Here is a 144,179-nt window from a genome sequence, read left to right on the forward strand (position 1 = left end):
CTTTTCCTAATGAATTTATTTTCTTTTTATCATTTTTTTACTTAGATCAAATCAATTATATGGATGATTCTTCATATCTTTCCTTTCATTTAAATTGGTATTTGAATAATTTAAAAACTTTGCATTTTGAAACATGAAATGTAAAATGTTTATAATTGTTAGTTGATTAGTTATTATCTTATTACTGCTTAAAATCTAGAATTTATTGCTTATAAACTTCTATCCCATAGATATTTGTATCTTCTATGATTCTAACTTGGTATATTATGTGTTATACTTATCACTTATAAGCTTTGATTAATTCTTTTACAAACTTGGCCATTATGCCTGAACTACACCTTTTATCCTTTTAAAACCTTGATTGTGGCCAGATAGGATTCCTTGCTTATGAAAAATAGAGGGTGTTCAAATCAGCTAAGGGGGTGTTCTACAACATGAATGATTTTGTTTTCATTTGTTTTTGGAATTGCCACATCAGCAAAAAACAAAAACATGTCTTCAACTCTGCTTTTGTCATCAAAGGGAAAAACAAGTTAGTTTTGTTGCAAAATCCAATACATATTTTTGAAACCAACAAAATATTGGTTTTTGAAACAAAAACAAATTTTCTAGTATAGAAATTATATGATGGCATTGAATAATCAAATGAAAACATGCTTTTTTGGTTGCAGTTTTGAAAACAAAAAATACATACACAATCAATAATATGTTTCTTGTGCATTTATTTTAAGAAGCAATCTGTTTTCCAAAAAGATGGTTTTGATTTATTTTTGAAATCAGCAACAATTAGAACGCCCCTAAGGCACAAGCATCATAATTTTAACAAATACCTCATTCTACCATGATTACTGTTTAGATGGCTTATCGTTATTCCTCTATTGGGCATTCAATAAGTTAAGTCCTATTGGTTTGACTATCCAAAAGAATAAATAAATAAAAAGTGAAGTTGGACCACGCCTAAGTAGACCTGCTCATGGGCCAGGCTTTCACTCTCAATTAACAGATTTTTTTAAGGCTCGAACCCGAGCCCAAAATCTAAAGTTCATGCCGCCATTATCATTGAAGCGTTTGAATAGAGAGAGAGAAATTATAAAGAAAAAAATAAAAATTGTATATATTGAATTATTAATATATACTATAATAATAAACATTATATATTTTATATTACATAAATTAGTCGGGTCGGACTCAGGCTCGGGCCGGGCTTTTTTGACAAATCTCGAGACCGGCCCAAAATATAATCGGGCTTGGTGTTTTGGGCCTGAGGTCAGGCCCACGGGCCTAACTACATGACCAAGCCCAACCGGGGTGTGGGCCGGGCCGGGCTGGGCCGTCGGGCTACCTGGCCCATGAACAAGTCTACGCCTAAGGCTCTCCTAATTAAATTCTTTAGTCCTATTGGATTACAGCATTAACTTTCTTGGTGGATAAGTAATTAAGAAAAACTTTAGGTTGTGTTTGGTTTGAAGGAAAAAGTAGGGAAAGGAAGGGAAGTCCCTCATTGAGCAATTTATGAGACTGATTTGGGTACATCCTATTTTTTATTAATCAAGTACATCTTTGGTGAAACAAAAAACAAGTAATGATGTAAGTGATGAACGAATAGCTAGATGGTCATTGGGTGCCCCCCTAAATATGGAGGCCTGGAGGCATATCAAGGGGATATTTGAGTTCAGTCCACCTCAGAATTCATAATGCGATCCTATAGTTATAGTTCGAGTCAGTATCAAGGGGGGAAGATTCACAGTTCACAAGGGGGATGCTGTTTATAGGGATGGGGATAAATACATTTGGGGAATTAATTTATGAATTCTGAGATGGACTGTAAAAAGGCCTAACATCAAACTTGCATAACTGGAGTTTCCCTGTGATAAAGGTTAATGAACCTCATGTGCATCCTGCTCTGTCCCCCACTCCTTGAACCCCTTTAATGTCTAATATGTAATATCAAAAATAAAAGTAAAAAAAAAAAAATAATGGTATAAGTTAAAAGATGGAGATTCTTTTTCTTTAAATTGTGTACTTCTTTCACTAAGATTAAGGGACAAGGGTGTAGCCTTTATATGAAAAATGGGATGCGCCCAAATCACATATTGGTCTTGACCAATCCAATACAACTTAACTTCATTTTTACACTTATAAATACTAGTAAGTGGGCACGTGCTTTGCACATGGCAATTCTAGATGATGATAACGATAGTAATAAAGTATCTAAAATTTTCTATAAAATTCATGTATTTTTTTATATTTTTTATATTTATATTTTTCATTATTGGGATGCAAAGTTTTGGGTATCATTCAGAGGCCTACTTGTTTGGCTAGACTCTTCTTTTCGTAATGTTTTATCTTCTTAGTGTATCTTTTTTTGTTCATTTATCAAAAAAATGTAAGATTTAAAGATAGAGAATTTAATGAGGTAAAAGGTAGTAGTTTAAATTACATTTTGAACCTCACAATTAAATAAGGATTAAATTAAAAAAATGGGTGTTTTAGTCAAAAGAAATCTTCACAATCCTATTCATATTTTTAATTGTAGTGTAAATATAGAATTATATATGTTTTCAAATTTTTCTATATTTTTTTTTATTTCTAAGTGTGTAAAAATAAATTTGCTATGTAAACTTATTTTTTGTTTGATATGATAAATATATGATATCATACATGTGCCCAAATGTTTTTTCGTAAAATTTATGCATTTTAATTTTTGTATTTTTATATTTTATTAATTGTTATTATTTAATTATGACATTAAATGTTGACACATTTGACCAAAAAGTTGAACTATCGGTCTTCATTAAATAGGAAAATAATTTCATTTTTGGTTAGTTTTAGATTATGTATTTCATTTTCATCATTAATAAAAAAAATTCTTGTTTATTACACCTATTTTTTAATTTGATTAATAAAAATATCATAAATATGTCTAATTTTTTCCACATTTTTGTAAATTTTTATATTATTTCTATTTAAAATTTTTATTATCTAACTATGACTTCATGGGTTGACTAATTTGATTTAGATGGTTGAATTGCTTAGTCATCACTTGATAAAGAATATGATTTTGTTTATTAGTAAGTTTTAAAATATATGGGTTTATATTGTTAAAAGTATTGGACATAAATCTAATTAGTAGCATTTATTAGTGAAAAAATAACTTAAGTATAGGATTTAATAAGAGAGAATGGGAGTAAATACCTTAAATATAAGACTTAATAAGAGGAGATTGAATGAAGTAAAAAGCATTAATTGAAATTACATTTTCAACACCCATATTAGAGATGGACTAAATACACAAATATGGGCATTTCAGTCAAGAAAAATCTCACACTCTCATTAAATATAATAGTCAATGAGAAGAGATTAAATGAGGTAAAGAAACATTAATTGAAATTACATTTTCAACCCTCATAATTAGAAACGGACCAAATACACAAATATGGGCATTTTAGTCAAAAAAAGCTCCACACACTAGAACAAAAAATACCTATAGTGGCATTTTTTTTATGCCGCTATATATCAGTTTATACGCCACTATATCTTTATGGTGGCATATTTGTGGTGTATCGTCTTGCGCCACTAAAAATTACATCGGTATAGGGTGGGTATAACGACATTTAGATAAATGCCGCTACAAATAATCCTATAGTAGCGTTTGATTGGTTAATAGCGGCATATAGATATGCCAATATAAGCTAAAAAAATTAATTTATATATGTCTTTTGCGGCATATATAAATGCCGCTATAAATATAACATCTATAGTGGCATTTTATGAATGCCACAGTAGATCTGTTTTAGTGAACTTGTAGTGGCATTTGTAACTATCGTTATAGATCTATTTGATTGAACCTGTATAACCGCCACAATAGATTTGTTTGATTGAACTTGTAGTGGCGTTTATAACCACTACAACAGATAGTTGAAACCTGTTCGATCAGCTATCATATTCAATATTAGAATCATTAAAAACTTATGATTTTAAAATAAAATTCAACAAAATAAATACTCATTTCAAATAGAATTCATACATTTATATTTTAAAAGAATATTTACACAAAAAAGGTATATTTTGATATTAGAATCATATCAAAATATTAATCAAAGGTCTTCATCCATCGGTTGATCACTATTGCTCCTTGGATAGTACGTAATATCAACCTACAAAACAAATGCAAAGAAAAAATTAGAATAAGTACTTAGTTCAAAGGCTATAAAAAATTTCTATTTTAGGACCTATTGAATTATTCAATACGAAAACATAGGAATTATCTAAAGAGTAAAGACGGTAGATCCTTTTTTTGTGTTTATGATGAGGTTTCATTTGTATAATACACAAACAACTTAAAAAGGTTCCTCCACAAGGTCTCCCATGTTCCTTAGGGAAAAGCAAGTTAAAGAAATAAGTGGAGACTTTAATTGAATGAGAATGGTTTGATAGGGAACTAGTCGAACCTTGTATATTTATAGATACAAGAGTTAGAGTTTATGTACAATATTCAATTAGGAGATCAGATTACACTGAGCTCTATCAGATAGAGTTTATTCAGACTGAACTCTATCTGATAGAGTTTATCAAGTTAGTGAAGATCTATCACAAAACAGATAGAGATATGCTTCACCGCATATCTGTTGGCACTTCATCTTCTGGTGATGTGGCAATATTGTTCTCAATATGCCCCCTCAAGCGAATGGGCATTGGAAGCACATGCAGCTTGTGTGCTATGGATGTGAAGCACAGGGAAGATAATGGTTTGGTAAAAATGTTAGCTAGCTGACCTATAGACTGAATGTGATGAAGCTGGAGAGATTGCTTGAGGAGATGATCCCACAAAAAATGGAAATCAACCTCTATATGGTGAGTTTGTGCATGAAAGATTGGATGAGCAGCAAGATAACACACTCCCACATTATCATAGTAAAGTGAAGGAGCTGATGAGAGACAAATTCTGAGATCCATTAAGAGGGACTGTAACCAAATTAATTCAATAGTAGTATTTGCAAGAGATCTGAATTCAACTTCTATACTAGACCTGGCAACTGTCTGCTGCTTCTTGGCACTCTAGCTCACTAGGTGAGATCCAAGATAAATACAATAGCCACCAATAGACCAGCGGTCATCAGGGCATCCAGCCCAGTCAACATCGGAGAAGGCAATGAGACGAGTAGAGGCCTGAGAAGAGAAGAATAAAGCATGATCTAGGGTATGTTTAAGATACCAAAGAATACGCTTGACTACAATCCAATGTTCGTCCGTGGGAATATGCAAAAACTGGCAAGCCTTGTTAACTACAAAACTGATGTCAGGACGAGTGAGAGTGAGACACTGTAGTCCTCCAACAATACTCCTAGACTAAGATGGGTCAGAGAGAGGTGAGCCATGAAGCCTGAAGAGCTTAGTAGTCGCTGCCATGGGAGTGGAGAGAGGCTTTAAACCATCAAGGCCAGCATGATGAAGTAGATCAATGATATAGCGACGTTGACAAAGAAAAAGTCCAGTGCGATCTCTGTGAGATTTAATACCCAAAAAATAATGCCGGTCACCAAGATCCTTAAGCTGGAACATTCGGCCCAGACTGGTTACCACGGATTTAATGAGTGTCGGGGAAGTCCCAATGAGTATAACATCATCCACATATAATAACAAACATATTCGATGATCACCATGAGAGTAAATAAAAAGAGAGGGATCACAATGAGAAGTACGGAATCCCAGTTCAACAAGCTTAGTGCTAAGGTGTGAGAACCAAGCCCGGGGAGCCTGTTGATATCCATAGAGTGCCTTGGACAGTTTTCACACATGAGTAGGGCGATCAGCATCTTTGAAACCCTTAGGTTTCCGCATATAGATATTCTTAGTGATAAGCCCATTGAGAAAGGCATTGTCAAAGTCCAGTTGTCAAATGACCCACTGATGGGAGACCACAAGAAAGAGAATAGTATGAATGGTGGTAGGTTTAATGACGGGACTAAAGGTGTAAAAAAATCAACACTTGGTATTTGAGTGAATCCCTAAGAAACTAGCCGGGCTTTACAGCGATCCACAGATCCATTAGGTTTTCTTTTGATCTTATATACCCACTTAGAGATGACCACAGTCATCGAAGATTAATATGGTATGAGGTCCCAAGTCTTATTTTGAACAAGAGCCTGAAACTCTTTGGACATCACATCACACCAATGACGGTGTTTAGAGGCTGTGGAGTAATTTGTGGGTTCAGATTCATTAGCCACAATAGATGCATTATAATAAAGAGGAAGAGGATACAAAGTGGTCAAAGAGGCCTTAGAGTGCATGGACCGAGTAATCATAGGGTGAGTGCGCCGAACAGGAGCAAGGACCGGTTGTGTGGAGTCTAAGAGATCCTGAACCAGCTGAGTCCAAGGTCGAGTGTGCGGCAGGTCATCTGATGTAGGAACAGGTCCGGCACTCTTAGCGTCAGTGTTGCAGCTGTCTGATCTGGGTGCAGACGGCATATTATCAGTCCCAAGAGATGCCACCAAAGGAGATGCAAGAGCATACCCCCTTTGCTGATTTATACAAACTGGAAGGAAAGTGACACCATCAGTATTGGATTACGGAGATGGTGTCGGTTGTGGCAAACCAGGAAACAACTCTTCATCTAAGATAACATGGCAGAAAATATAAAGGCAACTTGCCTTGACATCATAGCAGCAGTAACCCTTGTGAGAGGAACTATAGCTCGGAAAAATGCAAAGAGAAGACCTGAAATCCATCTTGTGCTGATTGTATAGTCACGGAAATGGGTAATATGCATAGCCGAAGGTGCGAAGAAGAGTGTAATCTGGTGTGTGATTAAATAAAACTTCATACGGAGACTTGCCTTTGAGAGTCTGAGAAGGAATGCAGTTAATCAGGAAAACTGCAATTTCAGCCGCATCAGAGGACTCTATCACATGGTGATGCTTCCATTCAATGGTTCTGTTATGCTCATGAGTGTGAGGGCAGGCGAGCCGGTGTTCGATGCATTGTGAATCAAGATACTGTGAGAGCCACTGGTATTCCCCTCCACAATCAGATTAAACAAATTTAATTTTTACATCAAATAAATTCTCAACATGTTGTTTAAACATGAGAAAGATATCAAATACATCAGACTTTTGGCGCATAGGAAAAATCCAAGAAAATTTAGAAAAAGCATCTACAAATAACACATAATATCTAAAACCATTATTGAACTCAATTGGGTCTGGCCCCCATACATCTAAATAAAGCAATTCCAATGGACGATTATAAGAAGTAGACAAAGCAGAGAGGCGAAGACGATGACTCTTTCCTAATTGACAGGCATGGCAAACCGGTAAACTAAATGAACCATTATAGGGAAGACCGAACTGAGATAGCGCACGCCGAACCACTTTGATGGTAGCATGTCTAAGCCAATGATGCCAGATCCGAACTTATGCTTCCTCACTAATAAATGCAATACTACCGGATGGCGGAGCAAAAGTGATAGATGCTGATGCAGGAAATTGATAGAGTCCACCCTTACTGGGTCCATAGAGTAGAACTCTCCCCATATGGTCCTTCAAAAGAAAATGAGAAGGATGAAATTCAAAGACAACATTGTTATCTTTGGTAAATTTGCTAACAAAAAACAGATTCTTTGTAATGGAGGGAACATGATAAATATCTTCGAGGTAAAACTTATGGTCATTATGAGAAATAATGGAAGAACCAATATTTTTTATCTCCAAACCTGTGCCATTACCAATTTTCACCTGATCAAACCCACAATAGTCTGATTGAATCTGAAGATTGTCCAGATTGGACGTAATGTGGTGTGTTGCTCTAGAATCTAGATACCAAGTTCGGTTAAACTGAGGCGAGGAACCAGTGTGAAAAGCAATTGGATCAGGAGTAGGATTTTGAGCAGGCTGTCGATCACCACCAAGATAGGAAATATCAAAACGACGCTGACACTTCCAAACACCATGGCCAGGAATGTTACACAGTTGGCAAAAAATGGTGTTGCCACGTCCTCTACCACGTCCTGAACCATCACTTTGATTGCCACGTCTGCCTCGGACTCTTCCACGTTGTGAGTTATTGCGCAACTGCTGGGATTGCTGGAAAAGATTTTTGTTGGTTGAAGCAAGATTGGCAGAAGCACCATCATCTATCTTAAGATAGCGATTTTCTCGAAGCCAAGACTCGTGATTAAGTAATTAGCCAACAACATTAGAAATTCTTAGTTTATCAAAATCAGGTCGATTAGCAATAGCAGTAATAATGGATTCATATTCAGATCTGAGTCCACTCAAAATACACATAACAAGATCCTGTTGGGAGACAGGTCCAGAAACAGCAGAAAGGTTTATCAGCAATACCTTTGGCTTTCTGTATATATTCGGAAATGGAAAGGGTACCTTTCTTGAAACTTTGGAGTTGTCTCTTTAACTACAAAATTCTGGATCGGGAGTGTGAAGCAAATGACTCTTCCAACAACTTGAGCAAGTATATACCTTCCAGTGCGGGATGAAATGATCCAGCTAAGTACCAGCTGATCCAATTGGTAGCAATGATCAAATGTAGGATTGATACTTTTCTTTGATGGATCCTTTGGATTATCAATTTCTTCAGGAGGTGCAGGAGTTTTTCCTTCCACTATTCCCATAAGTTTGTGAGTTTTGAGAATGGGAAGAATCTACACACGGCATAGGAAATAGTTGTCGCTGTTCAACTTGATGGGTAGATAATGAGTGATGTTAGGCATCAATCCTAGCATACCTGAAGTAGTTGTTGAAGTCAACGACCCTAGGCTGTTGATCCCTCCTTCTGTCGAACTGTTGATTGAAGCCATGGTAATGTGGCTCTGATATTGATGGAGCGCAATCCGGTCGATCCTAGCTGTCAACGATCTTGCCTCTGACTGGAGCAAAAGGTGCCTGAAATGGGGAAGAAAACGAGTAGTCTCTGGGGAGGAACCCGGTGAGAGTGCTCCGAAGCTCAAGTTAGAATTTTCTCAAAGGCAAAATAAAAAACCAGATGGCACAAAGTTATCACGTACCTCCATTCTTGGGGGGAAGAGGGCCTTTTATAAGCACTTCGTGCACTCACTCCCAAGCTCCTGCCAGGTCGGGTATCATTACCTCTGCACTTCTGCCAGTTCGGGTGTCATCACCTCTGCTGGGGCAGACAACCGCCGCTGCTCTCTTTTTCGGAGCCGTCTCTGTAACTAGAGGTGGCGGTGGAAGGTGGCCGTTGAAGTGCGACTGTCAAGCGTCAAATCCTAAGTCAGTCAGGCGCGCCGCCTTAGGATACATACTCCTTTGGTGTCAGGTACGGTTGTTCAGTTCAGCGAACTGGAGATGAAGTGTCGGAGTGGTGTGCGAGGTGAAGTCTTGAGTTCGGATAGAAGTGTGGCCCGAATTGCCCTGGGGTGGGCCAGTTCGGGTTGTTGTCCTTTGTGCTCCTTGTAAGGCTCGGGGTCAAATGGAGAGTTCGAGCTCCTTTTGGGGAGCTCAGACCGCTGGTTCCTCCTCTCGGAGCTCGCGCCTTGAGCGCATTACCGTGCAGAGTTGTCGCCCCTGCTAGGTCACCCTCGGTTGCTTCCACGTGTTGGGTGGCCAAGAGGTCGGGCCAAATCTTCCTCCATCAATTGCCCCCCACTCCTCGTGCTAAGGGTCTTGCCCTAGCGCGGGTAGTTCGCGAGGTATCGGGTGGATTTGACCCGTACTTCAAACCAGTTGACTGATGGCGTGAAGTGTGCGTACGTCAGGAGATTTCTGGATTCCTCGAGCACCAAAAAAGTCAGAAAATGTGTCAATCCATCTTTAAATGCTGGGAGACGTGATGGCGGGCGTTATTTCAAATTCAAAAAATGCGCCACTGCTGTCTTCAATGCTGGGAGATGTGTGTCGGCGCTGCTTCAGTTTCCAAAGGCATGCAACCAGTCATGTCTCGGTCTTAGGAGGCGTGCGGTCAGCTTGATCGTGAGCCGTTAGATTTGCCTCGATCAGAGCTGTTGATTTTCAGTCACTGTGGGTATAAATAGTGGGGGACCCCATTCGCTTTCCATTGCCATTATCCTGTGTTCGCTTCTTGAGCTCGCGTCAACATTCCGTAGTCCGTTAGCTTTTTCCGGGTGAGTCAGTACTTTCTTCTTGGTTTTCCTTTCCTCCCGATGTCTAGCTCGGACAACTTAGACAGATTCTTGAGGGGGTCAGATGCAGGTTCCACGAACCGAGCTGCAGCCCCCGATAGCTTTAGTGAGCCCGAGGCGGAGCCCGAGGTAGAGCTCGAGGGAGAGCTCGGGGAAGAGTTCGAACCCGTAGGCCGAGCCACCTCGGGTAGTTTGGCGTCTTCCTCCCGTCGAGGTCGGACATTAGACAAGTTCGGGTCCTCAACCATGACCCCTGAGGAGCTTTACTCCCTTATCACCCAGTTTAACCTGTTCGAGGAGTATACTTACTTTATACCCCTGGGCGACTTCTCTTGGGAACACGGTCCGGACGAGATCGTGATATTCCGGGAGCAGCTCGTCCCTGGGCTGCGCCTACCTTTCCACACTCTTATCGTCGAGGTTATGAACCACTTCGGTGTCACTGTCGGTCAGCTCCACCTGAACTCTATCCGTAACCTAGTTGGGACAATCTCCCTTTGTTGCAAACACATTATGCCTTTGGACCTAGAGATCTTCTCTTCTATCCTCATGCTTAAGAAGCAAGCGGGTTCCCTTCCCGGGCGTAGGCAGGCATACTACCTGTCTCCTCGCCCGGGGTTCAAGCTTTTACACGATCTTCCCAACAAGGTCCCGGCGTGGAAACGGGACTACTTCGTGGTACGAAGTGCAACGGGGTGGCCGTTCCAAACCGGGTGGGCTTGGCTGCCCCCGACCCCGGTGTTATGCTAGATAGGGAGACGACGAAGGGTCTTCAGGGCTGGGCCCGACTTGGGCTAAAATGACACAATTATCTGACAGAGGCCAAGCTCATCCAGGCCGGCTTGAGTTCGAGTAGGTTCCTTGTTCAGAGGCTTGCCTTTGTTTTGCTTTTCATTCTTTCGTTTTCCTGATGCTGAGCTCTTTTTTGCAGGTGTGATGGACACAGAAAAGACTCGCGGTGGAAACCTGTTTCATGTCATGAAGAGGAGGAAGCGAGTTGCTAAACGGGCTCGTGCCAAACCGCTCCGAGATGCGGAGCCCAAGGTACCGAGCTCTCCGCCAATGGATCCGCCCAGGGAGCCCGAGATGGCCCCTCTAGTACAAGAAGTGGCAGGGGCCCCTTACGTTGAGGCTGCTTATACGGGGGCTCCTCACGTTGAGGCTGTTTATACCCGGGCTGGGCCTTCAGGCTCGGGAGGCCAAGGCGAGTTCAGGAGTGTGCTATCGCCAAACCACGCCCTTCAAAAAAGTAAGGAGGCCGTTTACCCTGAGGAGGTCACGGCGTGGGCCAAGCTTCCTTTAAACCACGTGGCCGGGTGTGCTGCCTCTTATGCCATGGTGGTAAGTCAGCGACTTCTTGTCGGGCTCCTTGTCATTACCTTTCTCGCTATTAATCTTTTAACAATGTCGTTATTTTTCCTTTTGGTAGGTGAACTCCTCCATCCATGCTTTAGCGGCCCAAGCGGAAAGGAGCTCGAGGCGGGTACGAGCTGCCGAAGAGGCTTCCCGTGCTGTCGAAGCGGCTTCTCGCGCTGCACAGGCCAGGCTGGCGAGGTCTCAGAGAGACACCGAGGCCCTGGGAGTGGTGGTAAAGCACATGGCGGACCTGAGGCCCTCGTCGTGCTTTGACGACCTGATGGTGAACTCGTACAGGAGGGGTTTTAAACTGAGTCAGTGGATGATCAGGAACACGTACCCCGAGCTCGACATCAGCGCCATAACCACTTCGCGCATTACTCAGGAGATGGCCAACGCAGCTAACGGTGAACCGGATTCTGAGGACGAGGCAGGACCCTCGGGTATCATTGAAGTGCCTCCCGTGGGTGAGGAAGATGTAACTCCAGGCCTGTGAGCTCGCTTCTGTTGTTGTTTTTTTTTTTTTGAATGTAAACAGAGTATTTTGTAATGAAATGTTCTTTTGGTTAAGTGTTCTGTCATCTTCTCCTTCTTTTCCGAACTGATTATATTGTCGGACTGCTAGAATTAGGGCCTAGGGCGGATTAACATAATAAGGCTATATGCCCGAATTGACTATATTGTTCTGTCGAGAACCATACTCGTGCGGCCGCTTTCGACGTCAACACTTGGCCCCCGATGATGAGATATCGAGGTCCTTATCAGCTCATTGTTAGCGCTTTGCCTCGTCAGCTTGGTGCTAGCATTTTGCCTTTGCTTGCCCGCGCCGAGGTCCTTGGTAGCGACTTAGTCCACCTCGCTCGGTGATATAGGTAGTATCGTCTCAAGTTAACGACGTTCCACGCTCGGGGTACTTGTTTGCCCTCTAAGGTTTCGATCTCGTATGCTCCCCCGAGCACTCTCTTTACTCGGTAGGATCCTTCCCAATTCGGTCCAAGTTTGCCCATGCCGGGCTCGAGTGCCATGATCTTACGGAGAACCAGGTCACCGATGCGGAGGTTCCTCTTTTTTACTCTGGCATTGTAGCACCGAGTTGCTCTTTGCTGGTAAGCTACGGTCCGGATGTACGCGAGGTCTCTTACCTCGTCGAGTAGATCGAGGTTGGTATGTAGCTCGTCTCCGTTTGTCTGATCGTCGTATGCTTCTAGTCGCAGTGTAGGTACTTCGATCTCCGCTGGGATTACCACTTCAGTGCCGTAGGTGAGGTTAAAGGGGGTCTCTCCCGTGGCAGTTTTTTCCGTAGTTCGGTGAGCCCATAGAACACTTGGTAGTTCATCCGCCCACAACCCTTTACCTCAGTCTAGTCGCGCTTTCAGCCCGCGGAGGATAGCTCTGCTCATAACTTTTGCTTGACCGTTTGCCTACGGGTGCGCGACCGATGTGAAGTTCTGCCAAATCCCCATATCTTGGCACCATTCCTGAAATTTGATGTCCTCGAACTGCTTGCCATTGTCGGAGATCAGTACTCGAGGTAACCCGAAGAGACATACTATGTTCTTCCAAAATAAGTTATGTATGTTTCGAGCTGTGACTGTTGCGAGAGGTTCAACTTCTACCCACTTTGTGAAGTAATCTACCGCCACCACTAGGAACTTCCTCCCACCTATTGCTGGCGGGAATGGCCCCAGGAGGTCGATGCCCCATTGCGCAAAGGGCCATGGACTAGTGAGATACTTGAGATCAGCGGTAGGCTGATGGTGGATATTGGCATGCTTCTGACACTTGTCGCATTTTCTAACAAGCCCGATGGCCTCTGCCTTCATCGTTGCCCAGTAGTACCCTGGTTGAAGTGCCTTCTGGGCGAGGGCCCTACCCCCAGGTATCCGCCACACAGACCTTCATGAGTGTCGCGGAATACGAGCTTAGCTTCGGCAGGTCGCAAGCAACGTAGGTAGGGGAGCGTGTAGGATCGTCAGTACAGTTGTTCATCTATTATGACATATTTGGCTGCCTGGCACTGCACCCTTCTGGCTGCATTGCGATCTGCAGGGAGGGTCCCGTCTAGCAAGAAGCTCACAAGTGGGTCGATCTAGCTCGGCTCTGCTTCAAGGACGGGAGCGACCTCCTCTGCCCCCCCGAGAATGCTAGGCCGAGGTAAGTCCTCTATGTACACGGTTCTCATGGCGTTGTGACTGGTGCTGACTAACCGGGACAGGGCGTCGGCCTCAGTGTTCTCTGACCTTGGGATTTGCTTGATGAAGTGTGACTAGAAGTTGAGCAGAGCCTCCTTTACCTTTGCCAAGTAGGCGATCATAGTTAGCTCGCGTGCTTCGTATTCGCCTGTAACCTGGTTGACCACAAGCTGGGAATCGCTGCAAATAACTATGTGCTTCGCTCTTACTTCTTGCGCTAGAGCTAGCCCGGCTATCAATGCTTCGTATTCCGCCTCATTGTTGGATGCCGCGAACTCAAAGCGTAGTGCATACTCCAGTTTTATGCCACTCGGGCCGCGAAGAACTACACCGGCTCCACTACCCTACTGATTTGAGGAGCCATCTACGTAAAGGATCCAGGGCTCTTCATCCTAGTTCGCGCTCGACCTAACCAGGAGAGATACCGAACTGGGTGCGACCTCACGGTGCTCGGACTCAACCTACCTGGGAGCACCGAGCTCACCCGAACTGGGAGCCTCGTGCTCGACCGGGCTAGGAACCTCAGAGCTGAATGTGCATTCTACAACAAAGTCTGCCAAGGCTTGCGCTTTGATGGCAGTTCGGGGCTTGTATTGGAGGTCGTATTCACTGAGTTCGGTGGCCCATTTCCTCAACCGACCGGAGACCTCGGGCTTAAGTAAGACTTGCCTCAGAGGTTTGTCGGTCAAGACGATGACAGTGTGAGATTGGAAATATGGTCGGAGTTTCTGAGTTGCAATTATCAGTGCGTATGCCAACTTTTCTATCTGCGGGTATCTCGTCTCTGCTCCCTGCAAAATTTTACTAACATAATAAATGGGTCATTGGACCCGATCTACTTCTTTTATTAGTACTGAACTAACCACCTCGTCGCATGCCGAGAGGTACAGTTCTAAGACATCGCCCTCCTCGGGCTTGGTTAAGACCAGCACACTAGTGAGGTATTTCTTTAGCTCGTCGAACGCGAGCTGGCAATCTCGGGTCCATTCGAACCCTTTGCCTTTAATTGCCTTAAAGAAAGGCAGGTAGCGGTCTGCCGACTTGGACATAAAGTGGTCCAGGGTGGCTATGCGGCCATTTAACCTTTGGACCTCCTTCAATTTACGGGATGGTCTCATGTCTATAATTGCCTTAATCTTGTCCGGGTTGGCCTCAATGCCGCGTCGGTTAACGATGTGCCCTAGGAACTTGCCCGAGGTGACACCGAAGATACATTTGTTAGGATTTAGTCTCATGGTTAATTGTCTCAGGATTTGAAATACAGAACACAAATCGTGTATTAATTCGTGCGAGAACTGTGTCTTGACGACCATGTCATCTACATAGCACTCTATCTTTGTGTCAATTAAGGGTTGAAACAGCTTATTCACAAGCCTTTGAAAGGTTGCCCCGGCATTTTTTAATCCGAAGGGCATAACCTTGTAATAATATAGGTCGAACTCTGTGATGAACGTGGTCTTTTCCTCGTCGGCCGAATCCATTCTGATTTGGTTGTAGCTCGAATAGGCATCTAAGAAGCTCAGCAACTCATGCCCCGAGGTCGCGTCTACCAAGCGGTCGATTATGGGCAGTGGGAAGCAGTCTTTTGGGCAGGCCCGGTTCAGGTCGGTGTAGTCGATGCACATGCGCCACTTGTCGTTGGCCTTCTTTACTAGAACGGGGTTGGCTACCCAACTCGGGTAATGGACTTCTCTTACGAAGTCGGCTGTGAGAAGCTTCGCGACCTCCTCGTCGACTGCTTTCCATCGCTCCGGGGCTAGGTTGCATTTCTTCTGTCTAACGGGCCTAATTTCAGGATCGGTATTAAGTTTGTGAGTTATAAGGCTGGGGTCAATACCAGGCATATCGGCCGCGGATCACGCAAAAATATCTAAATTTTGAAGTAAGAAACTTACTAGTTCGGATCGTAGAGGTTCCTGGACGGAAGCACCGATCTGTAGCGCCCGAGTTGGGTCCACAACTGAAGTTGGGATCGCGACTGTTTCTTCTGTGGGCGCAGCTTGTTCTTCACCTTGCTCCGTAGGCCGCTCCAGTTCGAAGTTGTCGGCTACCTTGGTTTTTCCCTTAAGGGCGGCAACATAGCACTTGCGGGACTCGAGTTGGTCGCCCCGCACTACTCCCACACCGAAGTCTGTAGGAAACTTCATTGCCAAGTAGTAGGTGGAGACCACCGCCCGTAGGACATGAGTGATTGGCAGCCCTATTATGGCATTGTATGGGGAGGGGGTCGCGACCACCAGGAAATCGTGGTTGAGTCTGACCACACAAGGCCATGTGTCGACTTCCACAGGTACTGTCACTTTCCCGAGGGGCTTAACTTCCTCTCCGCTGAAGCCCACTAGAGGAGTGTTTGTGGGCTTCAACTCGCTTCTCCGCAACTGAAGCTGGTCAAACGCCGACTTGAAGAGAATGTCCATCGAGCTGCCCGAATCAACAAGCACGCGCCTGACTTCGAAGTTGTTGATCCTTAGTTTTATGACAAGCACATCATCGTGGGGGTAGTGGACCCCTCGCACATTGTCTTCTGTGAAAAAAATTGGTTCCTCCATCTTCGGCTTCTTTGGAGGGTTCTGCTCTTCTTGGGCAGCTTCGCGAACTGGCGCCTGGGCCGCTGTCAAAGTACAACCCGCTACTACCGAATCTCCCACTATCACGTGGATGGTTCCCTGAACTGGCCTCTCTTCTGGAGGCTGTCTTTGCGACTGTTCGACCGGCCTGCTACTAGACTCAGGAGCATCCTTACCGTGCTCCCCTTGCCAACCTATCTTATTATTATTATTATTATTATTATTATTATTATTATTATTATTATTATTATTATTATTATTATTATTATTATTATTATTATTATTATTATTATTATTATTATTATTATTATTATTATTATTATTATTATTATTATTATTATTATTATTATTATTATTATTATTATTATTATTATTATTATTATTATTATTATTATGTACAAAATTTCTTAAGTACCCGTGACGGATGAGTCCCTCTATCTCGTCGTGGAGATTATTACAATGTTCGGTACTATGACTGTGGTCTCTATGGAAACAGCAGTACAAGTTTTTGTTCCTCTCGCTTGGGGGGCGTCTTTGATCGTCATCAAGATCTCAGCCCGCTTCGTGGTCAAGGGCGTGTAGTCTGTCCAACCTGCCATGGGAGGTCGGAACGGCTGGCTTGGTTTCGGCGCTCAAGCTGGATCCTTTCGGCTGTCTCCTTGATTGGGGAGTTCTTCTCTCTTCCTTTTTTCAAACCCACCCCCAGTCCTTTCGTTGATCTCCTCCGTTCGCATGAACTTGTTCGCGAGCTTAAGGAACTCAACAATGGTCGCGGGCTGGTTGGCCACTATGTGCCACTTGAACTCCTTGTGTGTCACCCCATCTTGGCCGCCGCGAGCTGAACTATGGGGTCCAGGCATGGGATCTGTAGGCATGCATCGTTAAACCGCTTGATGTAGCTGGGGATGGGCTCCCCTTCCTTCTGGACCATGCCGAGGAGGCTCTCCTCGGTTCGGGGGCACCGCTTGCTGGTGACGAAGTGCGCGGTGAAGACCTGCACGAACTGGACCTAGCTCCTTATTGACCCAAGGGCCAAGTTCTTGTACCAAGTGCGAGCCACTCCTCTGAAGGTGGTAGTGAAGGCTACGCACATATAGGACTCGCTGGCCCTAGCCAAGTGCATCTGGGACTGGAAGGCATCGACATGGTCGCTGGGGTCAAAGGACCCATCATACTTGTCAAGTGGGGGGAGTTTGAAGTCTCTGGGCATAGGAACTGCAAGGAGTTCTGATGACAGGGGGGAAGGAACTGAGAGGATAAGGGCAGCCTTTACCTCGTCCGAGCTCGCTTCTTCACCTTGGAGCTCGGGCAGGATGTGGGTTGCAGTTCGGTGGCTTCGTCGGCGGTGCCTCTGCTGCTTGGAAGGCCCGACGTTGGCACTGCTTGCCTCGGTGTTCCCGAGCTCGATGAGCCTGGACTGCTGGAGGTAGTCCGCGGCTAAGGCGCTGAACCGATTTTCGGTGTGCAGGGGCCCGTTCTGAGAGCGCCGAGGTGATGCTGACTTGATGGATCGGGTTCCTGGTCCGCCGGTGCGTGGCAAGGCAGGGGCAGCTGCTCTCTCTCTCCTACCGGGGGATGAAGCCTGGCTTCTAGAGGGGCTCTGAGCTTGGGAGGCCCGAGCTTGGGAAGCCTCCTGGTGGGGGCACCCGCCTTGAGGGGAGGGCTTGGCTCGCCTAACGGCAGGGCACCGAGGTGGGAGTTGCGGCTGACTTTGAGGCAGTTGGGGGAACTGCTGCTGGTAGTGGTATTGGGATACATGGTGCAGCATCTACTGCTGGTAGATTTGATGTTGTTGAATCTGCTGCATTTGGGCTTGGATGGCCCGCATGCCATGCACCAGGTCATCAAGCTGGTTTTGGCTAGTTGTCGGGGGAACAATGGTTGGTTTAGCAAAGGTGGTTCCAATAGAGGGAGGAAGGGGGACGTTCATGGCGGGAAGATTCACGGGCACCACTGTTCGTGGCGCATTCAGGCTGGGGATCCCATCCACCGGAAGGGGGATGGTGAACTGTCCGATGCACACCACGGGGACTTGAAGTTGTTTCCCAGTGGCGTTCATCTCCGTGCTACATCCAGCATTGCTGGAAGAAGCCATGGGTGTTGGGGTTTCTTGGAAAAAAGGTGCTATGAAAGCTTTAGAGGGAGGCTTTTAGAAGCGTTCCCACAGATGGCACCAATTGATGGAGTACAATCCGGTCGGTCCTAGCTGTCAACGATCTTGCCTCTGACTAGAGCAAAAGGTGCCTGAAACGAGGAAGAAAGCGAGTAGTCTCCGGGGAGGAACCTGGTGAGAGTGCTCCGAAGCTTAAGTTAGTATTTTCTCAAAGGCAAGATAAAAAACCAGATGACGTAAAGTTATCACGTACCTCCATTCTTTGGGGGAAGAGGGCCTTTTATAACCACTTCGCGCACTCAGTCCCAAGCTCCTGTCAGGTCGGGTATCATTACCTCTGCACTTCTGCCAGTTCGGGTGTCATCACCTTTGCTGGGGCAGACAACCGCCACTGCTCTCTTTGTCAGAGCCGTCTCTGTAACTGGAGGTGGTGGTGGCAAGTGGCCGTTGAAGTGCGGCTATCAAGCGTCAAATCCTAAGTCAGTCAGGCGCGCCGCCTTAGGATACGGACTCCTTTGGTGTCAGGTACGGTTGTTCAATTCGACAGACTGGAGACGAAGTACTGGAGTGGTGAGCGAGGTGAAGTCTTGAGTTCGGATAGAAGTGTAGCCCGAACTGCCCTAGGGTGGGCCAGTTTGGGTTGTTGCCCTTTGCGCTCCTCGTAAGGCTCGGGGTCAAAGGGAGAGTTCGGGCTCCTTTTGGGGAGCTCAGACCGCTGGTTCCTCCTCTCGGAGCTCGCACCTTAAGCGCACTGTCGTGCCAAGCTGTCACCCCTACCAGGTCACCCTCGGTTGCTTCCACGTGTTGGGTGGCCAAGAGGTCGGGCCAACTCTTCCTCCATCAGATACCAAGTTAAAGAAATAAGTGGAGACTTGAATTGAATGAGAATGGTTCGATAGGAAACCAATCGAACCTTGTATATTTATAGATACAAAAGTTAGAGTTTTTGTACAATACTCAATTAGGATATCAGATTACACTGAGCTCTATCAGATAGAGTTTATCCAGACTGAACTCTATCTGATAGAATTTATCAAGTTAGTGGAGATCTATCACAAAACAGATAGAGATATGCGATAAACTTATCACAAGTTCATCGCATATCCGTTGGCACATCATCTTCTAATGATGCGGCTACATCTGATGACATGGCAATGTTGTTATCCTCAATAAAGCAAACCATAACCTACCATACATGACAAGAACCAAGGTTTGAAAACTCCCAATGTAGGACCAAGAATCATTTTCCCAAAGAAAAGATTGGTCTCCTGCCAATTAATTATTGGATAAAAATCTTAAACATACCCTGAGATCAGATTTCAGAAATTGACTTAAAAATACCAGTGGAGTTAAGTATACCTTGTGGGATGACCCCACTGAACTTAAACATACCTTAAATTTTTTAAGTGGACTTAAGTGATCTCTTTATTGTTTCAAAAACCTTATTATGCCCTTTGATCAGTGCTTCTAAGTTCAACTTGGGAATTTCGTTGTTTGCATGGTTCAATTGGGCTTCTTCATACAAGATAACCTAGCAACACTTGATGCCAATAATATCAAGGTGGGGAAACTAGAATTATCAATTATGACATTGGAAGATGAAAACATCAGTAAGCAACGCCAATATGAATACCTAAAAGAACTAAGAAAATACTGATCATATAGAGGGAGATTGGGAGATAGTTCTAGAAGCTGAAACTAGGATTTTAAACAAAAATTTTCGGTTAGATTGAGGTGTTAGCAAGGATTTTCAGGAAGGAGAAAACAATGAAGATGGGGAGGTGGGTTAGGGGTCCTCTTAATTAATTCTTCCTACATTGCATAAGTTAAACATGATAAGCAAATTTTGTTTTATCTTTTTGGTTTTTGTTTTATGGTTCTGTTTTGAAAATTTGAAAAATAATAAAGGGTAAAAGAGTCTTTAATGGCCATAGGGTATATTTATGTCCACCTTAAAACCTCAAGGTATGTTTAAATCAATTTATGAAACCTCAAGGTATGTTTAGGTATGAACCCAAGCTCATTAAATTGAAGAAAAGAATTAGTAGCACTACAATCAAATTCATTTTAGATTTTTGGTCTGTTTATCAAGTAAAATGGGCAGTCAAATAGACACTTCGAATGGCTACCAATCAAAATAGGTGAAATCTACTATATAGGTTCAGGTCTGTATACATTCTACAAGAGCTAGGTTCAGGTCTGTATACATTCTACAAGAGCTTCAAGTAATTAAATCGATAGATAACAAAGAACTGTAATAAACCTAGAACCAGTAAACAAAATTCCTTGTTAATAAACCTACCTCCTTTTTTTTTTGTGCCTTTGTAGTAGCTTCACATATCACTTAACTACTTAGCTCTAATTAATTAAATCCACAATTAAAGATCACTGTCCCAAGTTTGTATGAACTTGGGTTTTCAGACATTCTTTACCGTCATAGTGGGTTAATAGAAATTACTGATTAATGTAATGTTTAAATCCACAAATAAAGATCACTGCCCCATGATCGGTTCCACTACAAATGTTTAATAGGATAAACACATAGAAACACAATGAAGTAGACTAAACTAGAAGAATGCTCATTTTTTATAAAGTTGATTTCTAGAAGGGTGCCCGTAAAGGGGTGAAATTTGGATTAGGATGGATTGAGAATTTTTTAAGTTTTACATGGGCTCCCAACACTAACCCAAGCACAAATTTCCAAACACTTATCTCGTTACAGTTTCATGTGCAACATTTGGGTCAAAAGTATTCAAGACCTTTGCTATCAATAGTTACTGCCCATCCTCAATGGAAGCTTTCATGAAAGGTTACCAGGTCCAAAGCTTGAGTATCCGGGCTGTTTTCATTTGTATTGGTGCAAAAGAATGGAATAATCATTTGATTGATGTATTTGTATGTATGTGTGTATTCATTATTCATGCACGTCCAAAGCTTGTGTGTATTTGTATGTATGTGTGTATATTTTCATTTGTATTGGTGCAAAAATATTTATTTATTTTTCACTATAAAGCCGTGATTTATGCGGAAACTATGTTGGATATAAATTCCTTAAAATGGGTAGATGTTATGAAAGTCAAGATTGACTCAATGAAAACCAATGGAGTCTGAAATCTCGTAGACCTACCCCCTGGGGTCAAAGAAATTGATTGCAAATAGATATATAAGAGGAATAAGGGCCCTGATGGGAAGGTTGAGACCTACAAAGCTCGTCTTGTAACGAAAGGGCACAGTCAGAAAGAGGGAATCGATTATGAAGAAACATTTTTGCCAATGGCCATGCTTAAATCTATACGGATCTTGCTAGTTGTAGCAATACACTATAATTATGAGATTTGGCATATGGATGTCAAAACCACGTTCCTAAATGGAGACAACTGCAAGGTTTTATTGCTCTTAGTCGGGAACACATGGTGTGTAAACTTAACCGATTCATTTATGGACTTAAGCAAGATTCAAGAAGTTGGAACATCCAATTTGGCTCTACCATCTAACAATTTTACTTTGAATAGAATCTGGATGAGCCCTGTGTTTACAAGAAGTTAATGGGAGATAAGGTTACGTTCCTAGTTCTGTATGTAGACGACATTCTACTCATTAGAAATGATGTAGGAATATTGACTACGGGAAAGTATGGCTTTTGCAGCAATTTTCCATAAGACAACTATTTTTCTAAGACATGATAACCATGTTTCTTTTACACATAATAATACTATTATTGAATTAACATGAACCTTAAAATCAAGAAAATAAATACATTTGGCAAAAGCAAGTAAAGAGGTCAGGCAAACCCAAGACTAACCCAAACCTGAACCTGAACCCAACCCAAAGTTTTAGGGTTAGGGTTAGGGTTGGGTTTCAATAACTTGGGTTTGGTTAGGGGTTCACCTCAATCTGAACGACCTTAGCCCGCACGCCTACTATACTTGAAGACCAAAATGTAAAGAATGATGGTTTCGATGAGTCAAAACTCTTGAGAAGTATTAATACTTTTAACCATGATCATAACATTTCAAAGTGTAGATAATTTAAATCATCTAAAGTTCTACTTGTAACACTAGCCCAGCCATCATTTTCATAGGAGTGCAATTTGGGTCGGATTGACTTTGAAATTTGTTAAATTTTTAATTAGTGGACCCAAACCTGATGTATTTGAAATTTTTTGAGTTGGGCAAGACAGAGAAAAAGTAAGGGTGAGTATGGGTTGGTTTGGTTCAGTTTCAGGTAAAACCTGGAAACGCCCTTGTAGAGTAGGTTTCAAGTTTTTGAAACCAGAACCTATCCTACCTATCAAGATTGCTTCTAAGGTCGGTTTTAGCCTTGATGATTTCTGTTTGGGTGATGGTTGAGTTGGCCAAGGATGCCATGTGGCTATCTACACGAACACTATGCCAGAGAAGAGAAAACCTCCCGAAGACCTTGGTGGACGCCCTCATCTTAACAACCCCAAGATCCCTATCCATCTGGGACACAAGCACTCAACTATAAATAGGTATTCCACACTCGAGGTAAGGAACCTTTCTAAACTACACTCTTTGAATACCTCTTTGCACTATCTCTTCGGCCAGGACCAGTGCTATTTCAACCTACTTGGCCTGACCACATCCTTTTCAATCCTATTAACTAAAGCATCAGAGTACCAATTGGGGAACAACTCCTCGAGCCCCTGACCTTTCTCTTAGTTGCAGATCTCGGTCTATGGCTTCATCCTTCCACCTCGACCTTGTCTGATTGGCAAAACTATCTGTCATGTCCTCGGTTTGGAACACCTCGAATCGGACAACATCAATTTCAAGGTCAGTTCCAAGCCTACCCATGGAACCAGTTCTGTAAAAGAAAATAATAATAATAATAATAATAATAATAATAATAATAATAATAATAATAATAATAATAATAATAATAATAATAATAATATATGCATGATGTTCTTTGTCCTTTCCAAACCTTTGACCATGTATAATAATCTGACATAAATAGGGGTGAGCAAAAAAACCGAAAAGCCGAATCGACCGAAAAAACTGATTGAAACAGAACAAAAAAACTGGCGGTTAACTGAACCGACCGGAATATGTATAATAATAGATAATATATTATATTATATACATATATAACATTGAATACCCTTTTCTAATCTTCCTCTCTTCGAATCGAATTAATCTAAACGCCTTTCCCTTTCTCTCTCATCTCTCAATTCTCTCTCTCTCAGTCTCTCTCTCTCTCTCATCTCTCTTCTTCTTCCCCAACGGGAAAAAATCCCAGACCGACCGACGATCTCCAACCGACTAAAAGTCTCTTAGTTCTCTCTCTCTCTCTCTCTCTCTCTCTCTCAATCACTCATTCGTTCTCTCAGGTCGTCCTAGACATAAACATTCCACATTTTAAAACCATATAGTATTCAATCTCAAAAAAATAAAACATAATCTATAAATAACATAAATAATATCACATAACCATTATTAATCCACAATCCAACTCCACATATATTAATTGCACAATTTTGTTAAATGCAACCTGAACTGTTGGGGAGGGGTTTTGGGTTTTGGGTTTTGGGTTGAACCAACCCACTTGCTCGATCGCCCTTTAGGAAAAAGGGTGGTGATACCATGCACAAGAACTATCCTCCTTAAGCTGGATGAAGAAGACTTGAATTGTGTCATGAATAGCCAAATGCTATCGTCTGTTTACAAACCCATATGATTTGCACCGGCACAAAATATGGAAATGCAAATGAATCGAGTCTAAATTCTGATTTACTTTGTTTCGTCAGTTTGCAGTGCAGATATTGGTAAAATAAAATCTGAAAACTGAACCAAAGCGAAGTACAAACTGTTTGAACTCAGACAGGACTAGATGACAGGAACTGAACCGGACTAAACCATCCAGGTTTGGATTAGTTTTGTCAGTTGTGGTTGAACTATTTGGATTTAAACCGGGCCAGATCAATCCAAATAGGGTCGAATTAGCTCACCCACCATCATTCAGGTCACTTTGGGCTGACGCAGTTCGGACATTTAGACTGGACCAGATTAGGTTGATCCAAACCAAACCATGTTATGGGTCCGGTTTATTTCATGTTGAGTGTGGTTGGGCCATTTGGTATGGGTTGATCCATGTTGATTCGGGTTGGGTATAGTTGGGACATTTGGGCCTGAATCAAAATACCAACTGGTTGTGTTCTGGTTAATTAAGACCAGTATGTGTGAACTGCACTGGCCCAAACTGGATAGTCATTGAACCATTTTGACTAGGTTTGGATTCATGCTAATATGGGTGAACTATGTTGATTCGAACTAGAAATTATTTTAGTCACTAATTATTTTCAATAATTAATTGAAAATTAATGTAGTAGTTATGAATTGTAAATGTGAGTTACTTAAATGAAGAAAATTAATGAAAAAATGACTAAAGAATTCATACCTGTATCATTAGTAATTAACCCAATGAATACCCACAACCCAATCTAATCTAGCACATTTAAATTGACCCAATGGGTGACTCAACCCATTTCCAACCCACTAAGTACATGAGTGGGTTCAAACGGGTTGGTGAAATTGTCACCCCTTAGCATAGCTATCAATTATAAGCAAATCTTATCGAATCATGATAATCCTGATTATATAGGGTATGATTTGGAACTAGGGGTGATCATGGGATGGGCTGGACCTAGTTCAAGGCCTATTACTTTTATGTATAAAATATTAAATGTTATAAAATTTTATATTATATATCATATAATATGTGTATGAAATTTATTTTTACATATATAAGTAAAATATAACATATATACATATGTGTAAATAATAGATATACAAATATGTGCAGACTGGTCGGGCCAAAAGTATTGGGCCCAGGCCCGACTTGAAAATTTGCAGGTTTAGCTCTGGGCCAGGCCTGAACACAAAGCCTAGTCCTAAACCCGGAATTTCCAGGCTAGGATGGGCTGACCTAAAAATGATCACCCTTATTAGGAACTGGTTCTGCACATTCACTAATCGGGTCAGACTGGGTCTACCCTGACCCAGACCAGTCCCGGTCCCGACCCATTGACAGCACTAAATGGGCTGTCATCCCTTGTCACACACAATAGAAAGATGAACTGGTTGATGTAATAACTAGGGAGTTAAGGGTCCACCTCATTGAATCAAAATTCTTGTCATAATTGATTGCCAACAAAGCCAGAGTGAGTGCACGGCCGAGGGGGAGCAGAGATGTGGTTAAGATGAGGATATGTAACCATCAACGAGTCCCTGTACAAGATCATTCTTTTGTTTTGTTCAATTCAAATTTAATGTCTGCGACTACTCTGGACTTGTTTCGTTGCATTCATTGCAGTTTTGGTTGGTGGTCTTTCCCTTTCTCCACCCTGTTTCTTGGCTACCAAAGACTCAAAAGAGTGGAGTACTATTTGTTTGTTAGTTAATAAGACAAGTTCTAACTGTTTCTCTTGCTTAACAAGGCAGAAACAAATAGGGGAAGACAACCCACTTGATTTTGCCACGTGGAGGAATCTTTGGCTAATCTGAACCATCCATTGGAAATGGGATTTCTCTAAATATGCTAGATGTTTGGTAAAGTTTATTAAAATCTTGAGTTTTAATTTAAAAATTAACTGGCATTAACAAAATCCTAAGTTTTCTGTTAAGGCTACGTTTGGTTTGATAGAAAATAAGAGACTCCTACTTCCTAAACAGAATTTGTGACGTTCTTTGAGAACTTTCTCTTATCAGAGGTGAAGGTTGACGAAATTTGAGAAGATAAATACAACTCATGGTTCGGTGAAAGGTTGCTCGGTTGGTGGACCACAGGGTTGAGATTCATCATTCATTGGACTCAGAGAAATAACACATTACGTTGGCAAAAAAAAAGTGCAGTACTTCAAAACTTGTTAGGTGCCAGGCTGCCAGCTAGATTCCTGGTAACTGGTTGTAGCGGAGATCTGAGATCAAATCCCGCCTTCTGGTTGAGGGGTTTTGTGGGGGTGGGGGTCTCAATTGGACTGGATTTGGTCCAATCCGATCCAATAAATGTTTTGGATCAGTCCAATTCAATGTTTGGACCGTTCAATCTGTTCAAATTCATTTTGATTTGGATTGGTTTTAATCCAAATCCGGTCCATTAATACATATATTCTTATATTTATATCAATGGATCAAATATTAGCTTAATCCAACCCAATCCAATATAAATTTGTTATGGATGGACCAATCTAATAAATATTTTGGACCAGATTGATCCAATCCAATATGTTTTATTGGTCCGTCTAAATTGATTTTGGACCAGATGTGGTCCAATCCAAAACTCATCCATTGACACCCTTTGGGGAGGGCTCAGAGATGTAGTGGCTGCCCTCTCTTGTGTAGCCCATTTTTCTATCAAAACCAATTCTATAAACTAAAAAAATGGTCTAAAACCGAAATAAATAAATAAATAATTTCCCAAAAATGTATTTATACAAAATATTGGAGGAAAGTTGGTCGAATAAAAACAAATTTTACTCGACCATTGTCCCATACTCCTTGTTCCTTGTCAAGCAGTTTGGAATGCCATCAAATGGGTTGTTTATAAGTCCATTCAAAGCTTATAGGGACTTTTTAGTTTTTGGACTGTAAATGAAGTCTATCCTTTTTTTTAACAAAAATTCCGTTTTCTTAAAATTTTCTCCCACCTCCCCTGAAAATCAAGACTCTGAGTGAAGAATTCCAATGATAATTCATTTCTATACAAGTTGGACAGTTATTGTCTGTTGACACAATATGGACAATTTGGCCTAACTGACAATGACACGTCACATGAATTTATTACGGCCATCTTAGTTATAACACCCCCCTCAAGTTGGAGCATGTGTGACGCCCAACTTGCCTAATAACAATGAAAGCTGATCAGCACCCAAATCTTTGGTGAGGAGATCAATTGGTTGACACATGGGTATCAAGATGATGAAGTTCAATTTCTTTGTTTTGTACGTGTTCACGTAGTACGAAGTGGCAATCAATATCGATCTGATGGAAGACAGGATTAGTGACAATGTAAATGTGAAGTCTAACTGTCACAAATTGCAGAGGCTGACCAAGAGGTATGACAAGATCATGAAGAACTCGTTGGAGCCACAATAGCTCATTTGTAGCTACAGCAGCCATGGCTGGGCTCGATATTCTGCATCAACGGATGAGCGATAAACAGTTGTCTGCTTCTTTGTTTTTCAAGAGATGTGTGAGCAGCCAAGCATTGTCATATAACCAGTTGTGGACCATCGGTAGTGAAGAAAATGCTTTGAATGGGATTAGATTTAATGTAGCGCAGGATTCACTTTGCTGCTTGCATGTGTTCCTCACGTAGAGGGTTCATGAATTGAGTGAGGATATGGATATGGACATGGTAGCCCAAATCAGGTCAGGCCGTGTTATGGTCAAATAAACCAATCGACCTACTAGGCGCCTGTATTTAGCCGGATCATCAAGTAATAGGCTATCCATATTAACCAAGTGTCATTGTTGTTCCATTGGGTGTGAGACTAGTTTACGGTCAAGCATCCCTATTTCAGTTAAGATATCTAAAGCATATGAAGATCCCAGAGGATAATCTGGAAATTTCAAGACCCTAAAAATATCGTAGTGGGCCCAGATCTTTCAAGCGGAAGCAATCATGCAAATAGACCTTGAAAGAATTGGTCCCTGTTGCATCATCCCCTGTGATGTACAAAAATTGTAACATAAGATCCTTCCACCTTGGATGTAAACAAGGAATAGTCAGTCACTGATTGTACAAAACCAATATGCTTGAGTGTAGCTGCAAATTAACACTAGGATGCTTGCTTGAAGCCATACAATGATTTGTGGAGTTTGCAAACCTTATTTTTCTCATGTTTAGGAAATCTAGGAGGAATTGTCATATAAACTTCTTCATTCAACTGGTGAAGTTCCCAACCCCAAACTGCAACAAGGGAAGTAAACAATGGAGCGTGACAAGCTTGGCCACGAGAGCATATGTGCCATGATAATCGTGCCCTTCTACTTGAGTATACCCCTTATTAACCACGCCTTATAGCGTTCAATAGTATCATCAATCCGGTATTTGAGTTTATAGACCCACTTAGAACCAATGGGTCGCTTTCCAGGTGAAGATGCTTGATTTCAAGTGAAACAATTTCTTCATGCATGGCATTACACCAATTTGGGTCTTTGGTTGCTTGTAAATATGTAACGGGTTCACTCAAGTGATCCGGCCGACAGATGACAGACGAAGATAGTGAGGTGGGAAATTGACAGATATAATCTTTGTAGGTGAGAAGGAAGCTTCTTGGTTCGGGTGGGCCTAGTAATCCCAGCTGGTTGGTCAGTGGTGGCAGTAGGTTGGCTACTCGTAATAGTATTTTCAGTTTGATCAGTTGTGACGATGGGCTGATGGAATGTAGTGGTAAATTTATTGATAGTGGTGTTGTCAATGGGCTGGTTGATGGGCTCCAAGAGGTGTCAATGCTTTCTTTCAACATAAGACCAGAGAGGAATTCTTTCCTATTGTCGGATTGAGTGTGAATATGTTACAAAATGCTACTACAAGAAGATGATATGTTTCAGACTTTTGCTTCATGAGGAATACCCATGTTGAACGGATGTAAGCATCGACTATGGTTGTTATTGTTGACTGTAACTAAATGCAAGTATGTTATTGTTGGCAAAGGAGGTCCTTAAAGGGTACAAACCATCACCCAATTCTGCCTTGCTAATCGGAGTCTTCGAGACTCGGTCCTGCAATGAACAACAGGTAGAAGAGAACACAGCAATGAATGGTGAGCTTGCTGATTGACGGTAAATTATATTTGAATCCAACAACATAAAGCACATCGGGAACAACAACGACAGGAGTAAGCAAGAAGGAGCCTATGTGCGTAACTTTAAGAGTTTCACCATTAGGAAGCAAAACCAGACGATGAACAGATAGAGGCTCACAATGGCTGAGGTATGATGTGTTTGAACCCACGTTGTCTGAGGCACCACTGTCTAAATCCAACAAATACAAGTATCAAGAGATAAGAAGGGCATTACCAAATGTAGTTGAGGCACAGATTGGTTGCTTTTCAGCCTTCAGCAATCAGATTAACTGGACATATTGATCAGCTGTCAAACCAGCCACTAGGGATGTTGCAGAATGATTAGTTTTGTCAGCATTGGCACAGGCTACAATTTGAGTTCCAGAACGAGGCCAATCTTTTTGCAGTAATCACATCGTGGTTTTGGGCGAGTGTTGGTAGTATTATCCTTATTCAAAAACAGGGGTCAATTGACAGATGCGAATGAGTTGGTGACAATGTTTTGGTCCCATATCCTATTGTGAAAAGGACCACTTAGAGCATTCAGGTGTACTCATGACAACCCTAACTTGGTGGCATTTTCAAAACAGTAGGCATTGGTCTATTCCATATAAGTGTACTTTGTAATTAAGTATTGATGTTATTTGGCCTAGAGCTAGGGTTATGAGACCCATAGAACAGTCGAAGGCCTAATAACTAAGTACAATTGCTCATGTTCAAGGAATAGGGATAACAATTGAATGGGTTCCACCATAGAGATTAACAACACGAAGATGGTAGCTGGCTTATTGGCAAGTCTTTTTGGTTGGTTGTAGCAGAGAACTTTGATCCAATCCTGCCTTTACCATGGTAAAGGTGAGATAAATATTATTATAATTAAGAATTTAACTACGATGATATTGGCCTTGGCCGCATATTAAATCAAGATTCCAATAAATCAGATTAAAAATATCACATGGTATACTAACTTTTCATTAATTTACATTTCACGAAGTATCAATAAAATTTTAACAATGTTAAATATGTAATTTGTAACGTGTCAATTTATCATATCATTCATTCACATTCTTTGTTGCATGTTGCACTTGATGCATCATAGGCTTTGCCTACAATTAATTCAATATGAATAATAAGTGCGTAGGCACGATTGATTGTTGAAAGTGGATCAGAAGCAAGGATGATTGATTGCATACTAGCCCATCAAGAATTGACAGAGCTTGTCTTTCTCTCATTCGGCTGCCAATTCCTTTGCAGCTCCACAAGTACAATCCGATGTGGTAGACAACATCCCAAATTCATCCCATAATTCTTTCATTTTGGTGAAATAAGAAGCAACCAAAAGCTCATTTTGATTCCGGGGAGACAGATCAATCTTGAGCTAGTATACTCAAGGTGCATTATCTTGGGAAAACCGTTCATCAGGTCCTTCCAAATTTCTCTAGCCGTATCAGCATAAGCTACGCTCTCATGGAGCTCTCGAGCTAGGGAATTGAAAATCCATGATATGACCATGGAATTACATTTTATCCTTACTCTGTCTTCAGGGAAGGGTCTGGTCGAATTAACGTGCCCATCTAGCATCTAGCAGGTAAAATTTGTTCTTTGCTCTCAACGCATTTTGCATCGTGTGTTGTCAATGTTGGGTAGTTTCTCCGGTGAGGAGGCATGATACAAGAACAGCACCAAGGTTATCTAACAGGTGCAAGAAATACGGAGAGGATGGATCTAGATCTCTGACCACGACAAGGGAGAGTTTCAAACTTCAAAAAGACAAGGTATCAAGAACGGTGATACTGTAGTTCAGCAGCGCCAGAGACAAGGAACAAAGACGTTGCAGTTCACCGGCGTCAGAGACGAAGACCACCTGATGGAGAACATTCGTGGGAGACATACGAAAACACCCTGACCTGGTCAGGCTCTAATACCATGAAAATCAAGACTCGGTGAAGAATTTGAATGATAATTCAATTTTGTACAGCTGAGATGTATATATACATGTCGATACAAGTGGACAGCTGTCTTGGACAATTTGGCCTAATTGACATGACACGTCACTTGAGCTTGTTAACCCCGCCCCCCCCCCCCCCCCCCCCTTTACCTTTTCTTTCTTTCTTGTTCTGTTTTTTGGAAGGTTAACCTAATACATGCATACCTACAAGTTGTTGACACAACTTGTTCTGTTTTCAAGTACAGGAAAATATAACACTTGGGGACCATTTGATGACAGATGAAGTTGCTGATAATCCACCTAACTTCATCAAGAAGCCCACAAACTCCTTAGATCACTAAAAGACAAAACAATAAGCTTTTCAGTTCAGCCGCTTCGGCTGTCACCAAACAGCCACTTACACCAAATTATAAAATAAAACTTGTTATAGCAATCATTTGTGGCTTAAAGTATATAATACGTAATACATTTATTTCCACCATTAGTTTTAGTTGTTAAAGACCTACACAAGTTGCTGCTGCTGCTGCTGGTCCTTGGGTCGGGGCAGAACTCAAAACTCATCTTTCACCTGCTAATCTCATGCAATGTGGAAAAAGAATATTTAATTTAAGCTTTCTTTTATAAAATTGGAATCTAAGTTGCTAGCTTAGCATAACCCAAGATGCATGGCTTTAAGCTCCATAACTCAGCTTATAGGGAAGCAGCCAAGTGGAGTATCACTTAGTTGAGCTAACTCACTAGTAACAAAAATGAGATAAACTAAAGGTTAAAACCAGTGAAATTTGCAATATCTTAAAAATAATAGAAATAAAAACACAGATTTTGAATTACTTCTGTCTATTCCATCCTTCATATATTAAAAAACCCACTCTGTCCAAATTGTCCTCTCACTGATTCAGAATCACATTAATAAACAGAATATTTCTTTGTCTAGCTTTGCTTACAAACAATCATTAGACTCAACTATCAGAACCACTTGGAGATTATATAACCCAGCAACAGTAGAAAGTACAAAGAGCTGCTTTTTTAGAGGGCAATGATGTTTTTGGCACATGACATGTACAGTCCAATATTGAATGCTAACTGTGGAGGTTGGAGGCCGTACACATAAACAAATAGTCTATTATCTAATTCAACTCCGACAGTCCCACAGGTGCAATGTGTATTATCATAATCCCCATTAGTCCTTTTAGAGAAGCAGAATACCCAAAATAAGAAGGTTAAATCTGGAGGCCCTTGGATTCAAGGATTAGTGGTGTAGAATTTGTGAATTGTCATTAAGAATTATTCCAACTGTGAACAGAGAGATGTGAACCCAAGATCTAATACATCCTTAGACCCCTAATGAAACCACATCCAAGAGTATCCAACCATGTATTTGGTATGGATTACCTCTCTGGAACTTGTCAGGATAGGACTATTATTTTCCAAATTCCTTGGGATTTTCAAACTGACTAGAAAGTTTATCCAGTCAGGTTGGTCTATCTTTGAATTTCTGAAACATGAAAAAAATGGGAAATAACATAACCCAAACTGAATGAAAAAGACTGAATTCCCAGACAGATTCAGAAAACAAATCCTTTTCAGGTACAGGTCAAGTAGAACATCTTTTGTGAAACTTCCAAATGTAATAGATAGGAGTCACTGCAAGGATTGAGGTAAGGTTCAGTATTGCCTGGTTACAGTAAATTAAGTTTCCAGAAGCACATAATAGAGACAGCAAGAGGTCCCTCAAAATAAGACAACGGCAGGTCAGCAGCAGAAAAATAAAGATAGTGGAAGCAACCTAACAAAATGTGTATTGTAAATGCAAATATTTATATACTTGGTGGGAAAATCAAATATTTAAACAATACAAACATGAAAATTTGTGGCATAAAAGAAATTGAGGTTGGTAAGACCACCATGAATTTAAGTAATAATCACGGTACAGAAATAGAGAAAAAAAAAATTGAAAATAACGTACATCTTCATCACAACCAACCTGTCAATTCAACAAGAGCCTCTTGGACCAGCTGCTCCAGCATCTCTCCCTCTATTTGCTTCCCTATTGTATCTACTTCCAACCTCATGACATCCTCCCACCCCCTTCCTGCCACCTCCTTTCTCACAACCTTCTCCACCACCAGGCTGGTGCTGTCCCCGGTTTCAGCTGAATAGCATCTTCCCTCACTGCTATTATACAACTTCTTCACACAGCTCCATACTTTGTCCACAGTCACTGGTGCATCTACTGAAGCCCTACTTTGGAAAGTGCTACACATCCTCACCCATGGGCTCACTTCTGATGAATATCCCATCATATCGACCAGGGCTGCATTGACACAGTCAAATAACAGTCTCTTGTTTGATCTTCTCTGTCTGTGCTTTGCTTCATGCAAAATTTCCTTATCATTATGGAGACTGATACATTTTTCAATCAATGATGGATCCAATGGACTTTCTGGTGAATGCCATCTGGATATTATCATATCTGCCTGTTCCTCATGGTCCAGGCCTGCAGTTGAAAGTAATGCCTGGAAAAATAAAAATTGATCTTGTTCTTCCTCTGCCTCAGAGAGAAACCTAGAAAAGTTTAATGAATTTGGCCTGGAAGCTATTAAGCAAGAATCATCCCAAGACAGGGTCCGTGCAACTGATCCTATTGGTGGGGATTTGTCAATTAAGTTTGATCTAAGAGGGTGAAAGTTCACAGATGGCCCTGTTGCAAATAAGGCAATGCACAAGGTTAGATTAGGTAATAAAGGATTAACTTGTTACCATGGGAGAATCTCAACAACTTACCCTGGTGGTCAGAGTTGACATTTCCAGAGAGCTGTGAAGTTGTGTCTGCATCGTCTTCAAATGGTGCTTCCAACACTGAAATAGGGCTTGGTTGTTCCTGGTTTGCTAGAGATGCTGCCTATAATGTTAAAAAGATCTCACTAATTAGGCAAATTCTTTTTTGAAGAGTAAATAAAAAGAATTTATTAAAATAATAACAGGTACAAGCTGTTTAGGTGTCTAGATAACAGCCTGCAAATCAAAGGAAACATACATCAAAATTCAGTTCAGCCTAACGTGAATTTTCTCTAATTTTCTTAGAGATATTGTCAACTTTAATTTTCTCTAAAATTCAGTTCAGTCTAGATAACAGCCTGCAAATCAAAGCAAATCAAAGGAAGCATAATATAAGCAGATATTGTCAACTTTAATTTTCTTAGAATGAATAACATACAAGTGGTCAGTGCAGACTAGTGGAAGAATGTTTTGTTGATACAAAGATAGCAATCAAGGTTCTCAAAACATATATTCTAGGTATCTAAATATAATGGAAAAAAGGTCATTGATTGCTGAGGAGCATGTATTGAACCTTGAATAACACAACAATAAGAGCAAGCAACAGGGAAGTTGCATACCTCGTATGTGAAACTGCCTTGTTTTGTTCCTACACAGTTGGAAGCCGATGAGGAAGTATGGTTTGACAACACTCTTAAGTTAGATGATAAGCCACCTCCAAGTCCATTATTAGTAACACATTGTGGAATATCATCACTTCTTCCTGGCGAAAGCTGCTTTGCAACCCCTGGTGTCTCTGCAAGGGTAGACTGAGAATGACCTTGAGAGCCAGCCAAGGGAGATGCACAAGATTTTTCTTTGCATGGTTTCTTATTCCTTGAAAAAACTAAGCTAAAAATTTTTCCCTTGAATGATGATATCCCTCCCTTTGACTTTGACTCTTCCTTGGGAACAATTGATTTACCAATATTGGGATCTGGAAATTCAACATTTAGCTCCATACCATAAGCTGTAGAGGAAGCAGGTACTGATCTTGACCTTGGTAGAACTTCGGGAGATACCTCCACACCTTCATTCCTATTCCTGATACCTGATAAACATGATGTTAGTGTCATCAGATCTTGTTCATCACCACAGGATCTGCTGCTAATGGCACTAAGCCCCCCATCAGGATCATCTTCACCAGATCTTATAGAACTCTTTGTTTCAGAAAGAGCAAGCATCTCACCCAATGTACTAGAACTTCTCCGTAATTGTTTTTGCTCTTGGCCACTTCCATTTGATGCCATCATGGCCCATCTTTCTGAAAGCCGCTTCTTTGCTTCCTTGCAAACTGATGACTCTGGAGAATAGGATGCTCGGCTGAAGGAAGAAGACGAGTAGGGACTATCAAACCTGTTGATGTAATCCCATGTATGCCTTGATGTTGGTGTCATGACCTCTGAATCACTGAGATTTCCTTCCTCTACATACTCGTTTGCTGACCTATTGAATGAGCTCTCATCTCCAATGTATCCATTGGAAAACACAGAGGACATCAAAGTCTCATCCCTCCGGTGACTGCTCAAATTTTCACGCATCTGTCGTGTGATCTCCTTTGCTACTTCTCTTGATCCTCTTGCCTCGTCATCTTCTGGTTCCACACAGAAGTCTTTATTTTGTGTCAACCTCGGTGAAGAGGGAGGAGAAGAAACAAGAGCTTTAATGTCATGGGTCTTCCCAGGACTAGGTTTTAAGACCACTATCCGTGTTGGTTGAGCAGAAACATCAACCTTTTGATTGGTATACATAGGATTGCAGCTAGACTTGTCTTTGTCCCACTTATTTGCTTCAAACACTTGCATTTGTTTCCTTATTTGTCTATCATCCTTCTTCTCTTGCTCAGCAAATATGCTATTTTCCAAGGTCTTAGAAGGTCTTAGGACTGTTATGCGTTTTGTCTCAGGAGGTGGTGGAATAGACTGTAGCTCACACAGACGTTGTGCAAACAGTGAATTTGGTTCTTGCAAAAACTTGAGGAATAACTCCTTGTTGGCACTCAGAACCTCCAATGCATCTTGGAATTCCTTAGACTGGCGGAGGTTTTCATCAGTGGCAAGACGTTTGGCTTCAATGAACTTCTGACGGACAAGATCCATCTTTTTCTCATTTAGATTTTCATTATATCTTCCCTTTTGTGGAGATTTATCCATAGTGTTTTTGCCTTTTGGTGATTGCTGCCAGACTTCATAAACATCTTTGTACTCTTTCTGCTCCTGAACTAGACGAGTCTCATGTTGAATTTGCCTCTCTTGGTGCTGATATTTCAGCATTGTCCCTGGTTGAGTAAAAGAATTTGGTAAATAACCTTTTGCTCGGCTTCTCTCTACTGTTGAGTCAGGATGATTTCCTGGAAGTGCATCCAGCCCCATCAACTTGGCAACCACACCAGGCGGCTTTTCCTTAGACTCTGTTTCTTTTGACATTTCTTGGGCTATAAGCATCTTCATGGGTGTTCCCCTTGATTTCTTGCTTGAAGAAGTCCTACTCAACTCGTATCCTATCTGTATGTCCCCAAACAGAACGCATTCTGAGTCAAGATACCATTGCCTTTGGCCATGTGATTTATGATATTATATTGAGTTCCCAAGATAAATAATCATTTTTTGAGAAAAGGAAAAGTTTATTTCCCAAGATAAATCAAGTCATAATTGGTTTTAATAATATACAATTATGGTTCACTGAAATGAGGTTTCAGAAAGCTTACTAGATTATCCTCCATCTGATCTCTGATGGGATCCGACTTCTCTGATCGACTTCTAGGAAGAAAATATCCTGCTCATTAATCAGATTTACATCAAGAACCAATGGAAGATGCTAGCACATAAATATAAAACCAGCAATTCAGAAAAGACATTAATGTGTAACTCCTTTTTTTCCTCAGAAAAGGTGTAGTCTTCTCTAGAAAGGGAATAGTTATTAACTTTTATATCATGAAAATAGAAACTATGTACTACAGACCTTTGAATATCAGCAAGTATATCAGAAATATTGATTAATATCTGTCCAGCCATTTGACATATTTAAGGAATATATAGAAATTGAATTTTTTAATACATACATGTGACACTTAGGAGAAAGGAATTATATAAATTCTTCACAATTTTTTAAATCGTGTCTAATATATGCACCTGACAGGCCAAATCCAACTATAACATGCAAATCAGAAATCCTATGGACAGTAAGGGGCTCCTAGAAATAAGTAATTCTTCATCTAATGGTGAAACTTTCAAGCGACACATTACAGTTCTATTGTCATCAATCCAAAAAAAAAAGGAAGGCATAGTTTCTTGTTTTAATCAATATTGAAGATAATTTTTGTTTATTTATATCTGCATGATTATGTTGTGGCTTACCTAATGCTCTCTATCTGTTAGAAAAATAAAAAGTTCATACAGAAACTATGACAAAAACAGCTACCGTCAAGCCAAATTTGAAAACTATAGACATAAATGAACACAGTGATAGGATTCAGCTTCCTTGAAGTCCACAACATCAAAGGTAAAAGGAAATAAATATATGCAGAGATTACCATCTCGATGTGCTTTCTCTGTAAGCAGCTTGTTTCCAGGTATGCCTGCACTCAAATCAAAGAAATTCACCATTCTTCCCATGCATCCGGGAAATGGCTTATCTAGATCACGAGCTCTTCTATTTTGCATCCCGTTCATATTCATTTCAGCACCTGAGACCAAGATATCACAAAAACAACCCCATTCCACAACTGGAGCAGACCTGTAGCAGAGAAGGATAAGTTAACAAAAACAAAGGCAAAAAAACAAGCTCACACATGTCATCGAACTCTACTTGTCAAGCATCGTGTCAAGAAACAGGAGAGAAACCCAAACAGACAAGGAAAGAACTCCATCAGTAGCATTTACCCACCTTAAAAACTAGGCGAAAAGAATTAAATAGAAAAAAAGAAAATGAGCAGATAGCTGAGAGCTGAGAAGAACCAAATGGTAGATTGAAATGGGGAAACTAGTAAAACTAAAACAGCAGTAATTTTACATAAAAGAGGAACTACTTTTCAAGTCTAGGAACAAGCATAGGGATTCCCAAAAAGATCGATAGAATCTAAAAAGAGGGTATACGCTTGAATGAAACATAAAGCACAGCTGATACTTAGTAGTAAAACCCTTAATTTCTAATTCCCGCAACTTTAGCCAAAATTAATCAGGCAAGTTCTCACGATCCACTTATTACCGGTCTTAATTGAAGCCTAGCCACAAGAACGCATTAGAAATAGTGAAAGAAGAGAAAATTGAAAGAAGAATAAGAATTCGCTTTCACTAAAACGAACCAAACTCAATCAGAATCTATGACCATTTTTTCCTTTAAAAAATGCTGCAAATTTACATGAGAAAACCACATCATGGCCATAAAAAGAGCTAATTGAACTAAAATGCAGAAAAGAAAACTAAATAAATCGGCAAAATCACGTACATTCATCCAAAATGAGGCTAACTGCACCAATATCAACACTCGAAGCCTCAAAGAGAAAAAAAAAATAATAATAATAAAGGATCTTTACAACAGACAAGACCCCATCGATAAAAAAAGTTCGCAATTACCGTAAAAGGGAGGGAATAAACCAAATGAGCACCTCAAAAGTAACTAGATTCAAAACCAGAAGCAGAATCTAAGCCGAAGATCACCTATTAAGTAAAAGCAGAGATAATTACCTAAAAAGACGCATAGTCAAGCAAATGAAAACAATTAATGAATTAAACACTAGATTCAGCCCGAAAAAGCAGAATTCAACTCAAAAAATCACTCCAAAAAGCTGCGGAAAGCATCTCAAAGAATAAGAATCAATTCCTGTACAACAGAAAAAACGAACTCCACTTCGAAAAACGAGATCGGATGATAGGGAGAGGGAGAGAGACAGAAGAGCGAAAAGGAGGAACAAAAGGGAAAAAACTCCTGATCATCCTAAGAGGAATCACATAGCCCAATCCATATCTGACAAAAACAAAAGGTCAAAAATCTCTCAGGGCGCGAGAGAAAGAGAGAATGCGACCTTGTACAACAGGATCTCGGTTACGACGCCTCGGAGTCGCCGGAGCCTGACACTCCGGTACATCAGTACGAGAAACTAAGCCGGAGATTCACCGGATTTACGGAGGTCGATGGTAAGAAGTTGCATGATGTGTTTCATGTGAGACAATGAAGTTATCGCTTATTCTTCTTCTCCCACCGACTTTCTCGGACTCAAAAGCTCCTCATCTGAGAGAGAGAGAGAGTAAAAGAAATACTGTAACGCGAAAAACCAGAAAAGAGAGTGAGAAGCAGAGAAAATTAAAACAGAGAAGATAATGGGAACTTTAGTATCTGAACTTTGGGGGTAGTGTCAATCAAACGTGTCACTTTAATACTCAAGCTTTTAAAAAGTATCAAGTTAATCCAAAACCATTAACGGACGTTAAATATCATGTAGAAGGATAAAAATGTTCCTCATCTGTTTGCACGTTAAAAATGTTCTTTCTCTTCTTCTTACAAAGATATTCCTGGTTCTCTGTTCGGACAGTTCGAAGGTAACCCCGAACCTCAAGTTGGTGTAGTTTCCAAGTTCTGAAGGTATAATACCATTTAATACATTTTTCCGACAAGTCAAGTACTTGTAGCCTAGTTAGCGTATGATGGGCATCGTTGTTGTTGTTCTAGAAAACGGTGCCACATCAGTGTCATATAAGAAAAATTGGTGTTCTAGAAAACGGTCAATCTGTTGAGGACTATTTTTTCATAGAAAATAATGTTCTAAAACATACCTTAGAAATCGAGAAGACATGGATTTGAGCAATGTCAAATTTGATATTTCCTGTAACTGTACTCCTTGCAACCAACATGACAGTGATGTAGATATGGATAACGAGTAAAAGTGCAACAAACGTTTCCTGGAGAATTGATACTAAACAGAAAAGGTTGCTGCACCATTTTCTCAACCCACACATCAGCTGCATCTGTAGTATATACTTAAATTGCCAACGCTCAAAGGATCACTCCTGTGATTGTTGCAACAATCATTTGAGCTTAACTTGAACAACAATCATTTGAAGACAGACTCCGGGGAGAGCTCACCCAACAACTGATTACCACTGAGATTTATGTACAGAAGCTTTGGGTGTACTCCGAAGCCTTTGATATGTTCCCAATGAGCTGGTTTCCTTCAAGCCCCTGACTCTAACTAGTTATGAGCAATTGCGCAAGCAATCAGGTAATGGCCCTGTGAAATGGTGGTTGTTGATTGTCAAATGGTAGACAGAAAAGCCATTACATAATCCCGGCGGTAACTCACCGGAAAAGCTAACATAAGCCAAATTACTACGCTGTCAAAATTCATTCGGAATGCTACCCGAAAAATTGTTGGAAAACAAGGAGAGTGTGTCAAGATATTCAAGGCGAGAGGTGGTGTCTGGCACCTCTCCCTACAATTGATTCGTGTTGAGACCAAGCGTCCGTAATGATGACATGTTACCAATCTCCAGCGGAATCGTTCCAGTCAAATTGTTGTAGAAAAGCTGTAAGAAATCAAGCTTTGATAGATTTCCAATCGTGCGAGGTATATGACCTATGATTGTGAGAGCATTCACCATGGGTCTAGTTGTTGCAAGTTTTTTAGGTTTCCAATCTCTAGGGGTATCACACTTGAGAAGTGATTATTGTAGAGGAAGAGGACAGTGAGATTTGTCAATCTACCAATATTAGGAGGAATTTTTCCCGTAAAGTTATTATTCTAGAGTTGCAAAGATGTTAATGGCGTCCACTTTGTAATGAAGGGTGGATAGAAGTAGAGGTGTAAATTGGGCCCTGCCGCTCGTGGCTTGGCACAAATTTGGACCGGTCTGGCATGATCATGCAGATCATGCTGTCTGGGGTTTTAGGTCCACGGGCCGGTATGGCACAACACAACTAAGCAGGCCATGTCGCTTGTGGTCCGCGGTATATATATATACATATTATATATTTGTATAATAAGATATAGTATATAATATATTAATAAAATAAATATTTTTTTAATTTTATTATTCTAATTTATTTAATTATTGTATATATAAGCAATTGTGTATTTCATATAAAATTAAAATTTTAAGTTTTTTTATCAATTTTTTTAAATAAATAGCTTTGGCCCGATGCACAGCCCAACCTGACCCAAGGCTTGGCCCACGAGTCAGTCTGGCCCGCACAGGCCACGACCCCCAAAAATTTCATCGGGGAGGGCAGCATGGCCCGTAATAGCCCGTAGGGCAGCACGGCACGGCCCACACTTTTCATGGGCTGCCCACGGGCCATGCTATGCCGGATCGGCATGGCCCACTTTACACCTCTAGATAAAAGGTGACCCCAAACCTCAGTTGCTTCTTCTTCTTATTATTACAAAACTGTCATGGATGCTTCAAGGTCACCTTCGATCTGTCCAAAGAAAGAATTAAAAACACCTTTGTAGGAAGAAGAAGAAAAAGAGAGTACTCTGATTCAACCGGGAGAAAAGAGAAAAGTAGAAAAGGGGAAAGAGGGTTCGAAATGTGAGGGGGCTAATTTAATTTTTGTCATTTTGTTCCCTGGTTCAACCGCATACCCAATTAACGGCCAAAACCCCGTTAAAGTTAGTCCATCTATACTTAGTAGACCTGTTCATGGGTCGGATAGCCCGATGGCCCGACCTAGCCTGGCCCGTACCCTGGTCGGGCTTGGTCATGTAATTAGGCCTGCGGGCCTGACCTTGGGCCTAATACAGTAAGCCCGATTGTATTTCGGGCCGGGCTCGGGATTTGTCAAAAAAGCCTAGCCCAAGCCTGGCCTAACCCGACTCAGCATTATATATTTTATAAAATATATAATATGTATTTTATATATTATATAAATAATATAATATTTTATTAATATATATATATATAAATATTTATAATTTAATATATATATTTTTATTCTTTTCTTTATAATTTATCTCTCTCTATTCAGCTGCTTCAACAGTAGTAATAGTAACAATATGGGCTGAATTTCGGGCTCGGGCCCAAGTTGTAGGCCTGATGGTCGGGCCGAGCTCGGGCTCAGGCCTTAAAAAAATCTATTAATATAGAGTGAAAGCTCGGCCTGAGCCTGGCCAGCTCGACCCATGAACATGTCTAATACTTAGGCAATTTGGTCTCATTGGCGGGTTCACATGTTTCGTGAATCCACGGATTCATAGGATGGGGACTCGTATTAATCATGCTTTGAAAAGTCCAGATCTCCTACCCACAAAAACTCTGCCTACATTTATTGCAGCTATATATGGAGAACAATATGGTTTAATCTTCTGCTTTGAAAGCATAATTATTTAATAAAATTAAGATTATTAATTTGATTATTTATGGTTTAATTGTTGATTAAAATATAATTAAATATTTTAAGCAAGCAGAGAGCGAGAAAGGGCGTCCCGTCCGTTCAAAATTCGCATTCTGCTTCCCATAGCACATCCCAACCGTGCATAGGGGACACTTCCCAATGAAAACTGTGGGAGATATTCCCAATGCACGCTGAGATGTGCATGTTGGGCGCGGGTGGGGCGCTCTGTATGGAGCAGATGCGAATTCGTCCGTTCACTGAAGTTACGTCCTTGTCCTTGTAAACTGTAAGCGGGAATCAAATTAATAGGTAGAATTACCGTTGGCTTAGATGACGGAATTGCCCTTGCATTTTGAATGGAATCACGAACGTGTACACATGACACCATAGTAACACCAACACATATTAGACTCATCTATATGCCAATCTGGACCGTACAATTTGGTGGGACTGGATCTTATACTTCTTATCTAATGATGCTTTCTTAGCCATTCATTATTCCCTTTGGGCCCCATGTCACATCTTTTGGACTACCTCAAATGGTACAGTCGGGTTCAGATATCCATGTAACCATAATCGGGTCGAATAATGATCTGTTTGCTAATTGGATCGATTTTGGATATAACCTGATCATAAACTAGGGTGCAAATGTGCAACCCAATTTGATTGCCATTTTTATAATTAACATTCTTTAAGATTTGATATTTTCTTTTTATGGTATATTTATATTTTTATTTCCTTTTCATAGATTCATTCTATTTTTATACCCCTAATATGAAAATGGGTCAAATTTAGATATTTTATTATCTTATTGGATCAAATTCATATATAGCTCAAACCAATTGAGGGATAGCTTAGTTGGTGCGTTGGATGAATTGTCCGAGTAGTGGTGTAGTTTTGATTACATGATTGCTTATATGAGCTTTGTTGATATGATGTTGTATTGTAGGTAGTGATCAATAATTTTTGAATTGGCTTAATTCAACTGCTTATTGATTTGCTTTTTAGCAGATATAGTAGTAAGCCAAACATGTCATTCATCAATTAAGGAGTTTACACCCCACATAATTACTTATTCACTAAAAGACAAATAGATAAGCAATTCAATTCAGCCAAATCAATCATCATCAAATGGTTCCTTAAAAGCATTAAACAGGGTCATAATTTAATTCGGAATTTCTTATTGGATTGGATTCGGATAATACCCTATTCAAATTCAATTTGAATTTTTTTTAAGCCCGACCATAAAACTACTGAATTGATCATGTGATTACAACAATTCAATCTCCATGTCTAAGGGTTGTTTGGTAATTGCTGAATTGGCTGAACTCAGTTGCTTATTGATTTGCTTTTTAGTGGATATAATAATCATGCAATAAAATATTCATGAATAGAGTAGTGACCCCAGCATGTCATTCATCAATTAAGGAACTTACGCCCCACTTAATTACTTATTCATTAAGGCTGTGTTTGGTTTGAAGGAAAAGTAGGGAAAAGGAAATGTAAGGAAACCTTTACAAAATATGTATAGGTTTCCTTATATTTCCCTTCCTTTCCTTACCTTTTCCTTTAAACCAAACATAGCCTAAAAGACAAATAGATAAACAATTCAGTTCAGCCAAACTAACCATCATCAAATGGTTCCTTAAGGCAGTGCTTGGTTTGAAGGAAAAAGTAGGGGAAAGGAAGGGAAGGGTAAGGAAACCTTTATAAACCTTGTAAAGCCTTCCTTGTCTTTCCCTTTCTTTTTTTACCTTTTCCTTCAAATCAAACATAGCCTAAAAGCATTAAACAGGGTCATAGTTTAACTCGTAACTTTAGATGCTTATTGGATTGAATTCAGAGATACCCTTATTGAAATTCAATTTGACCTTTTTTTTCGGCAGCACGACAATAAAACTATTAACTTGATCAAGTGATTACTACAATTCAGTCTTCATGTCTAAGGGCTGTTTGGTAATTGCTGAATTGGCTGAACTCAATTGCTTATTGATTTGTTTTTTAGTGGATAAATAGTCATGCAATAAAATATTGATGGATAGAGTAGTGATCCCAACATGTCATTTAACAATCAAGGAACTTACACTTATTCACTAAAAGACAATAAGATAAGCAATTCAGCCAAATCAACAATGGTTACTTAAAAGCATTAAACAGGGTCATAATTTAATTCAGTATTTTAGATTCTTATTAGATTGAATTTGGATATACTCCTATTCAAATTTAATTTGTTTTTTTTTTTAAAGCTGGACCATAAAACATTGACTTGATTAAGTGATTACCACAATTCAGTCATCATGTCTAAGGGCTGTTTGGTAATTGCTGAATTGGCTGAACTCAATTGCTTATTGATTTGTTTTTTAGTGGATAAATAGTCATGCAATAAAATATTGATGGATAGAGTAGTGATCCCAACATGTCATTTAACAATCACGGAACTTACACCACACTAAATTGCTTATTCACTAAAAGACAAATAGATAAGCAATTCAGTTCAGCCAAATCAACCAATCAAACGGTTTCCTCAAATCATTGAACAAAATTCTAATTTAACTCAGAATTTTATTTCTTTACATCCGTTTGGTGGCAAGAGAGTGAGGATTTTGAGGGATATGTAGTTTGCTATCAGGACAGAACTGAGATTAGGGTAAAGAAGTTCAACCTAGCACAATAAACCAAGCCTTTCAGGTTCATTTTTGGCTGGCGTGGGGCCAAGAAAACTGGTGCCCCACTAAACCCTTTCTTTTTTTTTTTTTTGGAACTCTGATTTTCACTTTTCCCCATTGAAAAGAAAATTGGTCAATGCATCCATGCAGAAGCGCCAAACCAACATCCAAGCATGGTGTGAGAGTGAGACGAGCTGATTCACGGGGGGCCACCAAGAATCCTCAGTGAAATCTCTACCCACCTTTTATTATAATGTAGAATTGACTATGTCTTTTATGTTGGAGACATTCCTTAAAAACAAAATACATACAGTAGACTCTCTAATAATTTTCATCTCTCTCAATCATCTTTCATAGAAGTAATTGAAAATACTGATTTGTTAATGGAATGGAAGTAGAATGCAAAGTGATCAAGTGAAGTTAGGAATTCATTATAAAGTATAAACCATCGAGGTTGTGTTTGGATCAGCATGGAATTGGAATTTTGGAAGGATAATAGAAGGGTTATATTTGGAATTTATGCTACTTAATATATGTGTAAAATTTATGTTATTCGGATCATCTGCCAACAAGATACGTTCCAATACCCTTCCAACATGAACTGCTACCACACATCTCAATCTCATACATGGTGGATCCTAGTTTTTTAATGGGTCCCAGTTTCTTAGTGAGATGGCAGTGTTAGATCATGTTGGAAGAGTTAGCGCGAGATCCCAACTATTTATATGTGGGTGTATGCTGGCCTAGGCTATGCTTGGACACAAACCTAAGCCCAAGCCTGGATGTTTTCAGGCTGAACTAGGCTAGGCTATAAATGATAATCCCTAACTTGGGTCAGACTGTTTAGGTCCAGGCCCGGCATGGGCTCTCTCTTTTATCATATCTGCTAAGCCCGGCCATGATCATCCCAGTACTCTCTAGAAATCTCCATTCTGAAAAAGAACCGGATTAAAAGTGACCCAGATTTTATGGGTGGAAAAAGTTGTGGAATGGAGGGGTGTGAAAGGAATGGAGATTCGTTAAAAGAATTTGGGTAACCCCGAAGTCCGTAGCCGAGCGCCTTAAAAGAGACTGACATGAGAGGACCAAGTGGGCTAGATGACGTGGAGGGGTGGGGACCACCGAGAATAATAAAGAAAGTGATAAGCGGGTTTCGAGGGAGGTTGAAGGCGACAAGTACGACGCGTGACAGGTGGCGTGTCTCCCCTCCAGCATGTTACTGGGCCAATGATGATATGGCACATCAGCCTGACATGTGGGACCCAGGTATACGGATTTTTCGTGATTCGTGATGTATGACAATCGGCCCACTGTATTGCGAGAAGTGTAGACGTCTTGTGTTAACTCACCGGCTCACGTTATCAATCTACGGTGAGTTTCGTTTCGGTTTCGTATCAAGAGCCTCAAAGAATTTAATAAACAAAACAAAGTTTAAAAAAATAACAAAATAAGAATATAAAGCTAATATTCTCCATCCCTGCATCTCAGTAAAATGATAAAATGCCATTCTTCCTATCCGTAAAATCTGAAGTAGACCGCTTTTTTTTTTGAAAAAGTTCTTATAGTTCATCTTTATTCTTTTATTTTTTTTAGTTGTTACCAAAAAAATTATTTTTCATATAGCAGTAGTAGTTATTAGTAATTGATAGATAAATGTTTCATATTTTATTATAAAAATAGTAATAAAATATAATATCAGGCTGGGTGTGGGGGCCTAAAAGCTGTAACACGGCCCAGCCCAGCCTAGCCTGGTCCATGATCATAGACTACAACTTGGGTTCGGCCAACACACAAAAAAAAGGTTAGGGTTGAAAAATGCAAAACCCAATTAGAAATGGGTTGGATAAGGGTTGATGCCTTGAGAAACCCAGCCAAAACAGAACCTAATGTGTTGTACTTGTACACTCTATTATTGAAAAATGTATTGATTTATGTATAGAAATATGTTTATTGTGAGAAGAATAGTGGAGAGGATGGGTGGTGTTTTTTTCCCTAAAATATTACCATAATGTGTATATATAATATGTGAACTTGCATGAATGTGGTTGTGGTAGTTTATCTGTGTATATATTTTCAAGTTAAATAGACAAGTTTCCAACCCATTCCAACCTGATTTCAAGATTCTGTTGGGTCAGGCTTAGGGTTGACCTCAACCCACAGGATAACCTAATCTGGGTTACATCTCTAATTCACGGACAATAGTAGGAATGAAAATGGCATACTTAAATAAGACATACAAGAAGTGGGCCAATCATGAGATGCTATGTCAGCCTGATGCATGGGACCCCGTGCATATAGAGCTGACGAAACACAGGGTGATTGGCCCGATAATTAAATGTTGAACTGTAGAGGACTCGTACTTGTGCAGGAGAGGCATAAAAAACATAGTGCATTGATAAGGTGGGGTGTAGCCCAACAACCTCCTAGTGCCGAGTGCTCAGCTGTTTATGCAAGGGAAGCTCTTTAAATCCTACACTCTTACTAGTACCAACTACCAGATACAAACTGCTGAATCAAGACATCATGGACACTGTATTGCATTCGTCTTCACCTATCAGAATGGAATGGGCCCTCACAATCTCACATGAAACAAAGTTATGATCAAAGCGGTTATTGACACATACTGGTGTTCTGGTACATTAGATGGTTGATGACAAGGTGTTCCATTTTGTTCACTAGTGTTAATGACAGCCAACCCTGCTTCCCAAACTGAACCATGTGAGTTAAGGTTCTACATGAGCCAGAAGAAAAGAATGAGCAATTATTACTTCATGGAGCAAGAAAACACACACTAAAGAAGCAGATGACCAATACTGAAAATGATGTATAGATGTGTATTGATTAAGGGTTGCAATTACATTTTTGTTACTTGACACGGAAAGTAGTTGTAACAACCTTCCAACTGAAAATAGTAAATCTGGTCTACATATTGATAACAGTAAATAGGGTGCTTTTTTTGTCAAGCAAAAGAGAGGGTGTTTGGTGTAGTGTACAGGAAAGGAAAAATTAAGCCAGTTTACTCAGTTGTTTGCAACAAAATCTTTTAATCAAAATGCTTAATGAAAAACATTTCAAAGCATTTGTGAGATAAGAAAGGAACCAGCTTATGTTTTTGTTTTGCCAACACTTACTGTAATATTTTCAATTCTGTTTTTCCTACACCCTTCTGGTCTAGGTCTAGCATCAAGTTTGATGTTCCCTTATCTCTAAGGAGTGCAGGAGATCCATTATTTACCTGACTTTATTTCCTTTCACCCCTTTTTGAAAGAATAGTTCAGAAGCTATTCTATAGATTGCTTGGTAACCATTATTTGACAGATGCATTAAGATCCATGACATTTTGCCGACCATTTGTTTTGGTAATTAGTACCTAAGGCTGTGTTTGGTTGCAGTGCAATTTTATTTGCACTAGTACAAATGCATGGGAGTGCAAATGTAAAAAATGCAAATTCTCGTTTAATTTTGTTTTGGATTTTAATTTATTTTGCTTCATGTCTTAATTTACTACATTTGTATTGCAACCAAACAAAATAAGCTAAAAGTTGAAAACAAAAATAGGTCAGAATTTACACTCAAATCATTTGCACTGCCATGGTTTTGCATCAGTGCAAACTTATTTGCGTTGTAACCAAACACAGCCTTGGCTCAGTTTGGAAGGAGTACAAATACAAATATGTAGAGTATAAAACCTTATATTTTGTATGTATTTGCACTGTACATATTTGTATCCGTACTCTTGCCATTGGAAGGAGTACAAATACAAATATGTAGAGTACAAAACTTTGTATTTTGTATGCATATGCACTGTACATATTTGTATTTGTACTCCTTCCAAACTGAGAGCCTAAATGGAAATATGGAATGATCAATTTAGAATTTTTATTTTCAAAATTTATAGTAACCCATCTCTCCCAATTCCTATTATTAGGCTGGTGATGACCCTTTTATTTCTCAATCTTGTGAGGAGCCTTTAGAGTATAATTTAACATTGACGGGCTAGAAAAGGCTCACATGCTCTCAGTTGTCATGCTATTTGGACTATGATTAGAACTGCAAAGCATATGAACATTCGAGTCCCTCTAAAATGTGATACAAGTGCAACACTCATCTAAAACTTAGCCAGAAGTAATGCCTATCAAAAGCAAAACAAAGAAATTATCAAGCGGGGTGTGGTGATAGAAGATACCTAATACAAATTTTAAACCAGAGCCAATCTTTAGCAAGCCTGAGAAAAATCATGGATCAAAGCTAGGAAGCATCAGATGTATGTCTTCACTATAGTCAGAAGACATTTCTCTTTCAGATTCATCCAAACTTGATCTGTCAGAAAGAAAAGGGCAGGCTTCCTCCTTATTCAGAGATATCCTGAAACTAAAGGATGACAGATCCTGGAACTTAGACATAAGTTCGGCAAAGTGTATTTGGTTCTTTGCATAGCTTGATCTGTCCAGGCAACTTTTGGTTTTATCTCCAGTAAGCATGAAAGAAGATAAACCTTCTGTTTCCTTCCCAACAAATTGGACATCAGGATTGTTTGATAACTGATTTTTTCTAAAGAAATCAGTAATTGAAAGGTTCTTCCATTTGACATCTAAATTGAGACCAGAATGTAGCAAAGTATCGGCATTTGGATAAAGCTTTTCTTTGAATACTTCACTCATCATAGGATTCAAGAGAATGCTGCCCTTGCAGTCTTGAGCAAGATAATTTTCAGAACACAAGGACATCAGAAAATGATTTGGCATTGCAACTGAATAATCTTTTTCATCTGGAAACTGTCTTTCTTTGGGATGACTTTCTGAAAGGAAGTATGGCCATAAACTGATTTTTGGGGAGCAATCAATGGCAAGGATAGATGAAGAGTCATTGTACCATTCCAGTTGCATGGTAGAGAAAGATTTCTGCTTAATCTGTAAAGAATTTGTGTCAAAGTTACTGTTCAAAGTACACTGCTGATCATCTCCAAATGAAGTTGTCCTAGTTGGACTTAGGTCTTCCATCATATCATGAGAAATAGAAGACAAAACTGCTTTGTTTTTCATATCCTTGTCATCCCAACCCAGAAATTTTGTATTTTGCTGTATTCCTACTGTAGGTTCATTTAGAGCATAGAGTTCATCAAGAACTTTGGAACTTAACTTGTGAACTGGGCCAGGTGACTGTTTCCAGAGGTGCCAATGAGAAGAAAAGCTTTCACAAGCAGAGTGCTCAAATTTGGATGGCTCCAACAACTGATCCAGTGTGACACATCCATAATTTGTGACTGATAATTCTTTACCCAGGAATTTTGTACTCTGTTTTGTTCCTACTGTAGGTTCATTTAGAGCATATAGTTCATCCAGCTCTTGGGAACTGAACTTCTGAATTGGGCCAGGTGACTGTTTCCAGAAGTGCCAATTAGAAGAAAAGTTTTCACAAGCAGAGTGCTCAAATTTGGATGGCTCCAACAACCGATCCAATGTATTACCTGGATCAATACCAAAATCTGGTTCTTTCTTGGTGTGCAAAACCGTATTTTTCCCAACATCTAAAATGAAACTAGGTTGACCATGCTTGCACTGAAGAAGAATTTCATTTGCAGACACATTTGAAAGAGAATCACAATCCACTTTGTCATACGGTGAAGGGATGACCTCTCTGGATTGCTTGGACCAACAATCCAATAAACCTTCATCCAAGTATTGCTGAGCTATAGGTTCCATTTGATTTATAGTTGGATCCTTTGACTGTTCCTTGAAGTGGATATCCAAGTCATGAGAATCAAGCAACTGATGTCTGTTGTCCAACTCCACGTGATTTAGACTTTGAACCTTGCAACTCTACAAAAAGTTGATTTTCAGTTCTAGTCCGCAAAAGAATTGATTTCCTGTTCAACATAAGCTTATGGCAAATGATGAAAGATAATAATGTGACAACTGAGAAGTTCCATATCCATCCATGGAACTGAAAGATCATACTTGGCTTGGTTTGCTTGAAGGGACCAGCCGCTGAAGTAGCACTGAAACCAGATCATACCTGAGCAAATTTGTATCAATTTCATAACAGAAGACAAAGAGATAACAGAAAACTCATTGATTGAGCTATTTCTAACCCCTTTGAACAGCACTCATCAGCCTCCAGAGCTAATGCTTCTGCAGCTAACTGACATAATTTTTGTCTCTTTCTCATAAATACTTCTTTGTACCTGTACTGAGGTCCTGAAAACTCAAAAACATGACTTGACTGCAGCATTGTGTTTATAACTGAAGTTGCATCCATTAATTGACAAACAAAAATATGCTGACGCTGTCACTCTAACTTTGAGGATTAGGGAAAAGAAAGGGAAATCTATTTCATCTATGTTCATTACCATAGAAGTAATTACAATTTACAAGTAACATAATCTCAAAAGGTAAGTACATGAAAATATTTGGTGTGTCAGAAGTGAAGGAAGAAAGCTATATTAGCACAATGCTAGAATAGAGGGAGTATAAACTAGGAAACAATGTCAATGAAAAGAGTAGGATTACTATAAATGATAGAAAAATGGTGTGCACCTGAGAATTCCCAGATAGATATCTGGTACAGGAAATGGAGAGAAAATTATCTATTTCTCCCCAAACCCAGGAGCCATAACAATAATAATAGCATCCCATTAGATAATATTGCTACCATGCAAAAAAATACAGTTTTATTTTGTTCTTAATGGTTAAATGGCTTGCTTTATGTGTTCCAACAGTCATAGGGCTTTTCATGTGTTGGTCAAATACATAAAAATCATTGTTTAGAAAACCGGACCAGACCAGACAGTCGAACCAGCTGAACCGTGACCCGAGGCCATGACCAGTTCGGCCACACTCCAATAACCGGACTTGCTCAAAAACCAGTGAAAACCAGCTGACCGGCCAATTTAACCAAAAAACCAGTGAACCGGTCCCGGTTTTATGAAACCGCCCGGGTCCATACATAAGTGAAATTTTAAAATGTTGCTAATAAGATTTGAACACAAAACCTCTTATTTATATAGATTACATAATTACCACTAATCCATCTCTTTGCTTATGCTAAATAATGACTCTTTATTGTACATATTACATTATTATGCACGTATTTTAAAGAAAATGTAAATTAAAAGGCTTGAACCCTAGTCATTTGTTTTAAAAATTAAGAAGTTTACCATCCATCCACCATATTTAAGTATATTAAATGTTTGTAAAATATATTATATATAGTATTTATATGACCCATAGTATATATATGTATTTGCCACATCATCACAGTTCGACCCCGGTCGAACCTCTGACCTGTGAACCTCTCCCTTCTCCGGTTCTATGCCCGGTCCAGTTCTCTGAACATTGATAAAAATTGGTATCAGAGACTATAGAGTTGTAGGGCAATAATATCTTTATTTATGTTGCTGTTAGCATACCATTTATATAGCTGTTAGCATGTTAGTAGTGTTAGTAGGTTATTTCTGTTATTCTTTAGTTGCTGATAGTTATGTAAGTAGGGACAATAATGTAAGTTTTCTATATTTTAAATCTTTAATATAAATAGCTGAGTGGGGCGGCAATGCGCAAGTCAATCCACACTCTTCTCTGAATTCTTTTCCTTTCGATATCTCTCTCTCTCTCTCTCTCTCTCTCTCTCTCTCTCTCTCTTCTTTCTCTTCTATTCTCTAACTTTTCTTGTTGAATTCCCATCTAGAGTAGAACTGATCAGTCTCTACTAGACAAGTTGGTATCAGAGCCAACCTAGGGTTTCTCATGTGAGTCTAATTAGGCCGACTACATGGGAACTTCCTAGGGTTGGAACTTGGAAGTTTTAGCAAGATTTATCAATCAGCTGGTTCTTGGAGATCATTGGTAGAGTGCAGCAGTTTTTCAAGAGATTATAGAGCCTTGGAAAGAGTCCGATGATCAGGAAGAACGAGGGGGAAGGAAAGAAATTCAAGATTAGGGTTCAGACTGAGGATTGGAAGTGACGGCTAGTTTTTTTTGGGTAAGTTTCAATCTTTTTTTGAAATCGACACCAATCAGAAACTGATAAGAGTGATCTGGAAGGAGCGGCTGTTTATTTCTGATTTCTACTAGTCTTTCTTTAAGGTTTTCCCAAACCCACGACCAGTTCTCTGTTTTAAATCCTATTAGTCTGACTGTGAGTAGTTTCTGGGGTAACAGTTGATCTGTTTTTAGCATTCCAGATTGGTTGGTAATGAATTTTTTGAAGATTATTAGGCCTGTTTCAGAATTTCTAGGTGTTTGCTAGACCTTTTTCAGCATTCCAAGTTGGCTGTTAGCAATTTCAGGGTGTTAATTACCTTTGTTTCAGCATAAAAAACAGTTCTTTGTGATAAATTCTTGGTAGAGATGGCAGGAACTGAGTTAAAAAGTCAAGGGGAGGGTGTTTTGGGGGCTAGAAACATGATTGAAAATACCTTTCAGATTACCACAGTGAAATTTGATGGATCAAATTACTTGGAGTGGGCCCAATCAGCTATGATGGCTATTGGAGGTAGAGGGAAATTAGGCTATGTAATGGGGGATGTAAAGAAACCAGCTAAGGAAGACCCAATATATGCCAAATAGTTCAGGAGAACTATTTGGTCATGGCTTGGTTGTGCAATTCCATGCAGCCTCATATCAGCCGAAATTACTTGTGGGCCAAAACTGCCAAGGAAATTTGGGACATCATGAGAGAAACCTATTCTCAGCCACTTAATGTTGCTAGGGCCTATGAACTGAAATGTGAAGTCAATAATCTTAAGAAAGGAGAGAAACCAGTCTCAGTTTACTTCTCTACTTTGAAGTCTTTGTGGCATGAAATTAATCACCTAGAGACAATTGAGTTGGAAAGTTAGAAGGATGCACAGACATACAGAAAACAGGTTGACACCAATAGAGTTTTTGAATTCCTAGCTGGTCTGAATCCAAAATATGACATTGTGAGGCAACTTCTCACTAGGGAGAGTTTGACCTTGTCTCAGACCTATTCCTTAGTGCACAGTGAAGAATGTAGGAGAAAGGTTATGCTACAGTATCAGCCTATGGAATCAACCCTAGCAGCAATGGAACTAAAGTTTGGGGGTGACAAAGAAAGGGATATGAAGAAAGAGGACAAGAGGGAGTTGGTTTGTGATCATTGCAAGAAACCAAAGCATACCAAGGACCCATATTGGAAGCTGTATCCACATCTAATTCCAACAAAACTCAGAAACAAAAAAAGGAATGCCAATGTGGCAATTACTACTGATGGTGTTTCATCCTCTAGCACAAGAACCACATCCTTGGACACCTTAGCTGCTATTCGAGCTGCCCTGACTCAATTGGAAAATGGAAAGTGAAGTTGGCACATCAGCACCCTCATCTTAACCACCGGCTACATCTGCTACTTCCACTTCTGCATTTTCTCATTCAGGTACAAGGGCTTTAGCATATCATGTTTCAGCCCCAAGTAACAGTGAACCTTGTTGGGTTATAGATTCAGGTGCATCTAATCATATGACTAGCTTATCCTCATTGTTTAATACTTATTGTTTATCCTCTGGCAGAGACAAAGTGTCCATTGCTGATGACTCCCTTGTTCCCATTTCCAGCAAGGGAACACTAGATTGTCTGGTGCCATTTCATTGTCCTCAGTTTTGCATGTTCCTAAACTTAGTACCAACCTGCTTTAAGTTAGTAGTATCACTAAAAATCAAAACTGTTCAGTGATTTTCTTTCCTAATCAGCGTGTTTTTTAGGATCTAGAGACAAGGAAAGTGATTGGGATTGGCCATGAGACGAATGGAATTTACTTGCTTAGAGGACATTCACATAGGGAAGATAGAGAAGTGGGGAGGTCATTAGTTTCTCAGTCTGTAAGCCAGGTTATGCTTTAGCATAATCAGCTAGGTCATTTGTCTTTTAGGTCTTTGAAGAGTTTATTTCCTAGTTTGTTTAAGTTCAAATGTCTAGTTTAAAATGTGAAAGTTGTGAACTTGCAAAGCACTGTAGAACAACCTATTCTTTAAGCAATAAAAGTAGTATTCCTTTTGAAAGTGTGCATTCTAATGTATGGGGACCATATCACATCACTGCTATGGGGGGATATAGATATTTTTTGCTGTTTGTTGATGACCACACTTGTTTCTCATGGGTTTAACTTATACACTCTCGAGATGAGGTCCCTACCCTAACTCGGATTTTTCATCAGATGGTTTTGACCCAATTTGGGGTCAAAATCAAATCTATCAGATCTGGTAATGCTAAAGAGTACTTTGCAAAACCATTGGCTTCATAACTCCTTGACCATGGGGTTATCCATCAGAGACTTGTTCCCATACACCTCAGCAAAATGGGGTTGCTGAGAGGAAAAATAGGCATATATTGAAGGTGGCCAAAAGCATTATGCTGACTTCCAATGTTCCCAACGTTTCTAGGGAGATGCTATCCACACTGCTATGTACCTCATCAACCAATTTCCTTCACGTGTCCATGACAACGAGAACTCCATTTAACCTATTATATCCCAATAAGGACTTGTTTACCATTCCTCTTAGGGTACGTTTGGTTTCTGCGATTGAGATGTGAAAATGGGAATATTCCCATTAGATTCTTATTTTTAGGTGTTTGTTCGTCGAGATGGGAAGGGAAACTATGTGATGCCAGTTCACAAAATCAAGGATGTGGGGTCGCGTCGAAATCGTGCGACCCCGGTGAGAAAGAGTCATAGAAAATTGAAGCTCCACAGCCAACTCTCACTGCTTCCCGTTTACAACGATTGAGTCTCTGGCAACATTCCCGATGAAGAATAGCTCTCCGGTGACGTTCATCGGTCCCCTCATGCTACCGGCTGTTGAGAAGGAAAACGCCAGGGTTCTCTCTATTCATTGCAAAGAATAGCTCTCTGAATGCTGCCTTGTATTTGCTTCTATTGCTAAAATCATGGTAGCAGAGGCATCAAGATTTGGTGGGTCGACCGATTTCTACATCGGCAACCTGATTAGCTTGACACTGAAGAGCAAAATCCATTACGAAGGTGTTCTCTACAATATTAACACCGAAGAATCCAACATCGGATTGAGAAATGGTACCCTTCTGATTTATGGGGTTTTCTCTTTATCTGTAGCCACTATTGTGTGGTTTTGTATTCTGGGTTTTAATTTTCTTGGTCGCCATTGTTTTTGTTTATAGGACAACTTGTATGAATCAAATTGGATATTGGTTTTTTCTTGTTTACACCCAATCTGAATTTGATTTGATCCGTTTGCAGCCTCACACCCACTGAACAAAAGTTGGGAAAAAGTTTTCAAAGATTAGAGAATTGAAGCAAATGAAGATTGCGTAGCACTGTTAGGGAAGATTGCTTGTGAAATCTCTTCTTCTTGTGTATGTAAAATTTTCTCATCAACCAAACACAAGATGATAGGATTGAGAAAATGAATTTTCCCTTCCCATCCCATCCTCTCATTCCATCCCTTCTCATCTCATCCTTTCTCGGCAACCAAACGGACTGTTAAGACCTTTGGATGCACCTGCTTTGTTCAGATTCTTGGACCTCATTGCTTTAAAATGTATCTTTCTTGGGTATGCACAAAATCAAAAAGGCTATTGCTGCTATGAACCTGTTTTTGGGAAACGGTTTGTTTCTATGGATGTCACATTCTTTGAGGATGTACCCTATTATAATAGAGTTTCTTCTCAGGGGGAGAGTAGTGAGATGGGGTATCATTCATCAGAAATTCCATTACCTGTCCCAACCACTGAAGGGGAGTGTCGTGAGGAGGGTTGTCAAAGATGTTGGGATTTGAGGGTGTATCACAGGTGGTGGAGGCAAGTTGATTTTGGTTATCAACAGTTCAAGCTGACTCCAATTCCTTCTGCGGCTCTAGATTCAAGTACCACAATTCCTTTATCCCCCATTACATATGAGATACCTCTTGTAGTACATAGTGCTCGCTCAGACCATCAAAGTACAGAAAACACTAAACAGGCATCGCATGGACGTCTGCGATGAGTCCATAGTCCATCGGTTACCTGCAATGAGCTTATAACTCATCGAACGACTATGATGAACATACGACTCATCGCATGTCCACGACAAACTTACACTTGACACAAGTCAAAGTAAACACTGCCTTATGTGAACCTGCGATAAAGTCTAGACATACACGGTTCTGCGATAAACTTTGAATGTGTGCAGTTCTGCGATGAGCCCGAGACCATTACAGAACCGCGAGTTATTATGAACCGGAGTTAAATATTGATTACACGTGCAACTTCAAGATCACGTGCGTGATAATGAGCCATATAGGTTTAGTAAAACACGCCTGTTGGATGATGACGCCACCAATGCCACGTCGATTAAGTAGGTCACGAAAGGAAGTAGCACATGTAGATTATGAGAATCCTCGGACGAAAGTCAGTCATTGAGAGATTTCATAAGACACGTGGAGAAACCCTAGCAGTGCCCCTTAATGACCGACAGTGAATCTAATATTCCCTTTCCTAATGGGAACCAAACCCTTTCAACGTCTTCCTTTCGGGACCTCGGGATCCCTCCTTATAAATGAGAGACCGTCTCATGGTGGGATCATCATTCGAATCATTCAATCCTCCTACCCTGCTCTCTTATCACCCCAATCTCCAAACCCTAAACCTGCATCCGGTTTTCCTTCGTCCTTCAAGGAGACCCTCGAACGTAGCCTGATCACCTTACTTACACCTTCAATGCCTCCCATTGTTGAGCCTTCTCCTCCTTTGGATGATCTTGATCTTCCAATTGCAGTTCATAAAGGGAAGTGTCATTGTACCTCATCTACAGCCCATTGTATTTCTCAGTTTGTCTTATGATCATTTGTCTCCATCCATAAGTCTTTTTTGGCATCTATTGCTGCTATTACCATTCCCAAAATAGTGTAGGAAGCCTTGTTAGTACCTGAGTGGAAGGATGCAATGAAGGTGGAGATGGATGCTCTTTTAAAGAACAATACATGGGAGTTAGTTGATCAGCCTAAAGGGAAGAAACCAGTTGGGTGTAGATGGGTGTTTACAATGAAACATAATGCTAATGGCTCTGTTGAAAGATATAATGCTAGATTAGTTGCAAAGGGGTTTACACAGACATATCGCATAGACTATTTGGAGAATTTTGCACTAGTATCCAAGATAAATACTATTAAAGTTTACTATCCATTGCAGCAAATTTCTCATGGCCATTGTTCCAGATTAATGTCAAAAATGCCTTCCTCAATGGTGATTTGCAAGAGGTATATCTGGAGTTACCTCATGGATTCTATAATACAGAAGTAGGGAAGAAGGTCTACCAATTGAATAAAGCCTTATATGAACTAAAACAATCTCCCAGAGCATGGTTTGATAGATTTAGACAAGCCCTTGAAAAATTCAGCTATGTACAAGCCCAGTCAGATCACACCCTTTTCATTAAGATGGATTCCTCTTTGACCCTACTTGTTGTATATGTGGATGATATTGTTGTGACAAGGAGTGATACCCATGAGATTGACTCTCTTAAGCAATTGCTTCACCAAGAGTTTGAGGTCAAAATTTTGGGAGAACTACGATATTTCTTGGAAATTAAGGTAGCACGGTCCAAACATGGGATTTTTGTCTCCCAAAGAAAGTATGTTCTTGATCTTTTGGGAGAAACTGGGAAACTAGGTGTTAAACCTGCTGACACACCTATTGAACAAAATCATAGGATAAGTGTAGAAGGTGGAAAGCCCCTTGAAGACAAAGTTATGTTTCAACGATTTCTTGGGAAGCTCCTTAAATCAGTCCTCTAATATCAAGATTAAACATAGTGATTAGCAGAATAAAACAGGTCTGAATAACTGTACTGGAGAAGAAGATGGCAAAGAGAAGAGGTAAGAGGAGTCGAATAATTCTCCATTCTCCTCTAACCCTATTTTATTAAGATCTAAAAATTTGATGATGACAAGAATGCCCTTAAGTGGGCGGCTAGCTTGGCAGTTACATAAAGAAAAAATAAAACAAGAATAAATAACAAGCCCATTAAGTGTGGCCCATCAACATAAAATAAAAGATATTACAAGAGAGGCTGTTAGGGCCCATTTGGCCCAGTCTCTTTACACTCCCCCTCAAGCTGAGCATAGATGTCAATCATGCCCAGCTTGCTTATATAGTGTGTCAATTTCCCCTTGGAACTCCCTTGATCAAGATATCAGCCAGTTGCTCTTCTGATGTGATGAATGGTAAACAAACTTCTCCTGAAGAGACTCTTTCCCTTATGAAATGCCTATCAACCTCAATGTGCTTAGTTCTGTCATGTTGAACAGGATTATGTGCAATGTTGATAGCAACTTGGTTGTCACAATAGAGCATCATTAGTTTCTCGTATTCCACCCCCAATTCCTCTAGAAGGGATCGTAGCCATAGTAATTCTGACACACCATGAGCCATTGCCCTGTATTCTGCTTCAGCTGAGAATCTTGCAACTACTGATTGTTTCTTACTCCTCCAAGACACGATATTCCCAGCAACCAGAGCACAATAACCAGAGGTGGACCTTCTGTCATCAATACATCCTGCCCAATCTGCATCAGTAAAGGCTTCCAGCTTCATGTGACCATGCTTAGCAAATAGAATACCTTTCCCTGGAGTACCTTTCAAGTAGCACAGAACCCTTTCTGCAGCAGCTAGATGAGTATCTCTAGGAGAATGCATAAACTGACTAATAACACTTATTGCATAGGAAATATCTGGCCGAGTCATGCAAAGGTATAACAACTTCCCAAGCAGTCTCTGAAACACTCCCTTATCAGACAAAGGTTCACCATCTGTGGCAGAAAACTTATGATTAGGATCAATGGGAGTGGAGATAGGTTTAGCTCCAAGTTTACCAGTTTCAGCAAGAAGATCAAGGACATATTTACGCTGAGATATGAAGATACCATCCTTAGATCGAAGCAACTTCAATGCCCAAGAAATACCGAAGATCTCCCAAGTCTTTGATTTCAAATTCAGAGTTGAGAAATCCTTTTAGTTTACAGGCCTCTTTAATGTCATTACCCGTGACCACAATGTCATCAACATAAACAATCAAGAAGGTCACCAGAGAGTCATTTCTCTTCAAGAACAGTGTATGATCAGATTGTGTTTGAATGTAGCCAAAGGAGACAAGAGCAGCCCGAAATCTCTCAAACCAAGCCCGAGGAGATTGTTTGAAACCATAAATAGATTTGTGTAGTTTACACACCTTGCCTTTCATTCCTTTCCCATACACTCCTGGAGGTAGAGATATAGACCTCTTCATCCAGGTCTCCATTCAAGAAGGCATTTTTAACGTCAAACTGGTGTAGGGGACAGTCAAAAGTAGCTGCTAGAGAAAGTAAAACCTTGACTGAAGTCATCTTAGCTACAGGAGCAAATGTCTCAAGATAGTCAATGCCATACATTTGGGTGTAAACCTTAGCAACCAACCGAGCCTTAAACCTCTCAACAGAGCCATCAGAGTGATACTTAATGGTAAACACCCATTTACAACCCACTGGTTCCTTCCCTTCCAGCAAGTCCACAATATCCCAGGTATGGTTTTTATGCAATGCATCGAGTTCAGTCATCATAGCATCCCTCCATTCAGCTTGAGATAATGCTTCCGGTACAGACCTAGGTATCACATGAGAAGAAACAGATGCAAGAAAGGAGTAGTAGGAAGGGGAGAGAAGGTTGCAAGATAAGTGTTTGGAGATACAGTGGGTTGTACACTTCCGCTTGCCCTTGCAAAGAGCAATAGGAAGGTCAAGGTCTGGGACAGTCAGAGATGGGTCAGTAGAGGGCTGACCTGTTTCCTCAGGAATGATGGGAGTGACAAGATGCTCTTCTGAAGGAGTGGAAACAACCTGCACATGTCTGAATCTCTGCCTTTGGTACCACCTTTGGAGAGCAGGAGCAGAAGGAGGAGCAGGGATATCAGAGGTAGGTCCAGTGGAAGAGGTGGACACCCCATGATCGGACTTACAAGGGATGCGAAGAGGAACAGCTGGAGACATAGCAAAGGGCTCATCAGATTTCTCCCCCTCAGGAGGAATACTAAAGGGAGTCAACTCGGCAAAGGTGACATCCCGAGATACAAAGCGGGTGCCACGAACTGGATCAAAACAACAATAACCCTTCTGTGTAGAAGCATATCCCAGAAACACACACTTATGAGCCTTAGGTTCAAACTTGTGCCTTTGGTGACTATGAATATGCACATAGCAAGTACATCCAAACACACAGAGAGGAAGAGAAAAGAGATCATCATCCGGGAAGAGAAGACTAAAAGGAGTTTTAAAGCCAAGGACCCGGGAGGGCATACGGTTGATCAGAAAGGTAACAGTAAGAACAACATCTCCCCAAAACTTTATAGGAACATGGGATGCAAACAAGAGGGATCTAGCAACCTCAACCACATGCTGTTCTTTCTTTCCGCCACCCTATTTTGTTGTGGAGTGTAGAAACAAGAACTTTGATGAATAACCCCAAAAGTTTCAAGATAGGTGGAGAGGGTTCTCTCAAAATACTCCTTAGCATTGTCAGAGCGGAATATTTTGATAAGAGTATTAAACTGGGTGAGGATGAGTTCATGAAAATTTTTTACAATAGTTGGTACTTCATCCCTGGATTTCATGAGATAAATCCAAGTGTAACGTGAATAATCATCAATAAAAAGGATAAAGTACCTATAACCCCCCATGGTTGGCATGTGATATGGCCCCCACACATCAGAGTGAACAATATGGAAAGAAAAAGTGATCTTTTATTGCTAATTGAATAGGAATGTCTACAATGCTTTGCCAGCTCACATGATTCACAATGAAGACTCGATAAAGACACTCCTTTAAACATATCTAGGAACAGATGACTCAAAGCAAAAAACGACAAGTGACCAAATCGAAAATGACATAATAAAATTTTGTTAACAGACTCTAACACGTCTGACTCTAAGGCAACTCCATGAGGTGGTCCCAAAGCTTGATCCGATGTGTGCAGCAAGTATATTCCGTTCGCCTCATGGCCACTCCCAATCATCTTCTGAGACTGTAGGTCCTGAAAAACACAATGAGTGGGAAAGAACGTTATGCTGCAATTCATGGACTTTGTTAAGCTACTAACAGATAAGAGGTTTGTGTTAAGCTTAGGGACATGAAGAACAAAAGATAAGAACAGGGTGTCAGAGGTCTTTATATCACCTTTACCAAAGATGGGGGCAAGGGACCCATCAGCAAGGGATATTTTCTCTTTCCCAGAGAGAAGGTGATATGAGCAAAAAAGGTTAGATAGACTGGTCATATGGTCTGATGCACCAGAATCGATAATCCAAGGGATTTTATGATTACCTGAAATTGAAGCATGATTTGCAAAAGCACGAGTACCTGAGTGAGCAAAAGCCGATGAAGATGATGTACTGTTGGAAGGGTGAGCTGAAGAAACTATAGCTTCCAGGTGATTTAGGAACCTCCCATACTTCTCAAAATCCAACTTCATTGCAGCCAACTGCTCAATGGTTGATTTCTCTTCACTCTCCTTACTTCCCCCTTCAGGTACTGTAGCAGCATTAGCAGTCTTGGGTTTTCCCACCTGACTGCCCTTCTTAGGGTTATTATTGTTCTTAAACCTATCAGGGAGAAGTCCAGGATGAAGCTTCCAGCAGGTGTCCTTTGTATGCCGTGGTTTCTTGCAATATTCACACACCTGCTCTCTTTTCTCAGTAGGGCCCTTTGGTTTCATTCCCACATGTGCAAAATGTTCTGTAGGTGGACTCTGCAACTGAACCTGCCGCCTACTTCCTCACTACTTACCATAGCATATGCCTGTGAAAGAGTAACCTCATCCCTGGCCAAAATATTTTGTCTGATAATATCAAACTCAGGGTTGAGTCCAGTGAGAAACTCAAACACCCTATTTCTCTCCACCAGCTTTCTATACATTTCAGCATCCCTTTTACTCTCCCGTACCACTGTCTCCATAACATCAATTTCCTGCCATAGGGATTTTAGTATAGAGTAGTAGATTGCTACACTCTTCTCCCCCTGTCTCAGGTTTTTCACATCACTTTTCAATTTGTACGCTCTGGCTACATTCAGTTTCTGTGAATAGGTCTCAGTTACACTGTCCCATATCTCCTTAGCCAAAGACATCCAGAGATAATGCTGGCTTATATGGGGTTGCATAGAGTTGACTAACCATCCTATAACAGTATAGTTCTCTTGCATCCATTTTTCAAATTCAGGGTCTGTCTCTTCGGGTTTCACCTTGCCTGTGAGATACCCGAGTTTTCCTCTACTACAAACATAGATTTTTATAGACTGTACCCAAGTAAGATAGTTTGTCCCATCTAGCTTAATTGTGATAACACCAGTCAAAACGAAATCTACTGAGGCAGGTCCAGAAACCAGCACCTGCTTAAACCCACTTCCGTATGTCTTCATTAATCAAACGGAAATCAAAGAACAGAAATTTTGACTATGTAAACTTACTTGAAGTCAAACCAGAACTCGGGTGCTTGAAAAACTTGGGTTTTGCTCCGTCCAGTAGATGGGAGGAAGAGAGAAGATGTTGCCGCACCTACCAAACTAACCCAAACTCTTCCAAACCTGAACCGCCCTCCTTTAGCAGCCACAAGACACCTTCGAAGCACAGAGTGCCACACCCGAGCTTCACCTTTCCTGGTAACCTCGAAAATCTCTAGTTAGCTAGGGTTTCGGGTAGCAGCAGAACAACATCATTTCTTGGCAAAATCTAGCCAGAACTAAACTCTCCAAACCCTTCTACCAACTAGGCAAGTGATTCTCCATACTATAGAGAACCTATCTCTCCATACACTCTCTTGATTTTAGAGTGTACAGGAACAAAGAAAAAGAAGGAAGAGGAACTAAACCTGCTCTGATACCAAGATGTAAATCAGTCATCTAATATCAAGATTAAACTTAGTGATTAGCAGAATAAAATAGGTCTGAATAACTGTACTGGAGAAGAAGATGGCGAAGAAAAGAGGTAAGAGAAGGAGTCGAATAATTCTCCATTCTCCTCTAACCCTATTTTATTAAGATCTAAAAATTTGATGATGACAAGAATGCCCTTAAGTGGGCGGCCAGCTTGGCAGTTACATAAAGAAAAAATAAAACAAGAATAAATAACAGGCCCATTAAGTGTGGTTCATCAACATAAAATAAAAGATATTACAAGAGAGGCTGTTAGGGCCCATTCGGCCCAGTCTCTTTACAAGCCAGTACATGCATTCCGTCAGAACCACTCACCTTCTTGCAGTTGAGAGGGTTCTTGCTTATCTGAAGAGATGTCCAGGCAAAGGCATACTCTTCAAAGATAATGGTCACATGAAAATACAAGTCTACACAGATGTTGATTGGGCCGAGTGTGTTGATGACAGGAGATCCACCTCTAGGTATTGTGCCTTTATAGGAGGAAATCTTATCTCTTGGAGAAGTAAAAAACAGAATGTTGTTGCTCGTTCCAATGCTGAAACTGAATACAGATCTATGGCTAATGGTGTGGCTGAAGTCTTATGATTGAGATCTCTATTTGAAGAACTGGGCATTGCTTATGAGAAGCCCCTGATGTTGTATTGTGATAATCAGGCCGCTATTAATATTGCCCATAACCCGGTTCAACATGACAAAACTAAGCATATCAAAGTGGATCGACACTTTACCAGAGAGAGTTGCTTCTCAAGAAGTGCGTCTTCCATATATTGCCTCTAACATGCAGCTTGCTGATCTCTTCACTAAGGCAATTCCAAAGACCAAGTTGGAGACAAACTTACGCAAGTTGGGAATGATTGATATTTACTCCCAACTTGAGGGAGAGTGTAGAGTTGTAGGGCAATAATATCTTTATTTATGTTGCTGTTAGCATACCATTTACGTAGCTGTAAGCACCATTTGTGTAGCTGTTAGCATGTTAGTAGTGTCAGTAAGTTAGTTACTTCTGTTATTCTTTAGTTGTTGATAACTTATGTTAGTAGGGGCAATATTGTAAGTTTGCTGTTTTAAATCTTTAATATAAATAGCTGAGTGGGGCGACAATGTGCAAGTCAACCAACACTCTTCTCTGAATTCTTTTCCCTTCGATCTCTCTCTTTCTCTCTCTCTTCTTCCTCTTCTATTTTCTGACTTTTCTTATTGAATTCTCATCTAGAGTAGGATTGATCACAGTCTCTAACACGGTTCTCGAGTTCGAATAACAGAAAGGGCTGGCTACCTAGAGCAGAGTGAGACCTTCCAAAAGGAAAAGGCTACCTACTTAAAGAGTGAGAACCATTGGGATGTTAGCTGTGAAAGTTCGATGGAATATTGTCATGGTCTTAATGGTAAAATGGCTTGGCTTTACACATTCCAGCAGTTCTTGGGCTTTTGGCAAATTAGTCAAGTATGCAACAAGTTTACTTTTAGTTTTTTGGATAAATTTCTAAATATTCAAATCCTACCAAATTGAACAAAGTTTCTAATATTACAAAGTTTATTATACAATGGAGTTTCTAATTTTACAAAGTTTATCATACTAGTAAATTTGTTAATGAGCTCCAGGTTGTTGTTAGGTCTGTATCCCAGATTCTAATGACAATAGAGATATTGATGTGAGTTGGCAACCCAACATGGTTACATTTGTTTGTCAAAATGTCACATTATTGATTACCCCATTTCCTTGTGACAAGATTTCATCCCAGAAGAATTACCTATGAGGCTATGATGTAAAGTCACTTTTAACACCCATACAAACGAGAAACTACCAAAAGTAGGGAAAGTACAATTTATTCTAAGGTATGGCATGATGCAAACATGGATTCTATACATGTGGCCAACCTCATTGGTCCCTTGTTCAATGGAAAGTCTGGATCTCTATAACACCATCCCTCCACATGGAAAAAAGAAATCTCTCTTACTAAAAACTACAAAACCCCTAGACATCGAAAGAATACCTTCCTCCTTTGTTAAGAAAGATCCTATATTATTTTTGATAACAGAAAAATACATAACTTTTTGAGGATTTGGGAGAACCATGCATACCAATGGAAAAAACTTTACTGTTGGGATATATCCATGCACAATTTAGCATTGATGGTCAATATCAGTATCAAATCATGTTTCCACAAGTACACTAGGCATGTTGAGGTATATGAGTATCATAGTTCTACATAATAAATTACAAGTTCAATATAGTTTAATTCATGTCAATAAATACTCTATGGAATATGGAGTATGCTAAGAGATCTTTATTCCAATTCACTTCCCCAGCCAACTAGATTAATCACTTAGAATAGTACTTCTTTTGCATTGCTTCTTGCCACAACTGTCTGTTTCTTACTTTTCCAGGTCACCAAATTACCCCCAAGAAAAGTACAATAACCTGTAGTGGACCTTTTGTTACAAAACCAGCCCAATCAGCATCGGTGCATCCCTCTATTTCAAGATTTCCTCCACTCTTGTATAACAAGCCACGACCAGGAGCTCCCTTCAAATACCTTACAATCCTTAGAATTGCATCCCAATGTGAAACCCGAGGATTCTGCATAAATTAACTCACCACACTAACTGCAAATGAAATATCTGGCCGAGTAATGGTTAGGTCGTTTAGCTTACCCACCGACCGCCTATACCTTTTAGGATCTTCAAACTCCTCACCTATATCACTGCTCAACTTGGTATTTGGTTCCATTGGTGTTTCAGCCTGTTTGGCATCTAACAATCATGTCTCCTCCAACAAATCAAGAACATACTTCCTCTAACACAAATTAATACCGTGCTTAGACCTTGTTACTTCTATCCCCAAGAAATATTTTAATTTACTAATGTCCTTTGTTTGAAAGTGTTCCTAGAGAAAAGTCTTCAGCTTATCAATCCCCAATCTATCACTACCGGTAAGGACAATATCATCTACATATACCACCAGTAAGATCTTCCCAACATGTGAATCATAGTTGAATACTGAGTGATCAACTTGACACTGTTTCATACCAAACTTCTTTATCACTTCACTGAATCTACCAAACCACGCACGGGGGGGCTGTTAAAGTCCATAAATGGCCTCCTTTAGTCTGCACACTTTACCATCCTCCCCCTGAGCAACGAACCCTGGTGGTTGCTCCATATAGACCTCCTCAAGGAGATCACCATGTAAAAAGGCATTTTTGATGTCAAGTTGAAACAGAGGCCAATCATACATAGTAGCTAGAGATATCAAAACACAAACAGAACCAATTTTAGCAATAGGAGAGGTCTTTGTGTAGTCAATACCATATGTTTGGGAATAGCCTTTGGCAACCGGTTGAGCTTTCAATCGCTCTACACTACGATCAGGTAAATACTTAACAGTGTATACCATGTGTGATTATGAGCCAAAGCTGAGAGCTCTTCCATTGCATGGCGCCACCCTGGATAGGCAAGGGCTTCTTGGACATCTATAGGAACCGAAATAGAAGACAACAGAGAAATAAACTGATGATGGAAAGCAGAAAGGTGAGATACAGAAACATAATTGGAAATAGGATGAAGTGTGCAACTGTGTTTACCTTCCTACAAGGCAATAGGAAGATCAAGGCCAGAAATAGAAGGTGGAGCCGGTGGGGGGACAACTGTCGGATCTGTCGACGATGAAGAATTGGGGTTATGACACTTATACCCTTTCTGGGTCCGGGAATAGCCAAGGAAGATACACTTGGTGGATCGTGCATCTAATTTGTCCATTCCAAGTCCAAGATTATAAACAAAACATACACACCCAAAAACCGTGGGAGCAAGGGGGAAAGGAGACAAGGTAGGAAACAAAGTGGTGAAAGGAGAATGACCTTCAAGGATGGGCATTGGGCATCCGGTTAATGAGGAAACAAGATGTAAGCACAACATCACTCCAAAAACGTTTGGGTATATTCATATGTTGTAAAAGGAACCGAGCAGTTTCCAAAACATGGCGGTTCTTTCTCTCAACCACCCCATTTTGCTAAAGTGTGTAGGTACATGAAGTTTGATGGATAATGCCATGTTGTTCCAAGTACTCCTGAAACGGTGTATAAAAGTATTCGCGGCCATTATCAGAACAAAGAATCTTAATGTATACACCAAATTGGTTGCGAATTTTAGTATAAATTTTTTGGAAAATGGAAAACAACTCACTCCTTTCTTCAATTAGGTAAAGCCACGTCATCCTTGAATAATCATCAACAAAAATAACAAAGTATTTATAACCATTGTATAACACTATTTTATTTGGACCCTAAATATCTGAATGAACTAAAGAAAAATGAGTCGACATACGATTATCAACCCTAGGACTAAAGAGAACACGATGATATTTCCCCAACTAACACGACTCACAATCCAAAACAGAAAGACGACTCAACGATGGAATAAGTGACTTCAGTGCTTTAAGCAATGGATCACCAAGTCTACAATGCCACTGAAGAGGAGAAAGAGTTGTCTGAAGAGCTGTTGATGAACCACCACCACCATCAAGATAATATAGTCCACCGACTTCATGCCCTCCACCAATCTTCATCCCCATCTTGATATCCTAAAAAACACAAGAAGAGGGGTAAAAGATGATAGAGCAATTAAGAGACTTGGTTAGCTTACTAATAGGCATAAGATTAAAAGGGAATTTGGGAACATACAAAACTAAGGACAGGGATAAAGGGTCTATGTCAACATACCAACACCACAAATGGAGGATGTGAACCATTAGCAAGGTAACAAAATGTGATGTGGAGCACTGTGAAAGGGAGGAAAACACACCTGGAGTCCCAGTCATATGATCGGAAGCTCCAGAGTCGATAATCCAAGAAGTGGGTTTGGATGCCAGACAAGCCATACCTGAATGTGCAAGAGTAGGTATATTCTTTTGAGAGGTGGCCTAGATAAACTACTCATACTCATCACACGGGACACTCATCATCTCCTTCCTAGAGACATCCATAGATGTAGAGGGCATCTGATCAACTTATTGGATATCCTATCTTGAATTACCATCACTGCCCACTGCATGATTTGCCCAAGTTGAAGGTGGGTCGTGCAAATCATAACAAAAGTTAATGGTGTAACCTTCCATACCATAGTGTGTACACTTCCTCGGACCATTACTACATCCTCTGCCACGAGCTCCCCCTGAATCTCAACCACCAACATGCCCACCACCACGACTATACATGGGTTCACCATCACCACCATTACGACTGGACTGAACTCCCCAAGCTCCACCTCTAACACCACGGCCTCCCCCTCTCGTCACTACAAAGGCAGACCTGTAAGAGATAGTAGAATTCTCTATGGGCCCAACAGAAATCCTCCGGAGATGGGCAAACACCTCTACTAGAGACAGAAGAGATGACCCTCCTAGTATCTGTGCTCTCATTATATTCAGATTTCAGCCCTACTAAAAATCTGGACACGTCTAGTTGTTCTCTCTGTTGTTGCTGAATCTTAACATCATAAGTGAGGGGACGGTACACATTCAACTCATTACGAAGGTTCCTCATGCTAACATAGTACTCCTCAAGACTCTGATTACCCTGATGCAGATTAAAGTACTTCTGATAAAGTTGATACACTCTAGTAGTATTGTCTTGTCCCGAGTATAACTTCTTGGCATGGTCCCAAATTTCCTTAGTTGTATCTAGGAACATAAAATTCACACTGATCTTGGGTTCCATATTATTCCATAATTAGGTCATAATTTGTGCATCTTCTTGTTCCCAATCACTATACTCCTGAGAGTCAACGGGCAGTTTTTATTCTCTTACATGCTTCACTTTCTTCTTAGCTCTAAGAAAGACCTCTACAGATTTCACCCAAGGCACATAATTCTCCCCATTCAATTTGATAGAAGTCATCTGAACATTCAGGTAGTCGGTGGGAACCATAATACTAGATTTGTGTTCACTACTGTCTCCCATATCTGAATTCCTTTTTTCTTTCTCATGTATCAAACTTCTAAATCACTTTTCACCACACTGCACACTAGTGAAACCACCTATAGTCACAATTTTCAGCAATACCCGTCACTGATTTCTTCACTTTCAGCACCACAAAACTACCAGATAATTACTTGAATACACACCATAACACTAGCAACTCACCAACCACTCAATTCACACTGAAACACATATAGCCCACCTATTTGATCACCAAAAACCAACCTGACACTCGACTGTCCACTGCACCACCTGAAACAACCCCCTTCGTACTATCAATTAGAGGGCTTCCTACAAACCACCACAAGCACCCACTAAACCACTAACGGAAGGCATGAAAACCTCCAAAGGGAAAGGGCGATCACTCCTTTTCAGCCCTTTTCCCTATCTCCAACAGATGATGAAGAAAACTGTAAAACCCTAGGCTGAATGTCGATAGAACAGAATTCTGGGCAAATCTGATTTTGTCACAGTGGCTCTAATACCATGATAAAGTTCAGACCTGCACTAGAATTCTGTTAGAAATAGTATTAGAGGAAGATTAGAAGAGAGAAGAAGAGAAGAGAAGAGAGGAGAAGGAGAAAACTGGTTCGAACTAGAGAGAAAAGTCTATTTCTCTATTTATCAAAAAAAAAAAAAGTCAATTTCTCTAGTCGGCCAGGTTATATTTATAGGTTTCTATTAAATAAAACAAAAGACCATGTTGAAAATTAGTTAGTTTTGTGTTGTTTTAAGAATAGTTGTGTTATGTTAGTTATTAGATAGGAAGTGGGGACCACAGCAGTTATGTTAGTTGTGTTATGTTAGTTCTCAAGATCTCTTCTTCTCTCTTCCTTCTCCCTTCAAGAAAACACTCTTTTCTTTCATATTTTTTATTTCAGCATATTTCTACTGACGATTATGTCCCTACTTAAGTATGGGACACATCACTTAACATAAACATTACACATCAGCTTAAACATAAATAGAAAAACTAAACTACCCCTATACAGTCGACACTAAGGTGGCATTTGATTGCACTTTTCAGACGTCTGAATCTGAAAATATTGCTTTTCAGATGCCACCTTTGTTTGTTGTTGCATCTAAAATAGGGTCTGAAAACTTTTTTCAGATCTGAAATGTTTAGACTAAGGGCAGTCGCTTAATGCGTTCAGATGCGCTTCAGACGTGGCCAAAAGTCAAAACTACCCCTCCCCATTCGACCTCTCTCTCTCTCTCTCTCTCTCTCTCCCTCCCCTGTCTCCCCACCACCGCCACCACCACCGCAACATGCAGCAACGGTGGTTCGGTGAATAATAATAATATTTTTATTAATTATTAATTAAAAATTTTATTAATTATTATTTTTTTTAATATTTGTATTAAACATTAATTATTTTTATTAAATATACTTGTCTTATTTATTAATTATTAATTATTTTTATTAACTAGTAATTTTTAATTATATCATAAATTTTTAAAAATTATTTTTATTTTTATTTGTGTAAATTATTAATTATTTTAATATTTTTATAGTCATTAATTATTTTTTTAATTTTAATCATTTTATTTATTAAATGATCCAACACAAACAAACTTATGGATTCAGATCCTCTCAAAAGTAGAAAAGCATCTATGCCTCTTCAGATTTCAGACACTTTTAATATCTTTTTAACTTTTCAAATCTGAATTTTCAGATTTATCAAACACCACCTAACAAAAGCAATCACAATCAATCAAGCAGTAGATTTGACACATAGGATAGAGAAGAATATTTCATATAAACAAGAAGTGCTATAAAATAATCAATTAAAATGGTGACATGCAAGATATGTTGTGAAATAGAGGGATTGAAAGAAGAAAATATAATATTCCCAATTTAAATGACTTGAGGGCTCATAATTTAACCATGGATATGGCACTGAATGGAACAAAATGGCAAAACAGGATTCTTGTAGCCAACCCCATATAGTTGGGACAAGGCTTAATGATGATGATGATGATGATGAAATATGATATTCCCAATGTAAAAAGGAAAGTCTCACACTGTTTCCAAACAAGAAGCAGAGGAAACCATTTAGTTCGCAGTCAAAATAAAAAATCCATCAGAATTGGAATCAGAATAGTCTATTCCTCCCACCTGTTTGGTTCAGATGGGAATTGGAATCTGAATCAGCTGGAAGAGATTCTCATTCCCAAGGGAGGGCGAGGTAATGGCCATTCCCTCAAATAGGGGAATGGATTCCACCAGTAATGGGAATGGGATTCTGATTCCACCCAACCAAATGGTTGGAATCAGAATGGACTATTCTGATTCCGATTCCAGACCCCTATTCCCATGAACCAAATGGGCCCTGAAACTACCAATTACAGTGCACACCTGAATCCTTTGAGACTCCAATCAGTGAAAAGGATTTCCTGAGATCAATGGATGTAGACTTCTCAATGGACAATAGAGGTCTTATCTCCTCACAATTGTGTTTGACCACATTTGCCAAATCTGCATGGTATATATCATGGTCAAGGACTGACTAAAAATCTATGTCCTGATATCTTACAAGGTCAAAAATTGAGTGAATAAAAAAAGAAGTATTGAGTAATCAGTAGAACATGGTCTCCTAAAAATTTAATTCCTCAATAATCTGCACAAGAATCACTAGGTATCAGAAAAAACAACATACCTTCAGTACAGTTACTTGATTCAAACTTCTTCAAGTGGTATTCCTGTTTATGACAACAGAGATTTTTGCCAGCAGCTTCTCTTATTTTCTTATAAAAAGCATACTCAGAAGTTTTAGGACCATTAGCTGCAAATTAACTTCCCATCAAATAGAAGACAATATATATAACACTATGGCACTACAAACAAAACTAAGATACAATAGAAGTAAAATGAAAGATAAGGGAAATAAGTTGGTCATAGAAACAATATGGACCCCAGAAAAATTGAGCACTTGTCAGGTAGGAAAAAGGAAAACTTACATCTTGGTGTGTAAGCTCCCTCGGCATGTAACACATCATGCTTGTCTCTGAGGGGAAAAACAGTACCAGGAGATGCAAACCTTACTCTTTTCACTTGGTTCACATCTACAGACAAGAGTATACAAGTACGAAGATAAGTATATATAATTACACATGAGTCAGCATCCAAGTTCTTGTAGATGCCACAGAATGATCAATATACTAAAGTAGTAAACCAAAAGCTTTCTTTAGTTAATGAAGAGGTGCCAATAGACAACAAAAGTATCCATCCTCTTGCAGTGAGAGAACACCAAGATAAAGTGTTCGATGTAAAGATGTGGTTGGAGTTGGACTCTCAACAATATCATGGACTTGATCAATTTCTGGGTGGGTCAAGATGAAAGGAACAAGTTTTGTTAATGAAGTCAGGCAATGACTAATTGTTTTGGCCTCCCCATGCAATATATTGAGCAGTCAGTACCTAGGTGATGATTAGTTTATCACAAAAAAGGAAAAAAAAGGCATGTGTTTCTTTTTTTCTGGATGGGCTAAGGTAGGCAAGTTAGAGACACATTTTATGATGTTATCCACTTGTCTGTGCTCTGTGGTAACATCTACAGCAACGTCTACAGAAAACCAATGATAGGATAATAGAAGGAAGAATGATAAGACCTTAGCTATAAAAATTTGGGGAATCACTTCAAGAGAATAGGAGAAATATCTTGTATGTTGTATTAACTATGCTTAACCATATAAAAGCAATGGGAGGAAGTTAAGAGAAACTTTAGCTAGCTAAATGTGGAGGTTTGCTCCGTCTTTCTGGTGTCTGATTATTAGGTTGCAATAAGAGAACAGATGCAAGCAAACAGTTCCAGACAATTTGCTAGCTATTCATTCTTCATTTCTTAATCATTCCCCTACCCCTATTTCTTCTCTTATTCTTTCCCTATCTTCCTTTATCCACTTGTCATTTTTATCAAGTTTCTTCAGTCCCTAAACAGCATAACCAAGACCTGTTTTCTTTCTTATTTCTGAACATTCTTAAGTTCTCCCAGCCCCTTTCGTGGTTACTGCTTATGTTTTAGCAAAGTGTCAAAACCAAGCAAGCACACCTTCAGACTGATATGCTTTTGGCAGCCAATTGTTGCAATATCAGCTTTAAAACCCCATCTAGAACCTGCCCAACATCCCTTGTTTTGAATTAGATACTCATGAAAACATAACTTTTGATTTTCAAAAAATTTTAGCCACTTACTGGTCCAGCATTACTTCGAGTACAAGTTGAAGGGGACTCTCAAGTAATAGAATATATGAGAAATGTAAGGGAAGGTCCTTGGTTCTTGCACCATATCATAAGGGAGGTAGGTCCAACAGCCTGTCTAGAAGAATTATAGATAGAATTATATTGGGGGTAAGTATATATTCCTCATATGTAGTTGGGCTATTGTCGTGTTTCTATTTTCTTTTTTTGACATGTAGAAGTTAACTCTTCTGGGGTGAGCTTGTCTTACACTGCCAGTCCCAAGCCCAAATATAGGAGGATAGTTGCATCAAGTTGGCAGCTGGTAATTGTTAGGACCGACAGTACAAGGGTAGTTAAGTCTTTTGTCTATCTAATTAAGGTTGAATAGTCTGTTTTGTCTGTATTTAAATTGTGTCCCATACTTAATGAGGGACAACATTGTCTTTTGTAAACCAACACAGAATATGAATACAAAGTGGGCCGGCTGGGTGGATTGACTTTTCTTCTCCTAAATCGAACCCTTCCTTCTCCTCTCTCTTTCTCTTTCTTCTTGTTCTTGTTCTTGTTCTTCTTGTTCTTGTTCTTGTTCTTCTTCTTCTTACCTAGAACTAAACTAGGGCTAATCGGTCTATTCACATGGTATCAGAGCTGCTATAACAAGTTCAGATCTGCCCAGAATTTTTTTTATCGCCAAGTTCTCTAGGGTTTTGCAGATTTCTCAAGAATTCCTTGGAGATTAAGAGAAAGGCTGCAAAGGAGTGATTGTTTTTTCCCTTAGGAGGTCTCCATGCCTCCAGTTTGTGATGTGGTGGTTGTTTGTGGTGATTTGTAGGAAGCTCTCTAATCGATGGTACGAAGAGAGCAGCTTCGGGTGGTGCAGTGTTCAGTCGAGTGCAGGTCTGGTTTGTAGTGTGTACTGTGTAGTATAGGTGTTATAGTGTGATTTGATGGTTGATTGGCTGCAGATCTAGTACTAGGTGTGTGGTGTGCATTTGAAGGGTTTTGTGGTGTTGAAAGTGGAGGATAACAAAGTGAATTAGGGTTTTGTGGTGTGATATACAGGTGAGTGAAGAAAAGAAAAAAAAAATCAGATATGGGAGATAGTAGTGAACACAAGTCTAGTGTTGTGGTTCCCCCGGATTACCTAAATGTTTAGATGACCTCTATCAAATTAAATGGTGAGAACTATGTGCCATGGGCTAAATCTGTATGTTGAGCAGGAGAAGGAGAAGAAGAAAGGAAAGAAGGAAGAAGAAGAAGAAGAAGAAGAGGAGGCTATTGAGTTAAGGCCTCAAAAGAACTGCTTCAGTCGAGTGAAGCATAGTATTTATACTATACTGGCCGTGCAACACAAGTGGTCTACAAAATTACAAAAATACCCCTGCAGGCACTAAACCTGTGTATAGTACATATAATACACCTGTCAACACTCCCCCTCAAGTTGGGGCATAGATATCAATCATGCCCAACTTGTCACAGAGACCTTGGTGTTTGGAATGGTTTAGCCCTTTTGTAAAGATGTCTGCTAGTTAGTCTTCAGAGCTGATGTATGGAGTGCATACTTCGCCTGTGATGATTTTTTCTCTGATAAAGTGCTTGTCAACTTCAATGTGCTTTGTTCTATCATGTAGTACCGGGTTGGCAGCGATACTTATAGCTGCCTTGTTGTCACAGAGTAGAGTCATGGGTTTATCCACTATAAAACCCAACTCTCCCAATAGATTCTTTATCCACATACCTTCGGCTACTTCGTGTGCCATTGCACGGTACTCAGCTTCAGCACTGGATCTAGCTACCACGGTTTGCTTCTTACTCCTCCAAGTAACAAAGTTCCCTCCTACAAAGGTGCAGTAACCACTAGTAGACCTTCTATCACTTTGAGATCCAGCCCAATCCGCATCTGTGTAAATTTCAACTCTCAAATGTCCATGTTTCTGGAATAATAAGCTAGCACCCGGGAACTTCTTAAGATACTGCATTATTCTCTCCGTTGCTTCAAGATGAGTGGACCTAGGTGCATGCATGAACTGGCTGAGGACACCAACAGCATATGCTATGTCTGGACGAGTCATAGAGAGGTACAACAATCTCCCTACAAGCCTCTGAAATTGCTTCACATCCTTAAGAGGTTCACCTTGGCTATCACTTAACTTATGGTTGGGGTCAATGGGAGAGTCAGCTGGTTTAACCCCAAACTTTTCAGTGTCCTTAAGCAAATCTAAGACATATTTCCTTTGGGAGATGAAGATACCCTTTTTTGATCGAGCAACCTCAATTCCAAGTAAGTATTTGGCGGGTCCTAGATCTTTCACTTCGAACTAAGTGGCAAGGAAGCCCTTCAAACTTTGAATTTCATCATTCCAGTCACCAGTAACAATTATGTCATCCACATATACTATTAGGGCAGCCATTTTACCTTCTACTCTTTTTACAAACAGTGTGTGATCTGACTGACATTGCTTGTATCCCCTCTGTTGAACTGTAGTATGAAATCTTCTGAAACAAGCTCTTGGTGATTGCTTCAGCCCATATAAAGACTTCTTCAACTTGCACACCTTTTGTTCACTTCCTTGAGCCAAAAAACCGGGGGGTTGAACCATATAAACTTCCTCAAGGTCACCATTCAAGAAGGCATTCTTGATGTCGAGCTGATGAAGATCCCAATTCAGATTGGCAGCAAGAGAAAAAAGTACTCTAATAGAGTTCATTTTGGCAACATGGGGCAAAGGTTTCTGCATAATCAACTCCATATACTTGAGTAAAACCCTTTGCCACTAAACGAGCTTTATACCTCTCCACGGTTCCATCAGCCCCATGCTTAACAGTGAACACCCATTTACATCCAACTGGATCCTTTCCCTTAGGGAGATCAACAAATTCCCACATGCCATTCTTATGAAGAGCATCAATTTCTTCCTTCATGGCCTTCGTCCATTCTGGTACTGAGAGAGCTTCTGCCACATTCTTGGGAATAGTGATACTGTCAATGGAGGTAAGAAAAGCACGAAATGAAGGTGAGATGTTATCATAGGAAATAAAGTTGGAAACAGGGTGTTTAGTGGTGCACGACCTAACACCTTTCCTGTGGGCAATGGGAAGGTCAAGATCATTAGCAACAGCGAGGTTGGGAGTCAAGTTACTTGAGTGAGTATGATCTTCCCCCAAGGAATTTGATGGCATTTGAGGTACAGCTTTTGCATTCTCCACAGCACTTGAACCTAGTTGGCCTTTACGACGACGAGAAAAAACACGGAAAGGTGGAGGATCAGAAGGAGAAGGGGGAGAAGGAGAAGGAGTAGGAAGAAGAGGAAGTTGAACCAGTTTCCCCTCATGCCTACACTCCCCGTGAGGAGAAACAGGAAAGAATGGCTCATCCTCGAAGAAGGTAACATCCATGGAGACATAGAATTTCCGAGAAACATGATCAAAGCAACGATACCCTTTCTGAGAGAATGAGTAGCCAAGAAATATGCACGGGATAGCACGAGAGTCCAATTTCCCCCGGGTGGGAGATAGGTTTTGGACAAAGCACCGACAACCAAAAACACGAGGAGGAATAGAAAGAAGAGGGGCCTTAGGAAAGAGAAGCTGATGTGGGGCTTTGTACTCTAACCAACGAGAGGGCATTTGGTTAATGAGGTATGTAATGTAGAACAAAGGACGGCCTCAAGCCAAAATCGTTTGGGAACATTCATGTGGAATAGTAAACCCCGTGCCACTTCAAGAAGGTGTCGGTTCTTCCGTTCAGCCACACCATTTTGTTGTGGCGTGCGGGCATAGGAGCTCCAGTGAAGTGAGCAATGTGAAGCAAAGAACTCCGTGAGGTCACTATGAAAAAATTCTTTTGCATTGTCTGATTGAAATATTTGAATTTCGGTCTGAAATTGGGTGAAGACCATCCGCTGGAAATCTTGGATAATTTTTGGTACTTCCTCACGGGTTCACGTTGGATATACCCAAGTGTATCTGGAATAATCGTCAATGAAGGTAATGAAGTACTTGTAGCCACTCTCAGAAGGTAAAGTAATAGGGCCCCACACATCAGAATGCACAATGTGAAAAGGAAACTCAGATTTACTATTTCTTTGAGAAAATTGAGTTCTACAATGCTTGCTTAACTGACACGTTTGACAAGAAAAATTAGAAACAAACACTGACTTACACAATTCTAGGAAAACAACTTTCAAGGACTCAAAAGACAAATGACCCAGACGACAATGCCACAAATACATTTTACTCTTTCTAAACTGACTCATAAACTCTGTAACATGAAGGCCAGCCATATTCTCCAGCATATAGAATCCATCAACCATACGTCCCCTACCAATCATCCTCCCCGAGGCCAGATCCTGAATCACACAATAGGAAGGGAAAAAAGTCACAGAACAGTTTAAGGAATTTGTAACACTACTGACTGAGAACCAATTCATAGGGAATTTTGGAACATGAAGAACATTAGAAAGAGTAAGCCCGAGGAGAAGAGAAAGAGTTCCTTGACCAGCTATGGAAGTGTATGATCCATCAGCTAGTCTCACTTTATCTCTTCCGTAAAGAGGGTGATAAGTTTGAAAGTAAGAGGACATACCAGTCATGTGTTTTGATGCTCCAGAATCAATGATCCATGGAGAGTCAAGTTCGTGAGAAGCAACATGGAAAGTTGTGGCAAGATTACCTGATGTGGATGCAAAAGAGGTGGTGGGAGGAGCATCCATCTAGCGAATTGCTCTACCATAAAGCTCCAAATGGTCACGGAAGGAGTTTACAATATCCTCCCTTGGGTCAGATCCAGAGTAGCTATGTTGGTCATGTGGTGTTTGAGTCACAGCAGAAGTGGAGGGCTGATTCTCCCGAGTAACCATGTTGGCCATGTGGTGTTTCTTGGTACCTTGTTGCCCGGGTCTTCTAATTACATCTGAGTCTTGCTTCTTAGGTAAATCCTGAGCCCACTTTGGTTTCCCATGGAGATCCCAACAAGTATCTTTGGTGTGTCGGGGCTTCTAACAATTAGTACACCACAATTTTTCCTTATCTTCTGCTTTCTTCTGGAAATCCCCTCTCTTGGAAGAATGTCCACCACTAGTAGAGGAAATCCCCTTTTTCCGCCAACACAATTGCATCCCCTCCGGTGCTGTTCATCAAGTTTCTTCTGCTCTCTTCAGACTGGACAAGAGCATAGACCTCCTAAATTGAAGGAAGATCCTTAGAACTTAGAATTTGTACTCTGATGGATTCATAGATAGGATTGAGACCATGTAAAAAAGCAAACACTCTTTGCTGTGAGACAAGTTTCTTATACAATTTTGCATCTTCATCACACTTCCAATCAATATTCTGGTAATGGTCAACTCCTTCCAAACAGTTGTCAAGTCAAAGTATTAAACTGATAAACTCCTCTACCCCTGTTTACAAGTAGATGAAGCTGCTTGCAGTTAATAAATCTTGGCATAGTGTCGAAGTTCAGAATATGTGATTTTGCCTATTCCCATATCTCATTTGCAGTTTCAGCCCACATGAAGTTCTTCCTTATTTGCGATTGCATGGAGATCAAAAGCCATGACATAACCATACTGTTCTCCTGATCCCATCTATCATGTTCTGCATTTCCAGAAGGTGGTTATTTGATTCTTCCATTTATGTAGCCTATTTTTCCCCTTGCAGTTATGTATAGCTTGATCCCCCTTGACCACTCTAGGTAGTTTAACCCATCAAGAGGAACAACAGCCATAGGTAAGGATAGGTCACTGCTCCCACTCATTCCATTCAGCATTGTGGAGATTCCAGATGTAGCTGAATCTTCACTATTCATGATTCTAGGTTTAGAAGTACACAAAACCAAAAGGCACACTACCTTACAGAGCTGCTACAGTCCACAACTAAGCACTTGCTGATTTTCGGTTTCACAGAGAACCAAGCACAAACACTGCAGCTGCAGTACTAGGTTGTATGACCTACACTGTGTAGGAGTCCATAGAACAATATACGAACTGCACTTGCAGTGTAACCAGGTCTGAATGACCTACAGTTTTACAACTTTAATGCAGCTTCTCAGCTGAAAAAAAAACTCAGTAGGAACAGCAATACGAGTGGTGGTTCACCACACCTAATCGGCTGATATCCACTTTCCAGGGCAGCCGAACAGTCATTTAGGGTTTAGGGTTCATCAACAGTCCCTTAGAGAGCTGAATAGAGCAACACACAATCGGAGGAAGGGGGACAGTCCCTACTCAGATTTTGGGACATTAACAGTCCATCGAAAGAATGCAAGAAGAGAACCATAAACAGAAAAAATTCAGTTCAGTACCTAGGTCACCCGAACTATGAATAGGCAGTACAGTCATGGACTCAAACTTCTCTTCAGGTCAGAACCCCCCCTCGTACATCTGGGATGGTTTTCTACAATCTTCTTAGCCAAGCAACTCCAGTACAGTCATGAATCAAGAAGAAAAAACTTGTAGCAGAACCCTTTTCTGCGCTAGGAAGTTGAGCAGTTAGCTTTCTTGTAGCAGAACCGGAGAACCCTACTCGGCAGTGGAGACTAACCGCAACACTAGAGAATGCTTCCTCTTCCTTGTCTTCGAGCATCAAGACTATAGCTCCTACGCAGCAGTGGAGAGAGACCTCAGCTGGTTGTTTTCCAGGCCTGGACGGTCCTGCTCTGATACCATGTTGAGTAGGAGAAGAAGGAGAAGAAGAAAGGAAAGAATGAAGAAGAAGAAGAAGAAGCGGAGGCTACTGAGTTAAGGCCTCAAAAGAACTGCTTCAGTCGAGTGAGTTAAGGCCTCAAAAGAACTGCTTCAGTCGAGTGAAGCATAGTATTTATACTATACTGGCCGTACAACACAAGAGGTCTACAAAATTACAAAAATACCCCTGCGGGCACTAAACCTGTGTACAGTACATATAATACACCTATCAACACTGTATAAGTGTTTTTAAGAGCCAAGAAAAAGGTGAAACATGTGAGAGAGGAGAAACCCTCTTCTGATTCTCTAGGGTTTAGTGATTGAGAACAAAAGGATGCACAAATTATGACCTGATTGTGGAATAGCATGGAACCTAAAATTAGTGTGAATTTTATGTTCCTGGATACAGCTAAGCAAATCTGGAACCATGCTAAGAAACTCTATTCTGGCCAAGATAATACCACTAGAGTGTATCAACTTTACCAAGAGTACTATAACCTGAAGCAAGGTAATCAAAGCCTAGAAGAATATTATGCAAGCATGAGGAACCTCCGTAATGAGCTTAATGTGCATCTTCCTCTGACTCTGGATGTTCAAGTTCAGCAACAACAACGAGAGCAGCTTGATGGGACAAGGTTTCTAGTGGGTTTAAAGGCTGAATATGAACCTGTTCGAGCACAAATATTGGGTGGATCTGCTCTCCCCTCTCTCCCCTCTCTAGTCATAGATGAATTGACTAAACATATTCAAGAGGAGGTTGCGTGGTACTTGATGTTTGTTAATGACATAGTATTAATTGATGAAACAGTGAAGGATTAAATGAAAAATTAGGTTTATTGACAACTATGTTAGAAACAAGAGGTTATAAAATAAGTACGACTACAATAGAATAGATGCAATGTAAATTTAATAATAATAGGAGAGCAAACTAGGGTACACTTAGGATTAAAGACCAAGAGATAACTCGATGTGACCTCTTCTAGTGCCCTAGTTCAATAATTTGTAACAAAGGAGAATTGAGGAGGATGTCCCTCATAGAATTTGAGCAAGATGGGAAAAATGAAGGGGTGAATCCAAAATCTTTATGTAATAGGTAAATACCACTTTGGCTAAAAGGAAAAGTCTATAAAATAATTGTAAGGCTAGCTATGTTGTATGGTATTGATGTGGACAGAAGGTCAAGTTACATGCAGTACCTCAAGTATTCAGCAACAAGCACAAGAAATACAAGCTGAAAACAACACAATAAGTTGGATTTTTAGGGATTTCAGACCTGAACCTGAAGTAAAACTCCTCCTGGAACAGTTCCGCTACAATAACAATGGCAGCAAGCTGGCCTCCCGCATGGACACACAGCGATGGAGGGATTGGAAGGTGCCAAAATGGGTCGACTCCTCAAAACCCAAGCTCCCAATGCTTGAAAACCCTAGCTGGGGCTGAGCCACAGCTCAAACAAGAGAGAAAGAAACAAAAGACCCCTACAGAAACAGCCCCCTTCTCTTTTATAAGACTCACTGGCTTGCTGGACAAACTAGTTAAAATATTTACACATAAGCCCCTAGAATGTTTCCCTCTCACCAACAACTCCTTAGGAACAAAACTAACTTCAAATGAACACCTAAAGGATAACTTTTGTTACAAAAAGACCCAAGAGACCAAAACTCAACAAAAATGCACCCAACTGCCCTTGACCAAAAACCTAACTTATAAAATGACGAAAATACCCCTGGTCCAAAACTGTCAACAAAGCTACTCAAAGACAACAATTAGGGATCCCACTACAAAAACATGAAAAACAAAATACATTCACACATTTCTTTTTGTTTTCTTTTTTTCTTCTTTTTTCTTTTGCCTCGTCATTCCCGCCGGGTTAAAAAGAGCTCGACCCCGTGCGAGCAGCAATTTTAGCAGCCTTACATGTTTCAATCTAGCTTCATAAACTCCTCTTCACTAATCCAAGAGTTCTCAATTGATGGTTTCCCTTTCCACTTGACTAAGAACCAAAAATAGGCCCCATTTCGAGTGTTGGTGATTCGGATATCTTCTACACCCTCTACTTGTTCAAACTCATTAGAACTACTGGACCTTTGTTCTTGTCTACGCCCATCCTTTGTTGTTGGTTCTAGGTCCCCATGGTAATCAAAGAGGTCTGCTACATTAAAAATGGGTGGAATGAACAAATCAGCTGGTAGCTCAATTTCATATGCATTGTCACCAAACTATCTCAGCACTTGACATGGACCATTTGTTTGTGGGTGAAATGTACTGCTATATTGTAGGATAGTACCCATATGCTTCCATAAAGTTCTCCAAAAGTGGCTAAGGAATCTTGTGTCACGATCTGATGTGATAGATCTTGGCAATCCATGCAACCGAACAACTTCTTTGAAAAACAAGTTAGCTACATGAGAAGCATCAAAAGTCTTTTGGCAACCAATAAAGTGGGTCATTTTAGAGAAATGATCAACTACAACAAAAATAGAGTCATTACCCCTAGCTGTTCTTGGCAACCCTAACACAAAATCCATAGTAATATCAGTCCACAGTGCTTCTGGTATGGGTAAGGGAAGATACAAACCTGTATTCTGATGTTGCCCCTTAGATGTTTGGCACTTGTGACATCTATCAACATAATAGAACACATCCTTTTGTAGCCTTGGCCAAAAGTACCTTTTGGAGACCATTTCAAGTGTCTTCTTGTGACCAAAATGTCCTTTGCAATGCAAATCAGCAATGAGTAATGCCCTCAAGGATCCTGATGGAATACACAACCTATTGCCCATGAATAAGTAACCATCATTCCACACAAACTTGGCTCAAATATCCTTGTCGCCTGCTGTATAGTTTCTACAAATAGGGCCAAAATAAGGGTCATCTTGGTATTGGTCTTTGATGGAGCTGAATCCCACAACATTAGTAGACACTATTGACACCAAGTGAACTCTCCTACTAAGAGCATCAGCTACCCGGTTTTTCTGTCCAGCCTTATGCTTCAAAACAAAATTATATTCTTGTAGAAAATCAACCCATTTAGCATGTCATCCCCTTATCTTCTGTTGGGAGTTTAGGTGTTTTAATGCTACATGGTCTGAATACAACACAAACTCCCATTGGATAAGATAATGCCTCCAAAACTTCAATGCTTGCACAATGGCATAAAACTCAACATCATAAGTGGAATACCTCCTTCTAGCATCATTGAGTTTCTCACTAAAGTAAGCAATTGGATGGCCTTCTTGGCTAAGGACAGTTCCAATCCCAACATGGGATGCATCACATTCAACTTCAAAGAGCTTATTAAAATCAGGTAAAGCCAATACCAGAGCCTTCGTAATCTTCATATTTATCTCTTGGAAGCTTTTCTCAGCTGCAAGAGTCCAAGTAAACTCACCTCCTTTCAAGCATTCAGTAATGGGCGCCACAATAGTGCTGAAATTCTTTATAAACCGACGATAAAATGTTGCTAACCCATGGAAACTACGAATTTCAGTTAAGGTCTTTGGTGTTGGCCACTCTTGAATAGCTTGAACTTTTTCTTGATCCACCTCAATCCCCTTGGCTGAAACAACATATCCCAAAAACACCAACCGATCTGTCATAGAATTACACTTCTTCAAATTTATATATAGCTAATTTTGTCTCAAGACTTTTAGGATTGCTCTCAAGTGTACTAAGTGGCTGTCATGATCTTTTCTATGAATGAGTATGTCATCAAAATAAACTACCACAAACTTCCCCATGAACGGCCTTAAAACTTAGCTCATGAACCTCATAAAGGTGCTAGGAGCATTAGACAACCCAAATGGCATAACCAGCCATTCATAAAGACCTTCCTTGGTCTTGAATGCAGTCTTCCACTCATCCCCCTCTCGGATACGAATTTGATGGTATCCACTCTTCAGATCTATCTTTGAAAAGACTTGTGATCCAGCCAATGTGTCTAACATGTCATCAAGGCGGGGGGTATGGGAAACTTGTATTTAACTGTAATCTTGTTAATGGCACGACTGTCAACACATTTACGCCAACAACCATCTTTCTTTGGTGTGAGCAAAGCTGGTATAGCACATGGGCTTAAGCTCTCACGGATCAGCCGCTTCTTCAACAACTCCGTTACTTGTCTTTGGAGCTCCTCATGCTCCTTAGGGCTCATTCTATAGTGGATAGGTTAGGCAATGCTGCTCCCAGCACTAAATCTATATGATGTTGTACATCTCTTAGGGAAGGAAGGCCATTTGGTAGTTCTTCAGGCATCACATCAGCATACTCATGAAGTAGCTTCTTCACCAACTCAGGAACAGGTGTTTCTTTGCTAACTTCTTTTGTACCATCACGTAAACAACATCCAAATTCCCATCTTTTTGAGTCAATTTATTTGAGGTGAAGAGAGTAGTGGTTGGCTTTGTTTCCTTCTTTGGAAATGAATCAAATTGCATTGGTTTAAGAGTTATCTTCTTATTGTCTTTCACAAAGCTGTATGTGTTCTTGTCCCCATAATGAATGGTCTTACGGTCATATTGCCATGGGCGATCCAAGAGAATATGGCATGCATCCATTGGGACAACATCACACCATACCGGTTCTTCAAATGTATTACCGATAGAAAAATTCACTAGGCATTTAGAAGAAACTCTTCCTCATTTCCTTTGTTGAACCACAAAATACGATATGGTCGGGGGTGTTGAACAGTCTTGAGCTGTAATTTATCCACCATCTCTTGAGAAACAAGATTCTCACTGCTCCCACTATCAATAATCAGGTTACACAACTTCCCGCCAGCTGTACAACGTGTTCTAAAGATATTCTTTCTCAACCAATCCCCTGGTAGTGGTTCTTGAGGTGCAACCATAGAGTGTTGTATCACTAGAGTTTCACCCTCAATATCCCCATCCAAGTTTTCTTCCTCAAAAGCATTAGTTTCAGTAGTTTCAGCCACTTGCTCATCCTCAACATGGCCTATATCACCTTGTTGTTCATCAGTGACTTCATCAACCAAATGTGTTTTCCCTTCAATCCTTCTCTTAGGGCATTCATTTGAACGATGTCCCAATTCCATACACCTAAAACATCTAATAGTAGGTTGCCCTTGACTGCTTTTTGTTGCATTTGAAGTCCCTTGGACTGTAGGTCGTGTTTGGTTGATCACACGACCCCTACCAACCCCAACACTTCGACCTACTAATGAAGATGTACCTTGGACAGCACTTAGCCCTCCGCCCTAAGCTCCGACTCAATTGAGCTTCAACCTTTAGAGCTAGCTGATATGCATCCTTTACCTTATACGGGCAATGTAGGCTGACTTGATCTTGTATTGGCAACCTCAAACCATTGATATATCTACTAACTTTTTGATGTTCAGTTTCTAACATATTACTCCGAACAGTTAATCTATTAAACTCTTTTGTGTACTCCTTCACACTCTTTTCCTGTTGCCTTCAATTCTGCACCCATTGGTAAAGAGTTTGCTCGTAGTTTGGTGGTAAAAATTGGGATTTCAGCTTCTCTTTCATTCTTCCCCAGGAACTAACCTTTCTTTTCCCCTTCCTTTCTCTATCCCTTTGGTAATTTTTCCACCAATCTAAGGTTGTCCCACGCATCTTTGCTGTTACAAGCTTCACTTTTCTTTCTTCATTCATTTCTTTCCAATCAAAATAATTTTCAATGCTGTCCAACCGGTCTAGAAACTCTTCAGGTTCCAACTCACCATCAAACTCAGAAATATGAAGTTGAACACCATGACCTTGATTGGATTGTAAAGCTTGCACTATTCGGTCTTCCCACCGCTGGTTGTTATTCCTTCCATGCTGATCACCTTCAGGTTGCTCAATGTCTTCACTTGATTCTTCACTAATAATGTCAGTGAGTTGTTCATCAACTCTAGGAGTTTGTCTTCTTCTTCCTAGCCCCAAATCATTTTCAACGTCACCATCCCTAGCAGCATTTTGAGCTACAAGTTGAGCAAGGTGTTCAATCTGTTCTTGCAGTCCTCTTATAGCCTCTCGGAAAACCTCTACAGTGACATGTTGTGGTCTTCTACCACCCCTACCACGTCCACCCCTTGCAGCCATGATAATATAGAAAACACAAGGAGATGAACTTTGAAGTAGACCCAAGGAAAGAACTTACTCTGATACCACTTGATGTGGACAGAAGGTCACGTTACATGCAGTACCTCAAGTATACAGCAATAAGCACAAGAAATACCAAGCTGAAAACAAAAAAATAAGTTGGATTTTTAGGGATTTCAGACCTGAACCTGAAGTAAAACTCCTCCTGGAAACAGTTCCACTACAATAACAATGGCAGCAAGCTGGCCTCCCGCACGGACACGCAGCGATGGAGGGATTGGAAGGTGCCAAAATGGGTCGACTCCTCAAAACAAAAGCTCCCAATGCTTGAAAACCCTAGTTGGGGCTGAGCTACAGCTCAAACAAGAGAGAAAGAAACAAAAGATCCCTACAGAAACAGCCCCCTTCTCTTTTATAAGACTTACTGGCTTGCTGGACAAGCTAGTTAAAATATTTACACATAAGCCCCTGGACAAGCTCACAGACCGTGGGGTGATTTTCTGGACCAAACCGATTTGTTCGGTTTTTATATTTAACCGAACCGATGCAACTGGTTAACCAACAGGTTTTCCGGTTTTTTTATGACTTCAAAATTTAAAAAAAAAAAAGGAACTGGAGACGGGGAGAGTGGGAGAGTGGAAGAAATACAGAGAGCTCACAGACGAGAGAGAGAGAGCTCAGGGCCTGGGGAAGAACGAAGAAGAAAATTGATTTTTGGGAGCGCCGAAGGCCGTCGCCCGTTGGTCCGTTGAAGCTATTGCAGTTGGGAGTGCCAAAGGTTGTCACCCATTGATCCATTGATTTTTGGGAGCACCAAAGAGTGAGAGTCGAGAAAGAGAGCTCAGAGAGAGAGGGAAAGAATGAGTCTGAGAGAGTGAGAGTCGAGAGAGAGAGAGGGAAAGAAAGGGAAAGGGACTGAAAAGTCTAGTTGTTCGCCAGTTTGGTAGACTGGCGAACACTCTAGAGTCTACTGCCAAACTGAAAAGTCTTAGTTCGGCATTTATTAGATTTTCAAAAAATAATATATAATATTAATATAATATATATAATATTATATAAATATATATTATTGTTTATATATATCGGTCGGTTCGGTTAACCGCTGGTTTTTTTAAATGGTTAACCGAAACCGAACCAAAACTTTCAGTTTTTTGAAAACATTGAACTGACCGGTTCGGTTAACCGATTTTTCGATTCGGTTAACCAATTTTTCGGTTTTTTTTGCTCACCCCTATCACCAACAACTCCTTAGGAACAAAACTAACTTCAAATGAACACCTAAAAGATAACTTTTGTTACAAAAAGACCCAAGAGACCAAAACTCAACAGAAATGCACCCAACTGCCCCTGACCAAAACTTAACTTATAAAATGACGAAAATACCCCTGGTCCCAAACTGTCAACAAAGGTACCCAAAGACAACAATTTGGGATCCCACTACAAAAAACATGAAAAACAGAATACATTCACACATTTCTTTTTTTTCTTTTTTTCTTCTTTTTTTTTTTTTGCCTCATTAGGAACAGAATCTTGGGCAATTAAGAAACATGTTCAAACAATGAGTATGAAAAAAATGCGAATGCTTAGATGGATGAATGTAAAACTAAGAAGGATAGGGTTAGAAATGAAGTCAGAAGAAGGAACTTAGGTGTAGCTCCAAGCCTCCAATAGGTGATAAAATGAAAGAAAGTAGACTGAGATGGTTTGATACATGCATAAAAGACCCTCTACAGCACCTCTTAGAAAAAGCCATTTGTTACAAATTGAACGGACTAGAAGGCTAGGGGAAGACCAAAAAGGACTTGGATGGAAGTGATAAGAAATGATTTAAGCACCCATAATTTAATAATGGGTATGGCATTAAACAGAACAGAATGGCAAAACAAGATTCATGTGGCCAACCCCATATAGTTGAGACAAGGCTTAGATGATGAAGATGATGGAATGTAGAAGTAGCTTGGGATTTTAATTTTTACAAGATAGTCTTCCCATCTTTGCAACATGAGCTATTCCTTGCACGTATTTCCTTCACCTTTTACTATTAATAAAAGTTTTCCACTTCTAATCCAAAAGAAAAGAGGGGAAAAAGAGAAAGAAAGAAAAGTCATTGCATTGAAATTTGTAACATGCATGACTATCAAAGATAAATCATTTTAAAGTTCATTTTCTTATTTTTTTATGAAAAGTCATTGCATTGAAATTTGTAACATGCATGACTATCAAAGATAAATCATTTTAAAGTTCATTTTCTTATTTTTTTATGAATGTAAAGTTCATTTTCTTTTCTATGGTTGAACCATGAAAGGTTGTTGATTATGCACAACAACCAAAATACAGCATTGATGCTACACAATTTGCGTGTTGTGTGGTTGATGGATTTTCTGCCATTTGATGCCTTTAGTTAATATGATCTTAGATCTGATATTAGCTCTAGCAGGAGTTGGTGTTAATTATGCAACAACCTAAATTTGATAATGGAATGCTCCCAAGGGCACTTCTGCTAAGATTATAGGTGCAGTCTGCAGTTTGATCAGAACTAACAAGACCTATTTTGAGACTAAATTTGAAAGATAAATTGAGTGTCATAATTATTAATAAAAAATAAAAATTCTTGAGCACTCTTAAGATAAAATGACTGTTATAATAATCAATGTGCATAACAATGTTTTCCATGAATACCAAAATTAGACCATATAGCTGAAGAGGACAAATTTATGATAAAGTGCAACAAAGCCCATATTGGATAGAAAAATTATACGGGATAAAGTAAAGTATACAATTAATCCTAAACATTCTTGAGCACTCTTAAGATAAATTTGACTGTTAATACCATCAATTTGCATAACTATTTTTTTCCCATGAATACCAAATTTAGACCATATAGCTGAAGAGGACAAATTTATGATAAAGTGCAATAAAGCCCATACTGGGTAGAAAAAACATACGGGACAAAGTAAATTATACAATTAATCCTAAACATTCTTAAAGAAACCATCAACAACTTTCCAGCTCTTTCTTATCAAAACATTTCCCAACATCCCAACCATATTCTCATGAATCCAATTGTTTTACCAGCATCCCTGAAAATTATATATTCATATTTGCTTAACTATCTAAATTTATTCATCTCATAACAATTGTATTCTCTTACAGGATTGACAAACAGTATGACACTATATTAAACCTAAGTATAGATCCAAACTATGTCAACAGGTATTGCAGTACATTTACTTTGTTTTATTTTCTTCTCTTTTTGATTAGCACCCCATGCATGTAAATGCGTGTCTATCTTCTATCTGCAGAATTACAAAAATTCTGTAGAACATTCAATAAGCACGAAAGTCATGCCATAACCAAAACCAAGATGGAAATTGCTATGAAACTTCCAAATTATCCAGGAATATATATTATTAAGAATTAATATAAAACACTACATTGCAGCCATCGGCAGTTATATTATTACAGAGCATGAGCACAACCAACACTTGATTAATCACAACACTATGCACCAAAATTGCAATATAATGATTTAAGATGGACAAATCCATTAAAAACATTCGTCGGTCTAACCCAGATAAAGGCTGTAGACTTAACCGTTATGTTCATTCAAAATCAAGTTAAAGAAAAACTAATCTAGGCATAATCAGATCAGTTCAAACTTCGAAGAATCCGCCATGAGGAAACGACCGAATTAACAGAAAGTGAGAAGAAAACCAGAGTCTGTGGTCGAATTTGAAGAAGAGAAACCTGTGACGTCGTCGCCAGTCCTAGAACCAGACAGGTTTTTAGAGCCATGAACTCCATCCAAGCCTCTTCGTAGAGATCTTCGCATCTGAATTCGTTCTTTATTATACATTTTGTATTTTTCTTCATCGCCTTCTTGCGGCACGCAGAAAATTAACGAAGAAAGAAAACCCTAGAAATTGATCAGGTTTCTTTCAGACCCTACGCAGCAGCTAAGCTTGAAGCTTCAAATGCAACTCACTCTATTTCAACTGCCACAAGTCCCGCCATTTTGAAACAAACCCGATAAGAAATTCATTGACTGTGTTTTCACCGTTCGATTTGCTTACCTTTTTCAATCAAGCGTGCTCTTTACTACGAATCTTTTGTGCTCCTTACAAGTGTCGTCCTCACATGAAGAGACATTCTTAACCATTGGATTAGTATTAGATTGGGTTTACCTAAATGCTTCCACGTGTGAACAGAGTTGGGATGGGATCTCCCGCCAACAAAATACGTTCCAACGAATTCACATCTGCGCCTCATCGCATATCTCAATGAAACATTTTCCACTGATGTTCTCAATGCACGGTGAGATGTGCAGTCAAGGAAAAGCCCATACAAGCAGTCTTTATTGCCTTGCATTAAGAATATCTCTATATTTATGCTTTATTTTATGGAGAGATATTTCCCATATAAGGTTACAAAATGATGTTAAAACGGTGTAAGGGCAGATTTGCTCTGATAGAAGCCAATCTCTATTGTGAGAGTCTGAATAAATCAGGATCTCCTACGCACAAAAGCTCTGTCCACGTCTACTCACATGACATCGCAGCCAACATCTCATTCTCCTACATGTTATGCAGTATGCACGGGATAGTGTATTGTGTTGTGGGTAGAGTTCTTACGGGGTAGGGACCTGTGAACAGAGTTGAAGTGCAAATTCATAATTAATTAAAATAATGGGGGCAACTTTGGAATTATGGAGAACTTTAATTAAACAAATCTTTACAACAGCGATAGGGATGGGGTTATCCAAAAAGGATGGATATTTTGATGACGTGGCATCACGGCAATGGTGGAAAGTTGAAATCGTCTGTCTATTTTCCGACGAAAAATATTTTTTATTTTATTTTTTCGCTTTTTCAGAAATTAAAGAAAGGAAGAAGAGAGAGAGAGAGAGAGGAGTAATGGCGAGCTGCACCATGGCATCTGCAGCTTCTGGGTTCGTGCTCACATCAAACTTGACGTCCATCACAAACTCTTCGAGGAACGCAGTCTCCTTCTCGACTAGGAGAGATTCACGGCTGGTTGTACGGGCGGCGGGCGAGGCGGCGCCACCGGCTCCGGCTGCCCCTAAGGAGGGCGGAGCCCCACCTCCCAAGCCTCCCCCGATTGGACCCAAGAGAGGTGCTAAGGTATTGATTGTTTCCTTCTGACCAAGTAAGAGAGATGGTCGTTCTTGTGATGGAATTAATGATCACTGCAAAGGGGTGGCTGTGGATGAGCTGATACAGCATTAATTACCCCTAGCTACAAGAACACCATTCCTACTCTACTGCTAGTCTCTTACTTCTAAGTTATTGGGCTCTGGTTCATTCATCTTCTTGCCTCAATCTATCCTCAGGTGAAGATTCTCAGGAAGGAATCCTATTGGTATAATGGCATTGGTTCTGTAGTCACTGTGGATCAGGTCTCTCTCTCTCTCCTCTGAATAGATTTTGATGAGTTGAGTTGAACCAAACAATTGAGACCAACCCTTTTAAGCTAAGTTTCCATTTCATTGTATTGATTTCTTCTGAATGCTGGAATCTGTTACACTGAACAGGATCCAAAGACTCGTTACCCAGTCGTGGTTCGGTTCAACAAGGTCAACTACGCCAATGTGTCTACAAACAACTACGCATTGGATGAGATTCAGGAAGCCATCAGCTAAGAGCCTTATACTACCAAATGGGTAGTGAATTGTAGTCTGTCACTAAGTGTGTATTGTTTTCTCTCTTCTGCTCTTATTTGTTTATATTTTGTTCATGATTTCAAGTCCAAGTCAGTTCAGAATACCACATGAAATTTGCGTAACTTTGGCTGTTGATAATCAAGCATTTGACTGCAGAGAAATGAGATTCCTTTTTTCTTAAATAAAACCATTTACTGGGCTACTGGTTAGAGAATTCTGTGTTTGGATATTGAATCATAACAAAGGAGAAATTGGGTTGGCTTTATTTGGAATAATCTTTGAGTACTGTTGGGAACCAAAACCCATTTAGGATCTTGAGTAACCGAACCTCTATTTTCAGCTGGCTTTGGAATAATCTTTGGTTTTATTTTTTTTAAGAGTTCATTTTTCAGTTCAATTTCCTTTTTTTTTCTTTTTTTGCTTCATGGGGCTACACAACCCTGGTGGCAGCGGGATTTACTCTAACAAGTCAGAGATCCTATCAACTGAACCACCATTATCAGTTGGTTCATTTCGAAATTTTGGTTAAATGAACCGATCAGTTTCACACACCTACTTTCCTATTATGTGTAATTGGTTTATTAGAAGTTGTGAGTATTGAAGATAGATGTGTTTTTAATTATATTAATTATTAGTTGTTTGGTGTATTTGGTTGTATTTAGGTAAATATTGTTGAAATGTAATTATGGATCTTTATTTTATTTATTTTATTGGCTATGAATCTTTTAATTAATTTAGGGAGAGAGAGAGAGAGATTTTTTTTTTTTGCATGAAACTTACAATAAGAACTGAAAAACCAATTGTTTAGAATTTTGAAGTTACTGAATGTTTCATTAATTTGTTCATGGTTTGGAATTTCCCAACATAATGTTAAAGCTTATGGAATTTTAACATACCTATACATGGTTTTTAAACCGTCATTGACCTGGATCGTTTGGCCTAGAAGCCATCCAGGCACTGATTCCATTTCACCCCTGGACTGTTCTTTTGCCAAAAGCCAATGATTTGGTCAGAGACTTGTTGATTCAGGTGGTTGAACCATTGATTCATTCGACCCGAACAACTGTTTTTGACCCTTTTCATTTTAATTATTATTTTTAAATTACAACAGGTCATTTGTTCAGACCAAACAATCAAACTGCTGACCTGGAAACTGGTGGCCAAAGTGGCTTTGATTTTGATTCAGTTTTTAAAACGTTGGATTTACATGAAGGGATGATTTTAATGTGTTGAAAAAAAAAAAAAAAAAGAAATGCCATTGGGTTGTGTTTGGCTTGATAGAAAATAAGAGAAACAAAGGGGGGATTCTTGAAAAATTTTCCCAAATTTGTTAAGAACTTTTGTTCTGTTTCTTTCTTATTTTTTATTAAACCAACAGAGCAAAATATTCCATTTAATTTATAAGTTTCATCTGGGGAGTTTCAGTGCCCATTTAGGAGAATGTTGTTGAAAAATTCTATAAAAGCCCAGATTTGTTGTCATTTAGCAAAAACAAAAAAAAAGAAAAGTTCTCCATTGAATCTTTGTTAAATGGTTAGATTTTTTTTTTTTTTGTGGGTGGGGGGTGGTAATTCAAGAACTAGATAGACTAACTATTAATTAACAAAGCAGAGTACAAATTGTTCTATCCATGAGGGGCGATAATTCTATTAGATGTATTAGGATGAAAACAATTTGGCTTGTTGAGAAATAGAGTAGGCCATGACATTAGCAGTTCAAGGAATAGAGTAGGCCATGACACCAGGTTAATCATGCTAAAGAAGTCTCAAGGGCTAGGTTCATAAATGTTGGGCACATTACCATCGAGCCAGCTGATTTGAACATCACCTCAATGGTAGTGGATCCAAAAGAATAAAATGGAGGCCACTGAGAAGAATAACAATGCTTTATCCAACAATCTTCTTAGTCTTGTGCAACTATCACTAATACTAAAACAACTAACAACATTAACATTTCTGGTGTATAGGACAATGAAAAATGCGAAAAGAAGGATAATTTCTACAATGACAAAGATGAAGGTATAAGTGATAATGAGAATATAAGGGTGAGGAAGAGGATGATGGTGAAATGGAAGAAGATAGGAGTGGACAATATGGGTCCGAGTATCTCCATTGTGAACAATGAATCTACTTAGTTGGAATGTCAAAGGGGCAGGAAGACCTTGCCTCCAAGACAAGTTATGGATCTCAATCGTATCCATAAATTAGGTTTTTTTATGGAAACTAGAGTCAATCCTGAACATGCTAAAATGACTGTTAGATCTTTGCCTTTTGAAAGTTAGTGTTAATGAAATCTCAACGAATAAATTTTGGTTTTGTACTTTTGTTTATGTGCCACTCCCCAATAAAATTGAACAATGTTAAGTATGGAACTGGCAGAAATTGCTAATGAGGCTTGGTGTTTAATTGGTGATTTCAACTCTTTCGTATCAAGAGAAAATAAAAGAAAAGGCAGGTTCATTCGAGCCAAATGAGGGAATTCAATAATCTCATTCCAGAGTGTAGCCTAGGCATGAAGGGGAGTTCTAAAGGCTAGAGAGTTACTTAACAAGGGCATAGGTTGGGAGATTGGTAATAATAGGACAATTAATTTCTAGAATGATAGGTGGTCCTATGATGTATCAATTGCTGAGATCATTTTTTCCTGATTGATGAGGGATTTTTGAGGTGAAATTTGAGAGGTAAAGGGCATTTTGAGTCTTTTGGTGGTGTTTGATTAGTAAGGTGACATATTGAAGATGTAGATGTATAGTTTGAAAGGTTTTGTCTTGGAAAGGGCTAGAATGAAATCTGATTTGAATGAAGGTTAAACAAGGGTGTTTTAGGACAAAACTTGACAAATAACGCTTTCAAGGTATACCTAATGGTAAAGGCTCATCGATTAATAAAGATGTCTCAATGGAAGATTTGCAATTTAAGGGGTTTTAATTGAAATATCAAGTGTTAAGAGGTCCACTTTGAGTGTCAACAACCATCCCTCTTTTTAGAGGTAATGAGTTGCCAAATGATAAAAATAGGAAGCACAAAAAAAAAAAAAGAGAGCAAGTAAAGATGCCACTCAAGACTTACCATTGGTAGTTTACTTTGGGTAAAGTAAACCACCCTCTCCCTTTAAAACCCAGACCACCATCAAAACCCCCTCCCCCTCTTAGAGCCCAAACCATCAATGGTTACTAACCTCCCCTTTTAACAAGAGGGTTTTTACTCTTTTACAATGCATCAATTGTTTCAACTACCCAAACAAGAATAAGAAAAAAAAGTAAAAAAATGATGGAGCTCTTCTTTGCACTGCTAAACCATTGAAGGCCACCACCACTTACTCGCCATTGTTTTGGGTATGGCTTCCCTCCTTCTCTTCTTCAATCTAATTGGTTGAAATATGCCTAACCATGTACAAAAATGTTGTTCTTTTTGCTCCTTTATGGAACATTGAGGAATTAGGGAGACTAACAAAGAAACACATCTTAACTCTCTATTCTTTAGCTTCTTAGATGCGTGTCTAACCCTTTTTTTCCTTACTTTTTTCTCTATGTTATTCTTATTTTATTTTCATATTTATTTTATCAATCAAATTGGATTTCTTGTTGGATATCCAACTATTTGTGAAATCGAGTTCAAACCAATATTTTGCATATCCTATTTGATTCAAATCGAACTCAAATATTAGATATAACCTATCAAATTGAATTTAGATATATTATCCAAATTCAATCCAATCTATTTACAACCCTAACCAAAACCCATTGAGTATCTTGAGTAATAAAACTTCTATATCCAAAATGCAATAGGGTCGTGACGGATGACCAATAGTTGTGTGTGTGTGTTCTCTTAGTAGATTCTACCTTGGGGAATTTTCCCTCATTATTTTAAAGCTTATGGGTTTTGACATGCCTCTATAGAATGTTGATGGCATGTTTGAATGTCTTTTCTAAATGAGGCGACCTTTTCCAAGAGTAGAGCATGCTAGATGCTATAGTTACAAATAGTTGATGAGAATTCACTTTAGGATTTTTATTTGCAAGAAATGAATTCAGGTATTCCATTTATAGATTTCTTCTAGTGAGTTTCAGTGCCTATATGCAAACGAAGAGACAAACATGCTCAAACTAGAAACAAGAAACCTAAATATCAATCCAAAAAGATCTAACCTAAATCTAAGCATGTTAGCAAAATAGAAAGAAAAACAAAGAAATAAGAGAAATAAGATAAAGCAATCAAAATGTAACATGTAAGTAAAATACTAGCAAAACAAAGCTAACTTTATTCAAAAAGAAATAAACAACTTGGGTACCCCATGTGGGCCCCACCTATGGTCCAAGTAGGTCTCCCCAGTGGAGTCACCAGCCTATGAGCGTTGGGAAACGACTCACTTTGGGCTGTAAATGGAGTCGCCACCCATCAAATACGGAATTAGAGGTGATGGGACCTTCAAGAATGGTATTAAAATCATTTTGGTTTAATAGTGATTCCAATTGCCTGAGGCACCGACTAAACCAGCCTAAGTAAGGCTTGGACAAGAAAGGGACTCCCGGGTCCAATAGGTGGGGCCCACATGAGGACTCAAACAAGCATGACCACAGGTACACAATTAATCAAGCGATGCAAAAGTAAAGAAAGTAAAACACAAGAATAAACCAACACCAAAGAAATTAAACTCCCTACATTTTTATTATTTTATATTCTTTTACTTTTTAATTATTTACATTTCTTTTGATTTTTAATTTTTCCAATTTTTTTATCTCCATTTTATTTATTATTATTTTTTTATTTTTTATTTTCACTTTCTCTTTTTATTTTTATCGACCTTTTTTGGTTATTATCTCATGAAACCCTATTTGTTTATTTATTTTGCGAAACTATTCTCGTTATTATTACTTTGTATGATTTTTTTATTTTCTTTATTTATTAATTCTTTTCTTCCTTTTTTTTTCAATTTTTATTTACTTACTTTTTTTATTCATATTATCACATCTTACAATCACCCGGGCTCCCCTTTGCTCAATTTATTTGTAATTTTATTTTTTGCTTTTGTTTTTTTTTTCTTTTAACGACTGAGTTAAACTATCCTCCCCGGTCAACTACTCTCCTCACTATGAATCAAATTCAAAACTCTCATATTCTTATAGGATTGAATTCAGATATGTAGCCCTTACTAAATTGAATCCAATCCATTTGCAGCCCTACTTATATGTTGGCTTGGCCTAACCTAGAAGGGTGGGTCAATGCGAGTTTACCGCATCACGCCATCACCCGACCCCCTTTAATTCTCCATCTCAACATGTAACAGCTTTTGCCACATTAACCACAGAACCATGATCAATCAAGACACTAAACCACCACGACTCAATATATAGAACAAGTGGCTATTATACTATTCAGAATTGACATGTATATGGTAAGTAGAGGTGTTCATTACATGGTTTTCAAAACTGGACCGGACTTGAAAAATTGGGAGTTTTTCCTAAAAACCGGATTTTCCCTCAAAACCGTTGATTTTGGTTAACAAACCGCTGAACCGGGTGATTAATCGTTCAAACGGTTTTGACAATTTTTATTTTTTTGAATTTTTTTATTTTTTATTTTGTCAGAACAGGCCGAACATTCAGTTCAAACAGTCGGACCGTTCGACCCGGTAACCGGACCCCTGACCGGTTCGGTCACTGGGTCGGTTTCAAAAACCATGATACTTCATTATATGGTTCAAACCACGTAACAAACCAAACCAAATTAAAATTGGCACTTTGGTTAGACCTACATATAATATATAACGATTTAATTTGGTTTGGAATTCCTTAAATTTTCTGGTTTTGGTTTGGTTTTCTGAATAATGGAATTGACCTTAAAATAATAAAGCATAAATATATATAATAAATAAACTTTTAAAACTATATTTGATGAAATGAAATTGAGCTTAGGGTCTTAAAAAATATATCGTTCTAACCAAATTTGATGATTATATAGCATACCAGACTAAAAAAAAACTATATTTGTCACACACACACACATATACATACATATATATATATATATATATATATATATATATCTTTCTAATGGTGTTAAGCTAGGGGTGATGGGACAGGCTTGGGCCAGACTTGTTATTATATCTTTTATATATATATAAGATAAAATAACAAATATACATATTATATATTTTATGTATAAAATACATATATTTAAATATATGTGGGCCAGGTCAGAGTTGAAGTATTAGGCGAGAGCCCAGCTCTAAAATTTGTGGGCATGATATGGGCCTAGGCCCAATCTGGGCCTGAACACAAAACTTAGGACATCCAAACCGGAAATCTTTAGACGAAACATGTTTAGACCAAACTGAAATGATCAACTCCCAGTTAAATCCATTAAAATCGCCCAAATGAAATTAAAAACCATAGCAAACTGTAATTTAATTATTATTTTATAAATTTTATCTAACATATTCACTAAACCGCACCGACAGTACCGTGAACACCCCTCATGAATCATGATAAGTAATTTCATAAAAGCTTACGCTTCAACCATGGAGGCATGGACTAAAAGCAAAATAGTTGAGTATTGCAACTACTTTTTCTTAAAGCTATTCTGTAATATATACTTATTCTTTATTTTTGTACAACTATTTATTTCATGGGACAAGGTGGAAACAGCAAGGAAATTGTATAGTATGCTATGTAGAACTGATGGGAACTCCATTAAATATTAGAAGAACCCAAGTATGCTGGGCCCATGTATCAAGCTGACGTGTTGCATTATGGTTGGCCTAGTATTATGCCAGGAACTGAGGAACTTATGTACATCATCCACCTGAGTTGGGTCCATCTCTGTCGCAGAGAAAGAAAACCGCTACTACTACAACTAAACTAGGAAATTTCCTTGTCCCAATGACTGATGGCGCAAGAGTCAAGATTTGCAATTTGACTGCACTTAATAAATCAACGGGAAAAAAAAAATTCTAAAATAGTATAATTATTTTAAGTCAAACCAATGTTTTAAAAAATATTTGGAAACGGAGCCATTTTGGCGTATGGTAAGGATCAAAGTATTGGTATCGGGTATCATATCAAATAATTTGGATACGGATGTCTTGGAAACGCATGGATACGAACGAAAGATATATAAACGCTTGGATACACTAGTGAAATGCATACAAATCACATCAATACATTAATCATACTATACCAAAAGTTGATTTATTTATGAATAAGATATAAACATATGAAAAATGCATACTTCAATAGGTTATATGAAGAGAAATATTACAATAAACAATAAACTCTAGAACATTCAAACATTGTACAATAATTATCACTCTTTCAATTTTTATTAATTTTGAGAATATTTATTAATTTAGTATTTTATTTAAATAACAACTACTTTTAAATAATAAATATGTTTTCATTTTTAACATATAATGTTTTTATTTTACACATAATTGTAAAATAAAACAAATAAATCATTTAAGGTAGATAAAATAAATTATATTTAATTTTCAGTTTTTATTAAATTTTTTGGGAAAATTAAATCTTAAATTATTCATTTCAGTTTTTATAATTATGATTTTCCATTTTCCATTAATGTTGTTGGGAAAAATTATTTATTTATTATTTTTATATAATAACTCTATTTTTTCAAATAATAACTATGTTTTCATTTTTAACCTATAATTATGTGTAAAATAAAATATATAAATCATCTAAGGTAGATGAAATATATTATTTTTATAATTTTTAGTTTTTATTAAATTTTTTAGAAAAATTAAGTCTTAAATTATTTATTTTGGTTTTCATAATACTATTTTTTAACATGTATTAAAGGTGAAAAACAATCCAAAAGTATTCAATGTACAATTTTGTCAAACTAGACACTGATACACCTCCATATCAATGTGTATCAGATCATATCCATTGATATAGTGCGATATGGCCCGATATGGAGGCATATCGTACCGATACGCACGACTCATAAGATATGTATCCAGTCGCAGTGTATCCTGTATCCATGATCATGGATACGGATACAATACGCCCTATATCAGGAGTATCGTATCGATACCTTAATCCTTGTTTTCAGGTTGACAGTTTGATCGTCTGGTTCGAACGAATGGCCCATTCTAACAACAAAAGTTAAGAAATGAACAAAACCATTGAATGGGTCAACGGGTTGATGGTTTGACCACTCGGATCAATGGGCCATTGACTAATTCAACATTTTTTTGCCAAGGACCAGGTTTGGGGTAAAATGGATCTGGTTACATGAACGGTTCCCGGGTCGAATAGTCTGACTGTCCAGGTCAACGGGAGTTCGAAAACCATGATCAAAACAATGAGTTTAAGGGGTAAAACAGTAATTGCAATATGAAAAATAAGCCATTTTAGGGCTGCTCCTTAAGGCAATGCTTAATATAATCATTTACCATTTTGGTAAATTTCATGAGGCTCCTTGTTTTTTTTTTTTATAGCTAGGCAAATAAATTTGTATATTAGGTAAGGCAGGGCAACAAGAAAATGGTTATATCCCTTCTTGCTTTGCTCCTCAAAAACAGTTATTTTAGTAGCATATTAGGGCTGCTCCTAAAGGCAATTCTTGATATAATCATTGACCATTTTGGTAAATTTCATCAGGTACCTTTTATTATTATTATTATTATTATTATTATTATTATTATTATTATTATTATTATTATTATTATTATGAAGATGATGATATCTAGGCAAATGAATTTGTATATTAACAGTAAAGAAGTACAAGAAAGATACCAACCAAGGTGGTGTATGATTCCACCAGGCATTAAGGCCAACAAAAAATTCACCCTTCTGGGCTACACTATCAGCCTCAGAATTTAAACATTCCTAGGCTGAATGAAACATCTCCACGGAACCGCCTTTATAGTTAAAGACCCCGACAAAAAGGGGACCTTCCTCCATTGATTTTCTTTTTAGAAAGAGAAGCATTCAAAATATCCATAAATTCCATTTGAATAATGCCAAAGATGAGTTTAAATGCATTCACCCACAGAAACCAAGAAAATTTATATGTACTTTCACTCTTAGGCCCCGTTTGATTCACAGGAATAGGGGTTTGGAATTGGAATCTCATTCTCATTCCTGCTGGAATGGTAATGGTATTCCCCCATTTGAGGGAATGGCCATTCCCTACCCTTCCCTTGGGAATGAAATCACATTCATACTGATTTTAATTCTCATTTTTATTTCTATTTGAACCAAACAGACTATGGAAATGGATCATTCCGATTCCGATTCCGATTCTGATTCCGATTATGAACCAAATGGACCCTTACTTTTTATGCATGCCTCCATCACATTTTACAAGTAAACCATCATCCCTTAGGGTCCATTTGGTTTGCAGTTCAAAATCGGAATTGGAATGGTCTATTCTCATAATCTGTTTGGTTCAGATAGGAATGAAAACAAGAATTGAAATCAGTAGGAATGAAAGTGGTCATTCCCTCAAATGAGAGAATGTCATTCCAACAGGAATGGGAATGGAATTCCAATTTCTCTCATTTTGCATAGAACTTATTAGCTTCCTTCTGTGCTGCATCATCCTCTCCGTATATGTACTAAGAGGGATTTTCGAAAACAATTTTGTAAATGTTTACTCAATTGGTTTGAATCCTATACTGTGTCAAGCCCATTCCAAAAAGATATTTTTTTCTTGTGCAAAATCATATATCAGATAACTTTGGTTGAGGAAATCAATCACATTGGTTTGCATTATCTATTCTCAAGCCCCAAGGAGTAGCAAAAACTACTGCTTTAGAAAACAAAATTCGTCTTGTTCATTACACAAGCCACACTCACCATCCACCCTGATACCTCTATTTCTAAGCATATCTCATGGAGGAATTTTTCAGCTTCCGAATTTTGCTAACATGTCTTACCAACTCATCCCCCAAAGGAACCATTCTTGCCATCCATAAAACAGAGGTTTTTAATTTTGACTGTAGAGGAACCACTTATATCTTTAATAAAATTAATCAAGATTTCTGATTGGAGTGGAAATGTTTCCATCTGTTGTTCCATTATATAATGACATAACCATTGATTTCTCATGCATAAACAATTAAGTAAACATTCTCCATGAATCCCTAATGCATCCCTTTAGTTTATCAAATTTATTTGTTAAATGTGTGACAAGTTACATTGATACACACATACATACATATATATATATATATATATATATATATATATATTAGAAATGTGGCACAATTAATTTACAGAGTATAAAGAAAATGCCAGCATGTTCAAGTATGACCAAACATATCTCAATTCAATCATAACATGTCTCCTGATTTCGCATATATAATTCGAATTAATTCGAATTATCTGGTTAGCTCAAAAAGTTTATAACAATTGAATCAGGATACAGTAGGCACAACATTGCAAGAACATTCGATGAGCACTTATAAACAACTGTATCAGAAGATTACAAAGTTTTTAATCTTTTCCAAGATAGGTTGGAAACCCAAGAACCCCCCTCCCCCTAAATATCACATCAAGCTGGTGTTGATTAAAACATTGGGGTGTTCAAAAATCACTGGGGGTCTCAGGTTTGTTCTGTGACCACTTTGCAAGAAATGTGATCTCAATGTTTTTATCATGTGTACCTATCTGGTCTGGATTAGAGATGAACATTATTCGGTTAAAATCAAAAAATTAAATCAAAAATTTTGGTTCTAATTTTTAGAATTAGAAATATGATTAACCGAATTAACCAAATTTTGCTATTCAGCATATAATATATATATATATATATAATATTATTGAAATTTGATTTTAATTGAATAAATCGAATGCTCACCCTAGACTGATATGATAACAATCAATTTAATTATTGAATGCGGTATCTGTATATAACTATTACTAACCTTTGGACAATATATAAACATACACAAATAGTGTGTGAGAGAGAGATGTGCCACCCTATATTGTAGGAGGAGAATAGTAGGAGGGCTATGATCTAGGAAAAGACTAATTCAATCTAATACAGGAACTAATTAATGTGACTAAGTAGCAACCCAAGAATTGTCATGTTCCTTCGCTTCACATTTGGCACCAAAACTGACCTAACTAGAGGCAAAAGAGAGTGAAGAGTATAATATATTGCCTGGATAAAATGGGATTAATTTGAACCATATTTATATTTGGTAGAGTAGGGAGTTCATTTCATCCGTACAAGCTGAAGTGAATGGCCGAAAAATGGGTTGAGGATTTCCTTGAATCCACTTTTTAGGTTAAATTGTATGGAGCCATGGGGGTTTGTTTGTTGTAGAGTAGTTGGTTTTATGGAGACTGATCTTAAAGCTCCTTCTCAGCATTGAGGAGAAGCGGAATTTTTAGACGGGTGGTTGATTCAGCTACTTCTCCCTTTTGAGTTCGGCTTCATTCAGTCAGTGCAATGACCGTTCGAACACTCTTTATAGCCTTGTGTTGGGAATATCTTCATACTTATTTACTTTATTTTATGAGGAGATATTTCCAATGCAAGAGGCTGTTGAAACAGTGTGAGCATGGACATGGACTTGCACTAACTGAAGCCGGTCTCCTCCCTAACCAGACCTCCTTACTGATCGCCATCTTCATTAATAAACCACCCTTGAATCCGTGATGATAAGGAGACTTTGTTATATACTTAAGGGTAGGGATGATTAGTAGCCACCTGGACATCAAAAACAGCTTACCCACTACCGAAAGCTACAAGAACCAACACAAGAAAGGGGCAACATTTCCTTAACCACGCATGGTAGTTATCAAATCTTAAAAGGGAATACTTCAAGTTTGATTAGGGGATTTTTTATCAGTGTAGAACATGTCAACAAGTTTTTGGACCTCTGATGACTGAGCAATTGAAACCAATCACAATCAGATTACTGAACCCACAAAACAGAGAAAGGTGAACTTTCTGGCCGGCTTACTCAGGAATTCAGGCTCCACTCACTTTTTGGTAAGTTATTTATTCGGGTAAATGCATTTATCTAAGTAAATATTTTTCTAGGAAAGACTTATCCGAGTTAGTGCATTTACCAATGTTCTTTTATTTTCCATGTAAATAAGGCAATGACCATTTTAGCCATAAAAATCCAATATTAAAAGAGGAATTTTTGTCTCATTCAAGTATTGACAACTCCCAAAATGTGAATGGGGCCTTAGAATTATCTGCAATATGTAATGGAGAAATCAAGCTAACCATATTAAGTCTGCATTGAGGACCTAGCACTATGCAAAGTGGACAAGCAATTCAGGGTCTGTTTGGTTTGCGGAAATAGGGGTCTAGAATCAGAATCGGAATTATCCACTCCAATCCTAACTACTTGTTTGGGTGGAACTGGAGTCCAATTCCCATTCCTAGTGGAATGATATTTTTCCATTTGAGGGAATGGTCATTCTAGTCGACTCTGACTCTGATTTCAATCACAATCTCAACCATGCAAGTGGGGAAGACCAATCCAATTCCAATTCCAACTGTAGACCAAACAGATCCTCAAAGCCTCGAAAGGTACCCTCGTAATATTTCATTTTTTTTTTGAGAAAATCTTAAGGCTGTGTTTGGAAACGATACAAATAGAGTGTGAATGCAAATATGAAGAGTATAAAACGGTTCATACAAATGCAAAGTTGGGTTAGTTTTGCATTGATAAATTTACCTTCTTACCAAATAGACTTTTATCTGTAATGGATGCAAACACGAACCCAATAAAGTATATGCCTTTTTTAACAAAACCCTACTTTGAATGCAAATTTACTTCTTTTTTATCAATGCACATTTACATCTCATTTTCAATATAAATATGCATTGGAAAATGTATTTTCTATCATTTGTCAATGCATAAATGCATTCTTACCAAACACTGGCAAAACTAAATCAAAGTGCATATTTACCCTGAATCTGGATTTATACTTCATTTGCATATTTATCCTGACATGAATTTTTTTGACGAATATAAGGAAAAATTTTATTAAAACTGAAAAAAGAAAGGAAAGAATGTAAAATAGAGATCAAGGCGGCAATGAAGTTGTAAAAACAAGTTTGATATAACAGATACCGTGAAAGCACTGTTGACTCTATGTGTTGAACAGAGAGGCTGGAAATGCTACACGCCTACACCCAATATATATAAATGAATGTATAGTGGTCCTAGATCAATAGTACACGATTTATAGCGCGTGGTACCAGCACCGCCAATTTAATTTGCATTAAAAGAATTTTATAAACTACAATTTCTTCAAACCTTTTTATGTGTACAGTGTACGAAGTATAGGACATAGCACGCCTATCTCATAGTAGGAATCAGGAAATGCTGTGCCATATATCCCCTCTCTTTTTGACTGGACACATATTTGGATTTTATTATTAGATTGAGTGGGACGTATTAATCCTGCAGTTTTGAGGGAGTTCAAATCAGCCCCACGAGTTTGCCCCTCACAACGTTCCACAGCACATCTTTGCCATGTATTGAAAGTATTTTTCGATAATAATATCATCATTTTTAAAATTATCATCAGATGATGTTTACAATACATGGTGGGGATGCGTCGTGGAATATTGTTGGGGGCAATCTTGTGGGGGGCTGATTTGGTTTCGTTTTGAGGTTAATTTCAATTTCATTACTAATGGAGTATCAAGACTAAAACTAATGCATATGTTCTGATTGTGAATACTAGAAGAAATCAGTATGTCTACTATCATATTCATCTACTTATTATCTGATTTCCCATCTTTCTGAAGATTAATTAAGATTTTCTGTATATGATGACAGATGGGAGAGACCAGGTTCCACCATGAATTTTAGCAAACCGGATCACTTAATAGTTTAAGCTTTTAGATTGAACGGTTCTTTGAGATGGTATCAGAGCCACTTTGACCAAGTGGTCTAGTGTTTGATTCTCGTCACCCCCAATAAAATTAATTAAGTTTTAGCACAAGGTATGTGTGGGCATGTGTTGTCCACGCTTCAACCCAATGGGCTTTCGTGTGAGGGGCCATTTTAGAGAATAAAACATATTAAAGGATCTCACTTAACAACTTAAGCTTTTAGGTTGAATGGTTCTTTGAGAATGCTGAATTTTCTTTTAAATCCTCTTACGGATGCTACATTAAAGCTTCTATGTATAGATATCACTAACTAACATTTAACTAGATTTGAATTTAAAGCATGGTTTTTGAACCGTCGTTGACCCAGACGGTTGGACCGTTCGGCTTGGAAACCGTCCAGGCAACCAGTTCCGTTTTACCCCAAATCCGGTCTTTGGCCAAAAACTGTTGAATCAGTCAATGACCTGTTGACCCAAATGATCAATCCATTCAACGATTTTTGGCCATTTTTACTTTTAACTATTTTTTATCAGAATGGGCCGTCCGTTCGAACTAGATGGTCGAACCGTTGACCCCGAAACTTGTGGCCAAAACGATTCCATTTTCAGATCATTTTTTAAAACCATGGTCTAAAGTATAAATGAAAGTAAAATTAAAAATCAAAGATATAATAAAGATAAACTGATATAAATCAGAATTTGTCTGATTATTGTATTGATCAATGAAACATGCATGATATTAAAAGCACTAGATGAAAATATGGTTTTGAAAACAAAAGTTCATCAAGGACATATTTTGGTTTCATTTTGAAAAACGGAAAATTTACTGGCCTGGAAAACCAAGAAGATATTTTCTATGGTTTTGTTTTAATAATAAAATAATTAAAGTTTTTTCAAAACCAACTATAGGACCCGGTTTTCCTGAAATCACACCACAGAAAACAACTCACACCGGAGAGCACCCCTTTTAACTTTAAGATAGTAATTTTTTTTAAAGGTAGTAGAGAGGTTTAGCTTTCAATACTATTGCTGGTATCTATATATGTTTTAATCATTTTTATTAATTTCTGTGATGAAATACCCTAATTACTACTATTACCAACACTGTTAATTGGAGTTTAAATTTCATGGTTGTTGCCGAATTTATATACAGTTATTAGTCATTATCATCATCTTTACCATTTGATGGTGATTTGGGTGTTGCTGATGATGATATGGGAGAGAGTGCATTAATGATAATGAGAAAGCAAGAAATTTATGATTAAATGAGAGAAGCAACAACACAAACGAATACATTTATGAATTGGAGATGAAATACGTATAAACTACTTATGAGTTAGATCTGGGTATGGCAAATATACTATCACCATCTGCATATGGTCGATGAAAAGCATCTTGAGTTCCAAATAACTGCTAAATAGGCTTAATGAGATTCCTACACCTATCAGTGGTTAGCCAATGTGAAAACAGAAATTTAAGAAAGTAACCCAAATGCCCCCACTAACCATGCTAGAGTTTCAAACAATTTCTAAATGGGCTTAATTAGATTCTCACACCCATCAGTGGTTAGTCAATGTGAAAACAGGAATTGGGGTCGTTTGATAAGTTTTTTTGGGAAGATTTTTTGACAGTTTTGACAGTTAAAAGACGTATTGAGCTTTTACATTAAGATCTAAGAAGTCGATCTGAAACCTGTTTGATTAAGGCGTGTATTTTCGTGCATCTTTCCATGTGAAGACGAATAAAAAAACACGAAAGCTCTAATTGGAGCTTTCCAAAAATCGTCCAATTTAAATTTCTCGCATCTTTTCAATGCATAGTTTTTAGTGGCTAGATCTGCTTTAAACCAAATGAAAAAAGACTGAATTGCGGTCTGCTGGGCTTGTAAATAGAAGACAGACCGTGAGAAAAGACGCGTCAAACAAAGCCGAAGTAACCCAAATGACCCACTAAACCATGTAGAGTTTCAAACAATTGCTAAATGGGCTTGATGAGATTCTCACACGCATCAGTGGTTAGTTGAAAACAGGAATTAAAGAAAGTAACCCAAATGCCCCACTAAAGCATGCTAGAGTTCCAAACAATTGCTTAATAGGCTTGATGAGATTTTCACACCCATCAGTGGTTAGCCAATGTGAAAACAGGATCTAAAGGAAGTAACCCAAATGCCCCACAAAACCATGCTAGAGAACTTACCCATGTACCAACCAAACAGGACAAACTCGCATGAATTGCTGAGCTAGATTAGTTTGGTTTTCCTTGGTCCTCATTTCTCACTCTTTTGGTGGTAGCTAGACGGAGGCCATTAATTTTGTCCACTACATATTACCTTGCAGCTAGCAACAATTCTATATAAAGTCTGCCAAAGCCCTAGCCTTCAATATTACTAAATGAGCGAAGAGAGTAATTAGAACATAGAATTGGAAATTCAGTCCCAAGATTATTGCTTGTCTGCAACCATCTCTCCATGGAGTGTCTTCCTCTTCTTGTTGCCTCCCTGGTGGTAGGCCTAGCAGTAACTCTGTGCACTCTTGCTCCACAGGCTGAGGCCCGTGCATTCTTTGTGTTTGGTGATTCGCTTGTTGACAATGGCAACAACAATTACCTGGCCACCACTGCTCGTGCCGACTCCTATCCTTATGGCATCGACTACCCAACTCATCGACCCACCGGCCGCTTCTCTAATGGCCTCAACATCCCAGACATTATCAGTCAGTCTCCAAAACTTAGTTTCCTCTTACTTTATTCTGCTAGCTTCATGTCTGGAATCTGGATGATGCTTTGCATTAGAAAACTACTTTTGAGTTTTGACATTGTTGGTTGTATATATATATGTCCTATCATCAGGTGAGGCAATGGGTGAGGAGTCTACACTACCCTACCTGAGCCCAGAGCTCAGAGGAAAGAAACTACTAGTTGGTGCCAACTTTGCTTCTGCTGGGGTCGGAGTTCTGAATGACACAGGAATCCAATTTGTAAGCAGCATTAATGATATATCAAACAGATTCACCAAATCTGTTGTTATTTGATCAACTGACATTGCACTAACCCAGGTCCCAGTAAATGTAAATTAAAATTCAACGATTAATTGCAGGTAAGCATCATCAGGATCAACCAACAATTGCAGTACTTCCAACAATACCAGCGACGTGTAAGTAAGATGATTGGAGAAGAACAGACACAGCAACTTGTGAACCAGGCGCTCGTCCTCATCACCCTTGGTGGCAATGATTTCGTTAACAACTACTACTTGGTGCCGTTCTCGGCAAGATCGCGCCAATACTCTCTCCCAGATTATGTTCGCTTTGTCATCTCTGAGTACAAGAAAGTTTTAGCGGTAATAATGTCTTCCTTAATTTGGATTTGCATCATATACATGCACTCATGCACACTCAGCTCTACTCTGTGCTTTCATGGAGTTCTCGCTTTACTCTGTTCATAGGCATCTTGTTTTTTGTTCTTGTGAGCGAGCTGGGTCCTCTTCGTACGCAAGCAGAGAGAGAGGGAGAGGGAGAGGGAGAGGGAGAGAGAGATTTAATACGAGTTATATCTGCTTGCCCGGTTTCTGCATGCACCATTAAAGCATTCATAGCCAACTACCGTGCATTTATAGAAGGAACGAATCCCATAACTCTATCGTGTTCAAATCAACCCTCTACAGTGCCAATGAGTCTGAATCTGCTCCACAATGCGCGCCTCACAGCGTGTTCTGGCTGCACATTGGGAGCATCTCATATATTCTTATTCGTGGGGAGATGTTCCCAATCCAGGGTGAGATGTGGCTGTGACGTCGGCGTGAGGTGTGCTCTGTGAGGAGCAGATCCCAATTCTGTGGTAGGCCACGTCAGTTTCAATTACAAAGGTCCCACACATCCTGCTGACGTAGTATGTTCATGGTTGAACCAGTAAAGTTGGTCCCACACAATTTTACTTTAAATATTTCTTGCTTTTGTTATTTGGGTGGGCATTACTTTAAACATTTTTTTTATTTTTCACCTTGGATTAATATCCCATAAAAGTGTGCAATATATGCATTTCATTTCAAGAAATGTCGGGGCATTGGGGAAAATAAGAATTTGACATTTCCCTAAATGTCTATGCACAAAAATCCAAGCATTTATGATTTTTACTGTTTATTTAATAAATAATAAAATCAAGGGAAATTGTCTAAAACTCACCATGAGTTTTCAGCATTTCTCTTAAATTCATCACAACTTTTTAAAACGTCTAAAACTCATCATGTCATTAAGCTTTTATTTTCCAAAACTCACCTTCCGTTAGTGCACCGTTATTGTTTCTTAACAGAGGTGTCCACACCAGCATAAATAACAATTTTTATGACCAAATCACCCTTGAATGGCGAGTTAGAGGAAAAGGGTCTTTTTCATTTTTCAATTTTCTTTTTTTTACATTTTTAGTGTTTTGTTACAATTTCTAATATTTTTTTTATAATTTCTGTTTTTTTACATTTTCTATTTTCTACAATCTATAAAATTTCCTGTATTTTTTGTTATTTATTTGCAATTTTTGTGTTTTTCTATAATTTTTGGTGTTTTTTCTACAATTTTTATTTTCTGATTTTGTTTTTTAATTTCTATATCTATTTGAAAATAATTTTTATTTTTTGTGCAATTTCTATAATTTTTTATATTTTTTGCAATTTTTGTGTTCTTATGTATTTTATATTTGAAAATATTTTTTGAACCTTTTCCTTTTTTACATGTCTAAATATTAAAATATATGTATATATTTTATATTTTCTTTCAAAGTTAAAATGGTAATATATTAACAGCCGTTAGTCTCTTTAACGCCAAGTTAGTGACGTGGTGAGTTTTAGACATTTAGAAAAGTTATGATGAATTTAAGAGAAATGCTGAAAACTCATGGTGAGTTTTTGACAATTACCCTAAAATCAGACAGTGTTTCATGCACAAGAGATCGGATCTGCTACTCACAAAGGGTGCCTCACATGCATATCCTACCATGCATTGGGAACATCTCCCATACTTATAAGTTATTATTCACGAGAGATGTTCCCAATGCACCGTGGATGTACCTGTGAGGTGTCCATATGTGAGGAACAGATCTCATTCTTGTGATGGGATCTCCCATTCTCGTGGAAGATGTTCCCAATGTATATCCTACCATGCACTGAGAACATCTCCCGTATAATAAACACCAATGCCCATGTGGGGTTGATGTGGCAGCATTTTCTTAATAAAGGCCGTATGATTTTGACATTTTGACCAAAATTTTAAGAGACACCACATTGAAGAAGAATTACTTTTATTGAACAACGTCTGACATTCTGTGTATTGTGTATTAATGCAGAGACTGTATGAACTAGGAGCACGTAGGGTTCTTGTGACGGGAACTGGGCCCATGGGCTGTGTCCCAGCTGAGCTAGCCATGCGTAGTGTGAATGGTGAATGTGTAGTGGAGCTGCAACGAGCTGCTGACTTGTTCAACCCTCAACTGACTGAGATTATAAAGCAACTCAACTCTGAAATCGGTTCAGATAACTTCATTGCTGCAAATACAAATCGGATGCACATGGATTTCATCAGTAACCCACAAGCATTTGGTACGTTTGAGAATGGCTGGGGCTTAGTGGCTATTTACGTTTGGTCTAATTCCATAAAGTTTGTATATAAATTAATGTGGGGTTTGGCCCTTCTTCTGTTGCTTTCTATGCGCTGGGCCAGGTTGGATTTGGACTGCAATTTAATTTCTTGGACCACCCACCTGTCCATGGATCGATCTAGCCATTGCTGAATCTAATGTGAACCCATTATCCATAAAGGCGCATGTGTATGAAACACTAGTGTGTTAACTCGTCATTTATATAGTACGTCTATATACAGTTGTGCACGTAATAGATCCTAACACTATAGTTTCGAAAACACCCTTAACAGCTCTTATATCAACCCTTAAACAAAAACCATGGGTAAAATTGATATTTTATTTATTTTCTTTTGAGACATTAGGGTCCGAATGTTATTTCTTACTCTGTCTAATAAAAACAATGAAAAGTAAAGTAGTTGCAAACTATTAGTGGTCTCTTTCTCCCTTCCCTTAGTTCTGTATTTTTTTTTTTTGTGTTTGAGTAATGTTTATATTTATTTTCCAAAAAAAAAATCTATAAGGGGTGTCTTAGTCACACACAAAATATAGGGTAGGTTTTGGTGTAAATATGTGAAATTAGGGCTGCAAGTCAGGCTGGGTTGGGTTGAGCCAACCATAGTCCAACCCTAAGTTTTAAATCCCCAATCCAAAGTCAATTTCGGGTTAGGCCCAACCCAATCTTCTTCCCATCCCTTAAAATCTCTTAGAATGTCTTAACCTTAAATCTTAACTCAACTTTTATTACATATATTAATCCTATATTTTAATTAGTATTTGTTTGTTGATGTTTTTATTGATTCTTTAAATATAAAATTCAGAAAAAAAAAAGTGTTTGAAAAGACTATAGTTTATTATGATGACTTTTAATAGATTTTTTTTATGGGCAGCAAGCTATGGGTAACAAACAATAGAGATGAGATAAAAAATAAAATATTCAGAAAACATAAAATACGTTATCAAGGTTTTAATATTTTCAATTAGGATTAAGTAAATTGATTGTCTTAAATAAAATAAATGATAGTATGTGGTGGTGGCTATACAACTATCATGCATCTAAACAAATCAATCTATGATATGTACTACAGAGTCGGGTTGTCTGAGGGGTTAACCCTAACCCAACCCGAAGTAAAGTCGGATTCATAAATTTCAACATTAACCCTAACCCAAGCATCAACCTGACCCAACCCAACCCGACTTTTTCAGATTGGATTAGGGTTGGGTTCAGCTGACTTTTTCGAATTGGGTTAGGGTTAGGTTCGGACAAACCCAACCCAAGTTGCAGATTTATGTGAAACTACAGGGGTGTTAAGTAAATGACCCAGACACAAAAGAAAATCAAAATTCTTGCTTCTTACTTTTCTTCAGAAGAAACCATGGTGTCTGACTAAATGACCCAGAAAAAAGTGTAAGAACACAGTTCATGGTTGATTTATACTCTTTTCCTTAACATTTAACTTGAACCAGGTTTTGTTACATCAAAGATAGCATGCTGTGGACAAGGGCCCTACAATGGGATAGGACTTTGCACGGCTGCCTCAAATCTGTGCCCCAACAGAGATGTCTATGCATTTTGGGATCCATTCCATCCAAGTGAGAGAGCAAACCGGATTATTGTTCAACAGATCCTGGCGGGATCAACTGATTACATGCACCCCATGAATCTAAGCACTGTAATGGCTCTGGATGCCAAGATGATGACTTGATAACTGCTCCATTTTCAGGCTTCCTTCTAGCTAGCTAGCAGGTAGTGTTACTATTTATTGTTCATGGCGTTTGCTTGCTCAGAGTCAGAAGTCTCCACAGTAATTAACATGGGCGTTTGCTTTCATGTCTTGCTGCAGGGCCTTCAGCTGTCTTCTATTATCCCAGGATTTATATAGGGTTAATTATATTAATCTTTCAAATTGTCTGTTTAATTCCTTGGTGCTTGGGCATTAGTAAGGGTCGTCTTAATTAGCAGAGATTAATTTATGTTTTGGTTGTGTTGAAAGGAGAAAGGTGTATCTTTAATGGAGGATTATAAGTCAAATTCAAAGACTGATTATGGAGTTCAGAATTGCAATAAGACTTCTATTATGAGATCAATTAATGATTTAGTGCATTTGATGTTAAAGCCATTATTACTTAACAGGTCTTGTCTTTAAGGCTGCGTTTGGAAACGATGCAAATGGAGTGTAAATCCTGGTTTAGGGTAAATTTGCACTCTGATTCACTTTTGCATGTGTTTGGCAACATTACATTTATATATTGACAAATGATAGAAAATATATTTTCCCATACATATTTACATTGATTATAAAATATAAAATTACATCAATAAAAAAGAAGTAAATTTGCATTCAAGTGGGTTTTTTGATAAATAAAAAAACATACACTTTATTGGAATTCGTATTTGCATCCATTACAGCTAAAAGTCTATTTGATAAAAGGTAAATTCGTGAATGCAAAACTAACTCAACTTTACAATTTATATGAACGGTTTTACACTCTACATATTCATATTCACACTTAATTGCATTGTTTCCAAACACAGCCTAAAAATCAAAGATATTGTTTAGTAACTAGCCTGATCTACCGGGCTATTAAATAAAAGATTTTAGATACGGAAAGATGGTTTGAAGATTTCAGATTTTTGGTCGTTTTGGACTTCCTCAATTTTTTTTAAATGTGGGACTTTCTGACTTCCCATCTTTCATTAGCAGAGAAGAAAAGATTGTTTCTCTTTTTTGGTTTTAAATGGACCCATAATTTTTTCAAGTGATCATCATGTCAATATCTTTTTATCTTCCATGGAGAAGAGCTCTGCAATATACAAGAAGTTTAATGCCCTCATAAATATTGACAGGTAGCGGACAGATCAATGGTGCAATTATAGGACACCTCCCAACCCAAACTGTCTTAACGTAAAATTCAACAAGGTCACATCAGATGATAAAATCCACCTGAATGGAGCCCGCCCACATTAACTGGAGACAAGATTGTACACACCAGGCTGGACTACTTGTCACGAGTGAACAACCCAGTGTTCAGTACAGATGAGGCCAGATGGGATAAGATCCCATCTTAGGTCATAGGTGGCCCAGCCCCGTGTGTACAATCTTGTCTCCAATTCATCCCGATCCACGTGAATGAGCCATTCAATTTAGCAATTCACGCTTTTTGTTTACGGAATGTTTAGGCTGCATTTGGTTGTAATGCAAATGCAAATATGTACACTACATATTTACCTATTTTTTGGTTTATGAATACAAATAAGGTTCACATTTTAAACCATTTTTGCATTCATCTTGTTTGTTTGAAATCGGTACAAAAGTGTTGGTTCATCATTAAATGCTTCGATTATCTCTTATGCTCCATTGCATTAATTTTGATTAAAAAGTTAATTATCAAAAAAACACAAAATTGTATCAAAAAAATAGGTACAGTTATGTTCTTTTCTCAGAGTACAAAACTGTCAGAAAATACATTTTAACTCTGATAATCATCACTTTTTTACATTTCAAATAAACACGAACCAAAATACATAAATACCTCAATTTGACGTTTGTAAGCTTGAGCTAGTAGTTAAACCATCCAGTAACCACGAAACAATCCCTCTCATCAACATCTACACCTGTTTCTGTGTGTGTGAGAGATAGAGAGAATTACTCTCGGGACCCATTGGACTTAAAAAGTGTTGTTAGATGAGATTCCTAAATAGATTTTTATTCTTCTACACGCCCCTTTATGAAAAAGGGTATCTGACTTTAAGTGTGAATAAGTACAGAACTACTCATAACTTGTGTTAAAATTTAATCAATTATGATGAAGACGATGAGGATTGAACATTAGACCACTTGCTTAACCTACCAAATCTTCCTCCACAGATTTCAGCTCTTCAGGTTTCGTTTCAGATTGGTTATTTTGCACCCTAGCAAGGGCTGACAAGTATTAATTTGTTCGGTTCTATTAGGTTCAATCAAAGCCAGCTAAAATAACTAAAGTTTTTAGTGCACGTATACATGACAAAACCGTTGAGGAGCAGATAACAAAGATATCAACTTTTGCAAACTCAAAGTTGGGTCTTAATTGGGGGTTTAAACGATACAATCAATTTGTAGGATTACGAAGGGAGAAAAATGAAAGCTCATAAGCCATCAAAAGCTTTCAAAAATCCCTATGTTTGTTCAATTACACAAGCTGCAGTAGTGTGTTCGTTGAAAGCTCCATGAGAGGTAGAGACAAGTAACCAGCTGTGCATTCATGGTACTACTTCACATGGTTTTTAAAATCGGACCGAACTGGCTGGTCAGACTGGAAAAATTAAGAATCGATTGATCAGTTCCGTTTTACCCCAAAACTGTTAAAAATCATTGATTTGATTAGCAAACTGCTGACTCAGTCGGTCAAACCGTCCAACAGTTTTGGCCGTTTTTTATTTTTTAAATCTTTTTGTCAAAACGGGCCATCTATTTGGTTCAAACAATCGGACCATTCGACCCAAAAACCGGACCCCTGACCGGTTCATTGCCCGATTCTGTTTTAAAAACCTTGCTAGTTCACAGAGATGATGCACCTTGACAGGTTAGTAATCTAGAAGCAAAGTGGCTTTTAATACAATGAATCCACGATTCATGTGCTTTGCTATCTTCTATAACTTTTGAACACTATTCAATAGTAAAAGTCACGATGAAGATGTTTGCTTGTAAAGTCCTAGGCGTCTGTAGGAGGGAGAGAGAGAAGTAATGTCCATTGGTGTGGTTATTTAATCATAGAATCATTGATTAAGTTAGAAAGCGCTTGAACACTTTCTGCTATTCACTTTTACTTTGTGTTTTCTCTAATTTTGCATTCCAGGCATGGATTAGTGTAATTCAATGTTCTATGTCGCTTCAGTTTTGTATAACTTGCATTCAAGGATCAAAGTATTGTATTGGACAAAAAAATGGATACAATATAAAAATACATATAAATTTTATAAATATATTAATAATACTAAATTTAAAATTAAATAACCAAAAATAATGTATAAATACATACAAAATAATATTTTAATGGTATATATTAAAAAATATATTACAATTAATATAGCAGGATATAAAAATATCATACAATTGTGTTGATAATGCATTAATCAAGTGTCCAACACACACAATATATGCACATATTATGTTTTAATATTATATCAATTATTTTCTATTTTATTATTTTTACTTTTTTACATTAACAAAAAAGTCAACCAAATATTAAATTCAAAAAAATAATTTAAAATATCAATTAATAATTTATAAAAATATATAATCTCAATTTAAAATATATCAAATCCATTAAAATTTTCTAAGATACATATCATATGCAAATTTGTAATTTTAATTATTAAAATAATTATTCCATTACTAACATTTTTGTTTCTATAATTTTTCTAAAAATAAAAACAATTTTTCGATATAAATGTTGATTAATAGATTTGATAGATTCTACTTAATATTATGTTTATATTTAATCTAATGTAAATGAAAATATTAATTAATGATTTATATATAAGTACTAAATAATTATTCTATTAGTAATATTTTATTTGTATAAATTTCTTGAGATTGAACTCATCTTTGGATGATAGATTATTTATTTCATTAGTTTATAAAATATTAATTTTAAAAATTATTATTTTAAATTTTTAAACATAAATATGTATTTAGGTTACATGTACATACTAAATTTAATAAATCCTATTTTATATCAATTATTAACATAAGAATTAAGATGGCTTAGCGGTTTAAGGTTGTTTTAAGGATAAAGTGCAATGCACGTTGGCCGATTTGGATAGGCCTGTAAGCGGTATCCGGAAATTCGATTCTGAATTCGAGATTCAACTTAAATGAATCGAATTCAGCTATTTCAATCAAATAAATGCTCGAATTCAAATTTAATTTTTATACCGATTATTTAATCGGATTGAATTCTAATATGACTTGATTCGATATATTTAAATTTACATGCATAGCCCCATTGTATCTATGTTTCTTTAATAGTTTGAGGGTATAATGGTAAAATCATTTTACCCAACAAATCTTCTTTTCCATTCAAAAATCTGGTGCATCCTCCAAAAAATCTCCTTTCCCCCAAAAAATCAGCGAAGTCTCCAAAAAATTTCCTTTCCCATTCGAAAATCCAACTCTTCTTTACTTCTCTTACTGTGTATTCTTTGAAGAGGCAAAATGGCAACTGGAGTAGGAGAAATATTGCCGCTACAACATTCCTTTACAAAGTTTGGTGCTAATACTTTGTGATGAGGGAGGATTTGGCCCTCCAATGACATTGTGACACATGGCATCTTGGAACAACTGGATGACACCCAGAAGCACTTAGGCGACAACTTACCTTAGCCAACATGATGGTATCCCGACCTAGCGACCTGGCACAGGCGCCGACCTAGCACAGGCGCCGATCTAGCGACCTCGACCACAACTCAGGTCGGCTAAAAGCACCTCGTCCAGGGCCGACCTGCAGCACCTCGTCACTGACCGAAGTGACCTCGACGCAAGGAGCGACCTCCCTCGAGGGCGTGCCGGCCTGACTGAGGTCCAGGTGGCAACCTACGAGACATGCTCACCAACAAATTCAGCATGCATATCCCAACACTCCCACGATCCTTGGAAGTTGGCGCACGTACCGAACATTCCGGAGGGTGGTCAATGTGCATGGCGATTGCCTCCGGGAATCTCGGACCACTTAGGCGACCTCTCGGAAATCTCGGATGCGGTGCATGAAGCACATGCCAAACAATGCCTATATAAAGGCACCAACCCCAATGACATAGGGGGGGCAAGTAAGCACATTCTAGCTCTCATACTTTTATGATTTTTTAACTCGCGATTTACTACTAGTTTACTAACTTAAGCATCGGAGCGACCTCGTTGGGTTAGCCACCCCGGGTCCTCTGACATTGATTCCTTGCAGGTCTCTAAAGAACTATGAAGCTCAACAATCAATGCAGCTCAAACTGGTCAGCTCAGCATCCAGGTCCTCACCCAGCAAAATTCTCCACTTCGGCCTCTGAGTCATCGGCCCCTTGGAAGCAGACCGAATGACGAGGTACTTAGCTCAAAATTGATTCATCACTTTGCACAGGCAAAATGGCGAACGAGCAAGTTGGAGAAACCCCTGCTACTGCAACGTTCTTCACAAAGTTCAGTATTATTTGCAGCTATCCAGCAAAGATCGATGCCCATGTTGGGTCATTTTTGTCTAAGATGAGGTTGTTGTCAATGACTTATCGTGGACGATGAGGAGCATTAGCGGCATGGCGAATCAACTAAGGTTAGATTTCGACTTGTTCTTTTTGCTTTCTCTTTCTATAAATTTTTCTAGTATTTATAGCTTTTTGATATCTTCTTTTGCGTATTATTTAAAGTGGGAATGGTTGCCAGATTTAGGTTCAGATTTATCAAAATTGTAGCTATTATATTTTGATTCTAGGTAATATTTTTGTATTTTAATTCACAAACAGAAATAGATAGCCTTGCTTGTATTTTGGGTTTGGAACAACGAAATTTTGGTTCAATGTGCTCATCTTTCATTCATCCCTAATTTCTTTATTTTCATTAGAATTAGAATTTTATGTTTTTATCCAAACCTAAATAGTTGAATTCAAATTGTTCGAATATTCGACTATTCACTTGAATTCGAATTTAATTTGATTTTAAATATTCAACGGATATCAAATCAAATTTGAATCCTTATTTATCAGATCGGATTCAAATTCGGATATATCTCAATTCGATCTGTTTACACCCCTAAATTTGGGTATGAATCCCTCTATTGTCATCTTTTTAGTAGAAAGGATAGGCATCCGTATCAACCTGATACGCCCCTACACACGCAGGATACACTCGATACCGATCTCACTGATTGTTACTTAGCTAGCATCAAGACTATTTGAGTTGGTAAATGATTTACAAATTGATAGAAGGTGCCTAAGGAGATTACCTACATAGTTTTCTTGTGTTCCAAGTGTTTCATTGAAGAGCAATATCTATGTGCCAACATCTCACAATAGGTGTTTTATTTTCCTAGGTGAAATGTGTGTTTCCCAAAATTTAATCCTCAACCCATGTGAATGAGTTGATTCAGGTTGGCTAATCATTATTACTTTTTAGGTTATTTTATTTAGGTTTTGATAAAACTCAATAGTACATTTGAGCTTTATCTATTCTTATTTCTTTTATTTATTTATTTTTTTAATATCTTTTGAAGGGTTACACAACAGGGTAACTTATCCCTCAACCCAAGTGTAGGCGGGATTCTATTCCAAATATCCGTTACGACTAGCAGGAGACCTTACCAACCAACCGATTGGCACCTTGCAGCCATTCTTATTTCTTAATTAAGATGGATGCTTCTAATAAGTTATATGTAGTAAGGGCACTACCAGCTATTTATTTTGTTGCCTAAGATCTTTATTTTTATACATGATCCATCTCTGTTGATGTTAGACCTAAAAAAAAACACTATGGATTGGGTTTGAGTGCTTTTTGGCTATTATAGAGCTTCTTACACATCTAATAGTGTCTACTTAAAAGGGATGAAGTGCAACAACTTTTAGCAATCCCGTGTCAATCCCACATGGACAACCAATAAGATATGTTTGGCACAAAATTTGGGAATCCTGAATTGTCATTCATTTAGTCATTTGAAGTAGGGGTGCAAGTTGGGCTGGGTTAGTTCAGGATCAGGTCAAACCTAGCCCAACCCAAGTTTCTAAACCCCAACCTTAATCTTTGACTAAGAGACCAACCTAACTTTTTTTGCCATCTTCTTAAACTCTCATTAAGTGTCTCAAATTCTCTTAATTTTTAACTATGAGACTTTCATTGAATTTAAATTACCATAGGCAGACCACATTTTTTATTGTTATTTGCTTGTTTGATGTTTTTATTGGTGGAGAGAGTTGGAGAACAATGAGAGAACTGGTGGGTAAGCCTCCTGAAAAGCCAAGTTTTGCAGCTATTCTTGCTTAGAATTCTAACCCATTTCTAGTGGCCCTTGATCCACCGTTGGTAGATGTTCCGATCAGGGATCCCTCCTTCAAGTGGGGAGAGACTACGCTTCTGTTTTTTAACGAAGAAATAGAGAAACCTCTCAATCCTCTGCATTTTTAACCGGTTGTGAAAAGTGTCCACGACATACCTTCCCTAGCCAAGATCAGAAAGTTCCTAATAGGAACCTTTCATTTGAAGAATGCAGTGGTGGTAACTGCTCTGGATCCAAGGCACGTTCCAATCTTATTTAAAGATGGGTCAGAGTTTCTGTAGGTTTGTCTTCGAGAGGTAATCCAACTTAAGGATTATCTATTTCGATTCCTCAAATGGACTCCTGGAATGGAACTAGGATGGAAGACTTCAGTGGTACTAGTGTGGATTTCTTTACCTAAACTCTAGTAAATCTATACAATGACAGATTTTTGTCGTTAATAGCATAGGTAGCTGGAAGAGTGTTGAAGGTTGATCAAGCTACAGCTTGTGTGTTTGTGTGTATGTGTATGTAGAAATTGATTTGTTAAAGGACAATTCTTGGAGGGTTTGGATCAGGTTGGGTTGAGAAGGGTAATAGCCAATGGTGAAATAGATTCATCAGGTCACTAGTAAGGTGTTGGAAAACCATTTGGTGGTCGAAGCAAATCAGATAGAAATAATTGAGATTGGGAATGACCAGGCAGAGGAAAAGATGGATAATGAAGTTAGAACAGAGGCCGTCAATCTTGAGATGAGTGGGACGGAGGTTCATCCTATTGGGAATAATCCCTATATTTTCCTTGTACAAATCAAAGAGATCTTAATCACAAATATCAAACAAGCAGTAATGAAACAGATAACCAAATACAGCGGGACCAAAATCCAAGTCATCCGCTATTAGCAATAGTAATGGGATATTATGTTTTTCTATCTAGTTACAACTAGATGGTGAACATCAAGAAAGCTCTTGGATTCTAATGACAAAAATCATAATTAAAATGGATAACGAACAAGAAATCTCTCACCAAGAGTGGAAGCACAACAATGAGGCAAGAATAGATGCTGAAAATAGATTTGTCTTCTTCGTTTCAGCCCTTGTAAGTCTTCTTCTTCTCAAAACCCCTTTTCTGTTCTCTAATATTTTCTAGAGAGTTGTTAGAATTGAGAGAGTGGAGAGTGAGCTCCCTCCAATTCATTGGTTAGCCAAGGACGTGTTGGATTGCCTTGCAAGCTAATGCAAAAAGTCTCTTGACTTTCCACCCCTTTCCTTTTTGTTTTTTTCTTCTTTTCTTTTCTCTACCTTTACTAGTGGGTTCCACATCATAAGGAGGGAACCCCAATAATCTCCCCCTCTCGACTTATGAGGAGGGTTGCACCATGATCAAACCAACAATACTTCTACAATATTCAAAATTTTCTTTCAGTAAGGTCTTGGTCATCATGTCTGTCCCATTCTTGTTAGTGTGAATTTTCTCAAGTTGCACTTCCTTTTCTTCAAGAACATTCCAAATCTAGTGGTACCTTACATCAATATGTTTGGACTTAGAATGAAAGCTTAGATTCTTACACAGGTGAATGGCACTTTGACTATCACAATGAAGTGTAAATCTTTCTTGCTACAAACCAAGTTTATTTAAGAACCTCTTCATCCACAATATCTCCTTGCAAACGTCTATGACAGTTATGTATTTACCATCTGTAGTTGACAAGGCTACACATTGTTGCAACTTGGACTGCCATGACATTGCTCCCCTGGAAAAAGTGAGAAAGAAACCTGATGTAGATTTTCTAGAGTCAATGTCACTTACCATATCAGCATCTGTAAACCCTTCAAGCATAGGTTTACCACCACCAAAACACAAACATACTTTGAATGTTCCTTTCAGATACTTGAGGATTTCACTACAAGCCAATGCTCCTTGCCTGGATTGGAAAGAAATCTACTAACCACACCAACTGCATGTGCTATGTCTGGCCTACTACAAACCATAACATACATAAGACTTCCTATGGTAAAGGCATAGGGAATGTTCTTCATTTCTTCTATTTCTTTCTCATTCTTTGGGTTTTGATCATTAGACAATTTGAAATGATTTTCCAATGGATTACAAACCAGTTTTTCTTTATCCATGCAAAATCTCTCAAACACTTTTTCTATGTAACTTTCTTGTGACAATCACAACCTCTTGGATTTCCTATCACAAATGAGATTTTCGTACTCAAGATTTTTTGAGTTAGACCTAAGTCCATCATGGAAAAAGACTTGCTTAACTAATTTGACCTATCAATTTTTGTCTTATATTTCCCAACAATCAACATGTCATCAACATATAGCAAAAGAATGATAAAATCGTCACAAAAAAATACTTAGTGAAAACACAATGATTTGAAGTTGTTTTACCATACCCATGCTCTGTCATGAATGATTCAAACTTTCGGTACCTTTGCCTTGGAGCTTGTTTCAAACCATACAAACTCTTCCTTAACTTAAAAACCATATGTTTTTTTCCTTTGACTTCAAATCCTTCCGATTGTTTCATGTGGATGTCTTCTTCCAAGTCGACATGGAGAAAAGTCGTTTTGACATCTAATTATTCAACCTCCAACTCCATACTTGCGGCCAAACCCAATGCAATACGTATTGATGACATTTTTACTACTAGAAAGAAAATTTCATCAAAATTGATGCCCTTTTTCTATCTAAATACCTTCACAACCAATCTTGCTATGTACCTTGCTTGCGAACTCCTATCTTCATGCTTCAACCTGTATACCCAGTTTTTCTTGAGTGTCTTTTTACCCTTGGGTAGTTCCACCAAACCATAGGTATGACTCTTATGCAAAGAGTCCATCTCCTCTTGCATAGCCTTGAACCATTCTTTCTTGAGCCTCATGATAGCTTTCGAGTTCACCTGCATTTGAAAGCATTATGTACTAATTTAGTGGATATTTTCTCAATGGTTGGCGTTCTCTAGTTGATCTTAATTCAGTTGGTGGCTATTGAGGGGACTGCTCCCCCTGTTCATCATCACCGTTGACATCTTCATTGGGAACATTCTCATTATTTTCTGAGTTCACATTTTCTTGTTGCACATCTCCCCTATCATTTCTGTGCACCAAGGGAGGAGACGTTGGATCCAAGTCTACAAGTTCTTCCTCATCTACTTGAGGTTTCTCAATTTTTTCAAAGTCTTTAATTGTTTGGTCTTCAAGAAAGACCATATCTCAACTTCTGTTGATTTTCTTTCCCATTTGATCCCATAACCTGTAACCAAAATTTTCATCTACATATCCCAAGAAAACACACTACTTGGTTTTGTCATCAAGCTTAGACTGCTCATCCTTCGGTATATGCACAAAAGCCCTGCAACCAATTACCTTGAGATGATCATAAGAAATATGTCTTCTTGTCCATACCCTTTCAACAACATTACCATTCAAAGGAACTGTAGAAGACAAATTGATCAAGTACACAGGTGTACGCATCGCTTCTCCCAATAACATCTTGGCAACTTTTCTTGTGACAACATGCATCTAATTCTCTAGAATAGTGCAGTTAATTCTCTTAGCTACACCATTTTGTTGTGGGGTCTTAGGAACTGATTGTTCATGTCGAATGCCATAGTTTTTACAATAATTCTGAAATGAACATTCATACTCACTACCATTGTCAATACGGATACACTTGAGAGGTCTACCTGTCTCTCTTTCAATTATAGCATGAAAAACTTTAAAGACATCTAGTACTTGGTCTTTAGATTTCAAAGCATAATCCCATACTTTGCTACTAGCATCATCTATGAAAGTAACAAAGTAAGATGCACCACCAAGAGTTCTGACTTTCATAGGCCCACAAATATCAGAATGAATCAATTCTAAAACATGCTTTCTTCTATGAGGAGACCTTTGAAATGAAATTCTATTTTGTTTACTAGTTAAATAATGAATGCAAGTATTAAAAGGTGTACGTTTCATGCCAGTTAATAGATTTTTCTTGGCAAGAATTTGCATTCCCTTCTCGCTCATGTAACCCAATCATCTATGCCATAATTCTGTAGAGACTTCATTTTTCATGATGTTCATTTCACCTTTGCAAACGCGTTCCTATGTACGGTAGAGAGTGCAGCACCTGTTGCCTTTTGTTTCCACAAGAGACCCCTTGAATAGTATCCATTTTTCATTACCAAATTGATTATTAAAGCCTTCATCTATCTTCCCAATTGAAATCAGATTCAAGCGGAGATCTAGAACATGTCTAACATCCTTGAGAACTAATTTACAACCTATGTCAGTCTCTAGATAAATATCACTCATCCCCACAATTTTGGAAGTTCCATTGTTTCCCATTCTCACAACACTAAAATCACATGTATTGTAAAAGATAAAATATTCCTTGTGAGGAGTAGCATGATAGGAAGCACCTATATCAACAATCAAATCTATGTCATGACATGCTAAATTAATGCACGACTCTTTACAACCTGTGAGAACAATAATACCTCCACTTGTAACTGCAATGGTGTCATTTTCTTTATTTCTTTCACTTTCTTTCCTTTCTTTCTTGTTATATCTCTTGAATTTCTTCATTAAACAAATTGCTTCCTACCATGTTTGTTGTCACTATTCCATCAGGTGCAGAGTTAGTGAGAGATACTATAAGTGTTTCCCAACTTTTCGGAAATGAGCTAAGTAATAATAGAGCTTGAAGCTCATCATCCAACACCATCTTCATTGAAGCTAATTGGTTTACAATATCTTGCATTTGATTCAAATTTTCGATGATGGAGGTATCTTCCTTGTACTTTAAATTTATAAGCTTCCTAATTAAGAAGGCCTTATTGTTGGTGGTTTTCTTCTCATGCAATTCTTCCAACTTGTTCCAAAGTGGAACAATTAAGGTTTCATTTGCTACAAAATGATAGACACTATCATCCAACCATTGTCTAATAAAAGCAACTATTTTTAAGTCAAAGAATTCCCAACCCCCATTTAACATATCTTTCGGCTTGCTAATGTCACTTCTTATAGGTGCATACAAATCTCTAGAGAGAAACAAATCCTTCATTTTTGGTTTCCAAAGAAACTAGTTTCTTCCATTTAATAAAATCATTCTAACTGAACCTCCTTCCATAATTTATACAAGAACCAAGTGATTTGATACCAGTTTGTTGAGAATAATCCCTATATTTTCCTTGTGCAAATCAAATAGATCTTAACCACAAATATCAAGCATGCATTAATGAAACAAATAACCAAACGCAAAGCAAGCAACAATAGTAGACACCAAGATTTACATGAAAAACCCTTCAATGTGAGGATAAAAACCACGAGACCAAAATCCAAATCATCCACTATCAGCAATAGTAATGGGATACAATGTTTTTCTATCTAGTTACAACTAGATGATGAGCATCAAGAAAGCTCTTGGATTCCAATAATAGAAAACATCATTAAAATGGATAACAAACAAGAAATCTCTCACCAAGAGTGGAAGCACAACAATAAGGCAAGAAGAGATGCTGAAAATGGATTTGTCTTCTTCGTTTCAGACCTTATAAGTCTTCTTCTTCTTCCCAATTCGTTGGTTAGCCAAGGACGTGTTAGCTTGCCTTGCAAAAAGCCTCTTGACTTTCCACCCGTTTCCTTTTTGTTTTTTTCTTATTTTCTTTTCTCTACCTTTATTAGTGGGTCTCACCTCATAAGGAGGGAACCCCAACACTTCTAGATACCTGACCAACTGTTTTTCTAAGAGGTTCAAAGGATGATCTTTGCTAAGCCATTAGTGGGAATGTGTAGAAACTCATAATTGAATCCCTATCATCTAGCAAACCAAATCGGATTGAAAGCTTAGAAGCTCTTATACTTGCTCAATCAAAACTAGATTATAGAATGAAAATTGGTCAAAAGGACAAAGTGATTTGTCAGATCAAGATTTGTTGAATAATTTAATCTTGAAGGAGAGGGGATCCTCATGTGTGGCTTCGAAAGGAGAAGAAGGGCAATGGACATTGGTTAAAACAAAAAAGAAGATACCAAGAAAAGTTTACCCAATTGATGCTCTATGACCACTGACTAGATCATAATCGATTCAAGGTATGTTTTAGCCCTCCTTGTCTCAATTAATGGCATGTTTTATACAAGGGGTAAGCAATGACCCTTCAGTTAAAAAATTAAAAAGTTAATTTGGTTGCATAGTATTGATGTTTAAGCTCCTACAAAGCCAATGGATGATGATAGGAAGATTGAAATAGTGGCTAGAAAAATTAATCTTCGATGCTTTATTATGAATGCCACCAAAAAAATTGTTTGATGTGGTTATCATCCTTGAATGGTGTTCTGGTACCAGATAGTGAACACTGTTTGATAGTTAGAATGATGGTAACTCTTTTTTATTGTCAATTGTATATGATAAATGTGATAGATAGGAAAAAATAACTCTTTGGAAGAAGATCAACAACCTGGCATTACATTTTCTGGAACCAAGGGTTGTTGTTGGTAGAAGGGGATAGGGATTCAAAATTTTTCACTCTAGTTAAAGTGAATAGGAACAAAAATCAAATCAAAAAATTAAAAGATTGTGAGGACAATTGGGTTACAGATCTAGTAGAGTTGAAGTAGAAAGCATTGAATTATTTTGCCTCAATTTTGATAGAGAATGAGTATCTATTAATCAATCTTTTCTAGATGTAATTCCTAGAATGGTCACTACTAAACAAAATGCTATGCTAGAGGCGGTCCCTACAACTGAAGAAGTAAAGATGTAGTTTGGTGCAGGGATAAGGAAAGCAAACCTGGCCCTAAGGGTTTAACTAGTCATTTCTTTACCTCTTGCTGGGAGATTGTTGGGAAGGATATTGTGGAAGCAATTAAGTTTTTTTTAATGGAGGAAATCTACCAATTAACTACACCGCATCCTTCATTACCTTAATTCCAAAATGCAAGTATCCTGAATCTTTTGAAAGTCTTCGACCAATTAGCTTTTTGTTATAAAATTATAGCAGAAGTAGACTCTCCAACATATTACCTCATCTAATACCCCTTGAGCAAGGGCTTTTGTTAAAGGGAGAAATATCATGGGTAATGTTGTTTTGGTGCAAGAAATGGTGGTTAACATTGACAAGAAGGTTCTAGGTGGAAATGTGATCCTAAAGTTAGATCCTAAAGTTAGATAGGATAAGGCTTATGATCACCTTAATTAGGAATTCTCATATGAGGTGCTTCACAAGTTTGGATTTAGAGAGAAGTGGATCCAAATGGTGCAAAAAACAATTGACAATTTTTGGGTTCTCTGTTTTATGAAATGGTGCGGTTACTAGACACTTCAAATCTACTAGGGGTTTAAGACAAGGAGATCCACTATCTCCCTATCTGTTTATTCTTGTTGAAGAGGTTTTGAGTATGAATTTATCCAAGTTGGGAATGGTATTACAAGAGGGATTTTATGCTACACATAGTGGATGCCCGATTGTCACCCATTGTCTCTACGTGGACGACACAACCATTTTTACTAGATGATCAAAGAGAGTTCTGAATAAGGTAATGGATATCATTCACCCCTATGAGGATTGTTTGGGACAAGTGGTTAACTTGAGAAAAAGTTGTTTTTTCACAACTAGTAAAGTCTCTCATAGTCGGATCCAAGTGACTGAAAGGACGACTAGATTTGGTCACAAAAAATTTCCTTTCACTTGACTTGGTATTTCCATTATGATATGGCCCCCACACAACAATGATTTAGTATGCACAATTTGAAAAGGAACATTGCTTCTTTTATTACTAAAAAAAATAGGGTGATCTACAATGTTTTGCAAGCTCATAATTCTCACACCTCAAAAAGGATATTTGAACTGACTTAAATAAAAAAGGAAACAAGCTCTTCAAGGACCCAAACAAAAATGCTAAAGCATAATTTGAATCAGACTGAAAAACAAAAGACTTCACAACTCTTTTATCACTTCCAAGTGGGTGCTCAAGCAGATAGATTTCATTCATCTCTTGGCTAGTCCCAATCACCTTGTCACCAAATCCTATAAAACATAGTGGTCAGGAAAAAAAAGTTACTAAGCAACTCTAATTTCTTGTAATGTTATTGATTGAAAGTAAATTAGTGCTAAGCTTAGGTACATGCAAAACTGAGAACAAGTAATGGCATCAGAAACTCTAATGTCTCCCTTTCCAGAAATAGGAACAAGGGAGTCATCAACTATAGATACTCTATCTCGGCCTAAGGACAAATTATATAAAGTGAATAATGAAGACAAGTTGGTCATAAGATCTGATGCACTAGAGTCTATAATCCAAGTAAGGTTACTATTACCTTGGATGGCTTCTTAATGTCTCTAGTCACATAACCTAACTTTCCCCTTCCTCCAATGGCCATCATAGCATATTGAGCCCACTCCAAGTAGTTTGAACCATCAAATCTGATTGTAGTAATTTAAAAATGGTTGTTATTAGTCATACTAATAGCCCGTCCAGCACCATCTCAACAGATTTTTGTTCACTCCTACAACTCTATGCCAGAAATTTCTAGGCAGCACCTTCAATCTTAGATTTAAGCCCTAAATCTCACACAAACTTAATATCTCTAGTTCTTCTTGACTGTTGGGCAAGCTTCAAACTCCACCAATCTCTAAGAACCAAGCCACAAAGAGCTAAAACTCCAGCCCTAAGAAAATTTCATGTAGGCGGCTGGGAAGAGTTCACATGAGATTCACAAGCAAACCTAAACCTACACTATTACCAACTTGAAGTTACTGCGGTTAGAAGAACTATTTTAGAATGAAAGAATAACTATTTTCTTGGTAGAAAAGTTGTTGAATAGAAGAGAGAAGAAGGGAGAGAAGAGAGGGAGAGAGAGAGAGAAGAAGAAGAAGAAGATTTGGAGTTAAAAGGTTGTGCTAGTGGTGTCAGCATTTCTATTTATATTAGGGAAACAAAATAAAAGAGGAAAAAGTACGACAGTTCCCTAATAATCGACTACTAGAAAATCTCTTCGTCTAATAGTTGACTACTAGGAAAAGTTTGCATCTAGTAGTCAACTACTAGGAACAATCTTCGTTTAATTATCAACTACTAGGAATAGTATATTGCTTGTAATCGACTACTAGCAATAGAGTACATTATTTCAACAAGTACCATGGTCATTGTTATACAATATCAATAAAAGTGCTTCTACTCTGACGAAGAATGGTTTGGTTCTTCTTGAGGTTCATTCGAGGAGGACTTGAGTGGGGATCCCAGATTGGTTGGAGGAGGCTTTGAGTGGGGATCTAAATCATCCAACGAAATTGTCTACCTTGGAGGCATGGTGAATAAAGACATTGATTTTGGTTTTTGTATGGAGGGTGTTGAGTTCTTTTTAAGTGTCTTATAGATACCATGAAAACAAGAGTCTGAAGTTAACTTTCTATGAAATTATTTAATGTATAATTGAACCCCTCCTACCAATTAGTCGTTTAGTTTCCTCTCCAAAAATGCAAACCAAATCAATGTGGTATCACATTCTCTACCATCTCTCAATATCCAAAAATTTTGAATTTCCACCTTTTACACATCTAGCTGAACCCTTCTCTCTCTCTCTGATTTGCATTTGTGATCCCATCCTAGGTTGAACCAGGAAACCAGATAATAGAGAAGAAATTTGCACAACTATCTAGTTGTGGTTAGACATGTTCATGGGCCGGGTGGCCCGGCCCCCAGACGGGTTTGAACAGGCTTTTTGGCCCACAGGCTTAACCTTGGGCCAAAAAGCCTGGCCCACATAAAATTTGAGTTGAGCTCGGGCTTTGCCAGAATAGCCAGGCCCGAGCCCGACCCGGCCCGACCTATAGTTAAACCTAAGTAAAAGCCCTATGTGATGTCCATTTAAATATTTTTTTTGATTTAATAAGGTTGTTGATTCACTTATAGGCCCATTGTTCATTTAAATAGGGGAAAAAACATCTGAATTAAAATAGATAATGTCTATTTGAATAGGGAAATTTTTGAATTTCTTTTATTAGGTCGGGCTTCAGGCTTTTTATCAAGGTCGGGCTCGGGCCCAAATTGTAGGCCCATTGGTTGGGCCGGGCTCGGGCTCGGGCCTAACATTTTTCTGTTAATAAAGAGTAAAAGCCCGGCCCGAACCCGGCCCATGAACAGGTCTAGTTGTGGTAAGAGAAAATGTATCTTGTATACATACCAACCTTAGTTGGTTTTGTTAACCGTACCATCACAAGTGGTCCATTATGTTCTATTATTTTTTTCATTCTTCCCATTATTAGATATAAAGATTAAAATTCAAAGTAGTCACAATCAATTTTGCATAGAGGCTAATGAATCCAAGCATAAATTTGACACATTGTTTTAAGTACCTTGCTTTTTATTCTAAAAATATAAGATATAATAGTTTCCCTAATATAAAACTAAAATCACGAAAAAATGTAAAAGTAGAGCAATAGGAAAATTTGATTGACTTAAAATGAAAGTGAAGAGACGTATAGTCGAAGACAAACAAGATAAATTAGCAAATAGAAAGACACAATTAATGAATGTGACTCAAAATTATTTAATAGTAGATTTTAAATAAAAAGGGGCAACTAAGAAATAATAAATAAAACAATATGCAAGAATTAATAAAATCATTTCAAAACTGAAAAATAATATGTTTAGATTCACTATTGGAAATCTAATGAGTCCAAAGATTTATAAAATAAATAAAAAGTATGAAATGCAACAAGTATGTGTTAACAATGGTGAGATAAAATGTGTCACATATAGATAAAACAAATATATAATGAATTTCCTAGATATATAATAAAAAGGGAATCCCTAATTGATAAACTCAAATCTAATATATGTAATTGAATGAAGATGAAATCGAGTGGTGAGTGTAACTATGCATGTTCCTCTCTAAAGGCAACCTTTGCATGTTTTGCGGTACTTATTAGCATTGTATTTTAAATTTTGGGTTGAAAATTTAACCTTAATTAACTTATTTATTCTATTTTTGTATAGGATTTATTCAACTGAGAAAATATTAAATAAGTCACACCTTGTGTAAACATTATTTGTTCATGTGAAATGAAAGGCAATGCTTAACTAGATGGTTATTTAAATCATGAAGTATCTATAAAGAAATGGATGGATAATTTCAAAAGACATAATGAGCATAGAATTTGAAGATGTTGATGCAGCATGGTAGTTCTACAATTTGTATGAAAGGGATATTATATTTAGTGTTTGAAGATAAGATAAATATGTTGTTGACTGATGTGTTATGTCTCAATGATATATATGTGTTGTTGAGGGATATAGGAGCTATAAATACTTAAATCGTGAAAATCAGTATTAGCCATCGCTATGATTAACAAGATTTGGTTATCATGTTTATGAGATCATATAGAGAATTAAGTGAAAAAATATTAAATATGAACTTGCACCAAAACATTAAACAAATTGGTGATAGCCGACTTCATTGTTGAACATATACATGAGCTTGCACGAAACCCCAATTCCATGTTTATGAGATCACATAGAACACTAAGTGATGTCAATAAATCTCAAGTGTATGTTCTACACAATAGAGGGGTTAAAAGAAAACTCATAATGGACTATATGGTTCAAAGTTTAGAAGGGTTCCACAATTTAGGTTTACTAACAAAAATCTTAACAATTTTGTTGATTCAATCAAGCGAGATGTGAAGACCCTTGATGTTTTTATGAATATATATTATTTATGAAGATAACCCACCTCAAACACTTGCTTTGGGCATATTCCAGATCTCGTATAGTTTACAGTTGTTTTATTAAAATTTTGTTGTTTGATTCAACTTACAAGATGAATATTTATAGCAAACCACTTGTCATATTTGTTGGAATGAACAGCCACCATTAAACAATTGTGCTTGCATGTGTTTTATTGGCAGATGAGACAATTAAATCATATGATTGGACACTAAATGCATACATTTTTAAAGCAATGAATAGAAAAATTTTGGATTCCATTATTGTCATCAAATAACTATGCTTGCATGTGCTTTGTTGGTAGATGAGACAATTGAAATAAATCAAAATGATAATTTTCCAATGGCAAATGCAATCACTAATGGTGATAGAGCAATCTCGAATTCAATCAAAATGATATTTTTTGCAATGCCCACATTAGTTATGTCCATGGCACCTTAGTAGGAATGCAATGGCAAATGTGAAAATTGAGGGCCTTGTTAATGAGTATAACAAATGCAAGTATTTGTTGGTAGATGAGACAATTCATTTTAATCAAAAGCATAGTTTTGCAAAGGCAAATGCAATCACTAATGGTGATAGGGTAATCACAGGTTCAACCTAAATAATATTTTTTGCAATGCCCACATTAGTTATGTTCATGGCACCTTAGAAGGAAGGCAATGGTCAATGTGAAAATTGAGGGCCTTGTTAATGAGTTTAATAAATGCAAGTATTCGGAATAAACACCTGAGTTTGAGCTTGGATGCGAAATAATGATGGCAAGATACAATCTAAGTGTAAATGAATGGTAAATGAAAACAATAAGAAGAAACATATTTAAGGGGCCAATGTTTTGCGGGAGTGAGAAGCACTCAAGGATGTAAGAGTCGAAATGTACACTATAATCGATATTTGCAAGTAAGGCTCAGTTTGGAAGGAATAGAAATACAAATATGTACAGTACAAATAATACAAAATGTAAGGTTTTGCGTTCTACATATTTGTATTTGTAATCCTTTCAAACTAAGCCTAAAATGTAATCTTAATGAGTTATTTTGCTATTTTGAACTAATTTTGTTACGTAATCATTCTTAGGAGGTAAAAGAATATTACTAATCAAGAATGAATCAACCAATTGTTGGGAACCATTTAATAAGTTATCAACTTCAAATGGTGAACAACAAAGCACCTGTACTAATTCTAAATTTTTACATTCAGAACATGTATGGACAATTTTATAATGTGACATTAAGAAAAAGGAAACATGTTCTTGCTTGGTTTATTAAAGGAATGTGATTTCCATGCTGGCATATGATTTATATTTTCAAGGTGAAACAACTCAGAGATAATCCTCCAAGTTATATTAGGATCAAGCATGCTAAATCTAGTATTGAGTCAAATAACCTCAATTCCAACATAAAAGTACACCCCGAAGTTGCATGTATGATCCATCATCCTGAGCTTACGGACATGCATGATAGTTTGTCACTTAGAATGTGTTTGGTTGTAGTGCAAATCTTGATCAGGTGCAAAATGTGTAACCAGTTTAGGTTTATACTTGTTGGTTTAATAATATCATTTGTCATCCTTAAAAAAGCAAAATTTGTTTTCCATTGAGCTTTTGCATTTTGTTCGGATACAAATTTTGTTTAGGAAAACATAATATGAAATTTGCATCACTAAAAAGAGAAGGAAAATAAGACATATAAATGCATCCCCCTCCTTTCGATGTCGATCAACTATCGAACTTGAAGCCGCAACTCAGAGTCAAAGTCGAACTTGGAGTAGCACCTCAGAGTCAAAGTTGAACTTGGAGCATAACCTCAAAGTCGAACTCTCAGCAACAATCTGCTTTCTAGCTACAAGAGCATGAAGGATAGGTAAGTTTTTGTCATTTTCCATGGATTTAAACCATTTTTTGTGACATAGTTGTGTTTTTTCATTTTCAGTTCATCAGATCGTCAAATACACCATTAGCTTTGAGAATATACTCAGGTTTGCCACCATAAAACCTAGATCTACTGTTATGATTTGGTTTTTTTTTCACTACTTAGCTATTTTTTCTTCACTATATATTAGGGCTGGAAACCAGATTTCAGAGTTTTTAAATCATTATTCTTGCATTCCATTCAGATCTCAAGGTTCTGTTCAAAACCCCAACCACGAGGCATTTGGTTTGAATCCTATGTGCTGACTCTAATCAGTTACAATATGGCCTAAACTTATAACCTGATTCTGGGATTTTTGGGCAGTGGATTTTGATAGAATGATCAGAATCTCAGTAGTCAATACTACTGATTAGATATGAAATTTAGCAACTAACCAGTTTATGCTATAGTTACATTGCTTAATGCCCCTGTACAAGAAGTTCATGTATGGTGGAACCCATACATGAAATGGACTCTATTGATCCATAAAAATGAAGAAAGATTTTGAAACTTCAGTCTATCAAGCAACTTTCTTCAATTACAATTGGAACTGTAAATAATGTCTCCACCATTAAATGTTGAGTATAGGGATGCTATTCATGGAACTATAAATTATGTAAAAATGCTTGTTGATAGGTTTTAATTCAGGTGTCATTGTTACTTAGGTGGACCATTTTCCAGCCCTGCAAGTAGGTTGCCAACCATATGAGTGACCATGTTTGTCCATCTTTTTTTTTTTTTTTTTTTTTTGGGGGGGGGGGGGGGGGGTTAGAATGTCCAATCTAGATCATTTGATGAAAGAAATCCAACTGTAGACTCTCTGTAAATGCATCACTGATTTAACAGGCACCAAGTGACCCACTGCCTATATAGTGCAAACTAAAGAGGACTGCAGATTTACCACAACGTAGATATAGAGAGCAAATCCAATCAACTAGAAAATAACAACCCATACTTAGTTTTTTTATTTAACAATGTTGGGGATCACAACTATTTATAAAACAATTGCTGACAGGGAGAAAAACAAGGGGTTAATCCCTTGTTCTATTTATACGAGAGAGATAATAGAGAGATCAAGTGATTGGAGGAAAAGAAAAAGAAAATTCTTTATACTTTCTCTCTTCTTTACTAATCATGAAACAAAGAATAAATAATATATGATATATGATGCAATGTATCAAAGCACATACTAATAAGATGCAGTCATAGTAACAATATTGAAATAAGTTGTTTGCATAAATGTTTTAAAGCCCAACCCAGAGGGGAGGGCACCTTAACCAAATCAATACTTTTGTGATGTAGCTGTTAGATGTTAACCAAAAGCAGAATTTTGATCAGGTCATTGGGTAAGCAGTCAACTATCAACATCAAGTTGTTAACATGCTTAAGGCAGGCACCCCCCCCCCCCTTACTCCTTTAGACTTTTTAACTGCTTGGTGTCTGTAATTTAATTTATGATATTCTTTAATGGTACTATGCACTCCAAATTGTTGAGTCCAACATTGGGATAATGGTCATTAAATTCTTTATATTCTCTGATGGTAATGATAGAGAAATATCCAAAATATTTCACTAGAAAAAAATAGAAATAAGAACCTCCATATTTGAAAGCAAAGAGATACCAAAAGGACATCATGTGGTCCTCTCATTAAACAGACACTTGCCAAGTGTATACTATTTCTATAGTATAGGTAAACTCTGTAATTCAACTTTAAGGATATGGTTGTATTCCCTGTAACTACATTTGAGTTTTTTAAGAGATTTTGGACTTCACAAATACAATTCTATTGTTGTTGTTGCTGTAGTAAAACTCACTTTTGGAATTCAATTTATAGAATTCTCTATAAGTCACATAATTATCTTAGAAATTTCTGACTTTTCTAGTGCTATTGTTGCCCATGATGCATTATAGATGTAAACCTCCACATAAAATCTATTGTCACTATACATTGTTGCTTTGAACTGCATTTTTCAACAAATCTAACTTTAATCTTTGGTGGTCAGTACCATTGATTCAAATATCCAAAGAAATAATTATATCGACTCAGAGGACCTTGAATTTTAGAACTAATTTCCCTTAGAAACATTGCACATCTCACTTTTTTCATATAGCTAATGTTAAATTGCTAAAAGAAAACAGCATCGCAGATTTATTAATGTGATCTGGTGTGCCAAGGAGAGCTTATGATGGGATGAACCAAGGCCAAGGGGAATATGTAAAACTATTTACTTGTATATAGTGTGGATTAAAAGGAATCGTCATCTTAGGTTGTGGCTTGTAAAATTGTAAATTATGTGAGATCCATTTATATGGTTGGATTCCTCCATTACTAATAAAAATTTTTAAGTGATATTATTTATCAAAAAAAAAAAGAAAAGATTGTTCTGCTCTAGGCTTCAAGACCTATAACAAGAATCATATCCACTAGCAAACAATGGATCCATGTTAGCAGTTGATTTGAAGAATATATCCAAGAATGACCCCTCAACTAAAATATTACATAAACCATAAAAAAAAGAAAAGAATTAATTACAAATACTTGGTCATTGATAAAAAAATTTATAGACACTTGGCCTATACTTGGCATAGGTTTTTAAGTAAAATGGATGTTGATTTTGTTAGGTGTCTTGAGTTTTTTTGTTTTTTTTTTTCATTTTTATGATATTACAGCATCTCCCAAGTATCAGATCAGGTTATTCTCATGTATATTTAATGTATAAGGGGATGTTAACCTTGTCAGATGTAATTGTAAAATGGATGAATTACTAGGGACCATTTATTTTTCTATTGCCTTTTCTTTAACTAATTTTCTTTTATTGGTTATGGCAAAAGGTTTGTGATTAGGTTCATCTACATTTCTTGCCAACAATTGAGAGTTGTTAGTAGAAGACATTTGATTATTTTTGTCTAAAGTCAATAGATATGGAGGGAATCATCTCTGGCCCCCAATTGAATAGTTTTGTATTTCAACCAACAGTTGCATAAACCCATCAAGATAACTAATTTTCCACATTAAACCCATGTTTATAAGTGGGGCCCACATGGAAATATTATCATGACCCCATGCTCTGATGCCTATGTGGGTTCTAAACATGTTACATATGCATATCTGAGCATATCTTAGTAGGGACAAAGTAAGGCTTGCAAGACTAATTTTTACAAACTAAATAAATTTGTGTTATAAGTGGGGTCCACATGTAAAATGTATTAATCACTATACATTTTGATGTCTATTTTGGACCCACATGTGGTTCATATGCATATTATGTCAACATATATCTTGTAGAGCCAAAAATAAATAAAAATCCAAACTCCACATTTTATTTGTTACACTTGTTTTTTATAATTCAAATAAAAGTGCAAAATTGTTTTATTAATTGCACCACCTTCAACCAAACAAGACAAGTGCAAATGCCAATGCAAAATTAAACCAGATTTACCTTGGGATCAAATTCATTAGAAGCATTTCAGCATGTTTCTAATGTTGTAGAGAATTTATTGAAGAACCTAGAAAATACACAAAGTGGTCCAATGTTAAATTTTGAAACATGTGATACAATCAATGTATTTACGCATGTTCCTCACTGAAGCCAACCTTTGCATATTTTGTGTGGTACTTATTGGCATTGTATTGCAAATTTTGGATTAAAAAGTTAACCTCAATTAACTTATTTATTTTATTTTTGTAATGGATTTATTGAGGTGAGAAGGTATCAAATAAGATACACCTTGTGTAAACATTATTCGTTCATGTGAAATGGAAGATAATGTTTCACTATATGGTTATTTAAATCATGGAGTATCTATAAAGAAATGGACGGATAATTGCAAAAGACATAATGGGCATAGAATTTGAAGATGTTGCTGCAACATGGCAGTTCTACAATTTGTATGCAAAAGAGGTTGGATTTTGTGTTCAAGGAGATGATAAATATGTTGTTGATGGAGGTGTTATGTTTCAACCATTTATATGTGTTGTTGAAGGACATAGGAGCACTAAAACTTGAATCATGAAAATCAGTAATGATCATCTCGACGATTTACAAGATTTGGTTGTCTTGCAACCACCAAACCTTCTCAATCTAAGAATTTTACTAGAAAATCTATATATAATGCTATCATAGTTAAGACAAAAGGTCATCCTAATATCAAGAAAGCAAAGTCAAGTACTTAAGAAAAGATAAGAAAATGTTGATATTGTGGCCAAGTAGGGCACACAAAGCCCGGACTCTTAAAATCATGTTGAATATACAAATTTATTCACAAATTAAAATTTTTGTCCATTTCTCTCTCACTATATATTTTCTCATGTAGGTGATGAGCCAAGGTATAATACACATGGCATTCAATGAAGAGGCAATGTGAGCATAACAATGATAAAGAAAGAGTGACTATGTAACTATCTTATGGAAAGATTCTTTGAACCTAAAATGAATTAAAGATAGAATGCTAGCAAAAATGAAGAAGTGGAAGCTTTGTTGAGTCTACTACTTGAAAATAATGATTTATCACCACTATTAAATCCCTCCAACAAATCAAGCATGAAAAGGCTACTAAAGAACTAGAAGTTTTAGAGCTATTCAAATTAATCATCTACTACAACAACTCATCATGGAGAATCAAATTGTGCTCAAAATGTGCCTAAAAAGGTCAACGCTTGTTGGGTTTACATAGGTGAAATTCAACTCTTTTTTTCAGTTCAAGATTTAGAGAACTGAAATTCTCAATGAAGGAACCAATTTCTCTAAAGGTAGATCTAGGATTATATGACCTAATTTAATTTCCAAATTAAATTGTCTTTGTACCTGATACAGATACCACAACTTACAACTCCCAAAGTGTGGTTCACACCCAAAATCTAACTCCAAATTAAGCTCCAAGCTGAAGAAGGCACAACTCCAATCAAGAACTCCATCTCGCAATTGTGTGAATCGATTTTGCACTCCAAATTTGCTCCTTTGTGTACAGATGTTAATCACTTGAAAATTCTGGGTTTTTTTCTAGAAAAAATGCAAAGAAAATAAGAGACAAGTCTCCCTTTAAGGCCAGGTAAAATTACGGTTTTGTATGTATGAGAATGATGATCATCTCTCCCAAAAATTCTCCTACTCTAATATATATAGAGTTGGCAAATAGTAATCCTATTAGGAGTTCCTAAATATGAGTTCTAACTTAATTAAAAGCTGTCTAATTTGGATGTACTTCTAATCCAGGGTTAACTTTGGCTGTTGGGGCCGAACAGTATAGGTTGTTGAGACAGTTCTGGGCAGTTCACCTATTCACGCCCATGCTTTGGTTTTTAGTCAAAATAAATTAAGATATAATTACTAATTTACCCATTCTCGTAGTAACGTGGCATTTTCAGAAATTCTCTCAACAGCATAGGCTGTTGGCCCCCAACAGCTAAAGTTTTTCCCCTAATCCCAATTGCAATGAGAAAGATCCAGCCCATTAGAAATTTGACCCATGTAGCCCATCCATGCACATGACTACTTAAACTAGTCATGTAACTAGCCACACTAGTTCTTAGAATGAATTGGGACCATTATTCAAGTAATTCTTATTCACATAAATTCTAAGCCCATTAAACCTAAATATTGTATGGAATGGGACCCGCTAAGTTATCACACTAATAATTCATTAAGATCCAGTCCATGTAGAGCCCTAAACCAATCAAATTGGGCTTAAAATAGCCCAACACTTAAGCATAAGTGGACTTTGGTCTCAAACACCCTATGAAGTCCAAAGACAACGAGTTAATGTGAAAAATAAGCCCATCATGTTTCAGCCCAAAAGATTTTTGCTCTTAACCTCTCAGTTAAGGGTCGCAAATGGGTGTAATTGGTTGGGTTGGGTGCAGGTTGAGTGATAACTCAGCCATATTCACCCACTAACCCATTTGCCACCCATATTAATGGGTTTAGTGGGTCACAAACCACCATGACCCTGACCCATCCTAACCCACCCATGTCTACCCTCTTACTCAAAAGATGATAAAAATATATATTTCAGCCAAAATGAGAATTTGCAGAAAAAATATATAATATATGATAAAAATTTTCAAAAATTATGTATTTCAAATAAAAATGCAAAAACTACACACAGAAACAGAAAATGATAAAATTTTAAAACATTACATTTCAGCTAAAAAATTAAAAATTGCAGAAAAAACAATGAAAATGAGAAAATGACCCGTTCATCCAACAAAAAACAAAAGAAATTATAAAAAACATAAAAATGATAAAAATTAAAAAACTATAAAAACACAGGAATGGGAAAAAAGATATATCATTTAAAACTGCAAAAGTTGTAGAAAAAAACATAAAAATGATAAAAATAAATATAATTATATATTTCATTTAAAAAATAGAGGAAATGATAAAATTTATCAAGAAAGCATGTATATTTCAGCCAAAAAACAGAAATCATAGAAAAACAAAACATTAATAAAAAAATTCAAAAGGAAATGATATATTACTTCTCCATCAACCATATCATATAGGGGTGATCATTTCCAGCTTGGCCTGGCCCATCCCAGAAATTTTAGGGCTGGGCCTGCGCCCAACACTTCAAACCTATTACATATATACTTACATACATGTTTTGTATCATATTATATTTATATAAATATTACAAAATGGTACATAATATATATTTTACATTATATAAATTATATCATATATTTTATACATATATTCTATCTTATATAATATATAACATTACTTATTTCAGTGATTCAGGGCCAGCTTGAGCCTAGCCCATGATCACCCCAATCCACCCCACATGCGGGGAATAACTCTCTCTTTCCTCCCTTGAAAATAGTTCCAAATAACATAATCCCAAAACTCCCATTACATTTTCTTGGCTTCTAAACCTCCCTAACTAGAGACTGAGGCCCTGTTCGCTTTTCGGTAAGTTATTTATCAGGGTAAATGCAATTATTTGGGTAAGTTTTTCCTCGGAAATACTTATCCGGGTAAGTGCATTTATCTATGTTCTTTTATCTCCTAGGTAAACAAGGCAATGACCATTTTAGCCATAAAAATCTATTATTAAAAGGGGCAATTTTGTCCCATTCAAGTGTTGGCAACCTTTCCCTTAGGTGGGAAAGTTATTTACCCACCTAGGATAACAGGAAAATAAACTTTCTCTGATTCCCACATAAATCTAAAAAAAGAACACGGGATTCTTAGTCAATGGGAACCAAAATCCCATTGACCTACTTCCCCCCTTTCAAAATCCCAAAAAAGAATGCCCCCTGAGTGCAATTTTTCTCCAAATTCTTGGAACATGATATGTGCTAGTCTCATTTTAAACATTTGATCCAAACTTCCTCTCATCTGATTTCCATTAACCCCAAAAAAAAACGAAAGGAAAAGAATGAAGAATGCAAATAAAAACAAAATCTGCAATACTTCAAATGATTAAATTGGTTTAGAAGGTATAATATCTTCTACATTACTAAATTTCATAAGAGGCTCCACCACCATGAAACATCTTGATGAGGGTGGATTTGGCCCTCCAATGATATTGTGACACATGGCACCTCGGAACAACTAGGTGACACCCGGAACCACTTTGGCAACAACTTGCCTTAGCTAAGTTGATGGTGTCCCACCTGGTGGCCCAGGCGCGGCCTGATGGCTTGGCCCTGGCGCGGCCTGGCGGCTTGGCCCTAGCGCGACCTAGCAGCCTGGCCCAAGCGCGACCTAGCCCTGGCGCGAGCTAGCAGCCTAGCACAGGCACGACCTGGCAACCTGGCACAGACATCGACCTGGCAGCCTGGCCCAAGCGCGACCTGGCAGCTTGGCACAGGCGCGACCTGACGGCCTGGAACAGGCACCGGCCTGGCAACCTGGCAACCTGGCCCAGGCACGACCTGGCGACCTAGCACATGCGCCGACCTGGCGACTTGCAAGACGTGCTCGCCGACGAATTCGGCATGCATATCCAAACACTCCCACGATCCTTGGAAGTTGGCCCATGTGCCGAACGATCCAAACGGTGGTCAACGTGCATGGCGGTTACCTCCAGGAATCTCGACCACTTAGACGACCTCGCAGAAATCTCAGATATGGTGCATGAAGTCCACGCCAAACAATGCCTATATAAAGGCACCAACCCCAATGGCAAGCAAGCGAGTAAAAAATAAGGCAAATTCTAGCTCTCATACTTTGTGATTTTTAGCTTGCAGTTTACTATGAGAGTACTGACTTAAGCATCGGAGTGACCTCACCAGGTTAGCCACCCCAGGTCCTGGTCAGCCCGGCACCTCACAAGCAGTTCGGCCTGGTCAGCCCGACGCCTCACAGGTAGTTCGCCACCGGGTCAGCTCGGCACCTCATAGGCAGCCCTGCACCTGGTCAGCCTGGCACCTCCCAAGCAACTCGCCACCTGGTCAGCCCAGCACCTCATAGGCAGCTCGGCACCTAGGCAGCTTGGCACCTGGTCAGCCCGGCACCTCACAGGCAGTTCAGCCTAGTTAGCTCGGTATCCAGGTCCTCATCCAACAAAAGTTCTCCACTTCGGCCTTTAAGTCATTGGCCACTTGGAATCAGACCAAAAAACGAAGTACTTAGCCAAAAGATTGATACATGACCAAAAATCGAACCATCACATTTCATTCTGATTCTTCATGTTTAAGCTTCACCAACAACCCCACCAGCCATTTCAAAAGGTCAATGTTTCATGAAGATGAGGTTAAAAGACCAAATCAAATGTCCTTTATGAAACCTGAAAAACAAATAACAAGAGAAAGAGGACAACTTTTCCCACACTTTTTCTTAATTGTGGCCCTAAATGGTTGGTGGATTAGCTTAGTCACTAATTAAGTTTGTTTCTTTCTTAACAACAAAATCAATCAACTTTTTAAAAAGCATTCATTTTCTAAAATTAAAATTTGAGATATCTCAAGACATCAACAAGATGCCATGCTCATCTAAATTTGTCGGTCATATACAAACAAATATATAATATCACTGTATATACTTTGTTCCAAATTGGAGCTCATTTTTCAATATTATCAGCTGAGCCCGAGCCTCAATCTAAGCTCAATGAACTAAATTAAACTAAGCTGTACTGGTGGGTTCAAATTGATTAGTTTATGCTTGCTGTGACTTCTGTCAGATTATTTACAACATTATACCCTTTCCTTTAAAAAGGGCATCAAGATCATACCCCATAAATTGGTCTCCAACCCCTTTATTTTGTTAATGCAATTGCATGCGAATTCCGATTCATTTTTGTTTTAGGTTTTACTCTTAATTCATTTACAGTCATTTACAATGTAATCAAATAAAATAAGGTAAAATCTGAAATAAAAATAAATCAGAATTTGCACTTAAATTATTTGTACTCTAACACTTTTGTACCATATAAATGAAATTGCATTGCAAACAAACCAGGCTTGAAGAATTAATAAGTAGCCTTCATGGGTTTAGCTTGTTTTTATTTAAAAAAAAGGAAAACAAAAACCACGCATGTCGGTGAATAACTCTAAAGAATCATAAGCTCCCTTTCTCCCGTTTATTGGTTTTGATCATAAGCTCTCTTGGGGGAGGGGGGCTATTACATACTGGCCATATCATGAAGAGTTTCAGTTTGATGGGTTTGATATTCCACACCTCCTATTTTTAAGAGTGTCAAGTAAACA

At 38.3% G+C, this 144,179-nt stretch overlaps 4 protein-coding genes across 7 annotated transcripts; 2 read left to right on the forward strand and 2 right to left on the reverse strand.

Annotated features, from left to right (window-relative positions):
* Positions 1-32,908: 32,908 nt before the first annotated feature.
* Positions 32,909-39,269, reverse strand: TRM20 (methyl-coenzyme M reductase II subunit gamma, putative (DUF3741)). 2 transcript variants are annotated; one of them, XM_010265689.3, is made up of 6 exons: positions 38,950-39,269; positions 37,459-37,661; positions 36,634-36,701; positions 34,508-36,430; positions 33,894-34,011; positions 32,909-33,810 (listed from the first exon to the last, which is right to left on the reverse strand). In XM_010265689.3, the coding sequence occupies exons 2-6, from the start codon at positions 37,601-37,603 to the stop codon at positions 33,083-33,085; spliced, it is 2,982 nt and encodes a 993-aa protein (XP_010263991.1). In that variant the 5' UTR covers positions 37,604-37,661; positions 38,950-39,269; the 3' UTR covers positions 32,909-33,082. The 2 variants fall into 2 exon arrangements, with proteins under 2 accessions (XP_010263991.1, XP_010263990.1); XM_010265688.3 differs by lacking the exon at positions 38,950-39,269 and adding an exon at positions 38,373-38,391.
* A 9,566-nt stretch (positions 39,270-48,835) lies between these two features.
* On the reverse strand, positions 48,836-90,732 carry LOC104602117 (uncharacterized). Of its 2 annotated transcripts, none has more exons than XM_010265692.3 (7): positions 90,505-90,732; positions 72,785-72,889; positions 72,484-72,609; positions 72,183-72,302; positions 51,012-51,117; positions 50,878-50,935; positions 48,836-50,739 (listed from the first exon to the last, which is right to left on the reverse strand). In XM_010265692.3, the coding sequence occupies exons 1-7, from the start codon at positions 90,611-90,613 to the stop codon at positions 49,156-49,158; spliced, it is 2,208 nt and encodes a 735-aa protein (XP_010263994.1). In that variant the 5' UTR covers positions 90,614-90,732; the 3' UTR covers positions 48,836-49,155. The 2 variants fall into 2 exon arrangements, with proteins under 2 accessions (XP_010263994.1, XP_010263992.1); XM_010265690.3 differs by having other exon boundaries at positions 90,472-90,732.
* An 885-nt stretch (positions 90,733-91,617) lies between these two features.
* LOC104602119 (photosystem I reaction center subunit IV A, chloroplastic) lies at positions 91,618-94,562 on the forward strand. 2 transcript variants are annotated; one of them, XM_088900109.1, is made up of 4 exons: positions 91,618-91,898; positions 92,108-92,173; positions 92,309-92,462; positions 94,404-94,562. In XM_088900109.1, the coding sequence occupies exons 1-3, from the start codon at positions 91,671-91,673 to the stop codon at positions 92,414-92,416; spliced, it is 402 nt and encodes a 133-aa protein (XP_088756235.1). In that variant the 5' UTR covers positions 91,618-91,670; the 3' UTR covers positions 92,417-92,462; positions 94,404-94,562. The 2 variants fall into 2 exon arrangements, with proteins under 2 accessions (XP_088756235.1, XP_010263995.1); XM_010265693.2 differs by lacking the exon at positions 94,404-94,562 and having other exon boundaries at positions 92,309-92,651.
* A 13,984-nt stretch (positions 94,563-108,546) lies between these two features.
* Positions 108,547-113,981, forward strand: LOC104602120 (GDSL esterase/lipase At5g33370-like). Its single transcript, XM_010265694.3, has 6 exons — positions 108,547-108,982; positions 109,119-109,246; positions 109,366-109,608; positions 111,603-111,855; positions 113,361-113,640; positions 113,738-113,981. Exons 1-5 carry the CDS (start codon positions 108,739-108,741, stop codon positions 113,597-113,599), a joined length of 1,107 nt encoding a protein of 368 aa, XP_010263996.1. The 5' UTR covers positions 108,547-108,738; the 3' UTR covers positions 113,600-113,640; positions 113,738-113,981.
* Positions 113,982-144,179: the final 30,198 nt, after the last annotated feature.

The sequence above is a fragment of the Nelumbo nucifera genome, chromosome 3 (assembly GCF_055504915.1).
Source record: "Nelumbo nucifera cultivar China Antique chromosome 3, China Antique-T2T, whole genome shotgun sequence".
Taxonomy (NCBI): domain Eukaryota; kingdom Viridiplantae; phylum Streptophyta; class Magnoliopsida; order Proteales; family Nelumbonaceae; genus Nelumbo; species Nelumbo nucifera.

Coding starts and splice junctions, on each gene's coding strand:
- TRM20 (XM_010265688.3), bottom strand. Junction 36,702..37,458: donor AGAGAAAGCACATCGAGATG/GTAATCTCTGCA, acceptor ATTAATGAGCAG/GATATTTTCTTCCTAGAAGT. Junction 34,012..34,507: donor AAGGCAGTTTCACATACGAG/GTATGCAACTTC, acceptor TTAACATTATAG/GCAGCATCTCTAGCAAACCA.
- LOC104602117 (XM_010265690.3), bottom strand. CDS start 90,613: ATGTATAATAAAGAACGAATTCAGATGCGAAGATCTCTACGAAGAGGC. Junction 72,890..90,471: donor AAATTCGACCACAGACTCTG/GTTTTCTTCTCA, acceptor TCTTGTCTGTAG/ATGTGAACCAAGTGAAAAGA. Junction 72,610..72,784: donor GGGAGCTTACACACCAAGAT/GTAAGTTTTCCT, acceptor GTTAATTTGCAG/CTAATGGTCCTAAAACTTCT.
- LOC104602119 (XM_088900109.1), top strand. CDS start 91,671: ATGGCGAGCTGCACCATGGCATCTGCAGCTTCTGGGTTCGTGCTCACA. Junction 91,899..92,107: donor GACCCAAGAGAGGTGCTAAG/GTATTGATTGTT, acceptor ATCTATCCTCAG/GTGAAGATTCTCAGGAAGGA. Junction 92,174..92,308: donor CTGTAGTCACTGTGGATCAG/GTCTCTCTCTCT, acceptor TACACTGAACAG/GATCCAAAGACTCGTTACCC.
- LOC104602120 (XM_010265694.3), top strand. CDS start 108,739: ATGGAGTGTCTTCCTCTTCTTGTTGCCTCCCTGGTGGTAGGCCTAGCA. Junction 109,247..109,365: donor ATGACACAGGAATCCAATTT/GTAAGCAGCATT, acceptor GATTAATTGCAG/GTAAGCATCATCAGGATCAA. Junction 109,609..111,602: donor AGTACAAGAAAGTTTTAGCG/GTAATAATGTCT, acceptor GTATTAATGCAG/AGACTGTATGAACTAGGAGC.